Genomic DNA, 144,179 nt, shown 5'->3' with positions numbered 1-144,179 from the left:
TCATGGCTTAGACGAGTGTACTCTGCACTGGGTTGAAACCTGGCTGGATGGCTGAGCCCAGAGAGTGGTGGTGAATGGAGTCAAATCCAGTCAGCAGCTGGTCATGAGTGGTGTTCCCCAGGGCTCAGTGTTGGGGCCGGTCCTGTTCAATATCTTCATTGATGATCTGGGTGAGGGGTTTGAGTGCACCCTCAGTAAGTTTGCAGATGACACCAAGCTGGGTGGAAGTGTTGGTCTGCTGGAGGGCAGGAAGGCCCTACAGAGGGACCTGGCCAGGCTGGATCGTTGGGCTGGAGCCAACGGTATGAGATTCAACAAGGCTAAGTGCCGGGTCTTGCACTTGGGTCACAACAACCCCATGCAACGCTACAGGCTTGGGGAGGAGTGGCTGGAGAGCTGCCTGGAGGAAAAGGACCTGGGTGTGTTGGTTGGCAGCCATCTGAACATGAGCCAGCAGTGTGCTCAGGCGGCCAAGAAGGCCAATGGCATCCTGGCTTGTATCAGGAATAGCATGGCGAGCAGCACCAGGGAGGTGATAGTGCCCCTGTACTCGGCACTGGTGAGGCCACACCTCGAATACTGTGTTCAGTTTTGGGCCCCTCACTACAAGAAGGACATTGAGGTGCTGGAGCGTGTCCAAACAAGGGCAATGAAGCTGGTGAAGGGTCTAGAGAACAAGTCTTATGAGGAGCGGCTGAGGGAACTGGGGTTGTTTAGTCTGGAGAAGAGGAGGCTGAGGGGAGACTTTATCTCTCTCTCTACAACTACCTGAAAGGAGGTTGTAGCGAGGTGGGGGTTGGTCTCTTCTCCCTAGTAACAAGCGATAGGACGAGAGGAAATGGCCTCAAGCTGTGCCAGGGGAAGCTTAGGTTGGACATTAGAAAAAAATTCTTCACCGAAAGGGTTGTCAAGCATTGGAATAGGCTGCCCAGGGAAGTGGTTGAGTCTTCATCCCAGGAGGTATTCAAAGAAGGGTAGATGTGGTGCTTGAGGATATGGTTTAGTGGTGGACTGGGCAGTGATAGGTTAGCAGTTGGACTAAATGATCTTAAGGGTCTTTTTCAACCTTAACAATTCTATAATTCTATTGATTCTATACATGCCATCACTTTTGCAAGACACCTATACCTAAGTTCTCCTCTGTTAATATGAAGCATATTTATTTTCTTCTCAGGAACTGCAGTTTTACACTTGAACTTGTCTTTATGGTCAGCCACAAATACTACATGGTTATTAGAATCTTTATTTTTAATGGTAACGGCATAGCAGCTTCAAAAGCATTTTCAGAACTACAGAGTAACATTGGACTTACAGAAAAGTTCAGGCAATTTCCATAATATTTCCTCTTTTGTAGGCATACTTGAAGGGTATACAAATAGGATATAGAAGCACATAAGGTAGCCGGATACTTAATGCAGGTTGCCTTAAATCATTTTCCTGGGGATGCACATTACTTCATTAGATATCTGGGCTCAGTTTGGAGGTTTGGGGGCTGGGGTCTTGTCTTACATAATTATTGTACTGACTAATTTTGGGTTTTCTCCCACACTGGTATCTTCTGCTGTCATTTAGCATTCTAGGCTTCCTGCACAATATACAGAGAAAATTAATTGAATGTACTTGTTTTGCTAGCAGAGTTAATTTTCTTCACAGTAGCTGTATGGGGCTGTGTTTTTGATTTGTGATTAAAACAGTGCTGATAACACAGGGATGAGCTAGTTGTTGCTGATCAGTGCTTGCACAGCACCAAGGCCTTTTCTGTTTCTCACACTGCCCCACCAGCAAGTAGGCTGGGGGTGCACAAGAAGTTGGGAGGAGACACAGCTGGGACAGCTTACCCCAACTGAAAAAAGGGATAGTCTGCCCATACTATATAATGTTGTGATCAGAAATAAAATCTGGGGAAAGAAGGAGGAATGGGGGGATGTTTGTATTCCCAAGAAACTGTTACATGTGATGAACGCCTGCTTTCCTGGAAATGGCTGAACACTTGGCTGCCAATGGGAAGTAGTGAATTAATTCTTTATTTTGCTCTGTTTGTGCATTTAGCTTTTTCCTTACCTATTAATCTGTCTTTACCTCAGGCCACAAGTTTTCTCACTTCTACACTTCCAATTCTCTCCTCCATCCCACTAAGGGGAGACTGAGCAAGAATCTGTGTTGGACTTAACTGCCTACTGGCATTAACTCACGACTGTGAAACACCAAAAAGAAAAATTCATACTACACAGAAATTTGGTTGAGAAACCATCTGAGTCAGCAAATAAGAAATGCTTAAGGGAGATGACCAGACAGTCCTGCATATTCTTGGCAGATAATGTCAAAGCAAAGAGAAATATCTCAGCAGCTCTCAGAACTTCCTTGAACTTAGGGGTCTAAAACTGTTTCAACTTATTTTCAAGATACAAAACCAGAATATACAGCCATTACATGCCTAGGCTGTGGCTCTTTCAGCCAATCCTCATGAAGATACTAAACTTTTTTGTAATTAGTCATTGAAAAAAAGGTGTGGCTTTGACCTTCTGAACACCAAGTGAGTGTCTTAAAAATCTAAACTACAGAGTGAATCTACTGGTTTTACTTGTGCTCTGAACTGATTTTATGTTATTATATTCATCTTTATTTATACAGTACTGTGAGATCTAGTAAAGAGAAGTGTAAGTAGTAAGTAAGTAAGTAAGAAGCTCAGTAGTTTTTGTTCTCTTGAGTAATCGTATTTGAATGACTGTTTTTTTTTTTTTCTTCTGAGTATTCCAGATAGCTCATTGTTATGAGTTCCTTGTAGCCATTTACCTTCACAGTCTCCATTAGTTAAGCTCTGTATCTTTTCAGGGCACTTCTTAGTTACACTGTTTCAATCCTTTTCTATTATCTGCAGCTGATCTTCAATTTCTACCTCTTTCATTTTCAAATTACTATATTTATTTTATGAGTTGCATCCTTTTTAAATATGACATATGAACCTTTGGAGGCACTTGGTTAGTCTATTTCTATTAATTTTGATCACATCAAACACACACACAAGTGGGAATTGCATGTTTGTAACCATTGAACATTTTCTTCACTTAGAAACTTCAGTATACGTATAGTAACCCTTTCCTGTTTGTATTTGCCACTTGTATATTTCACCTTTAGGACTGGGAAAACCCTGTCATGTATAAAAAAGTAAAGTCAGCAATGGTGAGAGTCCTGTTTGACTACTTATACATGTCACTAAATAAAACAAAATCCATTAAGGACAGGAGAGTTTTTAAAAAGTTGGTTCAAGGAAAGCAAATGCATAAAACAAAACCAAAAGCAATTAACCACTATTTAACCTTTCTGTGGGTGATGTTTCATCCATTGTCTTGGCACTGAAAAGTCAAAAGAAAAGAAACCTAACCAGGTAGAGCTGTTTAGTATGAAATAGCTCCCCATTTCATGATATGGATCATAAAGCTACAAGAGAAGAGATAACTTAGTTTTCAAATGAGATTTTGAGATTTCAAGCTTAGGTCCTTGTTGTCGTATGAGGTCAAAAAGAGTTAGCCAGGGAAACCTACAGTTAGAACTGACAATCTTCTCTGTACAATCTTATTCTGTATTTTCAGGGGGTGATACAGAACATGGATAGATCAGGGTACAATCTATTTTGATTGACATAGTCTCTGTTAGGGCAAGTTCATATCATTTGAGAACTAGGATCATAAGATCATGAAACAATTCAGGTGGGAAGGGACATGAGGAGGTTCTTTTGTCCATACTTCTGCAGGGTCATCTATGAGGCCTGACAAGGTTGCTCAGGCCTTTCCCAGTCTGATCTTGAAAGCCTCAGAGGAAAGAAACTGTACAAACCCTCTGAGAAACTTGTTCTAATGTTGAACTGTCTTCATAGTGAAAAGCTTTTTCCTTATATCAAGTTGGAACCTCCCTTTTGCCTCTTGTCCTCCCACCATACCACTGCTGTGAAGAATCTGGCTCCATCTTCTCAATGACTTCTTCATATGCACTTGAAGGCTACTATTAGGTCTGCTTGAAGCCTTCACTTGCCTGGGCTGAACAAGCTCAGTTCCTCCAGCATCTGCTCACAGGGCAGATGTTCTATTCCTCTATCTTTGTGGCCTTACTCTCATCTCATTTAGTTTGTCTTCCTTGTAATGGGGAACAAAAACTGGATGCAGTACTCTAGATATGGTATAAGAATCACTGTGTAGAGGGAAATAATCACTTCTCCCAATCTACTTGTTATGTGCCCTTGAATACAGCCCAGGATATTGTTTACCTCATTTTCTGTCAGGGTACACTGCTGGTTCATATACAGTTTGCTGTTTACCAAGACTCCACAGATCTGCTGAAAAGCAGAGTTGTTCCCCAGCCAATGAGTTCACAGCCTGCGCTGAATTTCAGAAGTTTCCTTTTGGTCCATTTGTCACCTCCCAACCTGAGAGGAGGAGGAGAGCAACCAAGGTTCTAATGATCCCCTCGGACTAAGTTAAGGTGAAACCACACCAAACAATTAGTTAAACATTTTATTTCAATGCAGAAGTAACTTGAACTTGAAAAGTCAACTTGAACTTGAAAAATATGGAAAAGCATTGTTGGTGGAGGTTCTTATTAAGCATATTTGTAAAAGAAAAGGAAAAGAACGTAAGGGGGAGAGAGAGAGGAAAAGAGAGAGAGAGGGAAATACAGGCAGATATCGCCACCCTTGGATCCAGCACTGATGACGACAGATGTGACGATCCTCTGGTCGTGGGTGCACACCAGCCTTTTTGTTGTAGTGTCTTTCATCATCTAAGCCCTGCCTCCAGGTACGCCTCCTGTGAACTTATATGGCTCTTGTTCCAGAAGTTTTGTGATATTCTGCACAGGTGCCATTGTGAGGGGTGGTCATGAAAAGTCTTTCTGGCAGTCATAAACCCCTTCCTCAAATAAACTTTGTTTGCCCTCAGCAAGTTGCTATGTGAGGCACAGCAGAACCTGGGACGGTGCATCCTCCAAAGTACCCCTCACTCCCTGTGTCCATCAATTTCCCACCTGTGGTTCACTGCATCCCACTTTACAACAATGTTTGAGTCATTAATTCTTCCAGTCCTTTACACCATTCTTCCAGCCTGTCCAGGTCTCTTTGGATGGCAGTCCTGCTCCCACATGTATCAACCTGTGCTCTCAATTTGGCATCATCTGTAAAGTTGATGAGCAAGCACTCTGTCACCTCCTCCAGGTCATTGATAAAGATGTCGAACAAGACAGGCTGCAGTAATAACCCCTGCCATAACCCACTGGTTACTGATCTCCAGTCAGTCTACTGATCCATTAACCAGTCCCCTCTGATCCTGACTATTCAATCAGTTTTAAGTATGTGGCTGTCCACCCATCTAGACATTCCAAATACAAGAATACTGAGCAAGAAAGCATTGAGTGCTTTGCTAAATTTAGTGTAAAAAACATCTGTTGCTTTTTCCTTTATCCACAAATCAAATAATTTTGTCACAGAAAGCAATCAAATCGGTCAGGCATGATTTAACCTTGGCAAATCCATGCTGACTCTTCCACCTTCTCCTCATGTTCCCAGAGAACTTGCTCCATGATTTTGTCCAGTGACTAAAGTGTAGCTATTCAGCTTGAAGTTCCCCAGCCTGTGATGATTGACTCAAGGTTCCACCAGTAGTTCTCCTTCTCACTGAACTCTCCTGCCAAGCACAGAGGCCTAGGAGAGTTTGTTGATGAAGGCTGAGCAAAGAAGGCATTGTGTACCTCAGCCTTTTCTATGTTCACTGATTAAATTACCCACCCATTCAACATTAGGCCATAATTTTCTTTGTTCCGGTTTTTACTACCAACATAGCAATAGAAATTCCTTTTGTTGATGTTGATGGCCTTGCAAGTGTCAACTCCAGTTGAGCTTTAGCTTTCCTAACACCATTCCTACCTGTTTATGCTATATTTCTCCATTGTAACCTGATCTACCTTCCACTTCTGGTGCTGCCTTTTTGCATTGGCACTCCATCATGAAATCCCTGCTTAGCCAAACCTATCTCCTGAGACATCTATTTGTGTTCCTCAGTACTGGGATGGACTCTTCTTGCACTTGGAGGATGCCGTCCTTAAAGACCTACAGGTTTTCTGAGCTCCTTTAGAGTTCACTTTAGAGCTTCCTCCTGTGAAATCCCACCCACCAGTTTCCTGGAGAAATTGAAACCTGCTCACCTGAAATCCAGGGTCTGTACTCTGCTCCTCTCACACCCTTCAGTATCTTGAACTGTCCTGTTCAAGGATGCCACTGATTATCACATCTGCAAACAGTTCTTCCTCCTTATCAGGATCTTCTGAGAATATTTTCATTGTAGCTGCATAGTAATTCATCAAGAGTTTAACTGAAGATTCACTGATTTAGTATGACAAAACAATAGCACTTTTTTTTTTTTTCTTTTCATGAGGGCAGCCCTGGGCTTAGTCAGCCCTTCCACTTCCAAGTTTTCTGTGCTCCTAGATGTGGTTTTGCTCAGTTAGTCTGTGGGGCCAGGCTTTATGTAAATTCCCATACTGATCTATATAATAAATAGGATCTGTGTTCCTTAGGGCACATGGAGATGTTTGAAGCCTTGAAAATCCTTTCATAGGTACTTGGTACTCTCTATTTCATAACATTTCACTACAGTGGCAAAAAGAGTGAAATATTTTGTGCTGAAATCCTACAATATATGTAACACATTGGTTGCTTAGTTAGCTAAGTGATTCAGAGGTTTGATATATCAAGCAAAATTAATCAACACAAGTTGCTGACATGAGTCAAGCCATCCTGACAGTAATCTCTCTCTTCTGCCTCCAGACAGTATTCTTCTGCTCTCCCAAATCCACCCATGTCAGAGTAGAGGAATGATGTGGTAGTGTTCTCAGAAGAAATTTCTTATCCACCTATGTTCAGGCACTGTACCACAAAAATGATGAAAATGTACCAAATGTATCCATCAGATTTACTAGAGGTACCAACAGAAGCAAAGTGTCAAGAAAAATGGTGCATTTTATTGGTGCTGAGGGTTTCTTAAGTTCATTTTGATAGGTCACCTTGGCTGTGTGTGATGACCTAAAGAGGAGCTTGTCCCTTGGAAAGGCAGCTAAGCCAATGTACCTGTGCTGAAGTTCAGCATGCCCTTGCTAAGTTCAGTCTGTCCTGTTTATCTCCTAATTCGTTGTTGCATACAGCAACTAGGAGGGAGCATCCACAACAGCCATTCCCTATTTATCACCCAGTGCTGAGCAAGGACAAACTATTATGAGGTATACTTGGTGCTAGACTTCAACTAAAGAGGAATGAACGTGTCTGACCCGTCCATACTCTAAACAATTCCATGCTTGGGTCTATGTTGTCTGTCCTTATCCGCTTGCCCAAATCCTTCTTGGTGCATGGTATTTTATGCAAACAGTCTAAATGCACATGAAGAAAATCTGTGTCTGAGTACGGGTAGGCTTATGCTCTGAAGGTAGGTCAGATGCAGCTGTTACTGGTGTTTATCTGAGACACATTCTCTGGAAATGGGGATAAATAGGATGATGTTCCTCTCTTTCTTAAATCCTACATTAATCTATCCACAGAAAACACATGGCTGACTGACAAAGCAAAATCTGAAAGATGGTCCTTCAGCAACTGTAATTTCATCACACTACAAGTATGTGTAACTTTGTTCTGCTTGGTCACTAATGGATGAGTAAACATTTCATCTTCCTTCAGCGCATAAATGTGCTCTTACTTTCTGCTTATCTAATGGAAGCACACATCTTACCATGGATGATAGAAGCATAAGCAAATGAAGAAAGATGAAACTCAGTTTTTCATCAGCGTGCTATATGATCTTGAAGAGCTTGAAGTCTGCTTCAGAGTGAACTTTAGCATAGTATCACGGCAATATATTTCCATGACTGAACATCTGCTTGTAAAATCCTAGAAATAAAAACAGCTGACTGAGGATCTGTTCTGTTAAAGCTGTAGAGAGGAAAGGTGCCAAGCTGTTCATGGACAAAATGAGGTTTAGTATAGTTACTAGATGAGAGTATTGTACTTACCATTCAGACTGTGGCACAGGCAGGGCTTTGTTACAGAGTTTACAGTCATAAGACTCTAGTCACGCTTCACTAATTACAACAGCTACTTGAGTTGAAGTGATTAGCATAAAGAAGTGTGGCTAGCTGTAATGTTTTAGGTCCAGGGCTAGATTTCAAAGTTAAAAAAAAAAAATTAAGTCAGTCTATTTCAATAAATCCAGATGATTCAAAAGCCCTTATGTAGTCATAGGGAATTGCAGATCCTAAGAGGCGATACACACCATCTGCATTACAGCAGAAAGAGATTCCTTGGCCAAAAGTGGAGAAATCTCATACTAGATTGTCTGCAGGTGTAACGCTGTGCTGACCATGAATAGGCAAATTAAAGCAATGAGAACGTCATTGAAAATAAATGTTTTTTCAGATGACTTGAAAATGAGGGCGTTTCTGCATATTAATGAGTGCAGAAAACAATCACAGGCAATGCAGTGAGCGACTGTGATTTCCTGGTAATTCAATTTTACACAGTAGCTGGCATAGAGCCCATGATGTGTTCAGATATTATTAATTAGGTGGTTTTACAGGGCGGAAACACCATGTGTTGTTGTATTATAAATACGTTTTAACAATGAACAGGAAGATGTACAGGTCCTTTTACACTTGAGGCTGAGGAAGAACATGGAACTATTCTTACATAGCTCTGCTGGTGAATTTAAAAAGAAGTAGTATATGGCAGTTTATGTATGGAGCAAAGTAAACTTTGGTGACCTGCCATGTTGGGAACAGAACACTTTCGGCTTTATTCACACTGGGAAAATCTCCAAGTATAACATCAAAGTTACAGTGTAATTGCATTTAATCAACATTAATTCTTGTCAGATCAGGTCCTAAGCATCAACATAGAAAAAAAAGAAACAAAGGCATCCAAAAATTACAAGTGAAATAATATGAAGACAGTGATTTTTGCGGATCTGAAAATGGTAATAAAGAAATCACCCATTCCTCTGACAGAGTCCTTTGCACAGGTGCAGTGTAATACTGAAGACTCCTAAATACTCTTGGCCCCATGTTTCTGCCCATGAGGTACCCTCATTGCCAACATTTCTTTGACAAGACATGCATGCATCTACACAGATCCTGGCAACAGTAATTTATAAAGTATTTAAACCCTGGAGGAATTCTCAGACTCCCCTGGAAACCTCATGTGCACAGCGTGATCTTCTAGGCGCATCCTCAGACTGTGCTAATGGCAAAGTTTAGCTTGCGCCTTGGGGGGGGCGCAGTGCTACAGCTGTTACATCCCATATCCTGTTTGAATTTGAACTTATGTTTTCCAGACTGGCACAAGACTCTTTGGCAGCTCTCAATTCTTTAAAGCTTTTCAGCTTAAAAAATCCCTTTGTGGATCTCTCTAAAAACATTATGATGAAGAGCTTGTTTTGAAGGTGAGTGAGAAAGAAGGTGAATAATCCATGAATACCAGCCCCAAGTATTTCACAAGGCTGAATGAAGTTCCCACCTGTGAAAGTCTTAATATTGATGTCAGACTTTAAATATTGATGCTAACACCTACTTGTTAGGGCTTATCCAGGCTCTGTTTTCCAGCTTCTTGAATAATCACAGTGACAACTATCAGTAGCTGGGAGGAAGAGGGTGTTAACTGTGTCAGGTCAGGCTGGGTCCCAGACATCCCTGGAGATCCTCTGCAGTCAGACATCCCTGGTGGTAGGGTTGTACTGTCCCACTTTGCACTGAGGTGGATCATTTCTATGAAGTGGAGAGCATCTTCCTAATAATTTGATCTTTACTTGCTGATGAACTGCTTCAAGCTGCTGCTTTTTGACTGGTATGGAGAGTAGCCATACAAATATGCTTGTATAAGTTTTCTTTCTGTCAGTTTTGTGAGTTTTTTCCATAACATCTTTCTAATTGCTTATTTAACTAAAGTTACTTCCCTAATAGTAACATACAGAAGGATAGACTGTGGGCCTCTGACATTGCTATTCAATTTATGCCAGATCAGTAAGTCAAGACTCTTGCCTCTAGAAATTAACATATGTCAAATGTTATTTGACAAGTCTCATAATTTTATTACATTTTTACATTTCTACTGACTAACTAGAAATGTGTCTGAGAATAAAACAGAATTATGAGGAGAAAGCAGTTGAAAATAACTTTTCACAAGTAAATGAGGGAAGTTTTTTATCTTCAAAACATCATGAAGTTGTCAGAGACTTCTCCATTTGTGGATTCATTTAACTTTCGTTCATTTAGTAAAAATGTGGTTTAAAATTAGGCCCAATGCTGTAATTGCTTCATTCAGGAACTGCTATACTTGAGAACAATCTTGTTCTCTGCACATATATAAAAAACCTGGGCATTTTCAGAAGGCTTTTTGATTGTGGCACTGGACATATAATAATTTTGATTGTAAAGGAAAATTTTCTGCTAAGCTCAGACCTACTTTTGAGAAGACAAAACTGAGACAATCTTGAAATTATTTTTTAATCTAGTTCATTTCAGTGCATTTCATCAAGATTATTTTATGGAGTTAAAGTTAAACCTAAGTAAATATTTTAATCTTATCCTTTTCTAAAATCTATAATGAAACATTCACCTTGTTGAGTGTTTTTAAGACTGTATTACCATATTATCTGAGGAGCTCAGATGTTTTAGCACACTTGCCCTCTTGACTTTCTGTGAGATGAATAATGCCCATAGCCCAGGCAGATCCCCAAAGAAACCTCCCTTGAAAGTAGACTCCTGAATACCTTAAGGTAAGTCACTTTGGCTGAGAATTTTTATATCATACAGGAAGTCTGGCAATTGATCTCCAGTCCTCCAGTCTAGAAACTGGGCTTAAAATTGTAGGGTTAGGTGTAAGATAGCAGAAATGCAATTTTTAGCTGTAAGAGGACAATTGTGGATTCAGAGTACTGTCTGACTAGAACAATCAGACCTTCTCCATTCTGTCTTTCAACTTTCTTACATTACACATTTCTAATAAACATGTTTCTTCATCTGGGAGAAGATGAGGGGAAGGAAAAAGGAAAAACAATAGGACCAGAAATGAAGGAATAGAGGACAGATAGAAATAAGAGAGTGAAAAAAAGGGGAAAAGGCAAGAGTTAAGTGATTCCCAGAAAGGTTTAGATCAGATGCATGAGATTATCACAGGAGGTGAATGACCCCTCTAAAACACAGCTTGAACCCTGTTTACATACCACCTACGTGATCACAGATCTGCAAGGAGTAGTGATGAGTGTTTCCACTGAAGATTAAGGGGTGGGATTTCTACACAATGATACTGTGATCTGCAGTTACAACTTCAGAGAGAAAACAGAAAAAATAAAAATATTGCCTCAGATTTCCTTCTTTCATTGTGTAAGCTTGGGGCATAGGAATTTAGTAAAATATAACTACAACTAGTAAAACATAACAGTCTGAGACAGAAAAAAAGAAAGGCCCCCATGGCTCATGGTCCATTTTACATTACTCCTGGGACCAAGGGGAATATAGCCTTGAAGCAAGTGGAGGGTATCATGGACATAAAGTTATATTAGTCTTGGAGGACGCATGATTTTCATAGGATGTTTATGCATAAGCAAGTCAAGCTCTGCACTACATCAGTGCTTGAACTGTCATTGGAATGGTGGTAAAGGACTTCAGTTCATTCAGCCTTGAGCTGAAGATCACAAAAAGGGAAACATCATCTGTAGACATGCCAAGAGAATGAGGATGTGCTCCTGCTACAGACAGCAAAGCACTGCTAATTCCCAGCATTCATCTTTTCTCATCAAAGCAATAAGGAACATCTGAAGTATTGTCTTTATGAAAGAACAGCTTGGAGGAATCTGTTTTAGTGTCTCTTAAGCTTGTCCAGAGCTGTGTGTATGATTTATTTTTTTATTTGAGAAAATACATGAACAATTCCATCTGGAGATGTGGATTCAATTATTCCTGTTCCTCCACTGCTATGTAGTATCCTCTTTGCCAGGTCAATTTTCCTTTCCAGTAATTTGTTTCTTCTTCTGTTTGTCAAGACAATAGGCATTGTTTCACAATGTTTATTGTCTCATAGAACAATTTGGGGGAGCTTTTTTAAGACTTTCAAGCATTATCATACATACACAGTACTTAGAAAATAAAGGCACTAATTACTCTCTCAAACTACATCTCTAAAAGCATAGGTGGAAAAGAAAGGGATCAATTATTTGCTAGGACAAACATTGCCCAGATTTGCTAGGAGTGCAAATTATCTTCTTTAACAAATATTGAAATCCTGGCACAGCAGAGGTCCAGGTGAATCAGCATTAAAAGATATTCTGAAATTTCCATTCGCAGCTGAGAGTTTCCTGATCAGCAGCCTTGGCCAACCCATGGCTAAAATGAGCAATGGAAGCTGAATCTCATGAAAGTTGTTTCCCCAGCTTAGACTGACAGTGCATATGTGAAAGAGAGATATTTCCCAGGGATACGGAGCAAATGCAACAGGAGACCCTGTGATATGAGGATGGATCCAATGCAGTGCACTCACCATATTATGTCAGGTCTTCTTCTTTATGTTTTCTGCTTAAGGCATACATGGAAGACAACAGTCCTCAGTAATTGCTCTGTCAGACATAGTATGAGGTATTGTTTTGTCTTAACATTAAAAATCTTAAAGATAAAAGAAGAAGCTGGTGAAGGGTTTGGAGAACAAGTCTTATAAGGAACAGCTGAGGGAGCTGGGATTGTTCAGTCTAGAGAAGAAGAGGCTGAGGGGAGACCTTATCGCTCTCTACAATTACCTGAAAGAACATCGTAGTGAGGTGGGGGGTGGTGTCTTCTCCTAAGTCACTAGTGATAGGACGAGAGGAAATGGCCTCACGCTGCGTCAGGGGAGGTTTAGATTGGATATTAGGAAAAATTTCTTTACTGAAAGAATGGTCAGGCATTGGAACAGGCTGCCCAGAGAGATGGTGGAGTCACCATCCCTGGAGGTATTTAAAAGATGTGTAGATGTGGCACTTCAGGGCACAATTTAGGAGGCATGGTGGTGTTGGGCTGACGGTTGGACTTAGAGGTCTTTTCCAGCCTTAATGATTCTATGATTCTAAGATAACAGAGGATCAGAGGGATTAAGGCAGATAGACTATTTATGTTCTTCCCTATGAACTCTGTGACTCCAAAGAACGTAGAGGTGAAAAATCCTGTGTAGACAGAAGGAGGTAGAAGTAGAAAACAGACAGAGGAGTGGCTATGAGGACATGGAATGAAAGAGAGAAAAGCAAACCAGAAAAACTGTTGACTGTTCAGAGAGCCACTGACTCCTGGCTGCCTGGATGTTCCCACAGTGCTTACCAGGGATGGCGATTTCATTACAGAAGATTAAAACAAAAAATGTTATAATTCAGATAAACAAAGATAAGACTTTGATCTTTGGCCTCATTCATATTTGTGTACCTGTCACTTTGTGAATATTCCTGTGTGTACACTCATGTATGAATTTGCTTACAGCTTCCGGGATAATTTTTTTCTTTCAGAACCTGTGGAAGGTGGATGGCAGTCTGGCGGCAGTCTGTTAGGGATACATTTATATCTTGGTGATGCTTTCAGCTGAATGGTGTCATATCAAAAGCTCTTTCTCATAACAGCTACCTAATTCACTTAATAAACTGTTAAATTACAGTTGACAGTTTCAGTGTCTGTTCATGTTGGGTCATGTTAGTATTCAGACCTCCATGCTTCAAAGAGAAACAACAATGTATGAGTCAAACCTTTACGGAAAATATGAATGCTGCAAAATTATAATGGGTAAGTGGAACTGAAAAAAATTTAAATGCATTTGCTAAGTCCAATAAATTAGCAGTTAGAACTGCAAAGTCAACTCTGAAAATAAGTATGGGAAGAAAGAAAGAATATAATTTATGAGTGTGTGTATATGTTGGAGTCTGTTGACTGCTCTAATTAAGACAATGACAAAAATTAAAAAGTAAAAACAGATTTTCATTTTCTTAAAAGAAATGGTCACTGGAAAATAAAATCATAAATAAATGTTTAGAAAACCTGCAGCTGTTGTTTGTGTGCATGAACCTTATATACAGATTGTCTCGTCTCTTTTTTTGAAAAAAAAAAAAAAGAGCAAAACTCAGAATTCTGTTTACATGGAATTAAGCAAGTCATGCTCGGCTCCAAATATTTTGTTTCATTTTTTGACTGGACTTGAGTGTCCATGTGCCTAATAAGATAGACAGTCTTTCTTCTCACCAGCATATAACATCTCTCTCTACTTTTTTTGAACAGTATTGCCTCTGGTTTTGCTCCCCAGGAACAAGCTCTTCATACGTCCTTCTTTAAACTAATAGTATATCTTACTTTTGTCTTCTTACTTACACTGTAAAAATTTCTCAATAGACAATGCTCTCTACTAGTAAAATTCCCTCCAAGTTTACCACAGAGCATAAACATTTTTTCAGGACCTACCAGCATCATAACAGAGGAGCTTATGCAAAATTCAGTAGTCAAAATAAAGTAACCATCCAAAAAATTTATTTGTCATAGCAGCTCTGGTTTTATGTCTGTATAGTGCTTTTATCTCAGAGTCACCAACTGGTTTGAAATGGCAACACATATCAAATAAAGGGACATTGTAACACAGAATCAGTTCTGCTTACTCACTACATATTTTCCTCATTCTGAAGGGGTTTTGCTTCCTTTCCACCCATCAAAATCCTTCCATTTCCCATGTATTTTTAATTGGCTCAGCTTGCTCTCTTCATCCTCAACTCACTATGGATGTTACTTTAGCTAGGTCTCCCCATCCTTGCAAATCCTTGCAAAGATAGCTGGAATTATCAATATGGCTAGCACTTCATACCTTTTGGGAACCTGACCATATAACACTCAGTGATGTTATTGAACTGTTGAATATGGTATCTAGAGATGTTGAATTCTCTAGAGAAGAATTTGGGAACACCACACCCCTCACTCCATTGCAATGCCTGGAATACTTTTTTCAGTTGAGAAGATTTTCATATTCATAAATATCTATCAGTCCTTAAATTTGTCTGATTATTGGGATCTGAAAAGCTGCATCAAAAAGAGTTTTCTTATTTGAGGTATTTATTATTTCCATGCTTTAAAAATTTCAGTAATCCAGTCAGGGAGCAGAGCCATTACTATCTGATTTTGAAACAATCACAATTGAATGTATTTGTTTTATCTGCTACATGTAAAATCATTGTATAAATATGTGAGAGTTGTGATCCTGCACTGCTGATCTGGTACTGTTTTGATACCTAGTGTGCTTTGCAACATTTTATTTTATAAGATGACTACACCTGGGGAACAAGAAAACAAGACTGCTTGCCTCTCAGTCCCCAGGTGTCATGGTTTAGCCCCAGTCAGCAACCAAGCACCACGCAGCCACTCGCTCACTCCCCCCGGTGGGATGGGGGAGAGAATCGGAAAAGTGAGGCAACTCATGGTTTGAGATAAAGAAAGTTTAATAGGTAAAGCAAAAGCTGCGTGCGGAAGCAAAGCAAAACAAGGAATTCATTCACTACTTCCCATGGGCAGGCAGGTGTTCAGCCATCTCCAGGAAAGCAGGGCTCCATCACATGTAATGGTTACTTGGGAAGACAAATGCCATGACTCTGAACATGACCCCTTTCCTTCTTCTTCCCCCAGCTTTATATGCTGAGCATGACATTGTACGGTATGGAATATCCCTTTGATCAGCTGGGGTCAGCTGTCCCAGCTGTGTCCTCTCGCAGCTTCTTGTGCACCCCTGGCCTACTTGCTGATGTGGTGGTGTGGGAAGCAGAAAAGGCCTTGACTCTATGCAAGCACTGCTCAGCAGTAATAAAAACATCCCTGTATTATCAACACTGTTTTCAGCACAAATCCAAAACATAGCCGTATACTAGCTACTATCAAGAAAATTAACTCGATTGCAGCCGAAACCAGCACACCAATATATGCTGGGGGGCACCTACCTGGAAAGCAGCTTGGCAGAAAAGGACCTCAAGATCCTGTTGGACACCAAGTTTACCACGAGCCAGCAATGTTCCCTTGCCACAAAGAAGGCTAATGGTATTCTGGGGTGCATTAGACCAAGTATTACCACAGGGTTGACGGATGTGATCTTTCCCCTCTACTCAGCTCTGGTGAGACCACATCTGGAGTCCTGTGTCCAGTTCTGGGCTCCGCAGTATAAGAGAGTCATGGACATACTGGCGAGGATCCAGCAAAGGGCCACAAAAATTATTAAGGCACTGGAGCATATCCCCTGTGAGGAGGGGCTAACTGCTCAGCCTGGAGAAGAGAAGGCTTGTACAAATGTGCACAAATACTTGAAGGGACGAAGGAGAGAAGACAGAGACAGGCTCTTTACAGTGGTCCCCAGTAACAAGACAGAGTCAATGGGCACAAACTGAAACACAGGAGGCTCTGTCTGAGTTTCAGGAAACACTTTTTGCCATGACAGTGACCAAGCACTGGAGCCGGTTGCCCAGGGAGATTGCAGTGTCTCCATCCTTGGAGATACTCTAAAGCGATCTGGACATGGTCCTGGACAGCCTGCTCTAGGTAACCCAGGTGACCCTCCTTGAGCAGTGGGGGGGTTGGACCAAATAACCTATGGAGGCCCCTTTCTACCTCAACCATTCTTTGATTCTGATTTTTCAGTAGCACTGACTGGATTGGTACTAAAGACACACAAAAAATTTGAACCCACAAATCCAAACTCTGATATCAATCAGAAGTCTAGTTCAGTTATCTATACTTTTAAGACCCACAAGTGTAAGGGGGGACGTTTACCACACTGGGATGAGTGGCTGATACACTAGAAGGCTGTGCTGCCATCCAACAAGACCTGGAGAGCTGGGCTGAGGGGAACCTGATGAAATTCAACAAGAGCAAGTGCAAGGCCTGCACCTGGGGAGGAACAACCCCATGCACCAGTACAGGCTGGGGGCTGAACTACTGGAAAGTGGCTCTGTTGAGCAGGTCCTGGGAGTGCTGGTGGACAACAAGTTGACCATGAGCCAAGAAGGCCAATGGTATCCTGGGATGCATTAAAAGGAGTGTGGCCAGCAAATTGAAAGAGGTTATCCTTCTCTACTCTGCCCTAATGAGACCACATTTGGAGTACTGTGTCCAGTTTTGGGCCCCCCAGTTTAAGAAGGATGTGGAACTGCTCAAGCAAGTCCAGCAGAGAGCTACGAAGATGATCGGGGACTGGAGCATCTTTCCTTATGACGAAAGGCTGAGAGACTTGGGTTTGTTTGGCCTGGAGGAGACTGAGGGGGGATTTAATAAATACCTATAAATATCTAAAGGGTGGGTGTCAGGGCAATGGGACTGGGCTCTTTTCAATAGTTCCCAATGACAGGACAAAGGGCAATGGGTATAAGTTGGAACACAGGAAGCTCCACCTCAATATGGAAAAAACTGCTTTACTGTGAGGGTGACAGAGCAGTGGAACAGGCTGCCTGGGGAGGTTGTGGAGTTTCCTTCCCTGGAGACATTCAAAACCCGCCTGGATGCGTTCCTGTGCCCCTTGCTGTAGGTGTCCCTGCTCAAGCAGGGGTGTTGGACAAGATGATCTTCAGAGGTCCCTTCCAATCCCTACCATTTTGTGATTCTGTGACATATTTTAGGTGACCAGCAATAGTATTGCATAGAGATAGGGTATTTTGTTTCATGAGCATTCTGTGGCCTGATTTCATTCCTATTAGTTCTTCCCTTTCACTCCAAGCACTGAAATTCTTGATAAAAAGAATGCCTTCTTACTCAGTCAAATCAATTCATCAGGCTGCTACAAAGCTGAGTTTTCTAGGATGAGAAATGGCTGTCAGAAATACAAGTACCACACGAAACAAATAAAAACAGCGTAAAATTTGAAGGGAAAGGATCAAGTTTAAATTATAAGGACAAAAGTCCATCTGCACTCAAATAATTGAAATGTTCTTTGAAACCACTAGAAAAATGTTTTGCTATTCCAGAATATTTTCCTCACAAACTGTAGGAAAATCAGTCAATCAGACAGTCTCTTGAGCAAGAGCCTTTGTTACATAATCTTTTTATTGACAATTTTCCATTTTCCTTTGTGTGTATTGGAGTAACCTTATTTTAAACAGTAATTCTCAATTTCACTGCTATGCTTTTAATGTACTTCAGCCCCATCACTGGTCTGTAGGAATTCACCCTTGGTATATGCACCAATGTGAACGCTGTGGCATCCAAACTTGTCTGTGACCTCTTGTAGATAAGCTGTACCTTGTTTTGGTGGCTGCTGAACTGTGAGGAAAGCAAGTCCTGTCTATCTGCTGTGTCTGATTTTACTATTCTGAGTAAAGATAATGGGCCAGCTCTTTCAAAGCACCTAAATGGTTTATAGGGAGTGAGAGATTAGTATGAGAGGACAGTGCAGGCTTTTACCCCTTCTAGTTCTTTTCCTTGTCAAAAGTCAGGCCCTTGATATTTAACCACTTTTAAAGAGACTATTCTCCAGGTAAGAGAACTAGAACAAATGCTGTTTGTCTGATATTTTTGATAAGTGTTCCTGAGAACACAAGCATTACTGCTGGTCATTAAAGGAGAGGCTGGTCACAACCATCAGCAGAGCAGTTACAGTATTGTATGGAGATAGATCATTTTGTAGAGATAGGTAAAGTGAGTTTGTTCATGTGAACCCGTGTTCCTATGCAACCTGAACTGGCTTACAAAGACCTTCATGTGAGAAAGATGATAGGGAGCTATATAGACTGATTTGGATATGTACCCCCCACCCTTTTAAAGCCACATATCTGTTTGCACAAAGACAGTTCTCTCATCCTGACTGTCCCTGATGCTAGGAGGAAATAGAGGTTTATGTTCCCAGTCACTAAGGTTTTCACACTTGTCCATGCAAATTCCCCTGATCTCCCATCCCCTACCCTCTAATCCCTTTGAAAGGAAAGCAGTGTTCTTACATCCATCAGGGTGGTGAGATTCTGGTTTCACAGGGTTTATCCTCATGCAGATCAGCAGACGGACTGTACCCAGAGATTTGGCTCAAGCCAGCCTGCCAAACCTGCACCAGATTATAATCATTCCAACTCATGCATTACAGATCAAAACAAGTTTTCTTTGATTTCTGATCATAATTAGAGAATGAGGCTGCCATCCTTGGTTTATAGTGACAGGTAGATGATACTGTATCTTTGTTATGTCTGTTTAACAAGACACCTGTGACTTAACTCAGCCTCACATATCAGTTTTGGGTTGGTGTGATTTTCATGCTCATTCAGTTGTATAGAATGAGACAGAATAAATGACAGCCTGATTCCTGGGCCCACACATTTTTTTATTGCCAAACTAGCATGATGAAATTTTCATTCAGGGTTAGCAAGTACCTGCAGGGGTATTTCTGTAGGTGCAACAGAGGACTGCATTAAAGAGGACTCCTTTTCAGTCCATTTGCTGATATACTTTTGGTTAAATGACTCACACGGGGAAAAGAACATCTTAGCATATCTGAAGAGCACGGGCAGCTGTTACCCAGGGATGGGTTTTGAGCATATGCATGTGGACTTTGCTTGTGGTGGAAAGAGACACAAGAAAAAAGTTTGCCTGGAACTCAAAGCAGAAAAGCTTCAAGCAAACCTTCCCATGGTCTCCTGCACTATCATTGTTCCCTCTCTTGCAGACAGGGGCAAATTAAAAAAACAACTGAAAGAGAACGCAAGTGAAAAGGACAGGAGGCAAATGTAGCCCCTGACAACCTTTGGCACGTCTCTTGTAACTCTACTGTTTCTCTTAAAAATTTATTCTTTTAAATATGTGCTGGAAGTCCTGTGTAGAGTATAACAAGACTATTTTGGGAACACAGTAGACTTCTTACAGCTTCTGAAGAAAGCTGCCTCTCTTAAAACCAGGAAGTAGTTTGGAAGAGAGGTGCATGCTTGCTCTCTTTCATTTAGCAGCTCTCCAGCAGGCTGTCAGTCTCTGGAACTCAGCCAAGTTGCCTGCCTTAGTCAAATGTTGCAACTCTGCCACTCTTCTGCACTGACCTTTTCTGCAGAAGCACCTGTTTCCCACTTAGATACGTTACTGCAGGTGGAACAGGGGGAGAAAGTGCAATTTACAGACACATATTAAAGGGAGAATGAGATGGAGGTGGTGGTTTGAGTTCAGCTGAGGGCTCAGAGCCATGGGGATGGTCCTGTCTGAGGATAATGGGTTGCGCCTCTGGCTCTGGAGCTCTTTTTGCACCTCTTAGAGGGTGAAAGAGCTCAGACTAGCTGTCTGGATGAAATCAACCTACTGGAGCAAAAAAGGTATGTCCAAGACACGCTGTTCCTTTCTGTCTTTTGCTTCAAGTGTTTTCCTTGTCTGCTGTCCCCACCTGGTGTTTACCTGTTGTCTGCTCTAGACTTGGATGCAGAGAATAATTGCTGTCTCCAGGCAGCTTGGAAACAGTTCTTCCTTTCTATATCAGTGGGTGTTAAGAAATGGGCATTCCAAAGATGCTAAAGGACAAGCTAAAGGACATTATGACACAATGGCATAGCTGATTTGACAACTAACAATTCAGCAGCTTCAAATTCTCAGGTAAGTACAACAGAGGTCATAGGAATCTTTTCTGTCGTTAAATGTTTCTGGTCTTGAGGGAGCCATACTCTGACCTTTGGCCCAATTGCAACCAGAAATTTGATGTGTCACACCCATGTTTATTACATATCCTCTCTGCTATGTCTCTTCTCTGCTGAAATTTTTGTGAAGAGGGACAAATTTTTAGAGCATTTTTAAATTATGTGACTGTGGAGGAGAGTAAAACAGGGATTACAGGAATCTTCCATCATCCACATGCAAAGTCCTAGTGGAAGAAAGTCTTCCAATAAGAAGTTGTATAGCCTCTTCAGTAAGGCTGAATTTACATGGTTACAGTAACCTGATGTTATGTGCTTTGGCTGCTGCTGAAAGCAGAAGTCTTCTCCCTGCATCCAAAATATTCTACATCTACTCTATCACCTTCCTTGTTCAAGCACTAATGCTAATGTGGCTGTGCTGTGAGCTTGTTGCAGACTAGAAACTTGACAAAAAGGCTTGTTTTCAGCTGGAAGGCTTCTTGGTGCGTTGTGAACTGAACAAGAATTAACCCCAGCATAAGGAGGTACAGCAGAATGCATACCTGGGCCAGAGACAAGGGTGGGGTTAAGGCCCTCCCCAAAATGGTTGTGCAGCTGCAAACCAAGACATGACATACCGACTGTTGATCCACCTTGCTCTGCTGCCATGCTTTTGACATCCTCCTCTTCTGACAGTGATGTCCACTGAGACGGGGGATAGCCAAACAGTCTGAAACTAGGCTGGAAAAGGGACTACCACTTCAACACTGAAGTGTGCTTGCTGAGTGGGTAGCAAACTAGTTCCTCTAGTTTTAGCTATGTGAGAAGCATCTCATCCTTACTTGCAGGCAGCTACATATAACGATCATCATTGTTACTAACTTTCAGGATTCATGGCATAGGACCCATAACATCAGTGCTACTTAAATGATATTTAGGAGAGAGAAGGGATGATCAAGGTGAACTGCTGCTCTATAGCTGGTCAGAATACAGCAAGAGAAAAAAACTTTTGTTGGGGTAAACAATTTTCACAATGCTAACATAGCTGCTGTGGACTCTGCTCTTGCAAGGTATTTGGGGAAACTGAGTACTGCAATGTGGATGATTATTTCCTGTGGGTGGCCAAATAGGTGAATCACAGGACTGGCTCGATCAGTTATTTATTCTATTAAGTCTTAGGGTGTGCATACAGTAATTCTATTTGGCTTAATCATGATAGCTTGCACCTGAGGAATTCATGAACATGAAGGCAGTAAAATATGGCTTGAGAACTGGAAACCTTTCCTCTCAGCCCTCCTGGTCTATTACCAATGTTCATTACCACTGACTTAATGAACTGTTTAAAGAAAATAATGAAATTAATGGAATGTGCCTGAAAACAGGAAAGGGATGAGATATTAGAATATTTTCATTGTTACTGACTTCCTTTTTTTAAATTTTAGCCTATTTAAAAGTAGGAAGAGAATAACAATGAGAATACTGTAATGCTTAGGGCTAGAAGCAGCCACAAGCTGAATGAGAGAAGTGAACAGCCACAGAGCCAACATCCTTCAGAAAACTTGTTCCTGTTCCAATCTGTAAATGAATGAGACAACTTTCTGCTGGAATCATGTGTTCAGCCTTGGTTATCCTATCTCAAAAAACAAGGGGAATGGAAGAATGGGCACAAAAACTTACTTAAAGCATGAAGAGAATATGATGTGAGACAGAATAGAAATTGTTTCGTTTAGAAAGATTAGTAAGGGGGAAGGTGTGTGGTAGAGTGAATATTTCCTAAAATAATAAGTGAGAAAGAAGAAGATGATCCTATCCTTAATATAATGGAAGAAATAAGAGATGTTGCCAACTTTAAAAAAAAGTGCTTTTTACCAAAAGTGTAATTTGCTATAGTAAGATAAAAAGCATAGCACAATAAAAAAAGTGTAGAGAATCAAGAGCTGTGGGGTTTTTGTTTGTTTGTTTGTTGTTTTTTTTAAGGTAGATTACATTAATAGCATGACTAGTAGCATAAATCTACTGTACACAGAGATGCAAGGGGCTTGTTTAATGGAATTCTCAAGGAAAAGCTCTACCAGGAAAGGGACAGTTAACTGTACTGCCGATTCTTTTATCATCAATGCTGCTATGCTAGTTTATATGATACACACCATCCCCCTACCCCTCACCCCCACAATAGGCACACTTAACTGCCTTATCTACTTCATGAGTGAATCTGACCCTGATATTAGCATTTTAAAAACTTCTTGCATCTTTCTGCATCATATGTGTGAGTGGCCATGTTCTCTGACAGAACAATGAGTTAGTGAGCTGCCATTGTATCACAGTATGGCCAAGGCATGTTACCCTAATTTCACACAGTAAAAAGGGAAATCATTACAAGCATCATGTAACCCTGAATTTTAATTGTGGAGCATGGCGTTGGATAACTTCTATTACCTATCCCCATTTTCAACCTTACAATCTGCAGGGTAGAGCTTCCCTTTTGGTTCATTCATGTCTCCCAGTAGGTCAATGTTGATTAAAAATTTTTACTATATCATAAGGCGTAGTATATTGTAGTTCTTTGTTGCATTAGAAATAGGACTTAGCTGATCTTCCAAAGGTTTTATTTCTTTACATTATTATATATCTTTTGGTTATGCATTTAAAAATTATTATATATAATTAAATTATGCATATATCATTAGAAAATGCAGAACATTTTTCAACAATACATGTATTCCTGATGTAGGTATGGCCAAGTGCTATCAGTGGTGTGTTCATGTTTCATGTTACACCAGCATTGTTTATTCAGCTATCTAAAAAACACCCCACTACCTAGCAGGAACTGGAATTTCATGTAGAACTGTCTGGGACATTCTTTTAGATGATTACATAGATAACATCCTGAGGAATGCAGTGCTGCTAATAGAGTATTAGGAAAGTAGTCATTACCATAAATGACTGTATTTTTAAGAGCGACTTTTTCTAACAGGTTTATCTAAAAGTTTATTATGTAACACAACCCACAGCTGTTACATTTTTATGAGCTAAGTCCTACTCTCAGTGACACTGTCCAAACCCATTGACCTCAGTTAGCCTGTTCAAGTGGGTTCAAGAACAGATGACGTATTGACCAGTATTCACCTCCTCCTCTGTTGTCGCATGAGGCTACACAAATAGTTGAAGGTTTTTTTCATGTTTGAAATCCAGTTTAATTTTCTTTTTAAATTAAAATATAATAGAATAAGAAAGTACAGTTCTAGTTGGAAGGAACCTATAACAATAATCTTGCCCAACTGCCTGACCACTTCAGGGCGGACCAAAAGTTAAAGCATGTTATTAAGGGCATTGTCCAAATGTCTCTTAAACAGTGACAGGCATGGGACATCGACCACCCCTCTAGGAAGCCTGTTCAAATGTTTGACTACGCTCTTGGCAAAGAAATGTTTCCTAATGTCAGTTCTGAATCTCCTCTGATACAGCTTTGAACTATTCTCAGGCATCTTATCAATGGATGCCAGGGTGAAGAGATCAGCACCTCCCTCTCCACTTCCCCTCTTCAGGAAGCTGTAGAGAGCAATGAGGTCATCCCTCAGCCTCCTTTTCTCCAAACTAGACAGACCCAGGCTCCTTGGCCACTCCTCATGGGACATGCCTTCCAGCCCTTTCATCAGCATTGTTGCCCTCCTCTGGAGGCATTCCAGTACCTTAACACCCTTCTTAAATTGTGGGGCCCAGAACTGTACACAGTACTCAAGGGGAGGCCCCACCAATGCTCTATATAGTGGGATAACCACCTCTTTTGACCGGCTGGTTATGCTGTGTTTGATGCACCCCAGGATGCGGTTTGCCCTCTTGGCTGCTAGGGTACACTGCTAAGTCACATTAAGCTTACTGTCAACCAGCATCCCCAGATGCCTTTCTGCAGGGCTGCTCTCCAGCCACTCCTCTCCCAGTTTATACTTGTGTCCTGCATTCCTCTGTCCCAGATGCAGAATCCAGCATTTGCTTTTGTTAAATTTAAGTAGCTGATGATCTCCCCATGCTCCAGTCTATCTAGAGCCTTCTGGAAGGCCTCTTGTCCCTCAAGAGAGTCAATGGCACCTCCCGGTTTGGTATCAATAGCAAACTTGCTAATGGCGTATTCAACACCTTCATCTAGATCATTGATAAATGTATCAAACAGAACTGGCCCTAGAATTGAACCCTGAGGAGCACTGCTGATGATCATTTGCCAGCCAGATGTAGCCCCATTCACTACAGCCCTTTGAGCCCTGCCCTTTCTTCACCCAGCACAGCATGTACCTGCTCATCCCACAGTTAGACAACTTGTCCAGAAAGATACTGTGAGCAACAGTATTGAAAGCCTTACTAAAATCCAGAAATATTACATCTACTGCCTTCCCTTCACCCACTAGGTGGGTGACCTTATCATAGAAGGATATCAAATTACCTAGACAGAACTTTCCTTTTGTGAACCCATGTTGACTGTGCCTGATGACTGCATTGTCCTTTAAATGCCTTTCAATAGCACACCTAGTATTATTTTCCCCACAATTTTTCCAGGAACTGAGGTTACACTAACAGGTCTGTATTTTCCTGGGTCTTCCTTCCCTCATGCCCTACTTGTAAACTGGAGTAATGTTGGCTAGCTTCTAGCTTCCAGTCAGCAATGACCTCCCCAGACTCCCAAGGCCTTTGGTAGATGATTTCATCAGGTAAATGGACATGCATAATAATCAGTTCAGTGAACTGAAAGAAATGCGGGGAAAAGTCTACTTAAACACAGTTTTGTGCTCTACTCCACAAAAATGTGCTTTTGGCAGGTTTACCTTTTTTAACAAAAGCTGACGGACAGCTTTATAAGCACCATGGAGATGGCCTGCCACAGTGATGTGAGAAACTCAGGTTTTAATATTCATTATCCTTGATTCAAAGTAGGGATGAGTCTTTCCTTGCAGGAGACTGCTGACATTACTGGACTATAGGATCTGTCCAGAATTAACAGTTCTCCATCTTTTAACAATTTCCTTATAATTAGTCCAAAAAGAGAGAAACTATCTTCCACCTGGAGATACCGAGAGCAGCTTAATATAGAATACCTGTAGGAATCTGGTCAGAGCCATTTCCTGAGATTTTGATTCAAATCCTGCTCTGAATCATATGTTATATGGTTTTAAATTCAATGCTGCCACAGGGTAGGTGACTGAATTGAAAGACACAATAAGGTAGTTTTCCTCTTCTTTTAAATTTTATGTATGATACTTCTGTTTATTTGTGCCTCAATCCAAATCCCATAAATGATTCATAGTTTTTAGTAGTTAGTTAGATACTATCTCTCTTGTTACTTTGTTCCTTAGGACCTTGAAGGATGAAGTAACAGCTTGTCCATGCAGCAAATTTGGTTAAAATAGCCACTAATGGATAATCTGCTGGGCACTTATTCCTGAAATGCTCCTGGTGATTTATTGTTACTTTTTCCTACAAAACAGTGCATGCTTCCAAAGCACAACATTTATTTGTGCTGGAAAAAGATCTGTGTTGTTCTGGAATAGAGTGTTTATTTGGATTCTTGCAGAATAGCTGTTACATAAGACTTTACTAAGACAGTAATTCTAATCAAGTGCTTTGTATGGATAATTCCTAAATTACATGTAGGTATGTTTGGAGGAGCAAGACAAGGAAAGGAGCAAGAGGGGAAAGACTGTAGTTTGATTTGTTTATTTCATGCCAACAGAGTCACCATAACATATTGAGAGTAAGAAACAGAAAGACTAACAGGAAGTATTAATACATCAAGATATTATGAGTTTTGATCAGAAATGTGCTGAAATTACTTGAAAGGATTGTTAGTGTTGACATCTGGTGTAAGATATATCTTCAGCTGTCAACATATATACGTTCAAATGTTTCCTGATTAGAAACTGTATGGACTTTGCAGGACCACTTCCCAGAGAACAGCTGCTATTGCAAATAATGCCAGCATTAAAGAATCACTTCTAGTCTTTTTTTTTTGTCATGAAAATTGTGAATGTCATTGTGATTAAAAAACTATAAGCAGGTTTTTTTATTCCTCTAGACCAACAGAACAAATTTTGACGGAGATCTTAATTTTATTAAAAAGATACTTTAGATATATATTTAAACTATCTGAAATAAAATGTATTTTATCTGCATACTATTGTAGATTATATCAGGAACTTTGGGAGTTTTAAAAAATTCTGTTCTCTGAAAGGAAGCATAAATATTAAATTGCCTGTAATGCAGGCAACAGTCTTCCTATTATTATTTTTGTTTTATTTTGATGTTCAGTCAAATGGATTATCCATATGGAAGTCTGTAAATTCCAGGACAGTTGCAACTAGGGTGACATCTATGAGAAACCTATTCTCTGAATGCTTAAAAGTTTTCACAGAAATTCCATCTGAATCTCAGCTAGGATGGATCCAAGGATTCTCTGCTAAAACCCCTGATGTTCTAGAGAATCACTGTATCAAGAAGTCATGGAGTCACCAATGATCTCAGTGGAGCACAGAACATTCCCTAGCAGCAGAAATAGCTGATAATGTGGTGCTACTGGTATGTTTAAGATATCTAGTAAGTCCTCTGAGGTAAGAGTCACATGATCCTGTTAAATTGCTCTTGAACCCTATGACTGGCCTGGTGACCATGAGGAGCACAGCAGGTGTACCTGCAACACAGTAGGAATGAAACAAGCGGGCCTGCATTCCTTTCTGTGTCCAAGACCAGACACAAACTAGAAGCTGGTGCTTTTTGTTGCATCATTCTATTTGTGGGGCAACAAGATTACTGGCAGAAATACAAGCTTACTTGAAAAGACAACACATTATTTTCACACAGTTTTTCATGTCAAATTCCCAGGGTGCTTTTCAAGGGTTACCTGAGTATCTGAGACATAAAAGGAGATGTTCTGCTCAGAGATACAGATTCCTATCATTGGCTCAGGTCTTGTCCAAATCCACTGGGTTGTGGAAAGTACCAAGTCCTGTTCGAGGACCTTTCTGAGTGTAGTGTGAGAGGATGAAGGTGACTGAGAGTTGGTACATGATGTGACTCAGTCCATTCCAGGCTACCTGGTCATTTGTAGACTTCATTATCATTCACTAGTGATTGTCCTTTTAGATGGAACAACAGCAGGATTGTGCTATGTCAGAGAAGAAAGTGTAGGGCAAAAATTCTAGAAGAGCAACAAATTCTGGATTGCCATCAGCGAATCCACTGAGTTCAGACACACTCTACTATTCAGAATATCTGAACCAGATATACATCTTTGTGAAGACACAAAATGCCTTTTTTATGACCCATGTACACCCAGAGTGTTGCTGAACAGCACTGTAGCAAGAGCATGTCATAGATATAAAATATGATAGCTTCAGTTCTGTGCTGAGAGATGATCTATAGCAAGGGGCAGTGATAGGGAATGGGAACAAATTAAAACACCCATCAGTCTGCTATTTTATCATTCTAGAATTGCTGTATTCCTGGTCTGAGTCACAGATACAGAAGTGAAAGTAGAGAATTGCTCCAGAAAGAAGATCTATGCCAAGCTCCTCTTCCATCCACAGCTCCTCAAACTGTTTATCTGATTTGCTTCCTAAGAATCAAGTCTAAAAGAAAACACTCCTGAACTGATTCTGAACTAATGTCAAAAAGAATCTGTCATATTTTTATCATGCAAGTTCTGATTCTGAATGCCCTTGGGGTTGGAGAGGCATAACCTGGGCACTATTGACTGGGAGCAGCACTATGTTGACATTTAGAAATGGTGAAGTTCTAATACATGCAATGGATATGTTTATAGCTTTAGGCAAATCATATGGCTCTGTATGTATGAGCTTCCCTGTCTGAAGATATGATGGTGAGTAGAAGGGATATATATTCAACTTTGTCAGAATTATTTAACAAACATACCACCAAAGCAGTGTCTCTTCTAAGGATCAGGTTTCAAGGCTTTTTTCCTCTGGCTTTCCTCTCTGTCTTCCATACTTCTTTCTTCCTTTCTTCTTCTTAAGTTTTGCTCAGGCCCATGGAAATATTTTTCTATTGGCTAAACAAAAGGGCATCAACAAACAGAACTTCAGACCCATTGGTTGCCCTCTTTGCCTTGGGTGTAATTAAATAACTGAAATTGTTCAAGCTCAAGAAATGCCACTGTTTTTGTGTTTGTTTAAACCTTTCCAGAGTCTGTTGCAAAACCTCTATAAAGGGGTAAGAAAAAGGCTTAAAATTCATCTTAGTCTCTATAGTGACCTACCTAAAGAGAAAAGAATTAATCCTATGTATTGATACAATAACTGACCACATATGCATACAGATTACAGATTAATTAAGAGCAGGCACTAACTGCTGTTCTTCAGAATGAATGACTATTCCAGAGGGGCAAAGAACCATTTCTAGTCTGTCTTCATACAATGGGGAGTGGTGAATGGGTGATGTAGGAAAATAGAAAATTCTAGGGCAGTGCTTCCACATAACAGGAGGTAATGCAAGAAGGCAGCAGATAGGATCTGTAGATGAACCCTTTAGGACCACGGCATTGCTCCCATTATTGTTTAGTCAGTCTGTTGGGAAGATGGGCGAATGGGAAATGAGACTATATTCTTTTGCTCCAGGGTTCTCTTTCAGATCTCAGTGCAAGCCTAGTGTGTAACTGGGTGACACAGAGATTAGCAGAAAGAGACAAGAAGCATATTACTGCTGTTCAATATGTCATCAGTGATGCAATAATAATAATAAAAAAGGATTAAAATACAGCAAGTTTACAAGACACTGGGATTTTTTTGGCAACCTGGCTGCATACATAGAGATGTCAGTCTTGGGTGTTTTGTTTGTTTGTTTGTTTTTAATAATACAGCTTTACAGCTATTTTACAGCTATTAAGGAAGAAAGCTATCTATAGCAACAGACCGGGTGTGGGGGCAATCATTCCCATTGAAAACCATTTTGGGGTAGTAGAGGACAAAGAAATCAACGTGACAGTCAATGTGAAACTGTAAAAAACACTACTGCAATCTTTTCACATGCATATTGAAAGCATTATGGAGGAGAAAGAATGTAAATTGTTAATTAATATGTAAATTGTTAAAGCATCTGAAAAGTTTAAAAGGGAACCCTAAAAATGAATCAGTGATTGGAGAAACATGCCTGACACTGAGAAGCTTTAAAAGTACAGTCTGTACAAGTATATATACAAGTTCTTATTAAAAAAAAAATTAGAAGTGCCACCTTATAAAAGTACCTTCATAAGGAAAAATGCCAGGTTTGCAACAGCTCTGTAAAGTAACTGATAGTGACATGACAAGAAGTAGTGGCTGGAAGCTTAAGTCAGTGTTAATTTTAAACACAAGAACTGGTATTTTCTGTAACAGTGACATTGATGAACTAGGGAATAAATTTCCTCAGGAAACGGTAAATTTTTCATCTTCAGTAATTTCCAGAACAAACTCTATCTAGACATATTTAACCAAATCCCTGATATATGGAGAATTGTAAACATCTAAGATATATGGAGGGTCAGACTAGATGACTTTAGGGTTGCTTCTGGCCTTAAATTCTAATAATTCCCTCTATTTCAAAAAAGCAGTGAACACAAACTCAATATAGGTGAGAACAGGGGTGGAAGAGAAGGGTAGGGAGAAAAAAAGGAAGGCAGGAACACCTAAGATCACAACTTATCATATAAGAGCACCCCCTTCTGCTGAAATGGTAACAAAGAGATAAAGCCCATTTTGTCTTTTTGTCTTTATCTTTATCCTTGTCCTTGTCCTTCTACCATGGCTAAAGCCAGAGATGGAGAACAACCTTTATTCTGAGTAGGGTGTCCATGCTATGCTAGTCAGCTGGAGAGCTATTAAGTCAGTAGGAAAAATGACTGTGCCTCATTAAAAAGTTCTTCGTATGTTGCAGCTGAAACTGTTTTGGTCTTTGTGCTACCACTGCAGCATATCCTTCCTTGTTTTATAAAATGGAGATCAGTTCATTTAACTCTAAATTAGACATCTATATGTGGACAGAAGAATCATAACTTGATGTCCGTTTGCTGAAGTGACAAAGGTTAAGGATACTCTCGAAACCTAGCTTATCTACACCTGTTCTACAACTCTATAGAAGACATCAAAAATTAGTTCAGATGAAACCAAGGTTTAGTTTCTTATCTGGTATGACCATAGATTGTCAGTCATATGAGGTGTTCTGCTTATACTTTGATTCTTTGAACTACTTACATTGCACTTTGCTAGCTTGATAATCACATGTCAAGTTACCTCCTATAAGATGGCACCAAATAGTGATAATCTACATATTAAAAAGAGAAAAAATAAAGTGAAGAAATTCTTGTCTCTGTTCAGGTAGCATATTGTGCAAAAACTGGTTGCACAGTACACAAGTCGTTGAAATACATGCCATCACAGGCCTGTCATACTATTTCTGGATATTGGTTAGTGGATTATAATACCATCTTGAGTTTTAGTGGCTGGGGCTAAGACAATTAGTGTCTGCTGCCTCATAACTCTTACATGCTCCTTTACCTCACATATTAAAGGTATTTGCCTTGAAAGTTATAGAATTTAGGATTCTAGGCACAACTCTGCATATGACAGAGAGCTAATGTCCTATGTTTTCTCAGAGAGTGGATTTGCTACTGCAGGACCCACCCATTGAAATAACTGTTATTCAGGATTAAGTGGAAGCTAATTTTAGATAAGATCTGTAATTTTTGATCCATATTATTTGATGATTTTCCCTTTTCTGCTGTGACTGTGGATGGGGTTTCACACCTGCAGAGCACAAACCAAAAGAAGGCTCTGTAGTGCAAGCCCTGTGCCCTCTTTTCTGCTGGAGCCCATAGAACCATGTATTGAGCTAGTCACTAATCACTCTTTCCTGAGATCAGTTCTTTGCGCAAATATATGAATACCAGCACTGGTATAAGGGAGAAAGATGGACTCAAGACAGCCCAAATTTTGATTGGATCGTGTTGCTGTAGAATTTCTCAATCAGCTTATTCTTCTCAGTATTCCAAAATACTTCAAAACATTTTCTCATCTGTAAAGGTAAAATCCCATGTTTCCCTCCTTGTATTTTGAGGTGTAACTTAGTCAAATTGCGCTGCCTTTTGGAGTAGTTAACAGTTTCATTTTTTCTTTTAAACAAAGGACTAGATGCTGCATCAGCCTTGATGTGTAGATCAAAAACAAGGAAGACAATAGAACAAGAAATAGTGAAGAAATTCCCTGTGGGAAACATTTAATGTAGGAATGTTTGTAGTAGGTTAGTGTTTACTCAGCTTTTTGAATAGGTTTTCATACCTGTAGTGATGTCTGTGTTGCCTTGGTTGCATTTAAATCTAGCTCAGGTAAATAAGCTGAAAGACACAGCAGTGACATCAGTTTAAAATGCTCTAGTATATCTAGTAGGATAACATTTTCAGTTACTCAGAGAGAAAAACAGCTGTATTTGCTGTCAGATTAATAGTTCAGCTGTTTGGAAGTGCAGTACACATAGATGTTGAAGTCTTAGGACTATGCAGCCTGTATTCAGTTCCATGATGCATTTTGAAGATTGTTTTATGTCCTCACTGAAAGACAGAATGCAGTCAGTTTCAAGCTCCTGGCATTGATTTGAATACTTCTGTGATGCTCATGCATCAGTTCCCTTCAGCAAATGGCCAAACACATTAATTCCTCGCTTTTGGCATCTTGGACAGGTCCACACTCTCTTTCAGTAAAGGACTAGAAAAGCTGAAGTGTCTCACCTGAATCACAGCTGATTGTGAACTAACATATATTCAGCATGGATAAACAGGTAAGTAGGATTCTGACACAAATGAGTGTAACTGCACCCCAGGATCTCTGAGGAATTGGCCTAGATCAGTTTTCTTTTGGGTAGAATCAAATTTCTTAACTCTCTGCCAGAAACATGACTCTGGTGAAATAAATGTACACTCTCTCATGGGGTTCTCAGACCTCTGATTTGAACACAGGAGTTCTAATTTCAGAATTGCTGGAATTTTTCTAGTTGTTGTAAATGTGTTCAGAATAAATTGCCACACAATTTTTAAAGAAAGTGTCTAATAAATCAGCAAAGTTTTATATTCACTAACATGTAACCATCTCAGATTGAGCTAAAAAAAAACCCAAACACATTTGTGTTGTGCTGTTATTGCTTTGAAGCAGAACTCTGTTTCAAAGAACACATTGGTTCTGGAGGGCTCAATACATAATTACCTGGATATGATGTTTGTAATACTCAGGGAAGGAGTTTGTATTGTGGGGTTTAGGACCCAAAGATATGACACAGTTAAGGAAAATGTAATAAAATCAGGCAGAGAAAGAAGGATGCATTTTTTGTTCTATTACAAGAGCTCTGTTAGCTGATAAAGTAGCATCTTCAAATGAAACAAGTGAGACTCATTGTCTGAGCCAGGGTGGAGTCATGCCTAGGAATGATAACAGTTATATAGTTTTATGGACAAACTCCCTGACATTTAGAGGTAGCAGCTGCATTCCAAGGTTGTAAAACTGGCCTCATAAACCCTGTGCAAATTTTATGCTTAGGGTCTGATTTACACCCAGATGTCAATAGCTTAGCTAGAGATGATACTTTGGATGGGGTTAGGTTGATGTTTGTAGCCATTTGAACTAAAACCTAGTTCTAATGGTTTTTATTTAATTGAGGTTGCCACATATATGTCTTCTCTAAGCAGAAATACGCAGTTACACTTTAAGTGTAGTGTGCTAGCTTTATAAAGCCAGTGCAAATACATGTGGATAATACAATGTTATCCCTGCTAAAGGCAAGCTAAATTTCTAGAAACAGCATTAAGCCAAAAAGGAGTGTGTGCACAAATGTTTCAGGGTATCCAAGAAACTGTTAGCCTAAGTACCTAAATGTCACTGTAAAAATCAGTGTTGTTCTCAATGATTCGACATCACGATTTCTATTTACAAATAAAATCCAGCCTATCCTAAGTGCCATCCTGATATGCTTGGCCTGTACTCTGAGTGAACCCGAGATCCCTGCTGCTTTTTTTGTGGTTAAAAATTAGCTTTTAGATCCATTTTACAGGACAACTGTATGGAAATTAGCAGTTCTTAACAACATTATTTATAGTCATATACTGAGTAAGTCTTCCTATCTCGAGTTCAGACAGATATGAATTTCCTTGCGCCCTTCCTGTTTTCCACTCAGATCTCTGCTGCTACCTTGTGGTCATTTCGCATCACTCGTAGAATGGCTATTATATTCTCACCACAAAACTGTCCTAGGATCTTAGGGTAAAAATCAAGACTGAGAGTTTCAAGTTTAGAGAAGCATTTGAGAGGTAGTCACCTGAAGTAGGCCTTTTTGTGCTGATTCATGCTAGACATTTCTTGGCTCAGCAAAATCTTTGCAGATTTTAGTGTTAAAAAACACACTAGAATATTGTTCCTGTCTCAGACCAAATTAATTACATTTACTTTCAAAAATAATCACTCCAAAACCTAAATCTCGATCCTTTGCATGGAAACTGATATGCAGGGTTCCTTTCTGGATGGTTAGCAAATGTATGTAGATTTAGTAGTATTAGGAAAATTCTCAATCATCTTATTTTTTGCATCTGTCTTTGCATTTGTAGAAATTTGTGTAGACAGGTTTTCCATTCAGGGCAACAAACCATTGAATCTGCCCACATATGTTGCCCTGGATTTTTTTTCTGCCTATTTAGCATGGAGGCAACCTCATCCATAAAGTCTTCCCAACACAGTGGGAACAAAGAAATACGTGTTTTGTGCAAAATAAGTGTACTTCTGTGAAACACCCAAGCTAAAATTTTGTAGTTCTGAGAAGTTCACATCCGTCTGTCTATATCTGGTACTTTTTCCATCTGGCATCAGATTTGCTGTCATTTCAATTTTGTGCTTGTTTTCTCAGGGACAGTATCATTACATTTTTGGGGGAAAAAAAAGAAAGAAACAAACAGAAAACCCCAAACAAATTGAAGCACTGCAATAATAGGCTGCTCAATATAAGTATCTAGCTTCTCTTCTTCCAGAAAAATTGATTCAGGTCAGCCCTGTGTCTTGGACAAAATTGTATATTTATCTTTTGCAGGCCAGTAACCCACCTGTCAGAATTGCTCACACCTACACTATCAACAACCCAGTCCCAGGCAGATAGCCAGGTTGATATCATGAGACAGCTATAAGAGATGGGTGAATGAAGTGGCACCACTTCTGAAACCACCACTGAAGTGCTGTGTTGAATGACGTGACTTTTCTACCAAAAGGAATAGATCCTGTTTGTTCAAGTAAAAGCAAGGCCGGGCTGAGCAACTTTTGAGGCCTGAAGTTCTGCCATTGTTTAAATACTGTGACATTGTTACAGTATTTAAACAAATATACATGGAATGCTAGCCTCAAAATCTGGAAAGGCTATCTGACAATCAGCCTGAGATCTCAATTAGTGACCAACCTTCAGGCTGCAGTTATCACTGTCTATATAACTCTATCTTTGTCTTAGTATCATTTGTACCTGTGCCTAATGTGCTCTCCTTTATTCTCAGCAGCTTGTTCTAGATGCTAAAATGCCTAACATGAATTTTTAAAGCCTACCATTAAAAATTTGTAAAGATGAAGTAAATGTAACATCCCTTAATTAAAATATTAATTAAACTTCTGTAAAATATATTCTATATTATTTGGAATAATTTTTAAAGCAGGTGCTCGTCACCTCATTCGATATATACACATAAGGCTTGATAGTTATACAGGTCTGATGAACTTGTCTAACAGGACTCTGGAAGACTGCGTGTGTTGACGTACTACCTGTAAAGTGTCCAGGAATGAAGAAGTTGGAAAAGGTAAAACCACATAAGCTAGGGTTCTTCAGTGTTTCTACTCCCACAGTCATTTTAGAAGCAGCAGAAAGGCTGGTGAGAATTTTCGTCCTTTTGTGAGCGAGGAAAATGATTTGATCAATCTTTACACATGCAACTGTTCAGAAAAGTCGTTTGGCTGATGTCAGGATTTCTTGCTGCTTCCTCCTCTGAGAAATACGTATGTTATGAAAGGAAGTGGCCTGATTATTACTTACATGCTGAATAGTCCATTTTCACAGTTTTCTTTCCCTTTGCCATGGTGGTCTACCTTTTCCAGTTAGGTCAAGTAGCCTAACAGCCTTAAATGCAACTGTACTTGTTGAGGTAATTTTCAAATACAAACAAAAAGACAAGCTTGAATCAAATATTATCTTTTCTCATCTAGATAACTACGTAGAAACAATCATGTGCTCAGTGAAGTGAACAATTTTGAAGCATTTTAAGTGAGAACTCTTTCTTCCTACATATTGTTACATGTCTGAATAATGGTTTGGGAAAAAAAACAGAAGGGAAACTAAAAATCTGCCATTCAGGAATTCAAGGCTAAGTACCACATCTGGAATGGAACTAACCTATGATTAATTCAGGCCCAGGGACTGACCGACCAGGGGACAGCTCTGCAACAAGACTTGCAAGTTGAATGTGCATCAGCAGTGTAGTGTGCATTCATGACAATGCCGTTTAACTACTTGCTGTGATGTATTAGGAAAAGAATAGCCATCAGGGCAAGAGAAGTGATTATTTGCCTCAGCACATATGAGGTTGCATCTAGAAAAAAGTCCTAGGTTGAGCTCTGCAGAGATGATGATGAAATGGAGTGAGTACAGTTAACAACCACTATGATACTTAGTGTGCTGGGACACATGGTATATGAAGGAAGGCTGAGGATGGCTAATCTGTTCAGCTTCGAAAAGCCTAGGGTAGATATAATTACTATCTTCCCATACCCATGGGGAAGGGAAAAAGGAGTAAAACTCTTCTCAGAACAACACAGTGAAAGAGAGAGGCAACGGGAACCTGCTGTGTTAGGGGAAGTTCTGACAAGGCATAAGGAAAAAATTCTCCTCCTGAGGGTGGTTCGAGCTCAGCACTAGAAATGGTACCCAAAGAGCCTAGGGAATTCTTTGAGATGTTCAGATTCACCTGAATGGCCTGATCTGGCTTTGGAGTTAATCCTGCTGTAAGCAAGAGTTTGGAGTAGAAAATCCCAGAGCAGGAACCACCAGAGGTCCCTTCCCACCTAAATATTTGTATAATTGCAACTAGATTAAATTACCTCTTTTTCCCCTTTGAATCTTGTCTCTAAAACAATTATTTTTCCACTTAACAAAAGCCTGATTTTGAGAACAGTTGAAAAATTATATTTCCAGTAAAGAAACATTGAACATATTTTGATTAAAATATGCTTCATATTTCATATTCATATATGAAGTCACAGCAGTCATAAACAGTTTGGGAAAATGCAATACACTGATAGCACATTATTTAAGCAAAGCTGAGAGAGGTTATTGAGCAGTTCTTATCCAAGAAGCCTTGTGCTCTTACATCAGCTCCCTTTTCAATGAGTAAACATACAATTTCCTCACTCCCAGCAGAGGCAGCAAAACATAAAATATGTACCCCTGAAGAGCAGTTAAAAGAAATGCAGGAAATGACATGAAGTTAAACAAGACCAATGAAAAAGTCAGAAAAAAAATGTTTTTCAAAATATGTCCCCATTTACACACCACGACTTAATTTGAAATTCCCACAACAACATTCCATAATGATTTGCTGAAGATGAAAGCAGCAGAGGAACGTAGATGTTTTGCTTGAGAAAGAGAGAAAATTATTTTGACAAGAATCAAGTCATAGCAAAGAGTAAAGGCAGAGCAAATGGGAGATGTATGTTCTTTAGAGGGGAAGGTCGAGGGAGTAAGAAGACCTTTCAGACTGGGCAAGAAGAACATAAGAAACAAACAACAAGCAAATCCATAAAGAATTTTAAAAATAAGAAACTGCTTTGGACCTACAGGTTCAAAATTACTGAAAATGGAGCAAATGTGTCAACAACAGGGCTAACTAGATCCCACAGCCTCTCTGGGCAACCTGCTCCAGTGCATAGTCACCCTCACAGTAAAAAGGTGTTTTCTGGTGTTCAGCCAGAACCTCCTGTGTATTAGTTTGTGCTGATTTTTTTTTTTTTTTGTCCTGTCACGGGGCACCACTGAACAGAGCCTCACTCTGCTGTCTCTAAACCTTCCCTTCAGATTTTTGTACATGTTGAACAGTCCCAACTTTCTCAGCCTCACCTCATAGGAGAGAAGCTCCAGTCCTTTAATCATCTTAGTGGCCTTTTGTTGGACTCTGTGCAGCAGCTCCATCTCTCTTTTGTATTAAGGAGCCCAGAACTGGACACAGGAATCCAGGTGTGTCCTCACCAGAGCTGAGTAGAGGGGAAGGATCACCTACCTCCATCTGCTGGCAACAGTCCTCCTAATGCTGCCCAGGATACAATTAGCCTTCTTTGTGGCAAGGGCACATTCCTGGCTCATTCAACCTGCTATCCACCAGGAGCCCCAGGTCCTTTTCTGCAAAGCTACACAGCCAGAGGCATAATTTTTTTCATTTTTTGTTTCAGAGACAGGTTTTTTTTTCAGGCTTTCATTTTGGTGCAGGAGTGAAAGAAGCAATCCCCGCTTCACCTTATGGGATGAGGAGAAAGAACCATGCATATAATGAAATACAAGTGGAAGCATAACAAAGAAAAGATTTAATTATGTACAAACATCAGAAAGGACAAACAAGAAGGGAAAGGAATAGCTTACACTAATCTTAACTGCTGTTTGTAAACTTAGCTCCTACTTACAATTTCTATTAACAGGGTAGAACATAACCTGAGTGGATGTACCTACTCAGCATTCATGTAAGAGAAGTTCATCATGTACAGAGAAGCAGTGCAAGGCCTACATCCCACTTCAGTCTTATTATAAAGTATGAGTAGGATGTAAAGGAGTTCATCAGTCTCATAATGGCTCTATTTACAAAGATTACTTTTTTTCCTCATAAATGTAGTTCACTTAAAATGCCTTTGCTTCAATGAAATGTCACTATATTTACAGTGAAGTAAAAAAGAGTAAGATTAGACCATCATCTGTAGCAGATTTTATCTGAAAAATGTCTGTCTGAAAAGTTGCTTTTATTAAGCATGTACATGGAGAGATACGTGACCCTCTTTTGGAAGCTTTCATGCTTTCTCAATCTGATATTAGACAATAGCCCAGTAGCAGTTTTAGAGGAGAATGTTGAAAACTCAATGGGGAGGAAAGATCTGTGATGCTAATTTCAGTAGGAGTACATTTTAATGTCATCAGGAAAGAAATGGAAACAGAAGTGTAAATACACATATATACATGCATATTTAAACACAATTTTTATATATATGGACACCACAGGTGTATACATATGTAGGCAACACAGATGTCTGACTGAAAAAGAAGGGACAGTACAAAAAGTAGTAGAAATTTTCTCTCCTAAACTTACTTGCTTACACTCATAGATTGTGACACTGACAGTTACTAAATACAGTGGCCAGATTGTTGCCTAACATATATCAACTAATTATATTAATTGCACTATTCCGGCTTTTATTAAATGATAATTCAGCCCGTAATATCTTAAGGGAATGACCCAACTTTATAGAGAGAAGAAATGTGACAAGCAGGTTATGGAATTTAGAGAAATGGAAACATAAATTAAATTTGGAGATGAAAACAGTTCTGGTTTTGCATTCTTTTCCATGTGTCCTGCAGAAATTTTCTGCTCTTCAAGGGTAATTCAGATTAACAATACAATGAAAAGATGATTCTGTCCTGCAATAAGGCACTATGCTGATCTCACGTCTTCTCTACCTTGTGAAATCCTGGCAGCAAGTGTTCCAACATTTCCGAGAGAATTTTTTATGATAGAGAGATTAATGTTTTGTGTCAAGAGAGAGCCTTGCTGACTGTTAACATATAATTCTTTACTTTTTCTGCTCCAATTTTAAGTGACCAGTTCTTTGAAATATCTACTAATTGCCTAATATTTTGTATCCCAAGTTCTGTACTATCACAGATATTTCCTGATACTCAGCCTAGACTTCTGCTTATCAGATTTCAGTCCTTTGCTTTTTGTTATATTTTCTGAGACCTTTTTGAAAAATTGCTCTCCATGGCTGTTACATGCTTCTTTGAAGCATAAGATGAGGTGAGATGAGATGAGATGACATGACATGATGTGATGTGATGTGACGTGACGCGATGTGAAATGAAGGCTACAGGAGAGAACTGATGAAAAAAATGCATTCACATGAGAAAGAAATAGGAGAGACAGATGACTAAATCACAAGTCTCTGTGCACTCTGAGGCAATGATCTTTCATTTCAAAATGGTAAATAAGAAATTCTGTGACTATTTAATATATATATATACACACTTCCAGACAGCTACATTTTGAATATCATTGACACAAACCATCTGTCTTACTTTAAGGGGCAAACTGTGAAGCCATGGCTGATATAAAATATTTCCTTACAACATATGTGGACCTACAGAACAATAGTCCTGTTTGAGAAGAAAATATTATTCAACAATATGGATACATTTGCACAATGTGCCCTTTTGTTCTTCAGATCATTTTTATGCTGACTTTGCTTTGGTATTACTTTCCACACACATCAGAATTTCATATTGCACAGTTGAGGTTGCTAAATTTTTTCATAGTTGGGTATGGAAGAGCTGATGCTCTTGGACACAAAACAAAACATGATATGAAGTTTCAGATTAGTTGTATTAGTGCTGGAATGGGTGATAGTGAAGTCATTAACAGCTACTGTATGTATAATTATATTACAGAGTTAACACCCAGGATTAAAATTTGGTGCTTTTAACTGTATCTGGCTGCCTGCAGGCTCAGTCAGGCATTTCCCCATGGATAAGAGTTCCACTTTGGTACGTGGACTAAAGACTACTTCCTTTTTCTTTTTTAATGAAAACCAAACTTCTGGAGCAAAGTTCACTGACAAGATTTGCCTTCCTTGGCAATTCTGAAGTCATTCTTTATGGAAGACACATGGACATGCCACTGATGTCACTGATTGTACGAAGAGGAAGAAAAGGAGGACAGATGCAAAGACACACAGATAGCATGTCAGAAATAAAGACATCATAGCAGTTTATCCCAAAGGTAAACACCAAAGTAGATGAAATTGTAACATTGTGTCTGAAAACTTATCCTGTGGTTCAAGGATTCCTGACATGAGCTCCCTTTTCCATTATTGCCTTCACCAAACTGATAGTTTCTTTCACCACAGCAATGTGAAGAGTAGTCTCCCCTGCACCACACAATTTCCTTGTTGTCTATCACACCATATCAAACGTGCCAAAAGCACTTCAACAATAAGAAATCTAGAGCACAACCACAGATATTTTATTAATGAAAAACTGAGAGATGGTTGGGAATATACAGGATTTTCAAAGATTTCCATGGGACTGAGTAACATTCGAGAACTCAAGAAAAAAAGAACTTACCGCCTTTGGAAGAAGGGACAGGTGACTGGCATTCAAGATGTTCCGCTCCATGACCTTTCCCGGCACCTAGGTCAGGCTGACAGGCCTGTAGTTCCCCGGATCCTCCTTCCGACCCTTCTTGTAGAGGGGCATCACATTCACTGGTTTCCAGTCATCTGGGACCTCCCCGGTTGACCAGGACTGCTGATAAATGATGGAGAGTGGCTTGGCAAGCTCCTCTGCCAGCTCCCTCAGTATCCTCAGGTCGATCCCATCCACCCCCATGGACTTGTGAACATCCAGGTGAAGGAGCAGGTCAGTGACTGACACCTCTTCAACAACTGGGACTTCATTCTGCATACTATCTCCGTCTCCCAGCAGAGGGGCCCAAAAACCCCGAGGATGACCAGTCTGACTATTAAAGACTGAGGCAAAGAAAGCATTAAGTACCTCAGCCTTCTCCTCATCTTTCATGGCAAAGTTACCTTCCGCATCCAACAAAGGAGGGAGATTCTCCCTGGCCCTCTTTTTGTCACTGATGTATTTATAAAAACATTTTTTGTTATCCTTAACAGTGGCGGCCAGTTTAAGTTCCAGCTGGGCCTTTGCCTTCCTAATCTTCTCCCTGCATAACCTCACAACATCCTTGTAGACCTCCTGAGTCACCTGCCCATTCTTCCAAAGGCGATAAGCTCTCCTTATTTTCTTGAGTTCTAGCCAAGGCTCACTATTCAGCCAAGCTGGTGTTCTCCCCCACCTGCTCGACTTACGGCACATGGGGACGGCCTGCTCCTGTGCCTTTGAGACTTCCTTCATTAATAACATCCAGTCTTCCTGGACTCCATTGCCTTTCAGCACTGCCTCCCTAGGGACTCTGTTAACCAGGCTCCTTAACAATCCAAAGTCTGCCCTTCTAAAGTTCAGGGTAGTGGTTTAGCTGTCCCCCTTCCTTACTTCTCCAAGAATTGAATATTCTATCGTGTCACGGTCGCCTAGTCACCCACCAGGCCTTCTGTTTGTAAACAGCAGGTCCAAGGGGATAACCAGGGCATCAGGCTCAGCCAGCATGGGTTTTTGAAAGGGAGGTCCTGCCTCACTAACCTGGTCTCCTTCTATGATAAGGTCACCCGCTTAGTGGATGAGCGGAAGGCTGTGGACGTTGTCTACTTGGACTTTAGTAAGGCCTTTGACATTGTCTCCCACAGCATTCTCCTGGATAAGCTGGCTGCTCATGGCTTAGACGAGTGTACTCTGCACTGGGTTAAAACCTGGCTGGATGGCTGAGCCCAGAGAGTGGTGGTGAATGGAGTCAAATCCAGTCAGCAGCTGGTCATGAGTGGTGTTCCCCAGGGCTCAGTGTTGGGGCCGGTCCTGTTCAATATCTTCATTGATGATCTGGGTGAGGGGTTTGAGTGCACCCTCAGTAAGTTTGCAGATGACACCAAGCTGGGTGGAAGTGTTGGTCTGCTGGAGGGCAGGAAGGCCCTACAGAGGGACCTGGCCAGGCTGGATCATTGGGCTGGAGCCAACGGTATGAGATTCAACAAGGCTAAGTGCCGGGTCTTGCACTTGGGTCACAACAACCCCATGCAATGCTACAGGCTTGGGGAGGAGTGGCTGGAGAGCTGCCCGGAGGAAAAGGACCTGGGTGTGTTGGTTGGCAGCCATCTGAACATGAGCCAGCAGTGTGCTCAGGCAGCCAAGAAGGCCAATGGCATCCTGGCTTGTATCAGGAATAGCATGGCGAGCAGCACCAGGGAGGTGATAGTGCCCCTGTACTCGGCACTGGTGAGGCCACACCTCGAATACTGTGTTCAGTTTTGGGCCCCTCACTACAAGAAGGACATTGAGGTGCTGGAGCGTGTCCAAACAAGGGCAATGAAGCTGGTGAAGGGTCTAGAGAACAAGTCTTATGAGGAGCGGCTGAGGGAACTGGGGTTGTTTAGTCTGGAGAAGAGGAGGCTGAGGGGAGACTTTATCTCTCTCTCTACAACTACCTGAAAGGAGGTTGTAGCGAGGTGGGGGTTGGTCTCTTCTCCCTAGTAACAAGCGATAGGACGAGAGGAAATGGCCTCAAGCTGTGCCAGGGGAAGCTTAGGTTGGACATTAGAAAAAAATTCTTCACCGAAAGGGTTGTCAAGCATTGGAATAGGCTGCCCAGGGAAGTGGTTGAGTCTTCATCCCTGGAGGTATTCAAAGAAGGGTAGATGTGGTGCTTGAGGATATGGTTTAGTGGTGGACTGGGCAGTGATAGGTTAGCAGTTGGACTAAATGATCTTAAGGGTCTTTTTCAACCTTAACAATTCTATGATTCTATGATTCTATGATTCTATGATTCTATGATAGGTGTTCTCTGAATATACCTAGCAAATCAAAGCAGGCATGGAAAAAATTGATAGAATACAAAACAGCAGTCATGAACAAATATTTGGCAGGTGGTAAGGCCTACTTGTGATAAGGCCATTAACTTTTAGGTGATGGAGACAAAAAGCCTTTCCTTGTTTAGATGTTTCATCTTTGTAAATCCTTAACTGTAATGGAAAAAAATGCAGTAGCAGTATGGCCCAGGATTTGGGACTCCTTTGCACTGGCATATCAGAAAATTGTGAAGTTCAGTCCTCACTGTGTTTAAGAAGGGCGTACAATGCAGGACTAGCTCTTCTGACAAAGAGGCCCCATATAAGCAAAGGAAAACTGTGGCTATGGAAGAAGTGGCAGACACTGATATATTTTCCTCAATTCAGGTGGTTCTTGCGACTATTTGGTTTGAGATTTGGATAGCAAAGCTCTGATAAAATGGACTGTATGTGGTCCAAACTTGACCTGTGGACCATTTCATGGTCTTTTCTTGTGTAGAATAGATTGATAATACTGATGAAAGACTGCTCAGTATTGTAAAATACCAATATAAAGATCCATTTTTTGGAAACTCTCATCTAAGGCTAGTTCTTGACAGCTGGGAAAGAAAGAATGCACATTTGAGCTACACAGAATGGATTTCCTAAAAAACTTTTCTGTCAGAAGGATCTATCTGGTGTCCTAGCAGCCAAAGAACTCAGTTGTGAAAGGCTTACTGTGGTTTGTGGGTGAAAAAGCAGCGCACAGTCAGTGTGAGAGGCTGATTTTCTGTCCATGTATGGTATTAGTGAGTCTGATTTTGTCTATTCTTGATATTTTCCTCGTAAGAAGGATGCCTAAAAATGTGATGAAGGAAAGAACCATAACAATGATGTGAGGGCCAAATGGGACATGTGACAGGGAGACATTTAAGTATTTCAATTTTTTAGAGTATAAAGTGGTGAATACATGATGGTGGAAAACGAAGAAATACCTGATTACAAATACCTCTTTATCCTAATTGGGTAGTGCACAAAAAGTGCCAGGCAAACTGCAATTAAAAATTATCGTAACAGTAAGATTGAGTAGCCATGGGGAAAACCAGTCCAAGGTATCTGGTAGATTCATTATTCCTGAATTAATCAAGATTAGATGCCTTTCTAGCAAAGATTCTTCAACTAAGTTTAAGTTAAACTCAATAGTGGGTAAAGAGGTGAAATATAATGTCCTGGAAGCTAAAGGAGATCAGACTAGATGATCAGTGTTTCCTCTTCTGCCTTAATTTTCATGGCAATATGCTCATGGTTCTTTGTGAGAAGCCTTGGTCTTATTGCTAGTACTGTGCTTAACCTGCACGGTATTTGGAGATCTCACGTGCAGACTTGGGTCCATAAAGAGGGGCAAAGCATAGAAATTTGCTTTCTGAAGGGAAGACATAGCCTTTCTCACAGCCGTAAGAAAATGGACCACACCTAGGTCTGTGGTACCGAAAGCTGAACTTACAGTTCAGCTTGCTAGTTGTGCTGCATTCTGACTGCTGCTGGATAAGAGAAGTCTCATTGTTTTATGATATATATTTGTGTGAAGCTACTCAACCTAAGACCCTCAGTGTTAGCTTAATAAGTTAGCATTATTTTCTCAAGAAGTCTAAAAAGCATCCCAGATTTGAATGAAAACAGTCAAGCAGTCCTAAGAATAAACATTACCTCCTCACTAAGTTCTATGTGCATGCAGTTAAGCAGCTGTTAACATGATCCCTAAACTGACATTTAGTTTCCTAACTGATAGGTTTGATAGACTGATCTTTCAGTTTGGAACAATATTTCACCTGTCAAAAAAATACATTGCTTCTCAATACAAATTGCAGGCAACCCAGCTGTTGGACTATTGCTACTTTTACTGTAGTTCTCTTCATTGGGGAAAAACACATTTATCATGATACATGGAATGCTAGCCTCAAAATCTGGAAAGGCTATCTGACAATCAGCCTGAGATCTCAATTAGTGACCAACCTTCAGGCTGCAGTTATCACTGTCTATATAACTCTATCTTTGTCTTAGTATCATTTGTACCTGTGCCTAATGTGCTCTCCTTTATTCTCAGCAGCTTGTTCTAGATGCTAAAATGCCTAACATGAATTTTTAAAGCCTACCATTAAAAATTTGTAAAGATGAAGTAAATGTAACATCCCTTAATTAAAATATTAATTAAACTTCTGTAAAATATATTCTATATTATTTGGAATAATTTTTAAAGCAGGTGCTCGTCACCTCATTCGATATATACACATAAGGCTTGATAGTTATACAGGTCTGATGAACTTGTCTAACAGGACTCTGGAAGACTGCGTGTGTTGACGTACTACCTGTAAAGTGTCCAGGAACGAAGAAGTTACTTTCTTTTATTATGGAAACTTATTTTTAGCATGCAAAATTTTTCTCCAAGGGATTCTTCTATTCACAGGAAAAGGTAAAACCACATCAGCTAGGGTTCTTCAGTGTTTCTACTCCCACAGTCATTTTAGAAGCAGCAGAAAGGCTGGTGAGAATTTTCGTCCTTTTGTGAGCGAGGAAAATGACTTGATCAATCTTTACACATGCAACTGTTCAGAAAAGTCGTTTGGCTGATGTCAGGATTTCTTGCTGCTTCCTCCTCTGAGAAATACGTATGTTATGAAAGGAAGTGGCCTGATTATTACTTACATGCTGAATAGTCCATTTTCACAGTTTTCTTTCCCTTTGCCATGGTGGTCTACCTTTTCCAGTTAAAAAAATACTTTGCTTCTCAATACAAATTGCAGGCAACCCAGCTGTTGGACTACTGCTATTTTTACTGTAGTTCTCTTCATTGGGGAAAACCACATTTGTTTATCGTGATCATTGTTATTGTTGTTGTTTGTTCTTCTTATAAGTCTGCAGAGATGACAGGTTAACATAGCAACAGTTTTGCAACTTATAGTAGAGACATTAGAGTACCTTATAATTACTGTCCTTTTTAACAGAGTTGCTTGTAAATGATCAATCTGTTACAGCTGTCCAAATGCATGGTCAGTAGTAAGTTTGTATAAAAGTTACCAAGATGCAATGAGAGTTGCATAGATGTAACTAAAATTCTAGTTTTAGCCAGCAGTGTGTACAATTTCCAGTGCCATTGTAAACTAGAAAAAAATCCAACCTTACTTAGCATGGCCTCATTTCAAGGGAATAATTTTCAGAAGCAAACAGCACACTTGTGTTAGCTAAGCACACTTGGTCTTCTGTAAGAGACATAAATAACAGACCAAACTCTATTAACTAGTTGAGGCATAGATGCCTAGATGCCAACTCACTGTACTCATACCAGCAACCTGCTGTTACATCAGTTGACTAAAAGACAACATTACTCTCTTTGTTCAAGGAACAAAGGTCATGCCAGAAACTAGAAAGAAATCTTGATATGTCTTCATGAATGTGCATGTTTCAACTGAGACTATTTCAGGAAGACAGTTTTCTCATCACCCAGAAAAGGAAGATAAGATATATAAGCTACAAGGCTTTTTGAGGGCATTTAGACCTTCTCTTCTGTAATTCAAGTAGCAGAACACCAAGGGGAGGAATTCCTCTTTGAACAGGTCCGAGTTACAAACCAGCAAGTTCTAGAAGACACAGTTATTTTTCATTAGCTCAGTGCAGCCCTTTCAGTAACACAGAAGTGCACACAAAAAAAAGTAAATTCTGAGGGAGGCGCCATTTTTCCATTTAGGTTTGAAAAGTGAACGATTAAACTAGCTTTTTAGTAGGAGATGAGGTTTGCTCTTCCACGCTGTCTTTTAATGATACCCAGAGATACAAATGTACATGTGATCCACAATCCCTAGGATGCTTGATACTCATGAATAGTTGCTCACATGGAATACATGTGAACAGCCCACTGCATTACCCTCTCTAGCATCAGCTGGTTTCAGGGAAGAACTGGTTTTGTCCTGAACCCAAATCTACTGCTTAGCTGCACCTGTATGCATAAGAACTGTGTAGCTGACTACTGAGAAAGCGTGCCAAAGGCAGAATAGATTCAAGCTGGTTACCTTCACTTAAACTAGCTCGAAGGTAGATTTGTTGGCTGGAGTCCCTGACCAAAGAAGATCCAGTGGTAGGGACAGCTCTACCTTTGTTTATAACATGTAAGTTCCTTCGTGTTGCTCATAATTTCCCACCACACCCAAAGATTTCATACAGCTTAATAACATGTGAATTGTCTTGGACTAGGGAAGATACAGCAGCTTCCTTCTTTCTAGATAGTCCCAGGTGCTGAATATTTTTGTACTAAAGAGACAGATTCTTTAATCTCTCCTTCAGTGGCATTACGCAGCTTGTGCTCCCTCAACTAGCCCTAATATAGTGCTGTCAAAGTGTGCACTAAGATTACATCCTTGAATTTTAAAAAACCAACAAAACAAAAAAACAGGGACTGCAAGCCATATCATCTGCACATATGCTGGGGATACTTGGGTGCCAAACATAGAAATCACTGTGTAAGTCATACGGTCATTGATCCTTTCCTCAACATCATTTCAGGCACAGATGCAAAAATCTTAGCTTATGTGCTTGTCTTTGAACACTCTGGGTAGCAGGGCCTGCTTTTGATATAAACACACCATGCCTTAGTGATGCAGGGGCTACACAGACATGTGTAGCTCAGCTCCCAGCTGAGAATGCCACTTGGCTGCTGAAGCAGCATAGATGTGAACTTGCTTGCTTGATGTGCTCTTAACTGACACACCGGTGCAGACCCAATTGTCTCTCTGGGAGACTGTCCAGTAACAGACACCAAAAAGACCAGTCCAAGGAACCTCATGGGGAATAATTACAAAACAGCTTGCCTTAAGGTAAAGTTTCTTCCTGTTTCCAGATAGTGGAAAGTTGGTGTTCAAGCAGAAGAGCTATTAGTCTTTGCAATATATTATTTCCACCTGTAGGTATTTCTGAGTTTTCAAATGCCCAATGCCTTCATGAAGGTCTACACATTGATACCTGTGCATTTAATTTACTCAGTCTTCCTATGTACTGCATATTATATATATCACATGGAGTAAATGTGGGCAAAAACATAATAATCTCCTATTGCTTCTCTGGCAAAGAATATGGCTCTGTAAGTCTTTTTTGCATTGTTTCTCACTCTTCAGGAGAAGGAGAGATTATCAGGTGCCTGAGCAAGCTCCACTCCTTTCTCTCCTGATTCTCATCCCTACCTGTTGAGGGTGCTTATATACTGCAGGACATCCCAGATGACCAGTTCTATCTGTGGAAACAGAATGTAGGATTTCTGCTTTCACATAAGGCTGAGAAAAGTGAGATCAGGATATGTCTAACACTTTTGCCATGACTGCCTTTCCTCCATACTTGTAGAATTGAGGACTGACATGATGACAAATAACAAGATGCACTGTAACACAAGAGCCTTTGCATCCCAAATTATGGAAGAAGGCAAGTTCCCTGAAAATAGGGAACACCCTGGGAATAAAGAGAATGAGGAGACAGAGAAGTTACCCTTTCACACTCCATCTGTGACCCCAAGCCTGTCCCTATGTAGCCTAGCCACAGCCAGGATATCTTGACACTTGACCCCTTGCAGCCAACATAGGGACATTTCAGCCTTACCTTAGAACAGGAGGAAGAAGAGATCTATGATGTCCAATCACTACTTGCCTGCCTTGGTATTGTAAATCCCTTTACTCTGACTGTGAAAACAACTTTGCCATAGACTTCATTTGCAAAAGTAAATGTGCTACTGCCTGAGCTGCCACCAAGCAGTTCATTTCACTGCAGCTCTATTAAACCTCACTGTCATCAGTATGAGATTCAGACAAGGTTCCCATTTTGTCTCCCACTGCATGGAGGGAATGCATTTTCTGCATATAAGTTTCGACTAGGCTGAAAAGAGGCCATAGGATTTGAACTAGATCACTAATTTCTTCACTGATCTTGACCACCCAAGGCATGGAAAACATAGCCTGCTGTGTTTTCCCCAAATCACCCGCAGAACTTCTAGAATACACTCATATATGGATATGCATACCTGCATTGTTGTCCTCTGGTGGCTGTATGTGGAATGTGCTAGACACCAGAGATTCCCCTCAACATCTTGTGCTCAATATGCTTTCTGAAGAGGACAGCACTTGTTCAGTCTCAGATGCTGTAGGTGGAACTGACAGTTGTCAGCATACATGTAGCTGAATTTGTGAATATTACAATTTTGTAGAAACCCCTTAAAAAGCAACAGACTCAAATTTTCGAGGGTAGGACTCACTGTAGTCTGATGTGTTTTTTGTGTTCTTTTTTTTTAATTTTGACACTTTGTACAGCTGTGAATGTTTTATTCTTGTTTCCTTGTATTGTTTTTGTATTGACTTTTTTATATCTTGAAAATTCCACTGCTATTCTCCCTCTTCAACTGAAAAAATTTAACAGCAATGTTGCTCTAATGGTGTAATAAAGAGTTTGAACTGTGTTGGCTATTCTAGTGCAACTATTCTGGAGCATCTCCTACCATACTATGGGACTCTTCAGTAACTATTAAATGTGGATTCTAGGTCTTCAGTTGCTGGTTTGACTGGGGGAATCCTTAAATCTGTACAGCAGTAGTATCTGCAGAAGTCATGCTATTCTAACCTTGACAGCTGGAGAAATACAGTAAGTTCATGAACCATGACACTAGTTCAGTTAGCCAACAGATGGGCACAGATCAAAACAGCTAGGGTTATTTTCTCTCTAGACAAAGAGAACAGATCTTTTTATGGAATGTCTTCACTGGGGTCTTGCTTAACAAGGCTATTTCCATTTCTCTTCCAATGTGTTGGTGAGGTGGACAAGTGTATAGTTAATGAGTTTTCCTCTCAAGCTCAGCTTCATGTTTTCATACTCCTGCACAGGGGTAGCTACAAAGATACAGTCCTGAAGCTCTGCTCCTCCTCAAAGCAGATCTTTCCTCAAGCAGGTACTAGTCTGTTTGAAGGGAGATATAAGCTCTGTCATTCTGGTCACTCTCATGCACTCTCATGCACCTCTAACCGTTGATCCCAAGGACATTGTTATTTCTTTTTTAAGGATTGAAGTCACCTGTGGGACTGGTAACCGTCCTTGATCACTCTTGACAAGAACTTGTGAAAGATTTTCCCCTCCCTTGTTCCAATTGTTTATTTGGAATTTGGCTACTGCACGTCTGCTTTTTCTTTAGAAACAGTATTCAACCAGCTGTGCCCACCGATGTAGCTGGTTAGGGTGAGAAAAAAAAACACAAATATTTTTCAAAAGCAAAGGACTTCAGATTTTTTCTGTCATGCTCTTCAATATCTGTAGTGGGGTTGTAGGGGAATAGACAGGGATCGGCGACCGGAAGATTACGGGATGTGACGGAAAGATAGACTCCTCCCCATAGGAGTGGCAGGAACAGGAACCGCAAGAGCTATATAAGCGTGTGACGCAGCCAAATAGACGGACATTTTGTATCCATCATATTGGTGTCTGTGCATCACTGTCCCCAGGGTGGGTAGAGCCCTGTGTCCCGGAGGTATGCGGCCCAAGATAAGTTCTCCCGTAGAAGCGTACAGCTACATGGGGTCAGAAGAGAACAAACCCCAAATTCTGGGTGCTCAGGATTTTAGAATATCAGAATATTATGCCTTTCCTCTCAAGAAGGGACTTTGAGGACCAGAGCTATTTGTTTCCCTCTCCACTTGCAGATCCAGCAGGATGGATTCTAGGAAACCTTGTTGTTCTGTTCTGTTGCAGTCCCATAAATAGAGTTGTGTAGCACCAAGGACTTGGTGTTCCTTGTGTCAGCACAAGGATTAGTAAGTTTCCCTCCTGGATCATGGAACAGACCCAAAAACTACATATGAAATAGAATAGAATTTTGAGCCCTTTACTCTCAACTTCTTTACCAGGAGACATGTTTTATTGCTTGAGTTCTGGAACAGCCTGGCATACTACCAGGATGCTCATCTCCATCTAAAAAATAATCTCTCACACCATGATGGCATTCTTTGGGGAAAAAAAGGTAATTTTTTGTTGCCTTTATGATGTCTTTGTAGCTTTGCTGGGCTCCCAGCCACCAATAAAGCCTGCTGATGGCTTTGTAAAGTTGTCTGATACCTTTTGTTGGCAGAGAAGCAAAAGGTGCTTGTGATCTGTCCAAGCTATTATTCTATTTCCTCCCCATGTTATAACTTCTCCCTCCCCCAACCCAATCCTAGTGTATGATGTCAGCCGCATTTAAATGCCACCAGTTATTTAGCTGTGCTTCCAAATCACGGCAAAGCTTTGTTTTTGTTCATGGAACAGGACATGTAGTGTGCACTCTCTGGGTGTATTAAGTCTTCAGCATACTGACATCTCTTTTTCTTACAGTGGAAATCCCTCTGAATTCTCCCAGAACCTTTCCAGAGTTTGAGACTAGTGGAATAAGGATGGTGCAAACATCACACTTCAACTGGTTCAAGCTGATTCAAATGGACTCGCATGAGCTGGATGCTGTTTAGAATCTTTTTCTGGTGACCAACAGGGGTGACGCCAATACGCTGGATATCTCTGCAAGAGAATAGAGGATGTGGAAGGTATCAAAATGTGATTCTTGTTCTGAACGGTCCCAGTCCATTTCCCTGTAGATCCAAATTAATGTGTATGGATATACATGTATGTGTATCTGTCTGAGAAACAGTTGACGAGGCTTCTGCTTTTGCTTGGCAAATGTTGGTGGGTGGAGGGGGTGTCGGCAGAACTTGATACAAAAAGAAGCAGTGGAAGGGGGCCATGTAAACGATCAGAGGGCTGAAACACCTCTCCTATGAAGAAAGGCTGAGAGTTCAGCCTGGAAAAGAGAAGGCTTCAGGAAGATGTTATTGCAGCCTTTCAATATATAAAGGGGGCTTACAAGAAAGATGGATAAGTACTTTTTACCAGGGCCTGTAGTGAAAGGACAAGGGACAATAGTTTTAAACTGAAACAGAATAGGTTTAGATTTGATATAAGGAAGTATGGTGAGACACTGGAGCGGGCTGCCCAGAGAACTTGTGGATGCCCCATCTCTGGAAGTGTTCAAGGTCAGATTGGACAGGGCTTTGAGTAACCTGAGCTTCTGAAAGATGTCCTTGCTCATGTCCCTTCCAAGCCAAACCATTCTATGATTCTAAGAATGTTCCTTTTTGGATTCTGTGTTCTACATAACACTTCAACTAAGTATATGGAATGGCTGGTTCTGCAGATCTCCTTAAAAATGGTTATTACCTGTGGTAGCTGTCATCAACATTTTGATGTAACAGTCTCTGCAACGCTGACAGTATGTTTGGTAGTGTACATGGGATCAGTATTAGTGCTTACAGAAACAGGTTACAAATGTACAGTGGCAATGAGGGTGTCCAGAGGCCCTAATAAGATGTAAGAAACAGTAGCTACTTTGCTCTAGCTTCCCTCTCCTTTTTCATGAGTACATATTCTCCATATAGCCCTTACTAAATATTTCTGAGATGGCGTTCACTTTCTCTGCTCTCTGCCCCTCTACTTACTCCAGAGTCATGCGTGATATGACATCAAATGTAATCAGACCAGCCTGGTCAAAATTCTCCTTGTAATGGCCCATCTTGATTGCATCCAACCACTCATGGGCATTGTTGAGAGACGGGAAATCCGGAGGACAGTTGCTCAGTAGGGGCTGAGTTGGTCTGCAAAAGAGGCAGGCTCTAAAAACCCAAGTTATCAACATCAGCTGACCGCATTAATAAGGTTGAAGTTATGAGAGGGAGAGAATGCAACCTCTGAAGAGAACAGAATGGAGCAGAACAGTGATATTTGTTCTTCACAACCTGATTCCTAAAGTCCTACCTTGATGCCCTGTTTCTAGACTACCTGTGTTCCCTTTTCTGCCTGACAACAATCAACCCATGACACAAAATTGATCCTTCCTTCCAATTTTATACTCTCTCACGCACATTCTCTTCTTGTTACCCCAGATCTTTCCACACTTTCTGGTTCTAGCCCTATTAGCTGGGCAAAGAGTTGCAGTGACAAGGTTTCTGAGGCACAGAGATGAGACCTTATAACTTTTTACCTTTATGACTAGCTCTCCCTCTCCTAGATGCACTCCTTGGATCAGAAAGTAACCTATGAGAAAATGAGTGTGTTGTTTCAGTTCCGACACTCATCAGATAAAAGCATAGCAGTAAAAGGCCAGAGAAATGACTGTATATACATGGCATTTCCTCTTTTCCCTGTCACCTGATTTGGTCCCAAAGCTATAACTGTCTTTATGTGCTGTTCTTCAGTAATCTGGGCATGACTAGGTACTTTTCCTCTTCCCTAGCTGTGGAGTACCTTGCAATGAGACAAGGTTTATAACCACAGGGAAAAACCCTCCAGGTCAGCAGGATGCAATTCCATCATCAGCCCAACAGCCATCTAATCTTGGCACCATTTACACCCCACCACCCCCCAAGACTTCTCTTTTCCTGACCTCCCGCCTCTGGTTCCATCAGGCTGCAAAATGCAGTTGGGAAAATATGGGTTGCAAGCTGCAGTTCTCTATTTTAGCTACAGATTTCCTTCCCTCCATAAGCTAAGCTCTTTTCTTCACCACCTCTTGTGTAACAATACTGCATGATCAGAGAGTATCTTGTGTAGCTGCACCCAAATGTGATCCCCCCTTCACTCCCTAAGATCCCTAACTCATGTTCATCCTTAGTGCTCCTCACCACATGATTTATGTTTCCTCACATTTAGCGCTCAGAACTCCTCATCACCCATTAAGTGAATCAGAATATACAGTTCTTCTAACCCTCTCCCCCATGTTTTTTTCCCCTTCCTATTTGGTCCCAGTCTTAGATGAGAGGGTTGGAAAAGAATACTGTATAGCCTGATTTACTGCTTTCTTTTCCTCATGATGCCTACCCAGAGACAAGCCCTATTATTTTGCACTAAATCCTCATCTCACCTGCTACTTCCAGTGCCAGTAGCTTTGAGGGCAGATGGCTTGCGGATCATTTTATCTAGGGCACTGACTATTTGCTCAAATTTGGGTCTCTGGACCCGCTCCTTCTGCCAGCAGTCAAGCATCAGCAGGTGCAAAACAGTTGGGCAGTCTGGTGGTGGTGGTAAGCGATAGTCCTGGTCAATGGCGTTAATTACCTGCAGGAAAAGAAGAACAAAGCTTTATCACAGCTGGGAAAATAAAAGACAACCAAGCTTCAGTCACTTGGTAGTGTATGACTTTCTTCTACTTGACTGATATAGGACAGAGAGGCAGATATAAATTTTCATGACTTCTAAAACTTACATCCTGATTGGACATGTCCCAGTAAGGCCTCTCACCATAGGACATCACCTCCCACATGACAATGCCATAGCTCCAGACATCACTGGAGGAGGTGAACTTGCGATACTGGACAGCTTCAGGGGCAGTCCAACGGATTGGGATTTTGCAGCCCTAGAAAGCAGTCAGAGAGCAACCAGAATGTTAGTGAGATAGGGACTACTTGTGAAAATTATGTCACTGAACTGATCAAATGCTGGCAGCACACAACACAACTATGAATATGGAGTGCCAGCCCAGTTGATACTGTCTTGTAGACATTGTTGGTTTAAATTCAAACTATGCTGAAGGTTTTCACCTTGTTCTGCTAACAAATATAGACGAAAAAACAGAATCATGCACCCTTGCCCCTACAAATCCCATGATGATTTTAACTTTTAAAGCTCTTCTTTGCAGCATTTGAGAGGTGACAGATACTCAAATCCCCCTGAAAGTTACAACCATTTGGAAATCTGAAGCCATTTAAACAATCCCAACCTGCAACACCAAGGACAGGTACACTGAGTGGCTAGCATTAACTCCTCCTTCTTTCTATCTTGACCTGCCAGATGAAATATCATTCAGGTACTGGTTCTTCAAAACACATACATCTAAAAATTGTTTCAGTTTTCAGTGACTGAATTCTTCTTTATCCCCTGCATACCAAATGCAAATTTTAACCTGCCTATTATACTCGCACTCCTTTTGTGGTATATATAACAGGTGTCAGAGCTTCGTAGGCAATAAGTTCATTTGATGGTTGGTTGTAAGCCCATATACTTATGACAGTTATCTTTTTTTGCAGGAAAAAACCAACTTTTTCTTCAAAGGGTGGTAGTACAGGACTTCAATCTCTCCTTCAGTCCTTTATACTCCCTGTAAGAAGCTAATGAAAGGAGAAATATACCACCTACATCAGGTTATGATGTTTGTCCTATTCACCATCATTCCACAAAGAACAGCACTGAGACTCCATTTCTCAAGGCAGAGTGGATCAGGTATTCAGCTACTTTTGTCTTTTTGCTGGCTTGGAACAGATAGCCCACAAGATAGAAGGCTCTACCCCACTGGTCTCAGGATGGACTAAAAAGGGTACATCAAATCAAGGAGGATCATAGAAAAAAATTATAGATGGCAGCACTACAGTAACTCACTCCATAGTGGTAACTCACCAGAGCTCCAGTATAGGTGGGATTTGAAGCATCATCCTCCAGAAAACGGGATAAACCAAAGTCTGACACCTTGCACACAAGGTTACTGTTGACTAAGATGTTACGTGCTGCCAGGTCACGATGCACATAGTTCATGTCTGAAAGGTAGCGCATGCCAGCTGCTATCCCCCGTAGCATCCCCACCAGCTGTAACATACTGAACTGTCCCTCCTTCTGCTGCAAGTGAGGAGTCAAACATAGACTTTTGTGGCCACAGAGCATAAAGCCAACAGGGAAGACTAACAAAGAGCAAAGGTAACAAGGTTGATTTATGAAGTTAGAGAATATATATCATAAATTCAGGAAAATCTGAAGGTTCAGGGATAGCAAATAAAAAAGGAGGGTGGGCTTAAGGCAATGAATCTCAAATGAAGTCAGACACTGGTAATCTTTTTTTGAAGACAAATCTCATCTTGTGGCCTTTAGCATCCTAAGCCTAGCGTCATTACGTACTAAGATGGCTAAATGAATGGGAGTAGACAAACCTGCTCTTACTGTTTTAAGATATTTACAATGGGTTCTATGCAGTTCTACACAATGGGTTCATGTGCTTTTCAAAAATATACCTGCAAAAGTATTTGTGGTTGAATTAGCATCTGAATCAGTAAATAAAGAAGTGAAGCATCTATACTACAAAAATGCCTGTATTTATGTTTCATTACTAGAAAAAACACTGGGAAACCTGAGTCCAAAAATGACTACAAGTTTCATTACTTCATTACAATGTTGAAGCTTGAAAATATTCAGTGGAATAAAGTCCAAAAAACATTATTAGAAAGGCAAACTTTGGAGCATGCACATAAGGAACTAGAAGGCTGTGTATAAAGATAAACAATTTAGTATTGTTTACCATTAATTATTTGAGCTAGAGATGTCTAAAATAATGAAGAAATTTTATACGATGGGTAAGTTTTTGGAATATTTTCACTATGTTGGCCCAAAACCACTTACTCTGGTAATTTGCTATTATTTCTATTGCCCCTGAAGAGGGCAACTGAGGACTTATAGAGACAGGGGGGAAGAGGAAGGACTGGCAAAATTATCAGATCTGAGAGTGGCACAGAGCAAGATGAAAAGGTAACGGTTGTGGGAAACTGTGGTTGTGGTACCCTGAGGAAGGAATCCAGTGATCCATTCTCCATGAACTCTGTGACAATCATGACTGGTCGGCTCTTGGTCACCACACCCTCCAGATGGATGACATTGGGATGCTCAAATTGCCCCATGATGCTGGCCTCGCTCAGGAACTCCCGCCGCTGCTCATCTGTGTAACCTGACTTCAGGGTCTTAATAGCTACTGTGTACTCACGCTTCCCTGGGTGTTTCAGACGCCCAAAGCACACCTCTCCAAACTCTCCTGTCAGGGAGGGAAGAAACACACCTCAAGTAAGGACACACAGCAAATAATTTTATTCAACATTCTACATTCTACAACATTCTACTATGGAAGACTCCAGGTGCTGCTTGGAAGTAGGGCTACTAGGACTGTTTGGATTAAGGTAAAGTTCTTGATGAAGGTTCTGTATTCAGTCATGTTGGAGGCTACATCTCCAGGGTTCAAATGAGGAGCTCTGAGTCTTCAAAGGGTGTTTTAAACTTGTTTGGCGCCAGCATCTAAGGATAAGTAGGTTAAGATAAATTTTGGTAAAAATGAAGGTTAGCTATCCTGAGACACTTGAGGTACAATGGTTGGGTCCATTTCAGGCCAGTAGTGTGTCAGGTGTCAAGGTGATCAAGAAGGCACTTTAAAATCTGCAGGTTCTCAAACTACCTGATCCAATGACCTCCTCAATCTTGATGAAGGACACATCAATCTCCTTGGCAAATTCTCGAATAGCTTCATTGGGATCTTCATAGGTCGATGGATCAATGTAATACTTCACTCCAAGTCCTGCAGTGGAAGAGACAGCCCAAAACATCACCAGAATCAAATCCTGATAGAAATGGGTGTTAATGAGTCCTGAAAAGAGACAGGCCTTTGCCATCCATTGCTCAAGAATACTTACCTCGTGCACTGATATATTGCTGCAGGCGGTCTGTGTATGGAGTCTCTCGCCTTTTACTGCAGGACATAAAGGAAAGGAAAGTCAAAACACACACAAGAGTCTCTCATAGGATGTTGGTGTAGATCAATGCCAGACTCAGAGAATCCTTGAATTTAGAGATAGAAGATGGGTGTTAAGATCCTGCCCATCTCTTGGTAACCAGTGCATGCTTGTTTTCTGTGTGGTAGTTTTTACACCAGTGTTTGAATTCCCACTTTAGATATGACAAAAATAAGGCCTCTAGCACTATCCTGAAAAAAAAATTACAGTTTAACATTACTGTCTTTGAAGTTTTCTTGCTCTTCAGGCTAAATTTGCATTTTAATTTCATTTAATTACTACAAATTATTCTTTTCAATGCTAATCTAAGCCATCTCCTGTGATGCCTTTAAAGTTCTTCAAAATCATTCTAAGAGCCATTTACTCTAATGCTTAATTTGTATAAATTTCCCCCAAAGATTAATTTTTCTTTATTATTCCTCCTGGTCTCTTAAAAGCATTTACTTCAACTATTCTTTTCGTAAGTATGTCACCCAGAAAAACCCACACAGAACCAGATGGACAGAAATCTGTTCCATGGTGTGATTTTTGCATGTGCAGATCAAAACAAGTATTGTTCTTTATTACTGTAATATTAATTGCATATATGCATCTAATTTCCAGTAAGCTTAGGTCCTTCTGAGCATAGGTGTTTCTCAGATTTCATTCTCCCCTTAAATATGTGTGATTCAAGCAATTTTTTTTCCCACATGATCTAGTTGTTATTCTTGTTTTGCTCTATATTCCATTTTCAAGCCACTTCCTTTGCTCCCAACAGTGTTGACATTTTTTTTCCAAAAACGTACAATTCATGATAGTTTACAATCTTTTCTAAATCATATTAATTAGACCAGATTGTAAATCAAACCCTATGGTATCCTGTAGTATTCCTGCTCTATGCATGGATTAGTGTCAACTCATATGCTTTGCTATTTCATCACAAGACCTTCTAGCTGCTGATTCAATTAGCATCTGAAGACAGAGTATCATGGAACATTATATTAATTTTGTTTACTAACAGAACTAATTCTGTCACTCTAACGGGAAACTTTGTGTATTACTCTTACCTGTCACGCTTATCTCTTTAAATTCTGCTAAGATTGCAAAATCACAGATATTTCTACCTTCAAAATCTGTTCTTTCTGCTGTGGAAAGAAATTGGCTTTACTGGGGATCTGTACCTAAGAGCTCTAACTCTGCTACTGCATCTGAAAGTCAGGTCTACATTCATGTTTTTTTATAGGTTATCTGACATACTAACTGTTTTCCATAATTAAAAAAACCAACTAGCTAAAATAGGTAAGTGTTTCACATTGTATACTGCCTGGACAATGTGTACCAAAAATGTACAAAAACAAGTCAAAATTATAGCATTTGACTCAACATATATTCAACCCTTTAAAGAACTCCTCATTTCATGTAGTGTTTCTCATTTCCTACATCTTCAAACTTATTTTTCTTACCAAGGACAAATTTAAAACACAAATTTTGTACCTCCACTTTTTCTGAACCACTCTCTATTAATTGCACATGAGCCTTCAAGCATAAATTAATCTATTTCCTATGACATTTCCTTTTACGTAGATACATTTACAGAAACCTATTAATGTCTTTCCCCAACACAGTTTTGGTAATATTAATTTATTCTGGGTTTGGTTTATTTTTTTAGAAAAATATATGCTTTATTCAGTTGTGCATATCATATCACATTTCCAGCTGTAACAAGAAATTCTATTTTTAACAGTTCAAAGCTACAAAAGGAAGGAACAATGCAAAGGTAACAATGTTTGATAATTCTTTTCTTTCCAGAAAGAAAAATATTAAAAGAGAATATACACAGAAGGAAAACACAAATGTAGAAAAGAGAAGAGAACAAAAAAGAAATAACTAAAACTAGATGTCACTTTTTCAAGTTAAGTAGTTTATACATTTTTTTAGATCTGCAGAAAAAGCTAAAAAGTCCCTTTTGTGCAGAGGCAGAATAGAGCAAAGATACAGAAAACCATTACTGACAATCTAAGGGATTAATTTCAGACCCCAGTAAATTCAAGGAGTGGGTAATGACTGTGTCTTTTCCTCAGATAACAAACCCCCATTGTTTACTTTTGTACCTCTACACAGCTCTGCTAGCAAACCTTACTTCTCTCTTCTTCTTTTTAAAATTTCTGTCCTTCTTTTTTGCCATAACAGATTATCTCTATATTGACTTATCTGCCCTTTTTTCTTCCCAAAATGGGAAGTGGTATTTGCCTTCTTTAACCTATATTTTATGAATCAATGTTCCATGGAACCATTGGGGTTGTACAGCTTTTATTCTTCAGCAAATGAGCTATTGTATTTTGGTTTTTGATTAAAGGGTATTTAGCACCTTCTAAATCAGTGGATCTAAACATTTATTCCACCAGTCCTTCTTCACCTCATTGTTTAATACTCCACTTGCTTGCCTAAAATGCAAATTACAGTCCCTTCTTTACAGTGATGCATTTAAATACCTTTTGTGCACCAGCTTTAAAATGCTTCTCTTGTGTTCTTCTTGCCAACTAGCCAAATATCAGCTAAGTATTTGAGCAGTTTACCAAAGGAGAGGCTTCTTAGGTAGGAGCACTGAGGCAAGATCTTTCCTTAATTAGAAAATGGCATCTCAAGGACATGTGGATACATGTAGATTGGGCTGTTTCCCTTGGGATGGGGTTATGTAGCAGGGGTAAGAAAGTTCCACTGTCTGCAGTGCAGGCACTGGCACATGAGCAGGTCAAAGAATTCACCTCTTGAAGATGATGGCAAGGATGGCAATGGCAGCAATTACCAAGAAGGCTAGACCACCAAGCGCTGAGCCCACGATAAGCGGCAGTCGGTCCTGCACCATCTCCGAGCGCTCCCCTAGCAAGGAAGACACATGCATACACACACACAAATGCAGAGGACAGGAACTGTTAAGGGTTTCCTTTCTACTCAACTAGGTGTCACCCATAATTCCATTCCTACCAGCCCTTTGCTTCCCAGGCTAGTCCTGACAGTTCAACAAATGCTTGACTTGGTTACCCCTTTACCCCTTCAGTCACTGTGCTCCTCCAGTGCCTGCCTTCCTACTTTTGAAAAGCCAGTGCTCCCTCTGAATCCACTTTTCCTTCCCCTGGTCCACTGACACCTGACTAGCCACTTGAGTATAGGCTAGCTCTACATCTGGGCTTTGATCCCATTGTCCCTATTAATTTAGACTGTAGATGACATATACTCTTTGATCCAGACCAAAGCGTATCACATGATAATATGTTACTCTGCATGAATGGATGGTGATACTGCTGGAAGGCAAGCTTCTGTGTATATGCCCTTGTCCCACCTGTCTTTAAAACTTTCATAGAGTATTCAACTGTAAGATATCCTGTGACAGCTGGAGACCAAACTACAGCAGCGTATAGTGTTATGTATTTTAAGAGCTGGTTATGTTATCCTGCTGGCCAGAGGCAACAAGGAGTGGGACTGGGGAATATGGCAGTAGCAAAGGCTAAGGGAGTATAAACAATACACTCTGACAGCATGAAGCATCTTTGAGTGAACAAATCTGCATATGCAAATTATGATATACAGAAATACAAGTTGTGTAGGAGTGTTGGATAGCGTCCTCAGAGGATAAGCTAATACACTCAGGGATACACACAGGTGAAAGATGGTCATGTGCGGATCTGAGTACAAAATGGTAGCACTTACCTTCCATTAAAGCCTGGAAATACATCTTTCCACTGTATGGGCCATAGCCCACTGCTGTTCTAGCTCGTACTTGGAAGGCATAGATCTTGCCTGGGCTCAGATTTGATACGGTGGCCATGTTGGTTTCACTAGTTAAGGTAAATGAATTATCCTCATCTTCTGCCTGTGAATGTCAGTGACCAAAAAGGAATGTGAGACTTCTGCCCACACCACTGGCTCTCCTCAAGGAATGCTAGTTCCATGTCAGCCCAATATTCTTTGACTCTGTTACAGAGCCTCCCAAACATGGCTGATAGTCCAGATCTGACTTCCTTGCACACTACTTGTTGCTGCTCATTGCTGCTTTTCATTCCCTTATAACTGGGTTTCTCACAAAGCTCTGCCAAAGACCCTCAGTCCTGACCTAAACAGAACTGAGAGACAAAACTACTTTGCCCTGTGGTTTCTTGCTAAGCACATCCATAAAAAAAGCCCTAACCTGTCCTGAAATTTTGCTTTCTACAAGGTCCAAACTCATGTATTCTCCTAGGAGAATTAGAGCAAGAACACCTGAAATGCTTTATTCAGGGAGCTGCTAGACACGTTATTACAAACAGCAGGCCCCTTTACTGCTAGAAAAACAGTAGCCCTGCATGATCCTGGAAAAGTATTTATGTGAAAGCTCAAGAATATGGAATGGGAGCTTGTCTGAACAGCCCTGTGTACCTCTTCCCTTCAAATCAGTTTGATTAGGAGTCATGAAGGATGTGAATGGACAACAACTTTATATTTGCCACCCTATAATTCCAGCACATAAATAGTAACTGATATCTGCCACTTAGTGAATGAAAGAGTGCATTCCTCCTCCCAAAATTTCTTAGAGATGTCCATCCAGGCATAAATAGGGACACAGGACTTCCCTCCACAAACACATGACAGAATGTTGCAGTGAGCCCGATTCCCATATACACATTTGAAAACTTTAGCTCCTTCCACTGTTACCTGTGTCAGCTGGTGCTAAACTTATTAGGTTGTTAGCCATAACTTTTTACCTTAGCTGCAAGTGTCTTCTCTTTTTTTGCCTGCATCATCCCTAGATGGTTCCAAGTTGGGAAATGCAGTTGAACTCATGTTAGATGAAGTGTATATTATGAACCTCTGGTTTTGCTACAGTTTGTTCTTCCCTCATAATTGAATCATTTTCTCCACCTTATATATCCTGACCCAGTGGTGCATCTCTCAGGCAGATCTCCCTGTTCTCTTTTGCGTAACAGCTATACAACAATCACCACTGTATCACTTTCTGCTCACCTTGTCAAAGTAGCGTAACTGATAATCCATTATGATCCCATTGGGCTGATCTGGCTGAGGCCATGATAGTGTGATGCTACTGGTAGTACGACTCACCTGATGCATCATTGGGACAGCAGAGGGGACTGGAATAAAAGAGAAGAAGGAGAGATTGCAAAGAGATAAGCTTAACAATTAACTAGAATTGAATATTCATTATGATGAATTAATAAGTTAGGACAACTCTTCCTTTAATTTGCATTATGAAATACTGTATAAAATAACCAGAATAAATCCAGGCACAATTCTACTATACTAGGAGATACAGTCACTGATGACTTGGACAGAAAGAAAATTTAAAAAGTCACATCCAACTGATCATGCACAGGAATTATGAAATGATACACATTGTAGCTGGAACATTATTCTGATCTTCAAATTTGCAATTTTCACATGCAAGATAACAAGGTTTTCAGTGCCACTGCCTTGTTCAAGGATCACAGTTGGACAAAATATGTGATAGTGGTCAGAGCAAAAACAGCGCACACTACCTCTCTTCTGCTTCTCCCACAGATTATAATTATTTGCCTGGCAAAAAAAATCAAGCATGGGCTATCAGTGTAATGGAGGCCTTTCACTACCAGATCACTGTTGCAAACCAGAAGATGGAGGCAGATGAGAACACTGATGCATTAAGGAACAGACTTTGAAGCATTCCTCAGTTCAGTGGTCCCAGTACAGTTGCAGATCATAGAAAGTATCTCATTTTCATAGCCTGATATAGAATCATAGAATCGTTTGAGTTGGAAAAGACCTTTAAGATCATCAAGTCCAACCATTAACATAGCACTGCCAAAACCACCACTAAACCACGTCCCTAAGTACCACATCTAAATGTCTTCTAAATACCTCCAGGGATGGTGACTCAACCACTTTCCTGGGCATCCTGTTCCAATGCTTGACAATCCTTTTGGTGAAGAAATTTTTCCTAATATCCAACCTAAATCTCCCCTGGTGCAACTTGAGGCCATTTCCTCTTGTCCTATTACTTGCTACTTGAGACCAACACCCACTTCGCTACAACCTCCTTTCAGGTAGTTGTAGGGAGCAATAAGGTCTCCCCTGAGCCTTCTCTTCTCCAGGCTAAATAACTCCAGTTCCCTCAGCTACTCCGAAGACTTGTGCTCTAGACACTTCTCCAGCTTTGTTACCCTTCTTTGGACACACTTCAGCACTTCAATGTCTTTCATGTAGTTGATATCCCAAAGAAAATAGAATTTTCTTGTAAGTAATAACAATGAACCATGTGACCCTTGCAAAACAGAATTTGGCGGCCAAAGAGGAGAACTGAGAGATAGGGAAGTATTTGTTTTCCAACTATAAACTTGAAGAGAGCTGAGAGACTGATAGAAGGGAACATCCCACCTCAGAAGACACTGAGAACAGGGTGATAAAGTATATAGTCAAAGAGAACAACTAATCGGGATGTTGATAAGAACTTAAAATAAGTGTTTTTTAACTTACCTATCCTCATTGTAATACTGCAAATCATGCCCATAGGCCACGAACATATCCCTCCTGCCCCCAAATAAGGCCCTTACTCTGTGAGCATGTGTGGTATATTTAAAGAGAGCTGTACCTTTAAGTTGAAATGAGAAAGAAATTATCCAATTATTAGATGGAAGTCATGAACATTAGCTGTGACTGACACATTTAACTGTATAAGTGCCGTGTAGTTTCTTGGTGCAGTGTGCTAAATTTGTGGAGTTACCACCTAGCACCTGTCTTTGCGCAAAAATGAAATTAATAAAATAACTCTGCTCTGTGCGTAGTTTGGCATTTTGCACACCAGGCAAATGAACCTGCTTTTTGGGAAAACATAGTGAGGGGCCCAAAACTGAACATAGCACTAGAGGTGTGGCCTCACACCAGTGCTGAGTACAAAGGGACAATCACTTCCCTAGTTGTGTTGGCCTCACTATTTCTGATACAAGCCAGGATGCTGTTGGCCTTTTGGCCACCTGGGCACACTGCTGGCTCATATTCAGCTGTCTGTCAACCAGGACACCCAGGTCCTTTCCTGACAGGCAGCTTTCCAGCCACTCTTCCCCAGGCCTTTAGCATTGCATGGGGTTGTTGTGACCTGTCACTTAGCCTTGTTGAACCCCATGCAGCTGGGCTCAGCCCATCAATCCAGCCTCCAGCCTGTCCAGATCCCTCTGTAAAGCAGGCTGGTGTTCAGACTAGCTCCTGGATCTCAGGCCAATTCCTATCAGGACTGTTGCCTAGATGTCAAATCTACCACTGTATTTGAGACTCTCAGGCCCTCTGTGGGCCACTGAACCATAGAAGAGCAGTCTGAATGGGCTTCTAACCAGTACTACTGCCTGGAACAACCACCTCAAGGTCACTATTAAGTGTGTATGTCTGGAAGCTTCACATGCAGTTTTTCTGTTTGTTCTTACATGGCTTGCTAAATTTCTGTCTTTTGGTGAACAGGCCAGCCTGGCAGAGCTGTTAGCTCTCTTGATTCCATTATGGTATTAAGTACTTATAGTCTGTGTCAGATATTAATTACTGTGAGAAAATGTCAACTTCCCTTTATGTACAAAGCAAGGATTGGGACATCAAACATAAAGGAGGGCTTTGGGTGCATGAATCTCAACCAGAAATCAAGCAAGAACTTGTGTCTACCAATTTTAGAAATCTTTTCTTGGGCTATTCTAAAACTCTGAAGTTCAGTTCAAGACTTTGAGACTTGTGTAACTGCCATTGCTTTGCACTAACCTGCAACTCATTAAATCAGTAGCAAGGAAACAAAATATTATCTTGAAGATAATATGATGAATGACTTCAAACACTTCACTGAACTAAAATTAGATTGCAATGAGAAATGATCCAAGCTATGATTTGGGGTAGTTTTGCTTTTCATTTTTTGTTCTCCTAGAGACACCATTCACATGTTCTGCAGACAACAGAAGTAGAGAACTTCTTTAACAGCAGACCCTTTCCTGAACTAGTTTGTTCCTAAAAATGTTCCCAGAGAATGAAGGGAGATGAATGGTTGCTAAAGCCACTTGCACATGAAACTTTCTTGAGAATGAAAATCCACTTCTACAAACAAAATCCATGAATTTACAAACATGTACACGAACACACGCACACACTCCAAGTTCAGGCAAAAGCTCAAAGAATATGCATTTCTTCTTAGGAAGAGACTCCAGGCAAAAATTTCAGGATAGTTTTCCTTTCCTTCAATAGGAGGATGATCTTTCAGCCAGCCTGCCAGCTGTCTATCCACAAAGCTCTTCTCAAGTTTTGCTTTCTCTCTTCAAGCAGAATGCCAAGAAACCTCAAGGTAGGCAGCTAAAGAACCCTCATTTACCCAATGAAAGCAACATTTTCAGCACATTTAAATTTTCCAGAAAAAGTACATCAACGAAAATTTGCCACCTAACTCCACTGGTTTTACACAATAGATATAAATTTCCTTGATGTGAGGAATGAAGCAGAGACATCAGGCAAATGATCAAAAACTGCAGAATACCATCTTCTTCCTTCATAATTGTGAAAAAGATAAAAAGATTGTTTTTAAGAACAAGTTACAATTATTCTGAAAGACACAATTCAAATGGGCCCCGAACAGCTCAGGCCAGAGGGAACTACTTAAAAATGTAAACAATAACATTTTTTCTCTCATCCTTATTAATTTCTTACGATTGTCGTTCAAACAAGACTGCACAACTAATTCACCTGCTAATGACTATATTGCGACAAGGATGGAAGACAGCAGCAATGAAGAAAGGCCATATTTAGCATTCCAGACACAAATGAAGAACACTATTCAAATGATAACGTGAGGACTATGGGGTAACTGGTCAGTTAACATTTGATCAAGACAGATTCCACTATATTTTGATGTTGTGAAAGGTTAACTTCCTTCTGATGGCACATAAAGCACAAACAGGGAGAGGCACAGACCTAAATGCAAAGCTACACTGCCAGGAAGAGTCCACTTCCTTTTAGTTTGGAAGATTTTTCAGAGTGATCAGAGTTAAATCGGCCCTCCATTCCCCACCTCTTTTCATTCCTCTCCTTTCCACCCCCAATAGTTATTCTTCCCACATTTTTCCTTTCTTTCCAATTCACAATTTTTCCCCTAACTGGAAGGAATACTAAAAGTCAAATAGCAACATTTGATGTGTATTTTAGTTAAAACTTATCTATTCTAATGTTAATATATACTATCAATTTTCGGCTACCCATTAACAGGTTACCTTTTGCCAACAGTACAAAGACCTCAGCTCACGCTGTGCATAGTGCATTTAGGCACAGCAAAATCTGCATGAGAACAATGATGATAAATGGTACTCTACTCAGATGGGCAGTTTGCAGAAGCAAGTTACAAGTGGAATTAGAAATACTGGGAAAGATAAGAAAAAAAATCACTAGAGTGGCTTTACCCAGAGTTACACTGTGGGTATCTCTTGACCATGCACTACAGCATTCTAGAAAGTCCCTATTATCCAGATATGTCTATCACTCAGGGTAACCAGGTGGTGGCGGCGGGGGGGTGTGCGCAGGATAATGCAGTCTGCTGTATTAAAAATAGTCATTTCAGTGATATGTACCTAATAAGCAGATACTACTTAATGCACCTAATAAGCAGATACTACTTAATGCAAAAACCTAAACCAGTAAAAATGCTCAGTAATAAAAAAGCTATGAATCAAGAAAAGACAGGTTGTCTTTAATCTACCTCTCTGAGACAGAGTTCAGATTCTGATACATGTGTTTGCCTCTCTTTTAAGGACAAATCTTAGGAAACACTGGCCAGGGAGCTTTCCAGCTATTTCAAGTAAAAGAGATATCTAGATTTCTCCTTTGAAAATTTTCATACTAAGGCGATATGAAATGTGAACGTGTTTGTGGGTGGAATAAGTACATATTTCCTGTCAGAAGCGTATGACAAAGTCACTCTCCCAGTGTTAATAAATTGGGAAATATAAAGTTCAAGGTTTTATGTCTTGAGACTACACCCAAACTACCCTACCTCTGTTGCCACAGAAGTGCTAGATGAGTATTTTCCTTTGTATGCATGCTGACTATTAAAAATGTTTATAACAGAACATTGCTTTCAAAGATTTTATGTATACAGGTGTCCAGTTCTATGTTGTTTTGTCATTTTTATTCATTTTGCTCTTTTCACATGGAGTTTATAAATGGAGACATGCTAGGTCTATGTCTAATGACAGCTGAAATCATATGGCCTGGTTCAATTCAATGTGGGCAGCTGGACTGGGTGATAGTTGTAGGTCCCTTCCAACTGAACTCTTCTCTTCTCTTCTCTTCTCTTCTCTTCTCTTCTCTTCTCTTCTCTTCTCTTCTCTTCTCTTCTCTTCTCTTCTCTTCTCTTCTCTTCTCTTCTCTTCTCTTCTCTTTTCTCTTCTCTTCTCTTCTCTTCTCCTATTCCTATTCCTATTCCTATTCTAATTATTCACTGCGTGCAAACAACGTGTTGTGAGATCAGATCTCTAAGAAAGACTGAAAAAGGACTGCTTTTAGTATTTTTAGAATACTATTTATAAAATAGTAAATGTATGGAAAATTCTTGCACATATAAAACCTAATTAAAACTGTAAAGCAGTCCAAGTACCAGTTCAAATAAGCTCCTGGATTCTAGTTTTTGTGGGCTGTCAGTTGCAACTCTTCTACATGGTGGGAAAATTTTTTTTCTGGTAGCACATGGGTGGATTTAAGATATTTTGAGTACCTTGAAAATGCTACATTCTCTGAGTTACTAGTGTTTGGTAGGTTTCTGCTGTTTTGTAATAAAGCTGATGTCCTTGACTGTAGTATCTGCTTAGACCAAGATGTATCATTTTTACAAGATGATTCAAGTACAAAAAAAAAAAAAGCCACCGACTGTGATGGCTAATTGGTATTCTATGCAAAAAAACAACCCTAAAATGTTAAGTTACCACATCACAGACAGAAAGGAGCTAAGAAGACTCCCTGTAAATAAAAAATATCAAGAGAGACTAGTTTAACAGACAGTGAGCCCTACTTGTGCAAAGCACAGGCAAGTGCCATTCTCACATGAACACCTCCGGCATGTGACATTAAGCCCATATTCGGTGCAGATACCAATGATAGGCAGCTGAAACCCATCCCCAGTCAATACAATCAGTGGAACCTAATGAGCAATTTGGCTCACTCTAAAGCATAGACCCAAGAAAAAATTCAGTTGCCCATATGTTTGAGCAGCCCGTGGTATCTGTTCTCTCCAGATGGCATTCCAGTAGGTGCTAGGTCTTCTACTGTTCCTATGTCATATCAGTTAGCCCTGAGTAGACATCTTGGCTACACCAGGCTGTCTCAGATGGCCTTAGATGCTTATATGTGAAAAACTGAATGGAGCTGAGAGCTGACAGATCTAAGTAGCCTCATGTTTGGAGGCACTGATCCTCAAGGGGGACTTCAACCACCCTAGTATTTGCTGAGGAGCAACACAGCAGGGCATAAGCAATCCAGGAAGTTCCTGGAAAGCATCAGTGACTACTTCCTGACCCAAGCAATGAATAAGGCAATGAGGGGAGGTGCCCTGCTGGACCTCATGCTCACAAACAAGGAAGGGTTCACTGGTGATGTGAAGGCTGAAGGCAGTCTTGGCTGCAGTGACCAGCAAATGGTGGAGTTTAAGATCCTGAGAGGAGTGAGCAGGGCAAAAATCAAGCTCACAACACTGGACTTCAGGAGAGCAGATGTGAATCCCTTTTGGGGATCTGCTTGGAGAAGCCCCATGGGATAAGGCCCTGGAGGGAAGAGTGGCCCCCCAAAAACTAGTTAATGAGCAAAGATTACCTCATCCAGATGCAAAAGTGGTCCATACCAAGAAGCAGGAATTCAGGCAAATAATGCCAAGAGCAGCGGTGAAGGATGTGGGGGTGCTGGCTGAGACAGCTGAACATGAGCTGGCAGTGTGCCCAGATGACCAAGAAGGCCAACAGCATCCTGGCTTGTATCAGGAACAGTGTGGCCAGCAGGAGTAGGGAAGTGATTGTGTGCCCACACTCAGCACTGGTGAGGCCACACTTTGAATACCATGTTCAGTTTTGGACCCCTCAGTACAAGAAGGACATTGAGGTGCTGGAGAGAAGGGCAACAAAGCTGGTGAAGGGTCTGGAGAACAAGTCTTATGAGGAGTGGCTGAGGGAGCTGGGGTTGTTCAGTCTGGAGAAGAGGAGGCTGAGGGGAGACCTTATCCCTCTCTACAACTACCTGAAAGGAGGTTGTAGTGTGGTGGGTGTTGGTCTCTTCCCCCAAGTTACTAGTGATAGGAGGAGAGGAAATGGCCTCAAGTTGCGTCAGGGGAGGTTCAGGCTGGGTATTAGGAAAAATTTCTTTACTGAAAGAGTGGTCAAGCATTGGAAAAGGTCTGCTGAAAGGTGGTGGAGTCACCATCCTGGAGGCGTTCAAAAAACATGTAGACGTGGCATGTCAGGGCACGGTGTATGTTGGGTTGACGGCTGGACTTGATCCTGGCAGTCCTTTCCAACCTTCATGATTCTATGATTCTATAAAAAGGAAGTATACAGAAGGTGGAAAGAGGGACAGGTAACGTGGGAGGAACATAGAGGCACTGTCCAATCATGCAGAGACATGGTTAGGAAAGCCAAAGTCTACCTAGAATCACATCTGGCAAGGGATGTCAAAAGCAAGAAGGGCTTCTCTAAATACATAAGTGGCTAATGAAAGACTAGAGGAAATGTGGGCCCACTGCTGGGTGGCACAGGGGACCTGGTGACACAGGACATGGAAAAGGCTGAGGTACTGAATATTTTCTTCACATCAGTCTTTACTACCAGGACTGACCTTTAGGTACTCCAGGTCCCAGAGACTGGGGGAAATTCTGGAGTAAGGAAGATCTTCCTGGTAGAAGATCAGGTGAGAGAATATTTAAGCAAACTGGACCTACATAATTCCATGGGCCCTGATGGGATGCACCCATGAGGGAGCTGACTGATGTCATTTTGATGCCACTCTTGATAATCTTTGAATGATTGTGGTGACTGAGAGAAGTGCCTCAGGACTACAGGAAACCAAATGTCACTCATCTTCATGAAGGGCAAGAAAAAGGACCCAGGGAAATGCAGGCAGCTCAGCCTCACCTTGATCCCTGGGAGATGGCGTAACAACTAATCTTGGAAACCTTTTCAATGCACATGGAAGACAAGAAGGTAATTGTGAGTAGCCAGCATGGATTCTCAAAGGGGAACTCAGGCTTGACCAACCTTCTATGATGAAATTACTGGCTTGGTGGATGAGGGGAGAGCAGTGGATATTGAACACCTTGACTTCAGTAAGGCTTTCAACACCATCTCCCATAATATCCTCATGGAGGACAGCTGTCTCCCATAATATCTGCATAGACAACCTGATGAAGTATAGGCCAGATGAGCAGACAGTGAGATTAATTGAAAACTGCCTGAACAACTGAGCCCAGAGGGTGGTGACTGGTTGAATGAAGCCTAGACGGAGGCCAGCACCTAGTGATGTACCCCAGGGGTCAATACTGGGTCCAATACTGTTCAACATCTTCACTAGTGACATAGATGATGGGTCACAGTGTACCCTCAGCAAGTTTGCTGATGATAGAAAATTGGGAGGAGACACTAATACACCGGTGGGTTTTGCTGCCATCCAGAGGTGCCTCAACAGGCTAGAGAAACAGGCAGACAGGAGCCTCATGAAGTTCAGCAAGGGGAAGTGCAGAGTCCTGCACCTGGGGAGGAATAATCCCATGAAACAGTATATGCTGGGAGCTGACCACCTGGAAAGGAACATTGCAGGAAGTGTCTTTGGGGTCCTGATGGATGCAAGTTGAACAGGAGCCCGCAATGTGCCCTTGGTGCAAAGACCAATGGTATGCTTGGCTGCATTAGGAGGAAATTATGCCGGCAGGTCGAGGGAGGTGATCTTTCCCCATTACTCAGCTCTTGTGAGGCCACACTTGGAGTCCTGTGTTCAGTTCTGGGCTCCCCAGTACAAGAGAGTCATACCCTCATAGGAGGGGTACCTGAGATAGCTAGGACTGTTCAGCCTGGAGAAGAGAAGGCTTGCAGGGATCTTCTCAATGTGCACAAATACTTGAAGGGGGGATGCAGAGAGGACAGAGACAGGCGTTTTTCAGTGGTGCCTAGTGACAGGCCCAGAAGCTATGGGCACAAATTGAAACACAGGAGATTCCCTCTGAACACGAGGAAACAACACTTTTTACTATGAGGGCGAGCAAGCACTGGAGCAGCTTACCCAGAGGGCTTGTTGAGTCTCCCCTTTGGAGATATTCAAAAGTGGTCTAGACATGGTAGTAGGCAACTTGCTCAAGGTGACCCTGCTCGAGCAGCGGGGTTTGAGAAGATGTCCACCAGAGGTCTCTTCTAAGGTTAGCCATTTTCTGATTCTGACCAGACAGTTGAATCACTCAGCAGTACTGACTAGACATCTGTGGACTACAACTGGTGTTCAGACAACTTGCTCATAGGTCATCACTTAACTGGGATTCAAATTAAACCCTGCCAGGGCCTGTGTGTTCTTTCTAGTTATTTCTGGGTTTTCTTCCACTTCTGTCTCACCCCAAAAGTTTCTGAAAGCATCTCGTGTCTCTCATTATATTTCACATGGTCTGATCAACCTCAGCTATGCCTCTAACATTCACTAATATGCTTCTATATTCTCTAATGCTAGCCGCAAATCTACCACTCTCACATTCTTGTTTCTCCTTTGTTACCTCTTCAGGTATCCTATTATCCTCAAACTCTAAGCAAATGTCATGAAGACCCTAGAATTTTCCACATATCTTCTCACATATCACCTTCATGGAAGATCAATCTGCATACAGTGTAGAATTTCCCTTCTTACTGTGTTTAATACCTTTATCTTGAAAATGTCCTATGTCTTTTTCATAGACTTCAATTTTGTTCTGACCCTTTCTCTAAATACCTGAAAATCCTTTAAAAGTATCTTGGGTTGTCTTCTGTCATAACCTTGTACTTTACTTCCTGTGATGAAGAATGCTTTAGAAAGGCAAATTAGTTGTTATTTTCACTTCCCTTCCTCTATTATTACTACTTTTTGTGTATGGGTTCCAGTCATGTGTAATAAACAGAAAAAAATCCTTTATGCCGCAAGGTGCCATGTTTTACTATGCACCTCCTATTTCTACTTGCTCAAAAAGTTGCTGTCTTCATTTAAACAGTTGCTGAAACCTGAAATGTGAAAACAAGCACATTTATTCTCAGCTCATGCTGCAGAGATAGGGCACTGTAAAGAGAGAAACTGAAATAGTTTCTTTTTATGGAGTAGCCATAGAAATTTTTATTAAGTCCTAGTCATAACTGGGCCAATCTGCTGAAGAGAGCAAGTTCACAAATGTCACTAAGGGCAAAATTAAACCTTAAGAGTATTTTAATTGGTCTTATGTAAGAAGAAAACAATACATTTAAATTCTTAGGGACCTTTGGTGAGTGCTCAGGGTTGGCAATTATATCATAAATAAACAAACAAATGGCTTGTTACTTTGAAAATGAATGTAGTCCATTCAGAGGACAATGAACACAGAGCTCACACTCCACTTGCTTTACCTGCTGGTTTTAGGCTGGATAAACACAGTAGTATGTAGCTTTTGACAGCTCTCTTTTTATTCCTTTGCTGTTTTGATCAAGAAAATGCCTTGCCTGTATCCCTGCTCTTGACAACTAACTCTACTGGACTCCTTTGTCTCTCTTTGGAAAAGCAAACAACTCCAAGCAACTCATCCATTTCCCTTCATAATCTCATAATCATACTTGGCATTTAATTCTTTTCCTCTTCTCACATCATTTCACCTGAAAATCTTCTGTCAGGTCCTCTTAAGTTTCCTGGCACTACCCATAACTGTCCTTGTCCCCACTCAGCCTCTTACACAAACCTTCAGACTGTCTAGCTTTCATTTCTGCAGTTCTACAGAGTTTTGGTATTGCCAGGTCCCACTGCTCCAAATTCAACTGATGTAGAAGGTTGCTACAAATATTTTCACAGGTACAAGTCAACCTGGTCACATAACCTTTACCGTCACATATCTCCATTAGCTCTCATAATGTCTGGATTCAGTTAAAAAAAATCTAATTGCTTTGAAAAGTCTGCATAGATTTGCTCCAACATTTGAGGCTCTGCTCTCTTTATCCCTTCCTCTTCTTTCCAGGAATGTAACAACTGCCTGAATAAATAAGTTCAGTAGCGTGTCTCTGGCAACAGACATTACTACATGCTTCAATGGAAGGTACAGGGGGGAAAAAAGGACAGGTAGTTACAGATGTGCACAGAGAAAGTTTTTTTTACAATCCTTTAAATGAAAACCTGACTTCTGTCCTGAGACATGAGAAGAGATATTTGTTTACCCTGATAAGTACATCTGAAGGTGTTAAAATAATAATTAAAACTTTAGTCAGATTAAATTTTTTTAATAATATAGCTGGAATTTAAGTTCTTTGCTTTCTTTGTGTCAGATTCTGTAAAGAAGCATAACTCTGCTACAATTACATAACAGCCTTTCCTCATGCAGTTAATGCTATCTGGAAGAGCCTCCCAACACCTTTCTATATATCTTGACACTAGGTATTTAGGCACCCTCAGTGCTTCAAACCTGAGCTGAAAGCAACTCCCTTCTCTCCTGTCTCATCTCTGAATAGTTCTTCCTTCTGGTAATTTCCATATCATATTTGCATGTCACACTATTACTATCCAAAAAGGTTTCAGATGCTTTTTGCTATAGAAGTCTTAGTATATTAAAGTAAGTTTTTCAGTGTCGGCTCTTCTTATTCTGTCTTCAAACACATAATCAATGAAGAGTAGGATCATAATCAGGCTACCACAGAAAAATGTGACTGTGTAACCAAAGGATCCTATCATACTTTGAAGCAGGGCTAGCAGACTGTTAGGGATAAGCAAACTCTTAGATGAACAGTGTTCTGGAGGCAAAGGTGAAGAGCAAATAGGCAGCAGGGGAAAAAGAAAAAGAAAAGTAGAGCTGTACTAGCACAGAATATTGCCTAAATACATCTGACAAAGGAGTAGAGGGTGGGGAAGAGGATTTTTCTGGATCAGCAACTGGAAGAAGCGAGGGACCTCTGACTGATGTATGACTAAGCAGAATATTCAGAAACTGCCAGGGCTGGAGTCTTTCTTTGTTCACCTTTAATTCAATGGAGAGAAAATTTTTGCTATGGCCATTTATTCTGAAAGCTGATCATTCTCAACTTTGCTTTCTTAATACCCTTCATGCCTTCCTGTCCCTTCCTTGTCTCTATCAGAAGATAAGATCCTGAACTGTCCATCTCTGCTTGTATAATAATAGTAATAGTAATAATATAATCATTACAATAACACAACAACAATAAGCCACGCTAAAGTGAAAAGCTGCTGAAGGGATCAAAGGGAGGGGGTATGGATGAGGCAGGTCACGTGGTGGAGGAAGCAGGGCCTCGTTAGTATGAGCTGTCACTATGAATCGAGGGCAGCTCATCTCAAGCTCACTCCTAATGATCTTGAAGAAGAGCAAGGGAAAAAAAACCAAACACAAAAAGAAGCCATTCAGTATGCACTGCTGTTTAAGAAAGTTGGCCTCCCCTGAAACTGCTTCAGTGCACAAGAGGCACAGATAGAGACATACGAGATAGCCAACACACTCAGAGACATCAAGGCACCTAGAGGAATAGGAATGGTCAGAAAAGTCAAACAGAAGCAAAAGAAGAGGATAGATTTGGTGATTCCAGGCAGGAGAAGGAAGAAGCTACTCAAATTACCTCAGATATAGATGAAGGCTAGGATGAGAAGCATAAAGAAAGAGAACTCTTCAGGTTGTCAGTAGAACAGCCACCTGTCTCCAGCAGAAGCCAAAGGAGCTGCCTGGAATTACCACACAAATTACCCAGCACTATCTTTTACTGTAAATAAAAACTGATCACCCACTTGGAGCCAGCCTTTTAAGGGGACCAGGTATTCTATACACGTTCTGCTACTCAGTGCCTGTCAGAAAATGTTTCAAAGGGAAGAAACAGACGTTGTCAAATCCCTGGCGTCTGCTAACAGCAGAAAATTGCTTGGGGTGCATATATATTGCCTTTCTTTCCACATAATAGAAGCAGAAATTATGTGATTGAACCAAGATCATGATGCCACATCTGGTTTTGCAGCATTTGTCTTGAGCTTTACCAAAGTCTGTTTTTGCAGGGATTGCCACAACTACACTGTGGAATCTCATTAGGGATTTCTTAGAGTCTGCCATTTACACATCTCTGAATGTTTACAGACATTTTCTGTCACTCAGTTCAAATTGTTCCCCCTCTTTCTCCTCTTCATCACATTACTCCTCACTTTATCCTCTTAAACAAGCCATGTACAATTCCTCTCCATACCAGCTTATACATGCTTGTAAAGAACAACATATGCCTAGTCTCTTATTGTTGACATTTAGCAGAACTGTATGCCTGTACGCATGTGGCTCTCTCCAGCTCCAGTTCTTGTGTATGATATTTTAGAGTCGTCTGGACAGGGTGCTGGGCCATCTTGTCTGGACTGTGCTCTTCCTAGAAAGGTTGGACTAGATGACCCCTGAGGTCCCTTCTAACCTGTGATTCTGTGAGTCTGTGATTTACAGAAAATCAAAATTTGCTTGGTGCTGCTCTCTATTTTCCTCCATGTATATATGCCTTCCATATGCTATCGATCAGTCTGACCACTCTTCAACACTTTAATCTCTTCTTTCCTTTGACTGCCCACACAAGCCATTAGTACTTTTGTTAGTCATCCCTGCGGTTTAGTTCTTAGTTACAAGGACCACAACACCTTTGATACATCTGTACAACACATTTTAATATTTCCACCATGTAAAAGGCAAAAATAAATAATCTTTGCTTGCCATTGACAGGAGAATAATATTCCAAGCCCACTTTTCAGAACAGCAAGGTTGAAAAGGCAAGAACAAGACAGAAGAAAATACATGGCATGTGAAAGAACCCACAGTAATTTCAGTAAAATAGGAATGGTGATTCTGCTTCTGGATCCTTTGTCAAAATTCCGTTTTATACCTGTCCCGGAATTGTAAAAAACTGTAGTTTTCATATACTTTCATGGCACACAGGACTGCACAGGATTAACACATGCCATCCCAGGGTCATGTATAATTAGGTGAGGAGTAAATATCATTGTATACATTCTTTCTTGTCGTACAGCGCCTATCTGTATCTTTAATCGTATCTTCATCTTTAGACAGTGCGTATCTGTCTCTCTATTTTCCACTTCCTTAGTTTGCTATGCAGCAAGGCAAACGTGGACAGATTTGATGAAACACTCAATACCACTTGTTAAAGTGCACTGCAGTATGAACTGAAATGAGGTGGTATATAGGAACAAGAAAGGATGGAAAAACAGAGTATCTCAAAACACAGAAAGACAAAAAAGAAAAGTGAACAGGTGAAAAATGCTAGAAAGTGATTGAAGTATAAGAAGATGAACAGAAGAGTAGGAGATAAGTTGAAGAGGAAATGAAGAAATGTTCTCTAAGAGCTGCTGTGGCAAGCTGATGCTCACAAAATCCCTATCAAACCCTGTGTCCCCTGTCTTGCTCAATGAACCAACATGCTTTGTCTGACCCACAGAACTGTATCTCCCATTGCCATCTCCAGGGCACCTTCTGCCCCAGCAACACTTCTCCATACAGAACCACATCAGCTGCTAAACTCAGTTTTTCTTCAAAGAGGGAATGAAGGAAAGCATATTCAGACAAAGCAGGAATGAGAAGGGCAGAAGTGAAATCATGGAACTAGCAGGGCAAGACAAAAAAAGGCACAACACACAAGTAAGAAGAGGAAGCTCCAGGATTCAAAAGATGAAAGCAAATCAAATGAGAGACAGAAATGTAAATTTTCAGACTCAGATGCAGGGGTCTCCTCACCTGACTGGCTGGTGCTAACATTGATGGTGGCATAGTGGGGTGTTTCTGAACTCAATTCAGTCACCAAGTTGACAGCCTGGATCTCAAAGGTGTACTGCACACGAGTCAAGAGGTTGGAGACTTGCACGCGGCTTTCTGTCAGGCCTACTTGGCGTGGTTCAAATTGTACGCTGTCCCCACAGCGCACACATGGCCCTGAGGACCCTGATGGGCATACTTTGCAGATGACGTTGAAGAAAACATCCTTGCGGCCACCCAGGTCCTTGGGGAGGCGCCAGGTCAGGAGCACATTGGAGCCAACAATTTCATAGCTAAGGTCACGGGGAGCAGAGGGGATGCCTAGAAGACAGAATGAGAGATCAAAATCTCATGAAAGAATGGGAGAGAGGTGGCAGAGGAGAGAAGACAAAGCAGGGGGAAAAGAACAGAAGAACAAGTTGCCTTTTCTTCTCACTCTTCCCTGGTTCTTTGTCTGAAAAAGGCTAGAGAAAAACATATTCTTTGCCACATCAAACATAGATTTATATACACAAAGAAGCAACTGTACTACCACATTCTAGAGAAAGAAAATTAACAAGAATTAACAAGAAGGATCTTTGTTTCAAGGGTGTGACTTTTACTTTTCCATAAAAAGCAGCCAGTGTTTAGGGAAAATCCAAGCCTTTGAAATTTAAATTTTGCACCAGCTTAGATATTTTTTAAAGTTTTTTTAGATTTAACTTTTTTAACTTTTAAAAATTATATATTTTAATATATTTCCTACAAATACTATTTACTATATTAACTGTATATTTATATTTGCATATAATTATACAAAATCTTTACTTATATATATTTTATAATTGAAATATTGTTGTATTTTTAAAAATTAACTAAATTAAATTTTAACTTTTTAGATTAAGATTTGTCTCTACCGAGACCTCTAATTCCCTCCTTTGGCACCTCATATCTCTGAACTGTCTTCAGTTAACCTGTTCCATCTATTGCAGGAACTGAACACCACTTTCCCTATGATTATTCCTGCTGCCAGCCAGATTCCTGAATGGCATCGGGAGTAAACTCTGACAGCTGAAAAAATTGCTCATTCTATGCATCCAACACTTTCCCTGCTGGAACAGAGACAGTGAAGAAAAGGAGGAAAATGCAGAGGGTGAGAAGATGGCATGGGAATGAGAATGGGACAAGACACTGGAGCTCAGTGAAAAGCTCAGGCAAGTAAAAATAAGTAGCAGTGTTACACTGCTAAACCTAGGCATAGCCACAAAGCAAGGCTGGAAGGGCAGGGACAGAGAGGCTAAGCTTAGTAACAGGAAGGGGCAAGGGAAACATGACTTACAGAACATTTCCCTCTGAAGACACTAATGAAATCCAGGAATCCTCATTCTCATGATTACTGTATAGTCAACAAATATTGATGAAAACTATGGGCAAGCCTTAGCCTCTGTCTAATGCTGCTTAATATAAAGGATGACACCCTCTATTAGTACAGGTGGATGAGGTTTTTGTGGGAGATCTCTCCGTCTGCAGTCTCGTTCATTGCTGGACCATCTCAGTATTTCCAATAGCTCTATTTCCTTGGGGACTCACATTTCCAGTGTTGTTAAAAAAAATAAATTATGCTGAAAAATTACACACAGAAGACTGTTCGAAAATGTATTACTGACAAGATGAAGCATTTGTACATCAGGAAACGTCAGAATTTAATTTTCTTTTGTGATCTTAACTGGGCCACTCAGCATTTGCATTGTAGTATAGTATTTAACTGCATGACCACATACTAGTTTCCCCTAAGGACTGTTATCACAGTCAATGCAAAGGATAGGCAACTGCTCAGGAAAAATAATCCCTGTGAAGTAAAGATTGCTTGATGCTGCTGAAGATGGGCTCTGTGCAGTATAGGAAGCAAGGGATTACAGAAAAAAACCACAATCACATTTCCTAATTTCTGAGTGTTTAACTTCAGAGCCATAAAGTGTTTCCAAGATACTTTAGGAAGTTAATTTTTTTCCCTGTCGCTTCCACAAAATTCAAGGGTGATGTTTCATATATTATTTAAACTAGATTTTTGAATGCTAATCACTAACCCTACTTAATTTTCTGCCTCTAATGATTTTTTCTTGACCTATTAATGTTCATAATCAATCACTCTAAGAAGTCATAACTGATGAGAACAACAGATAAGCCAATGAAAAAATTAATTCTTTTCCCATAAATAAAATCTGCAGAATTTTAATTCTGTGCAATGAATATGGTCTTCATACTTCCAGTAATAAAGGGAAGAAAATATTGGTTAACTCCTTCAATGAACAATGTTTACCTGTGTATGAAATGACTTTAGCATTTCACAGGAAATTAGTATATTATTCTCTCATTAAAAACTGCACCTTATGCATACATGCAATGGACTTATTTAAGGCTCCATGAGTCATCTAAAATTTTACAATTTCATTTCTGAGCATCTAGTATTGCAACACTCCAGTATTCTCAAAACTCAGTTTCACCAATGTATCAACATTGTAAAAAGCATGTGGGAACACTTCTGCCTTCTCATCTACATTCAGTGAGGGAATATATCCTGTAGCCAACTGGAGGAGCAAAGGGAAGTGTTGAGTAATTTCAGAAGGCATGAGAAGAGGTGAACTGCAACTCCCCTGAATCATTCAGACTCATTAACTGCACTTTTTGCTTTCAAACACTCCATCCGAATACTTACCAGTGCAGGGAGCATCAGAACTGTCCAAAGCAGATCGATAGTAGTGGTTCTGACACGCACATTCACTGGAACCTGGCAGTGGAGCGTGGCTGTGGGCAGGGCATAGATGGCAGGGGTCATCTCCCACAGATACTTTAAAGAAACCAAGGGGACAGGCTAAGAGGAGGAAAATGAGAGAGGCAAAAGCAGAAAACTCATTAATTCAGATTTCAGAAACAATGCAATGCTATTTACATTAGCTCATGCTGCTGCTGTAGGGAGAAGTTATTACATAGAGTAACTACCACTGGTTTTGTTGCTTTATGGAGCATGCATTGTTAAAGTTAAAATTTCAAAACAGTTTATTATATACAATAGGTTTTTAAACTGATTCACTGGCAAATGAAAGAAAACCCGTCCAGAGACAGCTTTGGCCATCTGAAATAATTGTCTTCTCATTTCTCACTCAAAGAGCTTTAGCATTAGAAAAGCCAAAAAGCATTGTCATGTGATCTGACTGGGAATAGCCATAACAGTTACAGGTATTATCCACACCTCCTTCTCCCCACTCAACACAGCCACAAAAATGGATTTTTTTCTGTTGCTTTCAACAGTTTCATTGCTTAAAGTAATATAAGCTACCATGGCTGATTTTGCATCAAAATTAGAAGGCGGCACTCAGATTGGCAGCCCTATTGTTTTCCTGTAGGTCTGGAAACTTCTCAATAATGGATAAAAGCCTCTTAATTTAGTAAAATTTAATCTGCAAATGCATAGGAACATGCCTAGGCAGAAAACTGAAACAAGGATGGAAATCCACCCTAAAGGGAAAGAAAATAAAAAGATAATAACTTAACAATATGGGTGTATAGGTTTGGCAAAGATGCTATGCTGAATTACCTAACAGAAGGTGCTTGGATCTTACATTGAAGTGCTAGAATAAAGCTTTTACAATCTTTAGGTAAGCTTTATGTAAGTTTTCTAAAGCTAATTTTCTACATAAATAGATACAGCTCTTTTAGATTTTATGGACTAACAAGCTCAGATGAAAGTTCATTTGTGGACTGACATTTAGTTAGTTAACTTCACAATAAAGAACATTTACAGGGAATGGGAAACTATCAGATAGACCCCAGATGAATGTCAAAAGACACAAGGGACACACTCAAGAGAAGAACTGTCCTAGTGATTACCATAAGCAGAACAATCCAAAGGATTGTGGATAGCAAGAAGTTATATAAAAAAAGAAAAATGTTTATGAGCATATTGTATACAGTTGTTAATTAGGGTATCTAATGAATGTTCCAAAATGGAACACCACACCAGAAGCTGCAGAATTAGCCCATCTCGTTATTACTTACTGCACTTACAGGTTTCCACCTCCAATAACAATTACTTGGAAACGTTTTTAACCCAAATGCGTGCTGAGTAGCCACTGATGCATCAAATGATGCAACAAATAACTTCAGAAGAACAGAGTAGCTTGCTTATCTACTTCTCATGTGTGTTCAATTTGCTTTGCTTTGGGTTTTCAGAACCCAGTTTGTAGAATTTTTGATGTATACTGTGGGACTGCAGGTATGCACATCTTAACAAAGCTGAAAAGGTTATAGCTGCAGTCCAGACATAACAGCCAATAACATCTGTGGAATCCCATCAGCTTTCAACTTGTTACATTACTTCATCTACTCTGTCCTGGACAAAAAAGTAGGTAAGATTTTGTCCATTTTATGAATTATATCCCTTTCATTCAGTTTAAGGCTCTGCTAAGAGCCACAGATGCAGAATATAATTTTCACATTTCTTTGCAAATGCACCTATACTGAAACTATAAGTATTATGAATTGGAAGTTCTAATCCAACTCACTGCATAGTCATTCAACCAAAATTTACCACTTTCAGGGATCTTCCTTTATTTGTTTCAAATTTGAGAATGTTGGACTAAATGTGAACATCTTTGTTTTCTTACAAGTTATTTTATCTCAACCACTTTTTCTTGCATCAAACCCCTTCTCAAGCTTTTGTCAAGGCTTAGAACTAATGGACATTCATTCCACTTGTTAAAGTAGACACTGGAGAATGGTTCTTTTTCTTCATTTAGTACTAGGGCCTGAAATCAAGTGGGACATTGACCTTGCTGCTAGTCACAATAGTGAAAATGAACAGATAATGATAATGCCTGCAGTCAATGTGATGCTAAAGGAAATCTGTAGAGGATACAGACTTTGCCCATGCAGTGCAAGAACATATTTACCCTACAAGGGTAGTGTTATTAGAATTCAGGTAGATTAATCTCTAGCCCAATTGCAAATCATATGGAAAGCTAGACAAAGCTGTGAAGGAAGAAGAATTTGCCTGCTATTTAGTAAATAGAATTTATTTTAAAATAAACATGGTCGTGTTAAAAATAAACATTTATTTTTAACATGGTGCTTTGAGGTCTACTGGCAGCTTGCTGTTGAGCCTGGAGATGCAGGGATGAGAACTGCAGGGATGGCACACTGTTGATGAGTTAGACAAAGGTATTAAGCAAAAGTGCAGTGTTGTAGGTTTTATGTAATGGAATGAAGATGCGAGTAGCACTGCCACCTCAGTAAAGAATGCCAGTTTCTATAAGGCAAAGCAAGTCTATTGCTTAAAAGGCCATGCAAGGTTTCATTAATGCTGTGGACAGTCACTCCAAGTGACCAGAATCATTCAAGAGCTGCTTACAAAAACCAGCCAACCAATCAACACAGCAAGAATACAAATCATTGTATAGAGACATGGTGTCTGCTAATGGTTAACAATGTTATCTACTCATACCACAGATATAGTACAGTACTACAGAAACAACACTTTGGAAAAGGTACTCATAACAAATACTAGAGATCAAATACTTACAGCTGTTCTTTCGTATTTGCCTCACAAAATCTAATTTCTTCATCCATGCACTGTGCCTGCCATAACAGCCTGCACCATATGCAAAGGCAGGTTACTGCTGTCTCACCTAGCACTGCCCAGTTTGCTACACTTTTTGTGCCGTCACATTTAGGTGCTTTCTTGCTATCTATTCTCTCTCTCACTCATTGAGGCAGCATCTATTCTTGAATGTCATCCCAGAACTGTAAAAGTCAGTGAATGAAGAATTGTTTATTTATGCTGAAGAGCAATGTCAGCATGAAAACAAGTGACTTCATGCTAAATTACAGGATTAAATAAGAATGCTTCCACCAACTAAAGCAGTAGGCTTCTGAGAAAAACTTCCAATACAAGCAGCAGACAAAAAAAAAGCCTACCACAATTAAGAAGGAACCTGGCCTGCTTCTGAAGTGATTTTGTGATACAGTTGCCGTTGAGAGGGAAGTAACAGACTTAATGTAAACATATCTCCCCCTCCAAATGTCTCCAGGTCCAATACTCCCTTGTCCTGTATTTAACATAAGCAGAGCGTGAAGCAGCCACATAGGCTCATTTATAAGCACTCCACTAAAGCTGAGTGATCTGGCAAATAAAATTCCACTGCAGCTGTTCCACCAACAAAACAAATTTCAGTCCTCACATGTTCATTCCCTTCTGGCAGAAGAGGTGGAATTTCTTTCATTTTGGCTATCAATGTTCCTCCTCAGTGACCAAAAGAAACAGATGAAAGAGCGGTACAAACAGCAAGTTAAAATCTCCATTGAGATATATCATTTCGCCATTACTCAGCTCTGTGAGGTCACACCTGGAGTCCTGTGTCCAGTTCTGGGCTACCCAGTATAAAAGAGTCATGGACATACTGGAGAGAATCCAGCAAAGGGCCACAAAAATGATGAAGGTACTGGAGCATATCTCGTAGGAGGAGAGGCTGAAAGAGCTAGGACTGTTCAGCCTGGAGAAGAGAAGGCTTGCAGGGATCTCCTCAGTGTGCACAAATACTTGAAGGGGAGATGCAGAGAGGACAGAGACAGGCTCTTTTCAGTGGTGCCCAGTGACAGGCCCAGAGACTACGGGCACAAATTGAAACACAGGAGATTCCCTCTGAACACAAGGAAACAACACTTTTTACCATGGGGGCGAGCAAGCACTGGAGCAGCTTACCCAGCGGGCTTATGGAGTCTCCCTCCTTGAAGAAATTAAAAAGTGGTCAGGATGTAGTCCTGCTGGAGGTGACCCTGCTTAAGCAGGGAGGGTTTGAGAAGATGTCCTCCAGAGATCTCTTCCAAGTTCAGCCATTCTGTGATTTCCCTTAAACATATGCAAATTAAAATATCTGTATCGATCCCTGTGTTTTTGGCTGCCCCACTGCCAGATCTTTCGCCACATACAGGATTGTGGGTATACAGAGAAGAATGAATGGAAAGTTCTTGACACTAGACTATGTCTTGTTTGAGATGTTCAGAAGTGAAATGAGAATAGGCAGGTTTCCTCTGAGTAAGAAACCTGAGAAAAGAGTTTAAAGGAGACAGAGAAAAGTGTAATGAGAACCAATAAGGAAGAGACTCACCTGCCCAGTTCAACTCACATGACAGAAAAGGCAGCCGAAGAACTATGGAGTGGAATCCATAGTAACTTAGGAGGAAAGATCTCTCTGCAGTGATTATTTTTGTATTGTTTAATGAAAAAAACTAAAAACTACACAAACCTATAATCTCATGCTGTTACTTCCAGGAGGGACAGCAGATACAGAGAAAGGATCATGCTTTGAAACTCTCGTTCTGCTCCATGCTACTTCTACTTCCAGAAGAAAAAGAGCAAAATGAACTCATACAGCATACTGCAAGCAAAGATGATCTGCAGTGATTAAACATGATTCACATCTTCCCCGCCTTGCTAATGAAAAGATAATTGGAAAAAAATACTATAACCTAAAATTTGTAGTTACTCATATTTTACATTTGCAATTTTGGCCAATACGGCTGGACTGACTACAGTAGATACTAACTTGCCTCCATGTAGCTAAAGAATGGCCTCCACAGGCAGTGACTGCAGCTATCACACACCTTCTGCTTCCACCTAAACCTTGATCCCTACCTCTGCATCCAGTCAGAGAGCTGTCTTCATTCACCAGCACCTTTATCCCTTTCCAAAATTGCCTAAGATATGCTAGCTCACTGCACTCAGGACTTTGGCCCACAGACGGCAAAAATAATTTTTCCCATGACATGGAGCTTTTCCTGGCATTGCCTCAGTCCAGTCACTCTATAAATAGTATATCAAAGGTCAAGCTGGGAGGAAAGAGAAGAAAAATCGCCAGGCAATCTAAATAGGGAAAAGCCACTTCCTTTTATTCCAACAGTTACACTGAGCCTAGGACTGTCTTTCCACACACAGACAGAATCCACCTCTCATTTGTTTTTGAAGGATTCCTTTTTTCACACCATGAGATTTTTCAGTTTTCATGTATGTTACACTTCTTAATGCAGATCATGGCATCATGTCCACTTGCTGTGGTCGTACAATCTCTGCAGATGACTACTGTGCTCACTGGAGACAGTCATAACAAATGCCCAAGCAGAAGCATGCCCACCATCACCAGGACAAACATGTTTTGCTTTAGTGAACATTACCATTTCAGGGCCATCACAGAGAAAGCCTGAACAACAGCAGCTTCTCCTGAAACACCTCCACTGTGTGCCTGGAGAACAACTTCACACAAAACACCAACAGCAGTTAAGCCACAGGCCTTGTCACTGGAGATAGTATGACTTGATCATCCCCCAGGCACCAGTACTTTCCAAGAAAACACAGATTTAGCTGTCATTTCTTCACAATATCCAATGCAAGGACAGAGAGTTGCAGAGCTAGCATCTCAGGGGGCAGAGCAATCTGCCACTTCCCATCAAGTTGAGGAGATGGCAGAGTTCAGAGTGCACAAGCACTTTTCTCTCAGCTTGTCTCAGTCATTTTTCATATCTTGGCACAGTGTCAGAATGCCATAATAGGTCAGCTGGGCACAGCTCATCTCAGAGACATTGACCGAATTTTCCTCAGCTCTATCCTACAATACTCACCCCTGTGTTCCCTGTATTTGCCTGACTCCTCGCTGGAAACAAGTACCACCTGGAAGGTCAGAGAAGCAGCTTCTGACAGACTTCTAAGAACAAGTAGTATCAAAACCAGCAAAGTGCAGGAATCATGCAGTGTGTGGGGGAGGGGAATGAAGAAAATTAAAATGGTGAGGGGACAGACCAAGAACCAAAGAGGTTAAGGAAGAGGCACTGAAAAGCTCACTTAGACAATAAGGGCAGAGAGAAAATACTCCAAGAGCAAAATGAAATACAGCAAGGAGAGAAAGACCAAGAAGGGCAGTCAGAAACTTCAGCAGAACTTTTTGTACCTCCAGCAGTGTTTTTAGGGAATGTGATACAGGTGACACTGTCTTTTTGTACCTAGATAAGACTTGGAACTGAGCTGGGACACAGGAAGACATTTAGAAGGGCACAGAATTGCTCTCTTCTTGATTGAGACAAGTGATCTGTTTCTTATATGGGAGTTCTGCTCCAAGGTGTACTGTGAGGCAGCAAGAATGAATACTAGATGTGAAAGTATTGAAAATGAACAGTGTCAAAGCTGGCACTGGAGTTGAACTGGGAGGGATGAATGGACATAGCTGAATTTCAGGCCTAAGGAAAACTGGATGTGCAGAGCTACAGAGGGCCTCAAATGAGAATGACTCTGAGCAAAGCAGAATCAGCATGGAGTTTAAAAAAGATAACTGGTATGGGCCATGCCACTTGCTTTAACTAGATAATGGGAGGCACTGTTAGAATAAGCCCTCAACTGAATCAGTTGGAAAGAGGGAAGGAGTCTGGCAGTTACAGAAGGCTGTAACTGATGGAAATTATTTAATAATTGATAAAATTGTAGAAATACAATTTAGATATTACTTTCTTATAATGCAAGAAAGATGGCATAATTAGCATGCAGAAGACACACTAGAAATGAAAAATCTAAGCAACTTTTAGATAAACCACCCTTTTTTTTCCCTAGAAATAAGCCTATGACTAGCTTATGGTGACAGGAAGTGATTTCCCACTGGGGCAGGCTATTCTACAGTGACTGTTACTGTGTATCTTGTATTTTGTTCTGTACAGGGTGCAATCAGCCAGAGTTAGAAGCAAGGCATGCTGAACCAATAGAGCCCTAAATTGATCTAGAGTTTCAGAGTTGCTACAACTGTTTAGGTGGGGAAGAGATAGTGGAAAATGAAAGAAGCATAAGGAGAGAAGAGTGTGGCTTTGGGTTTTTTTTAAACAGAAAAGGAGAGTACCAAATCAGCTGAGATAAATTAAGTGACTAAGAACTGTTTCCCGCTGAACTGTTAAGAGGATATCAGATGAGTAAGTGATTTTTAGGTAAAAAGAGGTGGAGCTGAAGCAATTATTAGCTACTTATATTTTGGGAGGACTGCCAGAGAATGGGCTGGGTGAAGAAAAAAAGGCAAAACAAGAGAAGAAAGATTTGGGGAGCGGAAGAATGGAATATAAGTAGAGAGCAACAGTTGTATATAGGAAAAGTAGCAAACTACTGGAAAAGCACCAAAATGCATGTGCATTTAGCAGAATAAGGCTGGAGAAGCTAATGAAAGGAACAATACACAAGCAGAAAAAAAACCATAAACAGGTAATTAGCACAAGGCACTAAACATTATTATCACCTGTGAGTTTACCTTGAAGCTAAAGCTCTTACTCAGGAGAGGCGAAGACACTGGGTTTGTTCATTTTAAAGAAGAGAAGGCTGGGGTAGAGAGGAACCTAATGGATGGCATCAGCCACCTAAGGGGAGGATATAAAGGAGGTGTAGGCACAAGGTGGTAGAACAGGAGACAAAAGGCACAAGTCATAATAATCTCTTATTACATCTTATTACAATCTCCTTTTATGTAGGAAAAAAAAATTCACCATGGGTGTCATCAAACATTGAAACAGTTGCCCAAGGACACTGTGGAATCTTCACCTTTAGGAATAATGAAAACCAGACTAGAATTGGCCTCAAGTGACCTAACCCAATTTGGTCCTACTTTGAGCATGGGATTGGAGCAGATGAGTTCCACAGGTCTCTGCAATGTAAATTGTTCTACGGTTTTAAATCATCTTTTAAGTGATTAAAATTTAAGAAGAGCTTATTGTGGGTTTGGGGTTTTTTGTGAATAGGGTACGCATATTTTTAGCAGACTACTGAAGCTTATGTGTTAACATTTCCCTAGCCTCACACACTGAAAAAAGTTTATCCAGGCTGGTGAGGAAAGGCATCATTTAGTAACACAAAAATAATGCAATTATTCTTCCCAGGTGAGCCCTCAAACAGCTGTATGCACAGTTACTAGCTCCTGCTGTTATCAGTAGTACAGATGTGATTCCTTCTGCAAAAGGAACTACATATGGTCACAGGACATGGGAAATATTATGGAATCCTCTTCTCCGTCTGACTTCATCATCATACATCTTGCATCCTACAGAGAGTCAATTACAATTACTACAGAAGACAGGCAGACCTTTTGCTTCCTCAATACTCTCAGAAACATCCCAGGAGAGGAGAAAGTGATGGATTAACCTTGGCAAACAGCCAAATACCCACCCAGACACTCTCTCACTCCCCTTCCTCAGCAAGACATAGGGAGAAAATACAATGAGAATGCTTGTGGGTATAAAGACAGGGAGATGATTTACCAATTACTATCACAGGCAAAACAGGCTTGGCTTGGGGAAAATTAATTTATTTACTGCTGAGTAAAATAGATATCGCTAATGAGAAAACAAAACCCAAACATTAAAACACCTGTCCTCCTACCTCTCCCGAGCTCAACTTAACTCTATTTTCACTCCAAACTCTTCTATTCCACCCAAGCATCACAGGGTAGGAGGATATGGGGTGTGCAGTTTCTCTCTGTCACTCCTTCGCATTCACACTTTTCCTCTGCCCCAGTGTGGGCTCTCCATGAGCCACAGTTCCTTCAAGAAATATCCACCTGCTCCAGTGTGGGATCCTCCACAAGCTGCAGAGAATATCTGCTCCAGTGCCTGGAGTACATCCCCTCCTCCTTCTCTGTACTTGGTGTTCCCTCTGCTGTTTCTCACTCTTTTTGTTCCCTCCTCCTCTCTCTGGTTGGTGTTTTCTGCCCCTTCTTAAATATGTCTGTACAGAGGTGCCACACATGTGGCTAATGGTCTGTCTTGAGGTGGGTCCATTGCAGAGCTGTCTGGAAACAGCTATATCTGGCACAGGACAGCCCCTGCCCTCTCTCCACAGAGGCCACCCTGTCAGCACCCACCACTACCAGAACCTTGCCACCTAAATTCAATACACTACGATACCCAACAAGGGGATCAGCAGTCCACGTCTAACAAGGGGACTTCAACAAGGATGTGAAGACCTGTCCCCAGTCTCATGACTGAAATAGATCCCCCCACTCTATCGCTTTCTAAATATGGTTCTATCTATGTTTTTCTCCTGTAGTCCCATGATCTTTTCTCCCTCAGACATCCAAGCTGGATAAAGGGAGAAAAGTCAGTGTTCTGAGCTACAGAAATAGCAGGTGGGTAGCTGGAGGGTAACTGCAGATGTAGGGGTATAATGATACACTAATGGTACATTTTCAGTGACGTAGGACGAACAGCATATTGGATACTGCTACAGGACTGAGTAGAAAAATAGACATGGAGCTTGACTGGCAGAATTGATCTGTAATTAATTTGTATTTGGACTTGAAAGAAAAAATATAAACTCCTTATTAAATTAATCGTTCTATTTGAGTGATTTTTCAAGCTAAGAGCTCATCTTACTTCTTCATTTGGAAGTCAGCTTAGCACTTTATCAAGTAGTCATTTCTCTTTTTTCTCCACATTGCCATTTTTGAAATATTTTTTTAAAATATCTCAGTCATGAATTCTAAGTATTCTTTTCAAAAGCATCTGGCAACTTAAATCCTATGGGACTTTTAGCTAAAAGGTGATGATAAGGAGTGGGCAGTGAATCCCATGAAACAAATTATATTTTAAAATGGTTTGTGGGGATAGAATCCGGGAACAACTGTTTTCAGTAACGAATCTGTTGATCTGAGGGAAGACATGGGACAACAGGCAGTCAGTCCAGAATTTTGGGAACCAGTAGCCTAGGATGGCCTAATCACCCAGAATTTTCCATTGCTGGGCTTCTATGTGGCAAAACACTTAGAGTTGCAGGAAGTCTTGCAAGGCAAGACACCCTGTGTGTGTACATCTACAGAAAGAAAAGCAGCTAAGGTCACAACTTTCCTTTTTCCTCTGTAAACTGCCATTCTCCTTTCTGAGTGTTCAGCATGAGAAGAAGTCTACTTGGATGAAGTCAAAAGGGCTTACTAAAGGATTGTTCCACTCTTATTTAGCTGGAGGAATTGGCCATATAGTAAGAAAAAGCAGGCAGTCTTATGAAACTAATGGAAGAAAGTATCTTAACTTATGGTAGAGGGCAGGGGAAAAAAAATGGACATTCTATCTGCTCAGAATGGTTCTTGTCAGATTCTTTATTCTAAATAAAGAGGTAACAGCTGGCCCAGGAAGGACTCCACAGGCTTCCATATGGTGAGAGGGAAGGTAATACCCACACACTCTTCTACTAACATAAGAAGGAAACTTACTTCTCCTTCCTATCCCTGGTTCATTCTTCAGTCATATTAAGAAGAGCTCTCTGCAGGATTAGCAGTAGAAATCTGCCTTTGGGCTATGCTTTTGTTCTGTATTTCACACAGAACACTGTAGCAACTCTGTATCACAGTGTACTTCTCTTCTTAGGAAGAAGGGAGAACACAGAGAAGTCCTGGAAAGCACTCCACACAAGGAAACACCAAGCAAGGGGACAAACTATGCTAACTGAACGTGGCTCCATTCAGACAGGACAGCAACATATTATTAGCAGAAGAGATCAGGAATGGAGATCAAGCCAGAGGAGTTTACGAGAAACACGAGGAGAAAAAATACCTTCTAACATTAAGGTTCATTATTTGGTTGTCTCTGGCTTTTCTAAGCTGCTTACGGAATCTCAGGAAGTAAATGATGGGAACAGTATTTTGTAGTTGGATAGACTGCAATTATTTCAGTTATTCCTTAAAATTTTTACCATTTTCATCTATCTATCTCCAGCTTCTGTGGTAATGGGGATGCAAGGGAGTATCAGCTTTCATTGAGCACTACAAAACAGGGAAGATAGATTTTTAAAAGATCCTTATTTCTATTTGCCAAGTCTAATTTCCATATTTTCTGAGCACTTAAGACTACTACCTGATACTAAACTATTGGCTGGCACTTTACCTGGATTGTGAACTAGTCATGCTACTGATGCAGACAAAAAAGCTAGTGCGATATAGAGCTGCTCTATGTCTGTCTGAGGTTTCCTTCTCACTATATGAATGTAGTTACATTTCTTTCAGGATGTGCAGGATAAAAAGGTGTGTACATTTTAATCACTCTCGAAGCTTAAACAAATAAAAAGCACTTAACAATATCAATTGCTTTATAAGTCCCCGGCACAATGAACTGTGTTTTAATAAAGTTATTTTACATGATCCCAATCAATTCATGAAACAGGAATCTAAGGCAGCATACTGACAACCATTGTATTTGCACTTGGTGTGAACCAGAATATTTGTGCTCTCAATGTCCCAGTCGAACTCTTATTTGAGTAAATTACAATCCAACTTTAAAATTATGTGTGCAACCAAAACTGGGTTCCACATTACATTTAATTTTTTTAGAGTACTAAGTGTGGTGCAGCAACATTTTACATCACTGAGAGACCTTGAGTACATGCATATTAAGACCAAGGCAGCACCAGAAGAACATTATACACAAAATTATATAACCAACACAAGCAGTTTGGTCTAATGGCCTGTCTTAAGCTTGAGATAGGAAGTCAGTCATGACATTAGACTGGGTGTTCAGGTTTGGCCAGATTTTGGCCCAATACCATTACTGGGTGATGCATAATTTATTCTACTTCCTTCTACAAGCATTTCACAGAAAATACCATGGGCCCCAGGGCGGAGAGCACATTAGAGGTAACTATAATACCATTAAGCCTGTTTTTTGTATACAAAAATTTGTATACAAATTTTTCTTACCAAGCCAGGTTCATAGATCCCTGCTGCATGTTCCCTGTCCCATGACCAAGCTGCGGCCATTTCCCCTTTCTTTTTTTTATCACTAGTTCCAACAGCAATAGCAAAAGGGCCCAAACTAGTTAGGATGGTAGAGTGTATTAGTTCTGGGATCAGCTTTGCTCCATGTGTGTCTCTCTTCTAACACTGTTGGCTGTTGGTAAAGAAGTGGAACTGTGTTAGAGCTGGCCAGTTACAACTCCTGCTAATTTTGTATACATAGCCTAACAGGCTGTCTCTGGTGGCAGCTCAAACTAAGGCCTGAGTGGAGTTTCCAACCATGTTCTTAGCACCAAGAAGGGGTCACTCCAACCTCAGTCTGAGGTGCTAGAAGTGTAAGCATTCTCTGTGAGAAATTATTTAATCACCTAGCTCTGTGAACTTTTGGCAAATGCCAAATACTACTAATGCAGAGATCCAACAAAGAAGTGGCTACCTAAGGGGTGGGGAAAAAGCATCTCTCACCTTGGCAGGCTCGTTCACCATCAACAGACTGGTAGCCAGCCTTGCAGGTGCATCGTCCAATGGCCACCATCCACTCCCCTTCTCCATTGCAGTGCAACCGAACACCTGAAGACCCAGTCATGCTTATCTCTTCAGCATTTGGTACACATATCCCTGGTGACTCCACCAGTGAGGTCCTCTCCCCTCCAGCAAAAGTTTCAGGGAAGGAGGCAAATCCTTTCACCACAGCTGGGCACTTGTAGAAAAAGACTTGGACTGCCACCAGGGACATGCAGGCTCCTGAGTCCTGGAAGGCCAGGTAGAAGCCAGTCTTGGTGAGTGGCCCAAAGCTACGTACTTTAACATTCATCTTTACCACCTTCCCAGTGCTGTCCACCTGGGAAAAGCTCTCATCAGCTGCAATAGTATCCACTTTGGTCCAGGGGCCCTCACGCCACTCTGGCAGTTCCTGAGACGCTATGTCAGCCTCCGACTGGTGGTAGTAGAGTGTGAAAGTCTCCTTGCAAGAAGAAGCCACAGTGCGCATGCTGGCACAGTCTCTCACTGAGAAACGGAGGCGGACATGGACTCGGTGGGCTCCACGTCGCTCTATGAAGTGAGTACGCAACCAGTTATTCTGACCTGGTTCAGCCACATTACAGACTTCAAAGGTCCGGATCAGGCGTTTCTTGTCATCCAGGACACTTACCTCATCCCACTATAATGGATATATGGGAAAGAAAAAGAAGAAGAAATAGTAAAAAATTATTGATTCAGTGTTCAACTGCACCAAAAATAGACAACAAGCCTTCTTCTTCCTCTCCCCTTCTCCTTGCCGTGTCTATTACGAGAGAAAGTATGACACTGTAAAGAGAGCTGTTAAAGCCTGCAAGTCAGAACTGTTGTGACAGAAAACAAAATTCATGCAGACCTGTCACATGGCATTGAGAGTCACACTTTCTTCTCGCCTATTTCCCCATCTCTCACCTCCAGAGACAAGACTCACAATACAAACAAATGAGACAGAGAAACAAGACAGTGTTCTTTGGAGAAAACATTAAAGCAGAAGTCCCTTCTGCCTTATCACGGCTGGAGCTGTGCTCTGCCACCCCCAGTGCACACAAACCAACTCAGCATGGCCACTACGGGGGCAGGTCCAGGATCTGTTTTGTGCCAGGAAAACGACACAAGGGAGGCATGGGGGAAGGAGTGTGTGTGTAAGCAGGTTACTGCACGGAGATGTAAGAGAAACCCCTCCTTACCCTCTCAACTAGCTTTACTGATTACGTACGAGGCCCTGGGTATAACAGACAAAGTGCATAATGAGAGAGAAGGAACATGTGCAAGCACTCTTGCCAAGGTCAGATCGACCAACTCCTCACAAGAAGACCTGTGTTAAGACCAGTGCCAAGAAGAAAAAACAGCAAGTTATGGTCATTGGTGACTCCCTCCAGTGTGAAATGAAAGCACCCATGTGCAGGCTGCACCCTCTTTTCAGGGAGGTTTGCTGCCTCCCTGGGGCCCAGTTTAGGGATGTCACCAGAAGATGGAAGAGCTTAGTACAGCCTTCAGACTATTATCCACTCCTGCTCTTTCATGTGGGTACTAATGATGTTGCAACAAAAACTCTAAGGTCAATGAAGAGAGATTTCAGGACCCTGGGAAGAATATTAAAAAATTCAGGAGCACAGGTAGCGTTTTCCTCAATCCCCCACTAATGTGTAGAGACTTTGGAAGAAACAGGCAATCCCAGGGTAACAACACCTGGCTTCAGGACTGATGTCTCTGCCAAAACATTTGGGTTTATATCCATGGGAGTTTTTGAGGCACAATATATGCTAGGGCCTGATGGGATCTACCTGTCTGAATGGGGGAAATGCATCTTTGCTCATAAGCTGGTGGGACTGATTGAGACGGCTTTAATCTAAAAACAGTGGGGGAAGGGGATACCAACAGGAGAGCTGAAGGTAAGCCAAGGGTTGACATTGCATTAGCTGAGGGTGGCAATCCTAGTGGGAGCATTTATGCTGCTCATAGGAGCGTGCAGGGCTCAAGAGCACATCTGAAATGCTTGTACAACAATGCACACATTATGAGAAACAAACAGGATGAACTAGAAGTGTTGGTCAGTTCCCAGAGCTATGATATTATTGATATTAGTGAGACTTGGTAGAATGAGACCCACAATTGGAGTGCCAGGAAGGAGGGCTACAGGCTGTTCAGGAGGGACAGGCAGGGCAGGGGAGGTAGAGACGTTGCATTGTATGTAAGGGAGAGGTTTGATTGTACAGCCCTTACAGTTAGTGATGATGTGGCTGAGATCCTCTGTGTGAGGATTAGGGAGATAAAAAACAAAGATGTTTTAGTAGGTGTCTACTACCGATCACTCAGCCAGGATGTTAGCACTGATGAGTTACAGGCAGTTAGGAGAAATCTCTGGACTGATAACCCTTGTCCTTATGGGAGAGTTGAACTTCCCAGACATCAGCTGGGAATACCATACCGCTGTGATGAGCAAGTCTGGGAAATTCCTGAAGTCCGGGGAAGAAACATTCTTGTCACAAGTACTCAGTAAGCCAACTAGGAAAAATGCCCTCCTAGACTTGCTATTTATAAATAGAGAAAGACTTGTGGAAGATGTAATGGTAGGTGGCTGTCTTGGCCACAGTGATCACAAAATGGTTGAATTTAAAGTTTTTGGTGTAATGAGAAAAAAGGACAGCAGAGTTTCTACCCTGGACTTCAAAAGTGTATTAAGCTATTCAGGGAGCTACTGAGAAGTGTCCCCTGGGAATATGCTTTTAAGGGCTTAGAAGTCCATGAGTGCTGGTCAGTTTTTAAGAACTACCTTTTAGAAGCACAGGAGCAGGCAATTCCTGCATGTTAGAAGTCAATGAAGTGGGGCAGAAGACCATCTTTGCGGAACAGGGAACTCCTCGGGGAGCTCAAAAGGAAAAAAGAAATTGTATGATCTCTGGAAGCAAGGTCAGGCTTTGCAGGAAGAGTACAGGGCTGTGGTTCGTATATGCAGGGAAAAGACATGAAAGGCCAAAGCTCACTTAGAGTTGAAACTGGCCAGTGTTGTGTCAGATAAGAAAGGCTTTTTAAAGTATGTTAACAGCACGAAGAGCTCTAAAGAAAACACTGGCAGATACTTGTTTAAGATGGCCATCTGACTAATAAGGATGAAGAAAAAGTGGAGGCATTCAATATTTTTTTTTTGCCTCAGTCTTTAATGATACTGATAGACCTTGGGCTGCCCAATCTCCTGAGCTGGAGGACCAGAAATGCAGGAACAGTGACTTTCCATCTGTGGACACTGAAATTGTAAGTGACCATTTGTTCTTCGTGTTCTAAAGACCATGGGGTCTGATGAGATTCATCCCAGAGTACTGAAGGAGCTAGTGGATGTTATGGCAGCATCCATCTTGATCATGTACCAAAGGTCTTCGGAGTCTGGGGAGGTCCCTACTCACTGGAAGCTAGCCAATGTTATTCCCATTTACAAGAAGGGCATGAGGGAAGGAAGACCCAGGAAAATACAGACCTGTTAGTGTAACCTCAGTTCCTGGAAAAATTGTGGGGAAAATAATACTAGGTGTGCTATTGAAAGGCATTTAAAGGACAATGCAATCATCAGGCACAGTCAACATGGGTTCACAAAAGGAAAGTTCTGTCTAGGTAATTTGATATCCTTCTATGATAAGGTCACCCACCTAGTGGGTGAAGGGAAGGCAGTAGATGTAATATTTCTGGATTTTAGTAAGGCTTTCAATACTGTTGCTCACAGTATCTTTCTGGACAAGTTGTCTAACTGTGGGATGAGCAGGTACATGCTGTGCTGGGTGAAGAAAGGGCAGGGCTCAAAGGGCTGTAGTGAATGGGGCTACATCTGGCTGGCAAATGATCATCAGCAGTGCTCCTCAGGGTTCAATTCTAGGGCCAGTTCTGTTTGATACATTTATCAATGATCTAGATGAAGGTGTTGAATACGCCATTAGCAAGTTTGCTATTGATACCAAACCGGGAGGTGCCATTGACTCTCTTGAGGGACAAGAGGCCTTCCAGAAGGCTCTAGATAGACTGGAGCATGGGGAGATCATCAGCTACTTAAATTTAACAAAAGCAAATGCTGGATTCTGCATCTGGGACAGAGGAATGCAGGACACAAGTATAAACTGGGAGAGGAGTGGCTGGAGAGCAGCCCTGCAGAAAGGCATCTGGGGATGCTGGTTGACAGTAAGCTTAATGTGACTTAGCAGTGTACCCTAGCAGCCAAGAGGGCAAACCGCATCCTGGGGTGCATCAAACACAGCATAACCAGCCGGTCAAAAGAGGTGATTATCCCACTATATAGAGCATTGGTGGGGCCTCCCCTTGAGTACTGTGTACAGTTCTGGGCCCCACAATTTAAGAAGGGTGTTAAGGTACTGGAATGCCTCCAGAGGAGGGCAACAATGCTGATGAAAGGGCTGGAAGGCATGTCCCATGAGGAGTGGCCAAGGAGCCTGGGTCTGTCTAGTTTGGAGAAAAGGAGGCTGAGGGATGACCTCATTGCTCTCTACAGCTTCCTGAAGAGGGGAAGTGGAGAGGAAGGTGCTGATCTCTTCTCCCCAGTATCCTGTGACAGGTTCAAATTATTCATATGTACAAATTCATAAAACAAATCTCATTGGTTCCAGTTTCCCCTTTTTCATCAGCTGCATGCATACCTTCCCAGCAGAGGTGCAGTCAAGAAGAGGACAAGGGAAATTCTTACCCCATCAGAAGGGTGGGTGATCCAGCCAATCTCTGAGGTCTCTCCAGTTGTATCCAGAAGTATTTCTGTTTTATTTTAAAAGATTAAATTAAAAAAAAAAATGGCATTTTGTGCTTTTCCAAGTCAGGCTAAATCTTATCTCTCCCTTACAAGTTTGTCTCTGGGAAAAAAAAAAACCAAAACCATGTCTTGTAGAGGGCTTCCACACACCCAGAATATACATTCATGTTTTGAGATTAAATATGACAGGCTATGTACGTACTAATAAATTAAGCAGGGCCAAGACAGGGGCAGAGGAACTGGGCACATAATCATGCTAACTCATGGTTAGCAGGTTGCTTGGCAATATTCTGGTCAGACAAAAAATTTGCCAGGCAAATTATAAGCACAATGACAGCATGGAGCAGAGTGACAATAATGAGCGGTACAGATGAAGCCACCCTCTTTTTCGAAAGGAAAGGGAAGGACAGAGAGATGAGTTATATGAATGTATGCCAGTCTCCTCAGGACCACAGTTGCCCATTTTATTTGCAGGTGTAAATGTGGACACAAGGCCAAGACATTTTTGTTTCCAGCTCTGGAACCAAATTTCTGAGGGAGTTTAGGATGATGACCCAGTTGATCCTGTAATGGATTCACTTTGTTCTGGAGGTGGGCATTAGGCTGCAAGCCTGTGTATGACTCCCAGTTTTATCAGAAAATCAGTATTAAATAGTCTTTTGCATTATACTGCTCAGGAGTAGGGTACATGCAGAACTTCACAGGCCTAGCGTATGCCCACAACTAGCCTGCATTTCCATTGTTGCTGAATATATGACTGGAGACGGGTAGAAGACTTGACTGCTCTTGGAGATGTTATTCTCTGCTCAGGTACAAAGAAATACAGAAGAGATCGTGATGGTGCAAGCCATACACATAGTATTCTCCAGGAGTCAATGTCAAGGTCTGAGACCCCCCTGGAAGTTACCACTATGCAAGCATGTGTGCTCTTCTGTGTGCATTTACACTGAGGACATAGGGGAAGAAAAAGACTCTGTCAAATAGGTATTTACATCTGTAAACATACATACTGTACAAACTAATTGCTTTTTCTTAAGTTCTGGAAAGTCAATCTCTTCTGTTTGCTTAAAATAAGCAAATTTTCATTTTTCTATCTTGTTGCTTTGTTTAAAAAAAAACAAAACAAAACAAACAAAAAACCAAACCCAACAGCAACATCCAGCTTGTTTACAAACAGGATTTATTATTCCCCTTGCAAAGGTTTAATGATAAGGTTGTACCATATTTTACACAGGAGAGATCCTCAATAGTTTCTATGTCCAAATTATGGATTGCTGATTTCACTATCCCTATCAGTGCTCCCAGGGATTCACTCCACATTAATCAGCAGAAAGGAAAGACTAGGCATCCTAAAGCAGACATGACCAAGTGAGCAAGATCATCCAGACCTCAGGCTTCACTGATGTCCCCAAACTGATGTTCCCAATATTCCTAAAGGAGATCATATATTTCTCAGGTCTTCCTGAGGAGCCAATGCAGTTCCTTGTTTCAAAAGCAGTGCAAAACTACCTGGGCTGGCTTGCCAGAACTGGCAAGAGCTACTGGTTACAGCTAAAGCACAACCCCACTAAAATTACCTAAAAGACCTCAGGAAATGCTGAGCAGCTCGGTACTCAAGGATAACACAGCTCAGATGGCTCCTGTGAGCAGCAAAACACCTGTGAAAGGCCAAAGCCTCCTTGAGGAATAGTCTTCCCCTAGGCTGTCCTGGCAGCAGAGGGACTTGGCATTCCCCTGTGCACTTTACTGTCTGAATTGCACAGTCTGGCACAGGGGCTGCACTCTGTTGTGTCAGTACTTTGCCATTGGGTTCCCAAACATGGCTTTGACATGCTGGAATAATATACAAGATCATTTTTCAAAAACAGAAAGAACTTTTTCTATTCTGGTCTGAGTCTTCCATTTACCGAAGTATAATGCAACTACCCCGTGGAAACTCTAGGAGAAAATAAAATAGAGAAAAGTTAATGGCATGGAAAGCCAGATAAAAATGATTATCAGGAAATACATTCTCCAGTTTCTCACCAGTGAGCAAGGTAGTCTTTACCAAGCACATCGATATTTCACAGGTAGACAGATACAGGCAGACTGATGCAGACAGAACTGTCCCTCTCACAAGTAGCATTAGAAAAATATGAAAAGCACATGAAAATGTTGTGTACACAAATCTCATTTGGTGACCTATGGTCAGAGGTCCCTCACTGTTTTTCTTCTTTTTCTCCCTCACCTACTGGCTGTACGCCTTGAATCAGATCCCCAGTCACACTAGCTGCATGTGTGTCAAAATCAAGGGTCTTGCAACATCAGATCAGACCCAGGCCCCAATGGTCCATGATGCTGCTAGAGACAACACTTATTGAGGTGACCCCAGAGTATCAACAGAACAATATTCCACTCTGGATTAAAAATGAGGAATAATCAAGGTATCTGAACAATCTGGAGGCTTTTAAACACATGAAATTATGACAATACCTCCCTCTTTGACTCCTGCTTTAATCTTACATTTTTGAAGAACAAGATTCCAATTTCTTAAGACTGTCATTTTAGTTCAAAGAAGAGAAAAATAGTTGATGAAACATTATCCTGTATTTTTCTTCCCTAAACTAAAAAAACCCATCATCTTTCATAGCAGAGTCAAATGGATTCTTTACGGTCTTTGTAAAACAAAATTCAGAATTAACTACACTCTCATTTCAGGGTCCTCTGTTCTTACAGGCCAGAAATGGTAAAAAAACAATCCAGAGACTTATTCTAGTACCAGTCTATACTCACACCACAAACCAATCTCTTGGGCTGCACTATATTACGTCAACATCAGGATCAGTTGGGCAGAGGTTGGAAGTTGCTATTACAGAGGAGGCTGTTCGGAATAGGCATGCTAATAATTTTCAGATTTTGGTTAGCCTACACTTTGAAGCAAAACACTTTAGAGCTTGTGTTACAGGCAAAACATTCCCCTTATGCAAGAAGATGACAATTCACCCAAGGATGTTTGACCCTTAGACAACCTTCATGAAGGCAGAGATGGCCTAACAGCTTTCTGGATCAAAGAACACTTGTCCTTGGTGTCTTAACAGTGGAGTGGTGCAAGAGGGAGTTACACAACGCAAGTCTAGGCAAACTATAGCCACTGAGAAGAAAGTTGATCCTGAGAAGACAGCAAAAGAATCCCTTTACCTGTGGGATTAGAAGCTGGTGCTAAGAATGACCATATCGTAGAATCACAGAATGAAACAAGCTGGAAGGGAAGTATAGAGGTCTTCTTGATAAACATCCCTCTCAAGGCCAGGCTAAATTACAGTAGGTTGCTCAAGGCCTTATCCAGTTGAATTCGGAATATATCCAAATGTACCTGTACATTGGTAGATAAGGCAAAGGGCACTAGGGTAAAAGGTAACATTCAGAAAATTTGCTTTGCTATGTAGCTGAACACCCCAAGCAGCAAAGCCCTCTGGCTTAACAGACTTCTTGAAAAGAACTGAAATGTTACCGGGCTTATTCTGTCTTGTATTATCATGCCTTGAACATGAACAAGTAGGAAGACTGCGAATGCTCTCTAAGAGAGTGGAAAAAGAAAGCATTCTCTGGGCTTGCGCAAAAATACTGTTAGGGGTTGTCAAATCCAGTAACCTCATATAAGCAAGGCTGCTGCAGCTCCATGTCCCCCACATCCAACCAATAGCCAGGTTGAGCAGGTATTCCCAATAGGCACACACACAAACACATGTAGGCACTGCACATACACACGGCCAGCCACGAAGATCAACGCAGACAGAAACACTCACCAGTCATGCAAACAGAAACAGCACCACCAACGGGCCTCATCCCGTTCCCCTTTCTGGCTGGTCAGGATGAACATCTGTTAGTGGGAAATATATATGCATTTATATACAATATGGATCCCTGCAATAACTGCCCTTAAACATTCAGTCTCCAGTAGGTGACCTCTGGATCTGTGGTCTCCCTATTTACTGGCACCTGCACACATAAGTACCTGAAGCTTGCAGCCCCACCCCTGTTCCTAGTATTTAGACACCCTCACCCACTGATACATCCCTTCACACATACACAGAGGCACATTGTGGATCCTCTACTAACTGGCCTTAGAAATGCAGTCTACCCAGTAGCTGGCCCTGGATTGTTGTTCTCCTAGGTTGTTGGCAGCCAGATATGTGAGCCCCCAAGGCCCACAGCCCATTGCTGTAGTGCTGCACCACTCCACAGAACCTCACTTACACCTATAAACACATGCGCAGGCATGCACACTGTGGATTCCTCTAGTAACTGTCCTTAGACGCTCATCCTACCCAGGAGCTGGCCACTGGATTATCTTGTCTCCAGTTGCACAGCAATACACAGTATGCAGACAGGACTCAAAAAAACCCCAGAACTTATGACCTCCCCAATAGCTGGCCTGGACCTCCTGATCCCCTCAACAGATAGCTCCCCCAGCTGGCTCACTTACAGAGACACATACATATGAACAGGTGTCTTCTCCGTCCCGCAGGCTCTCTGGTCTCTCCATGGCTTCTCAACCCACTTACTATACTAGCCAGCCAGTCTGCCTTGGTATTTACTAAAGATCACAGACTCACTCATATAAGCTTGCTCACTCCATCTGGCATCACAGATCCACAGATCGTACGACCTGTAGTCCAGCTTGAGTTCCTGGCACTTAATTTTCAACCACTCCAGACGCTCCAGTTGCTGGCAGCACTGACAGATGGGCCCCTATGATCTGTGGTCCAACTCCAGTTACTGGCATTTAAACATCCATATACATGCAAAATAAAGCACCCTCACTCAGCTAACTAATGAAAAATTGAATTGAATAAGAAGCTAGGATAGACTGTGGTGATGAGGTCAAGGCCTGACAGGTGTTATCACCAGCAGCCTGTTTACTGTCCCCTTATCTCTCTATTTTCTCACACTTGATCCTCCCCAAAACAACCTTGATCTCTCCCATTCTGCACCTAAACAACCCAAAGTAAGTTTTGCAGAAGCCCCACATGATCTTCCCTACATACCATAATAAGTCCCAATCCCCTGTTGGCAGTAACCCCCATCAATCTGCAAGGCATTCCAGAGATCACTTCCACTATCTTAATATGTTCCATTCTTGCTCAATGGGCTGATCACACTCCTGTGATAGCCCTGGGAGAAGCTGGGTCCAGGGTTGCCCTGCCTTCCATTGTTCCTCTGTGCTCATCTAAGTGTGGGGAGACGAGCTTTTGATCATCCAACTGAACAAATACATTTATATAAAGTGGGCTATCACTTGGAGACAGAATACAGTGAAACCTTTGGGAAGCCTTAAATATACTAGACCTTCTTCCAAAACTAAACAGCTATTGTGGTGAAGTAAATAATGTATCTATGACTAGTGACATATGCAACTGTAACAAGTATTTTCTTTTTCAAGAATGAGTTGATGAAACATGTAAAGAAACAAACAAAAAACAGCCCAAAAATCCCAATTATTCCTGACTACTCAATACAAAGATTGCTGTTATTTTTTTAACAATGTCTTTTTTATGTTCAGCTAAGACAAAACAAGCTATAGAGTTATGAAATATGCCACATTATGTAAGAGAATATATACAAAATCAATCTATATGAGACAAATTAATTACACTTTTTCTTGGATAAATCTGTAATGTGAAATCATTCCTGCAATGAATGTTCATGTATTACTTCTGTATTCATACGCAATTAATAAGAAAAGCTGTTTGGAGCTAATGGGATATGTATTTAATGAGTTCCATGAAGTATATTTTTTAACTACTTGCTATGTCAGAGAAGATGCTGGCACCATCAGAACATCAAAGTTGTCATCCACATGGAAAAATTATCACACCCCAGTCAGGAGTTATGTACCATCTGGTACAGCCAAATGGTCTAGGATATGGAAATACACAGCTATTTGCAAGGTAGCACAACTTTTATGCTTTATGAATGACTGTGTATTTTTCTCTTTACTTCCCCTATTCTTTTGTTAAAGCTCTAGGGAAACTGCCAGGATTAGCATGTTGCACTAATTCCTCTGCTGATGTCAGGAAATGCAGACATCAGGAAATAAAATTTTTAAATTACATTAAATTCCTTGTTTCAAGTTTGCAAATGCAATCAAAATAAATTATCTACAACTTTCCTAGTAATACAACATAATAAGTATTCTTCCACAGCTTAAGAGATTCATTCTGCAAACACCCGCTATTGAGTCTAGAATTTATCCATCTGCCTCTGCCATCAAACTGGCTACTTTTGACGTCAGTGCAGTGTGATTTTTAAAATTTACCTATGTTTTCCTGCTTATTTTTTGTTTCATAACCATTAAAAAGTCAGCTTGAGTCTTCCACAGTTTCACTGAAGCATATACTGAAAGTCCTAGATACCACATAATACAAGACTGCTGTCACTTTTCTTTGAAGCTTTAACTAGCTTTGAATATGGACAGTATTAACTGCAGCATGAATAGCCTATACTGTCCTACTGGCCTCCAAACAGCAAGAGATAGCCTGCTCCTTGTGAACAGTTTCAACACAGGGCTATGGTACATACCTGGGAATGGGGATGTCCTAGCACAAGGACTACAGAGTAATCTACTATGGGAGAAAACAAATCAAGTGGAGCTGCTGAGAGTGACCAATGGGGTAACCCAAACAGCCCTCCCCTTACAAACAAGCTGCACATCGCCCAGTCCCATTAACCTTCTGAATGTCTACAAGAGGAGATTCGTCTGCCTTGGGCTTTCTAAGCATGCGGCAAAGATTTTGGCATACAGGGAAATGTCAGTAAAGATCTGGGAAGAACATAGTAGAAAATCTTTGCTAGGATTTTAATAATTCATGTGAATCACAAGCAACTGAAGTAAAAAGTTAAATTTACTTTTTTTTTTGTCCTGAAGTCAAATAACATCATTTAAACCTTTCTTTGTATATAATAAAACAAAAGGCAATGGTATTTTTACTCTGAAGATTACCTTTGAGGAAAGTATAGTTTTCCTCCACTTCAAAGTCAAGCCAATTTGAGCAATCAATACATTATTTTCAATAACCCAAGATGACAACCAGTTAATAAAAAAGATAGGGGGAAAAATGCAATAATTATGCCTGACCTCATAACCTTTTTCTTGCATATTCCCTTTTGTCTAGACAACACTTTTAATGCAGATAGTTCCTACCAAAGAAGAAGAATTATCTTGAACTTCTGGAAGATATTTAGAAAGGCTGTCCAGTGATTCTGCAGGCTGGAGAATTTATTGTCAAATAAATGCAGTCACTCACATGCAGAACACATTTGGAACATATTTAATGAGTTCTGCAAAATAAACTCTGCTTGTGTTTACGGCTGTAAACATTTATAACTCAGTCAAACCAAACCCAAAATTCTACAGAAAATTCAACTCTGTGCCCTAGTAAGAGCTGTTTCATTAGCAAGTTATCACTTGCTCTCAGCTATTTTGACTGTAGCCCGTCAGACATTCTTAAATTATACGCTTCACTAACTTTTACAATCAGAAGGATTAACCTATAAAAATGTTAAATGATAAATTGTAGGCAGTAATTACATACATAGATACTCATAGAATAAAATTTCTGTGTATTTCTTATGTATTACTGAGAAAAAGGAAAAAAAATATATTATTTTCACTCAGTATGAAGCTCAAAAATAATGTTCCTCAAACTAAAACCTCAAAAACACTTGCAGAGCCATAAACATTGGGAAATCCAATCTTGATGAAAATTTTTGTGCAATCTTGTTTCTTATTATAAAGCTGAAATAATAAGTTTACAAATGTCTTCTGTTTCCAAAGGAGTTTTCCCGCATGCTTCCCATAAAGGTTTTTTTCCTGTCTAAAAATCATGTCTGGAACATTTTGGACAGACATGCTCATTCCTAGTGAAACCAGTGCGTCCAAAAACTAGATCTGTATGTATGTAGCTAATGATTCCTTTTTATGCATTAAAAACAATAATAACCACAAAAACACTTTTAGTTGTTTACAAGAACTTATTTACTTCTGAATCATGAAGGGGTTTAAAGGCCCATTAGGTCCTGTAAAAAGATACTGCCTTCCTTATATCTGAAAAGCATTCTGCATGAAAAGTGTTTCCTCTCTTCATAATGCATAGAAAGATGGTTTGAATACTTTGACGACTTTTCTTGCCCTCTCTACAGCTTCTCCTTCTTTTCTTAACCATTTACATTAAGGTTTTATCAATATTGGTTTTCCCCCGTTAGAAAATTTCAAACAAAGCTTAGTTTGAGACAAAAATTTATTTACTTTCAGACTGTTTAAATCTAACTCAAATGCCTGGGAAATACTTCGAAGAAAAACTATCTTGATTGATTTTCCCACTCAGTCAATCCTCTTCGGTTAGAGGTAAGACAGATTTTAGACACCATCTAAAACTTCTAAGAAACATAACAAAAACTAAAGACCAAACTAGATACTCCCTGTATTTTTCAACTTAAATCTGAAACCTGACATTCAAGTTTCTACTATATATAATAATGAGTCAACAAAATGGCCATGGGCCTTTTTTCTTCCTTATGGATAACTGTAGTAAAGCAAATCTTTCTACATAGTTACCATCTGACCTTCCTTCCCCTAATGCATAATTCTTTGCCTTTTGACCACAACAAAAAATACTTACCTATGAGATGCAAATTAGCTTTGGAGTGCAATCCTAGTGTAGTATAGTCACAATGCAAGGTGCTGACCCCCCCGACTCTGAATTGAGAGTTGAAATTGAGCTCAAGGGCACCTTTACTACTTCACCTCCACTGGCAGAATTTTACTGTTCTGTTTTAATCCAGGCAATTCAACCACATGATCTGTGAACCCATATCTTGCAGTGTTTTGCAAATTCTTTTATCTCTACAAACTTACAGGAGTGATCACTGAATTCCAAAAACATCAGCTCCTACAGGCATCACTGCATTACTTCCTATTTGCAGAGGATGGACATTTTCTCTCCCTTTTCTGTCTCAGTTCCTCTACCAGTTACACTAAGGAATAATATAATTTTTAAATCAGCAATTAACAGAGTTGCAGAGATTTAAGAATTTGTATTATAACCTTAAATTAATTATTTCCCCTCTGAATGCCCTCCCAATCCATTCCCCTCCTATTAAGAGAAGGGATGCTTTAACAAGCTTTCCTCTTCATTATTAATAAGAAAAAAACCAATATTTTTTTCTTCCAAATCTGCACCCTCTTTTTCTTACATCTTGCACTATTCTCCTTTCCTTCACTCTAGGTCTTTCCTTCCTTATCTCCCTTTGATTCCCCCTCTCCCTCCTCTTCTTTATCAGAGGCTTTCACATATGCAAGAGGTGAACATTCAGCATAAAGCAGTACAGTTCATTGACCAAATGTAGCTACAAAGATATTTCTTGGAACAAACAAGATTATTGTTTACAATACCTCTGCCCTTCTCTAACTCGTTCCCATAGCTCTCATCTCCTGCTCTCATCACTCTTCCTCCTATTAGCTGTTCTTTCTTCCACTTTCTTGACCTCTTTTCCTCTTCCCACCTTTCCTCTATCTGTCTTCACTGCTCTCTCCCTCCTCTACTCTGCTAGCTCAACAGACACTGCCTCTTCTTGTTAATTTTCTCCATGTTTATTATATGAGGCAAGCTGTTCAGATGGCAGAGACTAAAATTCCTGATTTCAGCTCACTGGATGCTGCCTTGTAGAACAGCATAAACATGAGAGAGTGTTTCACAAAACAAACACAGTGCAAGAACAGAAACACAAGAATCAAATACCTGCAAAGCATAAACAAGGAGCTTATTCCCAGGGCAAAAAAAAAAAATATTCTTTGAGACTGTCACTTCTGAGATAGCTAGTAGAAATATTCATTAATGGTCCTTCATAAGAGGGTTTGCCTGTCCCATTAGAAACAATACTATATAATTTTACAACTCATGAGATAGTGATCAACCATCAAACAGAAAGATGTGCTCAGTGCTCATCCAGACTAGGATAAGCATACTGGAGAGCACACTTTTCTTTTTCTCTAGAGAAAACTTTGTTAAGTTGTTGCATTATATAAAATCTGTTCTTACCTTCTAGCGAGGTGACTAGATGAAAGGACCAGACCATCCAGAGCCAACCCATTCCCACCACTCTTGCACTGATGCCAGCATTAGAATCCATTAAGACTCTCTGTAGATACCACCATCTTCAAAAAACACACACCACTCCCTTGAACTAGTCAGGGATTTCTTGGAGTGTTTTAATATCTTCCCAAATCAAAGCACAGAGGGCTTCACACAGAAATACTGGTTAAGAAAAAAACAGAAGGTGAAAACAGAAATCAGGTCACAATAATACAGAATTGGCAGTTTTTATACACCCACTGCATCATTTACTGCTTCTGAGATACAGGTGAAAAAGAGTAGAAGACTCAGTATTTACCATATATTCATACCTCCCACTCCTCAAGACTTCAGTCCCGGTTGTTTTGTGCACTGACAGTACACATAGATTTTGAGAAATCCATGGCATCAGTGAGAGTGGGATTCCCAGGTCAATGCTAATCTGTCCCACAATATAGGCTGTATACTGCTTACTTAAGTCCCAACCCTCTGCATCTTTGACAATGTCCCTGGGAAGGTCTCCATCCCATTTCTGCTGTGTGCTTTCCAAATTGTGTCTCTTATAATTACACTTCGACTTTTTAGGACTTTGCAGGGCAGTAGCCATGACAGGACAGTTTTTGCCATTTATGACAATACAAATCTACACTGCTGACACACTTTTAACTGCATTTCAGATGCAGGCATTTTTCCCTTTAAGCCTATGACTGTATAACACTACTGAAGCTGGACAGTATTTTTCCCATTAATATGTCATAGGCGAGGACGCAAACGTTGTGATATTTAAGTTCAAATAGGGACCCTTTGTTACAGCCAAGAAAAGCACACAAGTCCAAATTTATTTTAAGTGGGAAAAAATCCAAACAAACCCAAACAGAACTTCACCACCACCATTAAGAATCTGACATAAAGGCTTATCTCACAGTCACAGAGCAGCATGTAGCCTAATCCAGCACTACATTAAGTTAATCCGGCACAATAATTTTGCGAAAAAAGGTATTTCTGGCTCCACCTGCCCAATTCTCAGCCCACCAGAGAAATGTCATGGTAATATGTAGGTTACATGAAAAAGCCAGTATGTTTTGTTTCTTTAAGTGCTCTTTGCACAGAACATTGAAAACACTTCAATGTCTTCAGTGAGAGTGAAGCGTAGCTAAGAAGAGAGAAAAGATGTCTCAGGCAATATAGAGAAATGGCTCAATAACTTGGCTGAAATAGGGAAGAGAAAAGTTGTAATTAAAAGGGGCAGCCTCACTGCAATTATCTGAAACCTAGCAATGGGAGATTTGAGCAAGTTCAGCATAGAACAAAAAAAAAAGCAGCCTGGGGAGTATGAGAAAAGGCAATGTAGTACAATCTGATTTGCTTTACTAAAGAGGGGAGGAAATTACTAGATAGGATGGAATAGTTCTCTCTCACACTGCCTCTGATAAGAAGCAAATACAGGTTTGGTTCTGTGTATTAATATATATAATTATATATACATAATAAATATCTATTTATACAACATAGAATATATAAATTAATATATTATTGTTATATTTATTATATTTTTATGAAAATAATAAACTTAAATTTTATTTATAAAATACAATATATACATATATTTTGCATGCTAAAAATAATTTGTATGTATTTAATATAGTCTTTTATATAAATTAATTTTTATTTTAAAATGTAAAGAATATAAATATAAATATTGTTTTAAATTAAATGTATATTAAATTAAGTTAATTTAAATTAAATTTTATTTTAAATAAATAGCATTTTATTAATAATGTATAGATATATAATACAATACAATATTATATAATGTTTATCTATATTTATATATTTAAAAATTAATAAACTATATTGTTATAGATATAAATATATTATATATGTTATAAGTGTAGTAATATGTTCATGTATAAGATATTATACATAATAAATAAAGAAAATACTATTATATTATATATAATACATTATGTATTATAAAAATACATGAAGTACCAAACACAGATGAACCAAAGGCACTCAGGGCATCACTAAAACATAAGGAAACTAAAGGGACCTCAAGAAGAAGCAAAAACTTTGGTTCATTATTTATGAGGAAAGAGAAAAATAAATCACTTAAGTATAACTGAAGAAAATGAAGATGAATTGGGAAGATGGATGTAACACAAATACTGCATATTAGTTTATGAAGCATGTATACACCACAGAAGAAAAACATCACTGGATGAAACTAAAAAGGAGACAATTCCAGGCTGAATGATCAGAAAACCCTTCTTTACAGAAAGAACTATCCAAGCACATATCCATGTTTGCCAGGAACAGAGTTGAAGACTACAGCCTGAGCCACCAAAAACAAGACTGGGTACACCAGAACCAAGCCTGCATGACTGCGCTACATGGAGACATAAATACTAAGCATTTGCACTGCCAGTCAATCTATAACATTATAACATCTAAAAGCCATTTTTTTAGGCCAGCCAACTCCTGAGAGATGGGGACTTTTAAACATTCATTTTGAAGGCAAATAAATGCAGAAACAGACATCAAATAAACTGAAGAAAACTTTCATTTCAGTCAATGGGACTGCATTCATTTACAGAATGTTTGAAAACAGCCCACAATTCAGACTTTCTCAATGTCACATAACTTACAAGTGGCAGAGAAGGAAAGAGAGCCCAAATATGCCCTGGCATCTCATGCTGCTGGATCCCAGGCCAAAGCCTTGCAATTACTAGGTAATATGTAAGAAGGAAATCAGTTTGCTGCCTACAAAAGTTATACCTAAAAAACCCTCTGCTACCAAGAAGCAGACACAAAATAATTTCTGGCTCGAAGGAAACCAGTTGCTCTCCTTCCCTAGGGAGGACAACCAACCCTACCTGCACATCTCTCTTACAACATTTGTTCAGCTTACCCTGGTAGACCCTGTATCCCAGCAATGTTGCACTGCTCTTCATGAGGCATCATACAGCCTTTGTCTGGGTTAGACTGGAAAATTATTTTTCCCTGAAATAAACTGTGGCTAAACCAAAAAGCTGGTTTTGATTTAGCTGTTAAAAAAAGGTCAGTCTGATTTTGTTTTTTTAATTTTATTCTGCCTCTTCCACACCTCAATGAAAATTGCCTACTCCACAATGAAGGGTAGAGGGCATTATGGAAGCATTTGAGGGACAGTAGGAGGGAAGTACTAGCCTCTCTGAATTAAAGAGTACCAAGCCCCTAAATTGCCAACCACTGCCCTGCCCTTTCCCCTAGCACTTGATGCGCACAGAATTTGACTATACCCAAAGGCACTCATCTTTCATTCTTCAGTTCTCCTATTTCTTCCCTACACCAAACTACTTAAACAGCAACCTCAAACCATCCCAACTTTTAAACCATCCTTTTCTCTTGTCCACACAAGCACTTTTCCATGGCCTTCTCAGTTTGTTACTTCTTCCAAAACCACTTTCAGACAGATTACCTCTCCTTGCTACAGAATGCACTATCCTCCATTCTCCTCCAAATCCAACTGCAAAGTAATACAACTTCCCTGCACAGGATCCTTCAACAAACCTCCTTAAATACTCCTTCCCATCCTCTCTCTCTTCCAGCTACATAGAACTTGCCACGCAAGTACCAGCTGTCAATCCTCCTTATGCTAACCCTTCCATAAAGGATTATAAACCATTTTGGGGCATATGTTTTCTTGGCTAGTGGAATGATCTCCAACTCCTTAGAAGTCCTAAAGATCATAAAGCATCTGAAAAGCGTGACAATTCCTGAGGATCCAAATGTCTTTAAATGATTCAAACACTACAGAACAGTGAAGAACCCCAGCAGCCAGAAAAGACCAGTTGTATATTGCCTTCGCTTTAGTACCAAGCTCCAAAAGACAGGAGATGCAAGTCTCCAGGTTATCTACTTAGATTATTCACCAATGCTATCATAATTTTTTACTTTGCCACCATCACTGTGGTATCTGGATTACTAAAAATTAACTATGTTTAAGATCCCAGTAAGAGAGGTTAACACAATCATCACCCGTATTTTCAAGAATCCTGGTTTTTTAGCTGAACAATGAACAACAAGCAAGGGAGAACAGTTCTTCAGGAAGCTTGCCAAGGTGAGTTTTGAACATCTCCAAGGATGGAGATTCCTCAGATGCTTTGGGCATCTGTTCCAGTGCTGAATCACTACTGGGATTTTTTTTTCTTCCTTATATATATCCAGAATCTCCCATGCTCTCTTGTTGTATATCTCAACAGGAGAGAGTCAGTTCTTGCCCAGCATCTCAAAACTTCTTCTACAGAAGACTGCAAACACAAGCTATTTCAGCTGGAAAGCCTTGAGTGTGAAAAAAAGCATGCCTGGCTTAGCTGGCACAATTTAAGCCTGTTTCTTCTTACCAGACAGAAACAGTGCTGTAATTTCTCACTTTTTCTGAATTCAGTCTTGAAGTGGGAACACTTTAGTACAATCTGCAGGCAAATGATGCTCAGTGCTACAGGATAGTGATAGTGCTCCCATACGTGCTAGGACAATTGACACTTATACAGGCCTGTGCTTTTGAAATTTCTGTCACAACGGGGACTGCTGTGTGCCCATCCTGTACCTAAACTGTGCCAAACATGAAATAATAAATGCAGCCAGTGTCTCTGCATCAGTTTCCTTATGCAAATAAAGGATTCCCTCAAAGTTCAAGCATTGTCAATGACAAAACCTGAAGAGCCACAGGGCACTAATGTTACTAAACAAGCCAGCATTGATTCAAAATTCTCTTCTATCAGTGCATGTGTTTTTATCAGAAGGCAAGCAGATTTGCTCCTAGGTTTGTGTAGTCACTTATTTTAGAGTACTCCAATGGTATATATCTTGAGTCTTGATGGAGGTGGTCACACACATGACAAACCTAAGAGGTATCTCCTTAGAATGGACTGCTTTTTTTCTTCTGGCACTCAGAGACTGATCAAGAACAATGACAGCTAGATAAACTGTATTAACTCTCCACTGGCCACAGGTTCTGCTGGACCTAAGTTTTAAAGAAAATCCCTTGCTTTCTAAACCTTTTGATTAGACCCATAAATCTTTAGACAGACCTTTGCTCAAGCATGTTCTAGCTTAGTATGCAGACAATATGTAGCCACAGATCAGAAAGTAATGCACATTGACCCTGTTCCCCTCTGACAAATATCAATTGCAGAACCTGGTATCAAATAGCAGTTAAGCATTCATCTCAACCATGCGTCTGTCTGAGTTCTGCAGGAGTAATTTAGGCATGCCTTTAGAATTAAGAAAAAAACTAGGATTGTTCAGGCACTGCACAAGCCTCCTGGAGAAATGAGGGCCTGACAGGTTCTTCCTCTCCATGAATGGAATATAGATGCTTCTTTGAGTCCTGTGAAATTAGAGCAAACCAGAGGCAGCAGGAAGAACTGCTAGTCCCATAGCCCCCAATTCCTACATGAGATCTAACATCAGTTGCCATATTCTATTCCCTAAAAGCTGACAGAAGCTTGATCCACTGCAGAGAGGATGCTCCATACTGCACTACTCTAATATTGGTCCAAGTATCTCATTCCCAGGATGCATAGAGGCAAATGGAAACAATGGGGCTTCAACCCAATATAAAAGCTGTCAGTTCTTAATCAAGAGTTCTTGACAGCCTTCCTTATTGGAAGAACACCTGAGTTTTTGAATGTGCGGTCAAGAGAATAACAATTCTTCATGCTTTAGTGCAAGCTACATTTCAAAACACAATAAAGAACACTGAAGCAGACCAATGTCCATCTAATCCAAGTTTTCTCTGTGTCTCTAGTGCCAGGAAGAGGTGCTATTTGGAGACAGCATCCACAAATACAAGACTTGGGATGCTAAAGAGCGTACCCCCATCCATTCTCTTTAGTATCTCTTTATGAATTTTTCTAATCCCTGTTTTGAACTTGCAACAGATTTGAAAAGATATCTATCCCTGTGCAGCAAAGTACTTTCATGTATTTTAAATTGTTCTAGTAATAGAAGCTGAAATTGTAACAATGCCAGATTTTTACTCTTTCTATTCTTCTAAACTGTCTCAAGAACTTTTCTAAATCATCTTGTTTCCTCCCACTGGAGAAACATTTCTTCCTTCTTCATTGTTAACTGACTCCTCTAAGCCTATTTCACAGTAGAAATCATTATAATGGTATAGCTTCCCTCTGCTACACTTGATTCAACAGATTTCCCTCATATTCATCATACTTCTTCCTCACACAAAGCATGTAGATGCAAAATAAATGCGCCTCAAAATTCTTCAGGGCAGAGAAAATGCTGTACCTTTGCAGGCAGTCTTCCCTCTTGCACGTTTTGCACTATGACTTATAACAGCTTAATATTTTCTCTCAGTGAGACGTGTTAAGGAGATAAATGAGCACAACATCTGGGAGAGCCAATAAACTACTGTTCCAATTAATTTGTGCTGCACACTGATCCATCAAATTTAGGCAGGGTACAAAAAGTGGAATTAATACTTCTTCTTATTCATGATAAATAGGGAGCCATGATAGTGTTATAAATCGAGCAAGAGGCCTTCCCCCCCTCTCTCCCACCATTTCTCTCCTACGATAATTGCTCTTTTGCCACTGACATGCCCTTTCAGCTATGGTCACGCATCTCACTGCAATAAATCTCACAATGCTGTCACAAAAAGCTGTCGCTTGTGCAACACTGAGTATGACATAATACTGCCTACCTTCTTTCTAGACAATAATTACAATAACTGCTATTCACAGAAATCTTTCAGGAAGTGAATGGGGGAGAGCAACATATAATTTATGGCTCAAGTTTTTAATATTGTGAAATTAATACGTTTTTCTTCAAAAAAATTAACACTGGGGCACATATAGCAGCATAGAGACATGTTTAGTTAAATATATACATCATTTCAATAGTTACTGTACATACTTTTATCCTCTGTTACTATCTGAGATTATTTTGAATTACTCCAAAATACTTTAAATAAATCTGAGAGGAGAGTGGAATTTGTAACAAAGCCCTGTGGATTTTCTGTAGTCTGTTCAGTTTATTAATTTAATTTTCAGAGAAAGGGTCTAGGTGCTAATGCAAAACTAAGCTTAAAGAAATTCTTCCTCAACAACATACTTCATGAAAGATTTCCTCTAGCTGGCTTTGTCATTTGCTTCTTACAGATGATCTAAATGGGGTTGTGGCCATGTCTTCTGGAATTCTTTAAGTTTACAATGACAATCCAAAGGATGATTTTGAATGCTATCCAAACAAAGGGATTTATTTCCTTGTTTACCATGGAAACACCAGGAGTCCTGAAGCTGATCTTCCACGCTCTATTCATACGCTTCCTAATGGGATCCAAGTTAAGAACTTCCATAGCCCTTAAAGGGAAGAGATGCTTATTTTCATGAATTTTTATTAAGCCCTTGAGGCTTGAATAGAGTGCCCAAATTAAAAGCATAATCACCCAAATAACCTCTACAGTCAGTAGATTGAGCTCAGTTATCTTCATTAGGTACCTAACATCTTCACTGATTAAAAAGGGAGCTATGGACAGCTAAACAGCCCCCTCCAGATGACTCTTTAGGTGCAACCTAAAGGTATCTGGGGAGATTCTGAGCCTCTGCCCTGTCTTCCAACCCATACAGGTGGCCATGTTAGCATTTCTTTAGATAACCGCAGTGCTTTCCTTTAAACCTCTGTTCTCTGCCATGACACATATACTTGGCTTTGCTTGTGACCCTAGTTTATCTTCCTAGCCAAAATTCAGTCATTGCTGCCCTGTGTTTCCACAGACTCTCTCAATGCTTCCTCATTATGTTTCTGCTATGCCTAAGAAGATGGACACTGATGTCTTGAAATTAATGCAATTAAATTTTTCTTTAAATTAGAGAGACAGATTCTTTCTTCCACTTGCTTATTAGGTACTTGAATTACATGCATATTAAGTACAACAAAGCTCCTGAATAAAATCTCTCTCCACCTCTCAATATTTGACTTAGTTGACAATTTTTATAGTGATTTGTGTACTTTTCAAAGAAACATTGGTAATTATACTCAGGTTTCTAACACTAACACCCGGAAGCAAAAACTCAGCTCTAAAATATTAGTAACCTTATAGAAAGAAAAAATGTTAAGAAATGTATTGTTCTATACGTTATCCATCACTTGCCTGATAGAAACTCTCCTAAAAAATAATAGGAATTGGAGTGATATATAAATTACTCCCTTTGAATTTTCATACAGTAAATAAAAGAGACTGCAGAAGAAAGAGGAAGAAAAAGAATCAGCAGCTGTCTATAATATTTATCTCCTTTTATGGAAAGAGAACACAACAGCTGTACCTATTGGGTATGGTTTCACTGTGCTCTTATCAATTTTACTCTAATTTCTCAGGAAACTTCTCTCACTACAACTGTGCACAGATCCTTGCAATGCACTTTTATCTATGTGGAAATATACATTACGTTTTCAACTTCAGGTGTGATCTACCTTTAAAAAGTATACTTTTATCTGTACAAAAGGAGGACATAAGGCTTCAGAGAGGAAAAAAAATAGGTACTTTACAAGCTCTAGGGCACAGCAGCAAACCTTTCTCGAGCACTGTGTAAAAGGCTGTATTTCTAAAATACTAAGTACAGAATTTTATGTTTAGGAGATTCCACTTAAGTATCCCTAAATTGGCCACTTTCTTAACTTTCAGGTGAAAAAATTCTGTGGTAGTAAAAGTCGTTTGAAAACTGATGTTTCCTCCTCCAGTACAACTGGCTATAGCTAAGTTTAAGTAAACACTTCAAACTTCACAGTAATTTTATGATAGAATAAGTTTGAAAACAACGAGGAAAAAGATGCATACTATTTTGGCATTAAAAAAGGGAAAAGAAATAAAACTTTTTCACAAACAGTATTTAAACAAAGGACGTGGGACACAAAGAGTATCTCCCTCAAATCACGTTCTTGTCTACTCAGCAATGCTGATCTTGCTTCTTTTTCATCTGAAATAAAAGTTTTATTATATATCAAGTTCTTATTGCTGATAGATGGGAAATGATAAAGAGGCCAAGCACAGTGTTAGCAACAGCTGGACTAGCAATGCCATTAATCAGACAAATAACCTTGACATTTGCTGACCAAGTCTGTGAGAGCATCTGCAAACCTGCACGGACAAACCAATCACAGAACTGCAAAAGGGCCTTTAAGGCACTCTTAAGACACTATAAAAGAAATCAAGGGCCTGAAGGGTTGGGGGGGGTGGAAGTGAGTGTGTCTCATAGAAGTAAGATATGGATAAGCCTAAGAAAATGGATATTTTATACTAAAGCTGTTTCCCATTTCAAATGAAGAATGTAGCCTTACATGGCATGTCTAGAAATACATGTATGGATATCTATGCACAAACACTCAAAAGATATAGTGGAGGGCAAACCCCAAACTTTTCTTAAAATGTTCTTTGTGGACAAAAGTTTGCAAAGCCCTTTAGTAAAGATCAAGATTTTCTTCAGCTGCAGTGAAGAATGCTAATTTTTTTGTAAAAATATACTTACTGTCTTCATCTCTGATTTTGCTTTTGCTTTATGAGGGTTTTACAGTAAGGAATATTTAGCATAAGCAGAAAATGCATGCTATTCATATTCACAGCACCCAAACCTATGCTGTCCATTAGGAGACAGTGGCAGCACTGACAGTTAAAAGATAATGCTCCTCTTCTATGGGAATTCCCTGCATTTCGAAATTGCCTTTCATTCCATGAGAAAAACTAACATCTCGGAACAGACTACAGACAGAACTAATAATATTAAAACATCTTCATTTAAGTGCTCCTTTTTTTATTAACCTCCTTTCTGGCTTCAAGAAGGCAACTTGGGTTTTCAGAGAATGCGCTTCATTATTTAAGCTTTAATTATAACTACTTTTTTCCATTTTAATCAGTTTCACAGCCTTGGGCTGTCATAGAGTTTCGTTCTCAAATTGCTGGCTGCATGCATTTGCAGATAGAGGCTACTTTTATTTTTAAAATTAATTATTAGCATTATTTATAATATCTGGTTTTATTCCTGTTAAGAGAAGCAAGGAAATAAAGCTTCTTTGTAAAACAAGGCAGAAAAGCACTGAAGCATAATCACATTACTGACTTGTTAATTGCCTTGATCTTGCTGCCCAAGCCTCCTTCCCCAGCCCCACTCCATGCAGCTGATTACCAACTAGCTTCCATCCAATTATACCCACCACATCTACTGCAAATATCAGATTTTGGAATCATAATGTTGCCCTAACAGAGTCCTGTAACATAACATATTCCCTGAATGGAAGTGGGAATAAGAAGTTATCTTCAGTCAAGTTGATTCCCTTAAATTTTGCTGACTGCACCAACAGGCTATACAATACACAAGCTTTAGATCCAGCATGTAAATTAGTGTGTTTGATGTGGAAATACATGCACAAAACTAGGAAGCTATGAGGGAGAGAGAAAATGGCTCAGAGAAGAGTTCTACCACACAGTTTTCATCCTTACATGACCACTATTTGCCTAGATGGGAATTCTGTCTGTTCCACCATTAGTTTGAACATCACATTCTCATTGGGCACTAAAACACTACAAAATAATCCTGCACTGCACTGATCATACTCCACAGAACTGCACACCAACACTAACTACAGTCTGTCTATAACCATTTTTGCAGGAGGTGTTACTGCACTTGGTAGCAATCTCTCACAGCACAGTAAGAACACAGAGACAGGAACTATGAGACCTATAATTTATTCTGGGAAAACTTTAAGAAAATAGATGATATCTCCAGTTTTGCCTCTTAAGTTCCAGTCTCCAAATCCATAATCTTCATTCAGAATCAGCCTCCTTCCTTCACAGTACCTTGGTCTCATTGTCAAAATGACAGGACAGAGCAACAAGAACAGAGAATATAAGGGTCCTATTCAACTTCAGAAACAGCTGACATGGTCTTTAATGCTAATTGTCTTTTACCTTTTGTCAGTGATATATAAATATTTATTTAGGACAACATTAATAATTCATGCTGGTTCAAGGTTTAGACCAGGTTCTCACTTGGATTTTGGGAATCAGGCTGCCCAAAATTGGCTCGTCTAGGAGACATTTGAGGGAGCAATGAGGCAGAAATGGCAACTTGAAGAAGAGATGTGAGATCAAGGCTGCAAAGAAGAGAGATTACCTGAAAGGGAATGACTGGGTGGGACAATTAGCTGAGTTCAGTGCAGCATCATAGAGAGCTATGTGTAGTGAAAGCCAGTTAGAGCCCCACCAAAAATTTGAATTTGCCACTGGCAGAGCCTGCAGAGCAGCCAATTCCATTCTGAGGTCCTTCCCTCCTCCTCCTCCATCCTGCATTTCCAGTTTGCTATTTCCACCCTCAGGAAGTAGGAACATTATGTGCCACTAATACTTCGGCAGTAGAGAAGTCTTAAGATGAAAAAGGAAGGCCAAGCAGGTTACAGGAGAAAGATATTTCAGGCTCACAGCATCTCTTTCTAATGCATGTTTGCATTATTTTTTGTGGCAGAGATTAATGCAATAACATATATATCTCAGAGCTCACCCCGCCTCCTCTGTGTCTCAAAGGCTTATTTACATTTATTTCAGCGTAGATCCTGGGGCACATTGCTCTTGTTACTGCTACGTCCAACTTCAAAACCAAAGGATTACACGTAAAATGGAGCAAGTACAACACACCCTTTCCTTGGATACCAACCTGTCTTCGTTCTAACACAGCAGATCCAAGGTGCATTTTCTGTCAGGAAGGCAGTCGCTCCCCCAGCTGCAGATGAGACTGTAATAATAGAAATGAAAAGAGGGGGATGGGCATCTTTATTTAGACAACATCTGGCCTACAGTTCCCAGTCAACTGCAGAAGTTTTGTCTATATATTCCTTTAAGCTTTCCTAGTTATGTTATTACATTACATAAGCAATGGGGCTTCTATGACTTCCTACAAACTACTTAGACCCTTGCTGGTAAAAAACATGCCTTAATACTGAACCTGAAATCATCTACTTTCAGCAGTCTGAGCCAGCCCTTTTACCTTAGCCACACTGTCTAGGATCCTGTCAACAGTCTTCCTGGTACTATATACACTCCAGAGCAATGCTTTTTCAGTCATCATTAAGCTAGTTCTTTTTAATAGCATGTAAAAAATTCTGTAAAGTCTCCTAATCAATTCTGTTGCTCTTCACCAAGCTCCCAGACCACCAGTGCCATGGCAGAGAAGTTCACACAGTCATATACAAATGGCCCATGTGCATTTGCATTAGAGCCATGAAGTCAGGGGCTGTCCAATTTCAACACCACAGGTTCAAGAGGCACAAGAGAAAATACAGTAGAAAACACTGGGCTGATCTGCTATGATCTGGGGGAAAAGAAAGCAGAGCCTTTTTGAAAAGAATAATCTAAAAATAATTTTCAAAGACTTTTCTGAGGTTTTAAGGCAAGTTCTCCCTTCCCACTCTGACTTCTATCCACACAACTTTTTGTAACACAGACACAGTAGACTGGTACAGACTATCAGTCAAGAGAAGCAAGACAGGCACAACGATTTAATGAACCTATTCTGATCCTTTCAATTAAAGAGTTGTCCAGTAGGTGTTATTTACCACAGAGAGTAAAACTTGCTTTAGCTTAATTCTTTTAAAGTACTGAACATTTTTACTTTTACTCTGTTTCCAAAGACTGATTTTTTTTCTTTACACCTTGTCAACATACACACTCTTTTGGAGCAATTCATTAGACAGAATCAAAATAATCTATTTAGGAAACAACTTTTAAAGCCATTCTATTAGTGATCTGGTCACTAATTTGATTTCCTTAGCTGCAGGAACATGCAGCTCTGAGACCATCCAGAGCCACTTCTAATTCAAGACAGGTAAAATTATCCATGAGAAACATGCAATTCTTCCAGTCAGTGTTGGGAGGGCTTTGACTGAAACAAGGAGCACAAGTCATGCATCATTTGCATTACATTACTTCACAAAATGTCCTTCTGGTGCTTAGCCTGGAGCCCTGAGCAAAAAGGTGCTACAGTGAGCCTCTATCTTCCTTCTAGATTTTAACATTTATACTCAGATCAGTGCAATCTGTTCTCAAATCATGTTGTCTTGCACCTTTACCGATTTCTACCATGCTTAGATACTGGAGAAGGCCACTGAGATAATACTCTGCACTAATAATTAAATGAACTTTCCTCAACAGAACTATTCCATTCCTGATACCATATGATGGCAGTGATAACTGCTGATTTGGTGTCCCCTTTATGAACAACACACACATCAAATGGGATTAGCAAACTCACTGAAAAGTGAAAATGCCAGTACATATTTGCATTCCTATTGCTGTTGGCACCAGCTCAAAGCCTGCTGACTTTAGCAAGGGAAGGAACCATCAGGGAGACAACTGCAGGCAAGCATCCCAGTCCAGCTGTGCTTCCAGCAGCTTCTTCCTGGCTCAAAATGAATGTGAATGAAACTTACTACTTAGAAATTCAAACGGTTTATAAACAATCCAATTTGAATTTCCAAATCGAAATTATTCAAAACCTGCCTAGAAATCTCTGCAACAATATCCCTCTTGTGACATCCCACCCTCTTCTTAAAGAACAGTTAGGAAGATAAGAGATTTCTGCTGAGGAACCCTGCTCCAATTTGTACACATCCTCAGGATCTGAAAGAACCTGTGGTAAGCCTGATGTTAAAGGCCTCCACACAGGCATCTGTATCCTACACACTGCCTCTGAAGTGGTCAGCTCTGCCAAATAGATTCGTATCATGTGAGTGTTTTACAGTAAGTGGGAGAGAGATTAGGTCATTTAGGGAGCTTTGAAAGCTTTACAGTAACTTAGAGGAACATCAGTATGCTAAAACAGAAATAAGTTACAAGGAGTCAGTAGTCCTCAGTCTCTAGCTTCTAGGTTTTAATTACATGATTTAGACACATCGGATATTTTCCAGACATGGCACAGAGGAAAAAAAAAACACTTGGAAACTGCAGAATCAGCATAAGAATCGTTTACTTGGCAAGCTTGGGAAGAAAAAAAAAAAAACAACAAACCTGTCTGAAAATGAAGTCATGTATGTTTCAATATGCAGGTCTGGGCTGGTAAGAATTTCCATCCTAAGGTGAGCCAAGACCTTAAGGATCCAGCCTTTATTTGTAAGGCTGTAGTTTGCAGGCTGGATAGGCTTTGTTCTCATAGTGTACAGCACCTTCTCTACTCCCAGGATAGCACATTTTTTCTCCTCTTTAACGGTTGTTGTGTGCATGTATGCATGCATATGGGCGGGTGTGTGTGTATGTAAAACATTTGAACAAAAATTTCATTGACAAGCAAGCCCTGAGTAGCAGAATACACAGGGGCCTCTGAAGGCATGGAAACTTGAAACTAGTGACTAGAAGAGCTTGACTTCCAAAGTTGCTGCTTTTCTCAGAAGTAGTCTCAAGAATGATCTTTAAGTAGCACTTCAGCAACACGAGCATCAGCCTGCTCCACGGCAACATTTAAGAGACAACATAGCGCCTTCCGTATACAGCATTGTTCCAGTACCTCCATAAAGTACGCACTTTTAAATTTTTTTTTAAACACCACATATATTAATAGCACACTTGAAATACTACTCCTGGTGGGAGAGGAATATTTCTTGAAAGTACAACACATGCTTCTGAGTAGAAAATATTAGTGTAGCTCTTCTCTTTTTTACATTTAAAACTCCTTGTATAAATCAAACGCAAGAGTGACAACACAAAATGGCATTTTCTTACTGAGCAGATTTGCTGCTCACACGTCAGAGTAATGTGATTGACATGAGTAATTAAGGAGTTTTTATCCTTTTTGGGGTCTGTTTACATAGCACAGTTGGCACCACTTGAGACAGAGAGCTAGCTTGCTGCTGTACAACATCCCAAAAATTTACAAAATCCACATAAATTATACTTGTGAACACCCCCTGAAGTCTATGACACTGCATGGTTGCCAAAGAGAGCAAATATAGAGAGAAGAGGGATGTCCAGCCCAAGACTTAACAGGTAGAAGCTAAATTATATGGTTGCAAAGAGTTGGAAAACTGATGGATTTGTGGAGTCAGTAGCTGGAAGAAGTATGTTGAATGTATTTCTGTAAGATGATATAAAACTTCCTAACAAAATACAAATTTTTTTGTTTTTTTAAACAGTAAAATATAATAGTGATATAATATTAAAAGAGGTTTAAGAAAAAATATGAGAAAATAATGACAAAATTATAGGAGGCTCATCAGTTTCCTCCTAAAGCTTTAATCAACTTTTCTCTTCACAGAAATCAGTCTTTTACCTTTTTTGAAAAAAATCATTATATGTTTATGTCCAAGAACAGCTGATCTGGAATATTCTTAACAAAGACTTTTTCACAACAGTGCTCTTTTTGGGTGACACTGCCATCCTGTTTTGGTGGCTAAACCACTTCATAAAGATCTAGCTTGACTATACATACGAGTTTCTACTTCTTCCATCTTCTACTGTTAGCGTGTGCAGTAAACACACAATATGGCCACAGAAATGAGAAATAAACCCTGTAACCTTAAATATGCTCTAAAAGTACTTAGATGCACTCACCTGTAGGGACTTTAGTAGAACCTTCTGCACAGGTGCTGCTGAGGGATAATATGGATAACGAGGAAAAGCAGGTTTTAGGGGGAACAGACCTATAGAGGGAAGCATTCCTGAAGAGGAAAAGCATGCATAAATCTCATAACAGTACAGGTATCCAAGGAAAAAGAATTGACCACAAAGCAACTCTATCTGAATGGAGGCACAAAAGTAAGGGGTGAGAAACTATACTGATCTCTTACATGATTCTCTGCATATAGCACATGCAGTATCAAAGGGGAGAAGGAGAAGCCATCTGTACCTGGTCACAAAAAAGAATGTACACAGTGAATTTGTATAGGAATAAAGAAGACAATTCTCATGGATCGAGGCATCAGCTCTCTTGTCAGACATCTGCTGACAGCCTATGGGAGCATGCTGGAGAATAAGCAGCTGTCTCCTTGGAGCCACCAGCTGCCTTTCCCCCAAAAATCATTTACACCATGTCATTGGTCGGCCTGCAAGTCAAATACAGACGGTGAAGACAGTAGCAGCCTTGGGCAAAAGAAAAGAAGAGATATCTCTCCCCCAACCCCCTCCAAAATCAGTTTCTATAAAACCCTAGCTGTTCTTGCCACAAATAAATAGCTTGGAAGAGAGGAGAACTTCAGAACAAAGCAAGAAACACCTTTCTGCAGGGTTTCAGTGATTAGAAAGGATACAGTCCTGCTTCACACAAGCTCCAATGCCCCAAAGTAATGGTATTGCCAAGTACCAAAACACATGGTCATACAAACAATTCCATGCACCTCAGTGTAAGTGCAATAAAGTCCGATAGGAGAGAACTCAAAAGACAAGAAAAAACATTCAGTGACTACAGGGGCACACATACATTTCAAGGAATTAAAAATTGCATGTGCCATTTGGCTAAGAGGACATACATGCAAAAGGCAGTAAAGGAACATAGATGTACATAGAAGCACATAGATGGGATAACATCAAAGAAAAAGGACGATTAGATTGTGGATTATCTCTTCCTTTCCTGCTCCCAAAGGAATCTCAGCATTGGAATTATTTCAAACTGGGAATGAAGAAAGACCCAAAAATAGTCACTAAATCTTGTATTAGTGGCTCGGGTCAGGTAGATCAGCTGTGACTAAACAAGAGGTGCACCCACATCCAGTTTCCATGTTTCTGATTAGAACCTACATAATAAAGAAGGTGGCAGCCTCCCTTGCTCATCCCAGATGAAGCTGCAGATCTATCTCTGTAACAGGTGTGTCTGGTAGCAGCTACTCTTCCCACTGTCTTCACTTTGTTGTTTCCATTTGCCCTCTCTCCTTCTTCATCAATCTGCACCACTTTATATCACTGCTAATGAAGGATGTCCCCTGGAAGATTTGCTTTCCCATCTTTACTCTTATATCTAGAACTTGTGGGGGAGGCAGGTGATATTCACTCTTCTCCTGAACCAAATTAATGTGGTAATAGCAAGAGAAACTTCAGAGTAAGTGAAATCATCTCAGTGGATCCATGAAAGGCAAATTTAAAATTACACATCACAACAGTCCCTCCCACAATCACGTATTTATTTAGCATGAGTAGTAGTAACTTGCATCATCTCCTTGAAAAATAGGTTAACATGGCTCTTCTCTGCCACAAGCACTCATACAGCCATGTGTCCCCCCACAAGAGCATTAAACAACGCTACCCACAGAGAAGGCCACAAAGTCTTCTTTGTATCCTTCCTCGAGGCTCAGGGACCTATACGAGCATATATTTACCCCGGCCTTCCTGCTTCAGAGACTTCCAAAAGCAGCATCTAACTACGGCTTCAATGAGCTAGAGAAAGAAAAACAACACGCATAGGAGCAGGCCAAACACACCATGCATGTTTGGAAGATATCTAGTTTTGATAGTAATTTCTGCGAGCAAAGAAACCATGACCCGATTTCATACAGCTTTTCTCTCCATGCGGCATCTGACAGGAGATGGGCGCTTAGGGGAGGGTCTTTCTGGGCACTCGGAGTCCCAGTAACAGCCTTTAAACAGCAGACAGCAGGAAAGGAGAAAAACCCCACAACCTCAGGAGTTTTAATGCCTTTCAGAAGTAGTACTCGTGTGTTCTGTGTCTCCCCGTCTCACACCCTCACCCCCCATTCCCCCTCCCCCCGCTCCGGATGGCAGAGACCCGAGGATAGCCTCAACCATGGCTCTCTTCCTCAGATCTCTTCGGCCAGGCTCACAATGCCCTTACCCGCCGGCCCCCGCTCGCCCGCCACAATACCTTTTTTAGGACTCCAGCAACAGCCCCTTCACTTCCCAGCATTACTCAAGCAGCTTTTCGCAGGAGCTCTTCCCGCTAGAGCCGTGCCGACCTGCTTCCCGGCACCAGAAAAGTTGGACAAAGACCATTTTCACGCTCTAAGTTACACCATCTCGATGGGCTGGCGCCGGGTCCCTTTCGCTCTCTGTGCCCACTGCCGCTTTGTCCCCCAGACCTGGGAACAGCCTTGGGCCGTCGATCGATCTCTTCAAGAAGTCGGATGCTTGGAAGCAGTCTCGATCCCTGCGCTCTTTCTCCAGGCCCTTCTCTGCGAACGTTTCCTCTCCTCTCCCCGCCCACGGTTCCTCTCCTACAGGAGTCTCTCTTCTACCCGCTTCCTAGGATGTGCCTTGTCCCTTTCTCTGGGCTCTTCTCTTTCGCCCGCTCTCTCCCTCCTCCCTCCTCTCCTTGCTCTGCCCCTCCTCCTCTCTCTAGCCCTCCCCCTCCCCCCCGACCTGATTTCCTTTACAGAGGGCTCAGCCTAGCGGAGCAAAACGCGACGGCAAATGGGAATGGGGGCGCTGCGAGATCCCACACTCTGAGGCGGCGGCAGCCACTCCTGTCACTTCCGTGGTGGTCACCATCCTCCCTCGCCTCCATCCACCCCCCCCCGCGCCGGCTCCCTTGGCCCCCGCCGCCGCGGACACGGACAGCTGTACCGGCTGCCGCAGCCGAGGGGCGGCGGGGCAGGCATGGTGCGGGGCGCGGAGCCACCTCCTCCCTCTCATAGCTGCTCCACTGGGCGGGCTACTGGGAGGCACCGGCTTCCGTCCTCGACTCAGGTCTTTGGTGTTCAGGCTCTCTCCCACTTCCCCTACCCAGCGTGTTCCAGAAGGGGATTTTCCGAGTGTATCTTCCCTCGCCACAGCATCAGAGCTGCGGGCCTGGCCTGTGTCTTTTCCGCCACTCTGTCTCGCTGCAGCCAGGCTTTCTGTGGGGATGCCCTAGTGTGACTGCAGCTGTGTGTGCCCCATGCCAGAAGGTACAGTGTGGCAGTACAGGAGTAACAGTACTCCCATAGTCAGTCTCTCTTGACGTTGCTGAAATCCATGCTGCTGTATGGCATCTGCTGTTGTTCTGTGGCAACCTAGCTTAAACTTAGCATGTATGTGCTTACTTGCACTCCGCTCCCAAATGCTCAAGATCGAATGTCACAGAGGCTGGGTGCTCCCTTGATTCTAGGTACTAAAAAAGCTCACCTCAACCGGCAATGGTGTGGATGAATCAGCCGGGGTTCCTCAGTTCTCCCAAAGGAGAACCTCAGCTTCCAATGTAGAAACAAAGGATTGGAAACATCTTCCTGGGTTGCTCCTGTCTCTTGCTAGTGCAAGAACAAAAGGCTACCTACTCAATCTGCAGACATCACTGGGCTAAATGTAGAGAAATGCTGGAGGATGAAACATGCTGCATAACCCTCTGATTGTACCTACCGTTCAGTGAGTTACACAGTCAAGTGGCTGAAAATGAGGGTGCTGTGAGCTATGGTGCAAGCAGAGTGTGCCCTTTAGGACTGAACAGAAATTCAAGGGCTTACAATTCACAAATACTTCTGTGATAACACAGAGCAGAATTCTGGGCTTCTGCTGCCAAACTTCCTTTGGTTTGAAGTATGAGCTTCACATTACATACAATATAAAGTGACTGTGATTCCTTTCAATGTAAACCACTGGTATGCATACCGGTGGTTTACACTGAAAGCACAAATGCACATTAGACACCTCACTGCATGATAAAATGTATAAACTTCTGCTTAAAAGAAGTAGTACCAGCAGATAGTGCCATATCTCAGAGTTCAAAAAGCTAGGGCTAGTTTCCACACAGCACAGCCTTTTCTAGCAGTTCTGTATATATGCAGAAAAACACAAATACCTGCATCTTCCCAGACAACATAGTTTCTTTCTTAATCTTCTCTGTGGGGGTTTCTAGACAGCAATTACAACAGACGTCTTTCCTTCCAACTCCCTCCTGCCCTTCCCCCCCCACTCCCCACCCCCCTCCCGCCAGCCTGATTCCAAAAGAAGTTGACTTTAGGAGAAACTGCAAGTACGCAGGTCCTCTTCAAATCTGGTCCTTACTCAGTTCGGTGGTAAATTTTTGTACATATGTTTTCCTTTCTTCATCGTTTTAGTACTATGAGGAGCATCTGCCCCTTAGAAAGGAGCAGTGGGACTGTACCATTGCACCGGGTTTGGGAAAGAGGTTAACTAGCTGCTTTGTTCAATAGCTGCAGAAACACTTCCTCCCTTTTATAGTAATGGAATATTCCCCCCAAAACCTCTTCCCCCTCCTCCTTGTGGAATGAAAGCCAAGCATGAGCGAGCTGCTTCTCTGAATTGGACATGCAACATCCAAACCCTGTTTATAGTCTCCCTTGGTGGAAGGCAAGGCAACAGTCAATTCTTTACTAGGGATTTATTTTAAGACAATGCTTAAATGTTATTTCTTCAATGCTGCAGCACTTTGCAATGCATGCATTTATGTCTTCAAAAACTTTTCCAGGTTCTGAAACCTGCCTTTACTAGGCAGATTATCACATCATACTAGAAAAACTCACCTCTCTCAAAATGTAAAGAATCAAAGCCCAGACATGACAGAAACAGAGAAACAAAAGCTCTCCATCCCTAACTACCATGAATGGATCAGATTCTCAGGTCAATATTAAATGTGACAAAGCCAGCATCCCTTATGCAACAGTGTGGCTGCATGATATAGATCAGTGATCTTCAAAGTAGGGTGTATGCACTCCAAGGGGTGTGCAAGATGACCCATTGGGGTGCAGGAAGAAAATATTATAACTTCAGTAGTATATTTATATAATTTATTAAAAAGTAAATATACATATATTCAGGGTATATGCTAAAATTTTTTACTGATAGGGGTGCATGATCAAAAAAGTTTGGAGACCACTGAAATACAGTCATGTGCTCCAACTTACATAGACATTCATTTTGTAGACGCAGAATTCCACATAATAGTGAGTTGCAAATATCCAGACATACAAACAAATCCCATAATATTTAAAGCTAAAGAAGAAGGTGCAGACAATGTTCAGAATAGCAAAGTGTAAATCTTTTCATAAATAATTGCCTCACTGTGCGAAACATGTTAGGTCTTGAAGAAAAAAAAGAGTTGGAATGTGCAGGGCAGACCACACAAACCAAAGAGAAGAAAACCACCCATGAGAGAATAGCTGAGGAGAATAAAAAGGAGGGATGAGGCTAAGGCAAGGGGAATAGTTTCAAAGGAAAAGAGACAAAAAGAAGGGTGAGAGTGAGTGAGGTGGGAGACAGAGGTAGAGAAAGTGAGGTGAGAGACAGAGGTAGAGAAAGCAAGATACACACAGAGCAACTATAAAGGACAGAAAAGGAAAGAAAGGGAAGCGAAGAAGAAAAGGAGGAGCTGGGAATAGTAAATGGAATGGCAGGCAGAGGAAAGAGTAAGAAGGGTGCTATTTATACATGAGAGAACATGTTTGACAAGCAGTTTTGAAGCAGAACTATTTTCAGTGAATAAAATCTTCAAGGGCAGATTTATCTTTTCAAAGTCTAAAATAGCACTTTTTCCTTCCCAGATTTCTGAAAAATAATCATACAAATCAATGAACTAAAACCTTATAATAACCTTCTAGATACCATATAGTATGGCCTTGTTTTGTTTGTTGATGTGTTTAGTGAAGTACAAAGGTATTTTCTCCCTAAGAAAGCCCAGCATAGAAAGAGGAGAAGCTTACAGAAGATTACTAAGAGTTAACTGAAGAGAATTTAGGGAAGCTCAGAAGTGCAAAAGGACTGAGGGGCAGCCCAAGATGGAGTGTGAAATACCAGACCCTGCAGCTTCATAGTCTCTACACTGGCTCTTGGCAGCCATTAGTATAGAGTCATGCATTTTTTAATTATTTTTTAATCTTTATTACAAATAATGAGATTTTTCTACAAGCAAGGAGGCTTCTTAGAGGTGTCAGTTGTCCCTTGAAATAAGCAGTGTGTTTCTGCTTACAGAGCAGACTTCTCTGCTATGTTCCTTTTCTGCCATCACTCACTTCTGCTTAGAGCTTTGTTTCCTGAGCTTTAATGGAAATAAATCTAAACCAGAGAGGAGAAAACCCCCATCTACATTAGATGGATATGCACCCACCTGTATTTCTAATTACTATTATTGTTAAGTATGTGTATCAGTTGTTATGAAAATTCCCTTCCTTATCAGTCTTTATATTATGACACTGTATTAACTTTAATATATATATTAGTTCACATTATACACTGTATTGTCATGAGATCGTGAAATTTTACTGGAAACATTAGTATTGTTCCTGCTCAAGTAAAAGAAACTGAAGGACAGCCCAGTCCTGGAAATAAAGACTTTGCTTCTTGAGAGCTTAGAGCTGTCCATGAAGCATAAAGGATACACCTGGACAACCAAGATAAATCCAGCATCCTAACCCATGTCTTTGAAACTCTCCCAGCATCACCTGGTATCATAGATAAGTAACTAGAGCAAGACTGATTCCAGGGATGTCTGGATCAATAGACAAGCAGCAAGAATGCTGCAAAAAATATAGTTGCTTTGCAGAGATTTACTATGATTAGTCAAATCGTATAGTACCTGAAGGTTTGAAGGGTATAAGAACTGTGTGTAAAACCACATTCGGGTTGCCCCAATTTGGCTGTGACACCTCATGCACATGAATAAATATTTACCCTTGTAATTCTATACTTTGCATCCTAACTTCTCTGCTCAGTTGGCATGGGCCAGTGGCAAATTTTCATGACAGCCTCAAAGGTGAAGAAACAGCTAGGCTGGTGCCAGTTCACCGGAGCTACAATCTAAATCTCTGTTTGTCTATCCATTTGCTAGCAGTCTACCTGTGTAATCAAGCATTTTGACACACTCATCACACAGACTGAGTTCTGGTGTTCATAATGTTAACACCCAGAAGGAAAACCAGCCATTTGTGCTGTCGATCAGGATTTGGCAAATATTTGAAAGGAGAAGTGCTGTCTGGGTATTTGACTGGTTTTACAATAAGCCTAGTTCCATGCTAGGACTGGGCACTTTGGGTATATTTAGTCAATTCTGCTTAGACCTGTAGTCCAGCTGGGTTATGCTCAATACTGGCTGCTAGCTTTTTACCTGAATGCCCAGAACTAGTAAATTAATTTGAAGCTTACTGGATCATGAGACACTGTAGGGTTTCTGAAGTTCCAAAGATGGAAAATAAAATTCATGAGCCCCACAGACATGGCGTAGGAAGAGAAGTGTGCAGCCATAAGTGAGAGAGATGTATATTTATCTTGTGCATGTTGTTACTAAAGTCCTATGAACTCCCTAGAAAGTATGAATGTCATGAGATTTCTAACTTCTGCTGGATTTGTGAACAACAGGAACTGCAAACTCTTGTTGGAACAAGATAGGAAAAGTGCTACTGTACTTTTTTCTCTATTGTCTGTTTGACTTGGAAGGAAGAGGGCCTCCAATAAACTGCAATTATCCCAGTGTTTTGTTGCTTCAATAAGAGTGTGTGGAAGTATTCCATGCTTAGACCAGATCTGTGCTATATTCAGGTGACGTGCTCATCTGAAGAATGACTCCAGAAGGCTGCATAAGTTTTCAAAAAGCTTTATTTTCTGTTGCATGCTTATGCTCAAGCGGAGCAAAAAGGCCAACAGTTATGTATATGGGAGCAGAAATTACATTTCCTGAGTGCCCTGGGTTTTAAGCAAAATTACCCTGCTAAAAAGATCCCAACACCTACAACTTGTCCAGTAGAAAGCCCAGCAGAAAAATAAGGACAGTAAGACTCGAGTTGAAAGGCAGAGCTGTGAAGGTTAAATACCCTCAAGAAGCTGAAAGGGAATAGAGCTGAGATTCCGTAGAAGAATGTAGGGTACCAAAAGACTGTTTCTCTTTGGCTCCCAAACTGGGCAGCTTGCGCCACCCTATGTCAAAGTAAAGTATCTCTGAGCTCGAGGTTATAGAAATGACTGAAGTTTCAGTTAAGCTGAAAAACGAGTAGAAAAGGAAACCTACAAATTTAGTTTGAATTAGAATAAAATTGCTTATTTTCTTTCTGAGAGAAGAAGAACGTGGGAAATGTTAAAACAATTTTTTTTAGTGTGCAACACTCCACTTAATTATTTCATGTGCTCTTCAGAGAAGGAAATGAATGGCTAGATACATAAAGCTGGTAGCAGAAGAAGTGTTTCATGAACAGAACAGGTCTATAGCCTGGTAGTTCCTGGGTCCCAGTCTATAGCCTGGGTGCCAGTTTCTTCCCCAGGGAATGCTTAATTACTTGTAAGACATCTCAACAGGAAACATTATTTCTCCCTTCAATCATTCCATCTCCCATGCACAGACTGGCATGCTGAGGAACCTGGTGGTAACAATATATTTGTAATAGAAAACAGTTCAAAATCACTGTAGTGCAAAATAGGAACTGTTTCTAAGGCTGTGGTGCCACAAACGTTTGAACCCCACAGGAATACAAACCTCTACCAAGAGCGATAACTTTACTCTCTTTTTTTTCTCTGCCCGGAGCTTTATGTCCTCATCACCTTTCCTGTAGTGGCAACAAAGATTTGTGCAGTGACCTGGATCAAGGAACTGATCGGGCTGAAAACTAATTCAGCAAAAATTATATGTAAAATTTTGGAGTACATGTAAGAGACTTTATGGACTTTATGGAGCTGTATAAAAGCTACAGCTGGAAGACGGATGGGAAGGGAGAGGATGTGCAGGCCGGGGAGGGACAGGAAAGACTTCCCCTTTTAGCAGCAACCCAACTGATGTATATTAAAAGTGGACATGTGCCATTCCCCAGAGTATGAGGCCTTTAACAATGAGTATCCCATAGTAGGGATGGGTTTTTGCTACTCTTGCTCTTGCAGTCTGTGACTGAAGCTGTTCTCTCACCAAGCATAAAGGTGGAAAAAGAAAGAAAATCCTTCAGAAACTATGCAGGAAACTAAAGCTAAACTTGAAAATGCCTCCAGAAATTGTTGAAATGCAGTTGTTCAGTAAATCTGCTAGACACCGGGGGTGTGGGGTGGGAAATCACCCAGATTTAACCACAGCGTAACACAAAAATCATATAACTCCTATGTATTAGATAGCACTCCTGTGGAAGGTGCGTAAGCACCTTGAAGGTAACAGTAGCAATGAACAACAGCTTCTGTTTGTCATGTTGGGGGATGATCTATTGTAATCATCTCAGCTCTTTAGCTTATCTTCCTGGGTGTTTATTAGAATCATAGAATCATAGAATGTCTCAAGTTGGAAGGAACCGTAAGTGTCACTGAGTCCAACTCTGTGCTCCTTGCGGGACCACCTGAAACTAAACCATATGACTAAGAGTGTTGCCCAGATGCTCCTTGAATGCTGACAGGCTTGGTGCCGTGACCACTTCCCTGGGGAGCCTGTTCCAGTGAATGACCACCCTCTCAGTGAAGAACCTTTTCCAAATGTCCAATCTGAATGTCCGCTGATGCAGCTTCATTCCATTTCCTCATGTCCTATTGCTGGTCACCAGAGAGAGATCAGCACTTCCCCCTCCACTGCCCTCCTTAAGGAAGTTATAAACTTCAATGAGGTCACCCCTCAGCCTTCTCTTCTCTAAGCTGAACAAACCAAGTGACCTCTTGTTCTCAAGACCTTTCACCACCTTAGTTGCCATTCTCTGGACACACTCTTAAGATTTTGATGTTATATAAAGGCACCCAAAACAGCACACAGTACTCGAGGTGGGGCCACACCAGTGCAGTGTAGACTGGGACAATCACCTCCCTCAACTGGCTAGGTGTGCTGTGCTTGAGGTACCCCAGGACAAAGTTGTGCCTTTTGCCTGCCAGGGCACACTGTTGACTCATAATCAACTTTCCATCAGCCCAAACCCACAGATCTCTTTCTGCAGGGATGTCCTCCAGCCTCTCGTCCCCCAGTTTGTATGTTTTAGAGTCCAGGCTGTGAACAGAGAGGATAAGATCTATGAAAAAGATAGGAAAAAGAACTTGGAGAAGGGAGTGTACTTTTGAACTGGATCTCAAGAGAATAGAGAGGTGTTTGAGTAATAAAATTTTATTTGAGCTGAAACCTGCCTACAGGTTCAGAGGCTGAAGATAACATGTGGATGGTCTAGCGTTTCTCTACTTCTTTCAAGAGAGCACGGAATTTTAGTTCGCTGTGGATGTAAAATCACATAAAGCATGTGATTTAGGAGTGCCTCTTTCAAAAAAACACATGCTGGGGCCAGAGGACACCACTTGACATTTCTGTAATTGAACAGTACCACCCAGCAGACAGAAGTGGTATTGTTAACTAACAGAACAGGATGCTGCTTAACATCCAAGCATCCCAAAGCACAAAACATGCCGGTATGGGAGTCAGCCACCACTGACCCCCAGCTGATACTTCACATGAATACCATTTACTAGAAGACTAGGTATAAAAGCATTGTGTATAAAAATTTTAGAAGGTCTAGGAGAAAAAAAAGCTTGGAAAGTACTGACCCTCTTTCATTAAGGGTACTTAGTAGCACTGCACAGTTCAGAGTAGGTTTATTTGCTTCAACCAACTGAACTCAGTAAAGAAAGGATTTTGAAACTACCTTTCATGTCACTAGCATTACAGGGATAGCCATGAATTCTAAGCGACTGTGATTAGTCATTAACTACTACCCTGCTGGTCTTCTCTGTGCTACAGAATGTATCTTGAAGCAATGGTGCGCTCTGTTTAAAGTCAGCATTATCCTGGTGATGCAGTGTGATGCTGCACTGTGAAAAATTAAGCTAGTTTTCAAAAAAGTCTTTTTTGTCTATGAGTCTATGATTTCCTCTGTGATGCTTGTTGAAGCTGTACTCTTTTCACCAAGACAGTCAGGGTCCTGAGTGTACCAGTAAGCCTTAATTTCCCTGAACACCCTCACCTGCACACTCCAACAACACAGTCCCTGTCCATTGCCCCAAGGAGCTTTAAAGCTCAAATTTGAGCTCAAACCTAGGCACATATTCTCTGTCTAAGCTATTTTGTAGGTAGTGCCTAGTCTTTACCTCTGTTGTTTCTGGCTTGTTGATTTGGTTCATGGATGGAATATGGACTTGACTTGTCACTCTATTTACCTGATGATCAGTTGATGGAACCTCTCATTTTCACCAACCCTGCTTGGGTACTGTGGGACTGTGGCCTCATTAGTGAGGATTCTGCCTGTCTTGTGGACTAACTTTGCTTTTCATGTGGGAAGAAATGGCCTTCCTCCCTTGCTCTTATTTCTCCCTGAAAAACTCAACATTAATGTCCTTATCACTAGGTTTCTAAAGTTGTTGTCATATTTTTTCTTAAAGCTAATATTTGTGGTAAATTCTGGCACAATAACTACATTTTTGTCTGTAAGTGCAATTCCTTTCCTAGGACAGCTCTGTGGGTTTTACACACTGGAAAATTGTGGCTGCAACTGGTCAAATAATAATCTCGGAACATTAAAACACAACAGCCAGTTTTTCTTTAGTGAATGAAGTTGCTGTAAAGAAATGTCATCCTGATTAATTTCATCTGGACTATCTAAGGTGAGTTTAGACTAAGTCAGGGTGGTCTTGCATAAATGCCACCAGAGCAACAACCCCCAACCTTTTAGAAGACTTTTATTGATTAATATATAGTTTGTTTTGATCAGCCGGTCAGAACCATAGAAAAGAATAATCTCAAAGCTCATTTTGAGAATTCGACTTCAGGTGAAAACAAATGTAACAACATGATACTATAAGTTTTTTGCCTTTTGTGCTAACTAACTGGTGTACAAATGCATACAGGAAGATGTGGAGAACCCTAGACTAAGCACTTTAAAAAACAAGGGATATAGGACTAGAAATCTATTAAAAGTTACGTGCCTCTGCCACATGATAGACAGATCCTTCAGCTAGTAACATTGTCTTTTTGCAGATAATAAAAAAGCCGAAACGGGCAGCAGAGGGCAGCAGGGATTCCACATCCAGAGCCAGTAGTTAGTTAGGAGAGGCACCTTCAAAAAAAAAAAATAAAAATGACGTGTGCAAAAGGCAGGCGATGCTGAATTCCGAAGCAAAACCAGGGTGAAATGCGGCTCAGTCTAGGCATTAATGAGTGAGGCATTTTTATTCGAGTGAGTAGTAGTGCACAGGTCTGTATCGGCAACATTGGAGTCTCCTTGCAGTGACAGTGTTCATTCAGTTACTAGGGAGGCAGTGCAAGTTGCTTGCCTGGGAGGTAACTTTTTGTTGTGTTGCTGAGTGAGATGCACTACTGCTCTGCAGATTCTGCTTTGCATTTGTTGTTAGAAAAAGTGCTAGTGATATTTCATGGAACGTATTTACAAATTGATTGTTCTCATTTCAACAGTCTCCTGCTAGCTCATCTAAAGGCTTTCTCTCCTACTTAGTGACCACTGGATTGGTGCAAAAAGGCTTTTGGGAGCATTTTAAAGGCAGAGTGTCATTCAGGAAAGGCCAGCTCAAGGTCTTTGCCAATCACATGAGGCTACGTTACTTTGCCAAAATACAGACATTGATTGGAACCCCTCTCAGATCCCATTAGCATTACTAAGACAATAATTCAGTCCTTGTACAGAGAAGAGCAGGGAGATGTCATCCTAGAAATACAGTAGATTTTATGGGAAATGTCATTGAGCTACTTCTGCAAGGTATAGACCTTGCATGCCTCTAAGGACCGTACATAGTTGGATCTCACCTGCATCTGTTCATTAGGTTCCAACGTGCCAGGCAGAGAGAACAACTGGCATGGCTGTAATCTGGCTTTTAATGCAGTCTTCAACTTTCATTTAATTTACTTCTGAAAATGCCATCGATCTATTAATAAAAATACTATGTTTAAGCTTCTATTTACACCTCAGCAAAGCAAAGAAAGAAACTCTAATGCTGCTGATACAGAATCATGCACTGCAGCTCACTTCCTGCATAAAAGGAGTAACAGTTTTCACAAGGTATAATTAAGTGAACAATAAACAGCTGTAGAAAAGGAAGCAAAAATGGTGAACTTGTTCCTGTACTTCTCAGCAAGATTGGACAGGGCACTCAAATATATATGTGTGTGTCTATATATGTATATGACTTGTTCATGCAAAATACACGGTACAGCTGTTGCATCCTTAGAGTCGATTTTGTGGCTGCTTGGAGAGAAGGACATAGCAGACACTTGTCTGTGCACAAAATGCAGATGAGGGAAAGGATACATCTCCTACAGTAGCTAATGTAGCCTGCTTGCAGTGAGGTGCTTTCTGGTTTCACAATCAACAACATGAACATGGATGTGGTTGAAAGATTTCTGTCTGCAACTGCAACAGTTTGCATCCTTGACTGAGTATTCTCTGGCTCAGACGAAAAACTACCTTCAACTGCAACTTCAGATAAATACAAGACTGTTCTTGAGACAAATGTGAAAGTTTAGAAACCTTGTGGTGAGGTCAAGGACCAAGCTGACATGGCACCTTTGATCTATTTAACTATGTAGTGGAACAGCTTAGCAGTGGTCTTGAGTATCTAAACAGGAGTTCCAGAACAAGATAAATCCTCTTTAAGGAACAGTCCGAGGCCTCTGTAGGCAGGCAGTAAGCTGGGTTCTGGGCTAGGGAGTGTTGTTGGTTTTCAGACCTCACTCAATGGTAAGCAGAACAGGTGTTTGTTGTGCTCATGGCTAGCTATGAAGCTTTTGTGATAATAATGGAATGCTCAGAGACAATTTTAATGGTCTTTCTGCAAGAATGGCACATGAATTCATTAAACATACCATGATGGAGGGAAAAATGCTATCTTGTTGGGGAGTTTTCAAGCTCAGGAGCAAAAGAGAAAGGTGAGAATTCCAAAACCATTTTCCACAACCAATGCAAACTAACGGATTAATATATGGTCCCTAGCCTGATAGGCTAATAGGCAGTCACTCTGTGCAATCTGCCTTGATAGGAACTCTGTGTTGCAGGCAGCCCTGGCCTCCTTGTCTTTGCTGTGGTCCATTCTACCTCAGACATATTGTGTCTGCATTACCATGTTACCTGGTGGTGGGCTCTGAGCCAGATGACTGCTCATCAGCACACTTTGGGATGCTATGCTGTGTGAACCCTTACCAGGAGTGCTTGGGAGAAACTTCATCATGGTCTGGCCTTTGCATCATTGTCTAGTGTTCTCCTACAGCTATTCTGGATGATCATGCACACAGTTATGAGCAGAGAGTCAGCCTGATGGACCAGCAGTCTTCCCTTTCTTGTTGGATGGTGCTCCAGGCAATCCAAACTTGCACAGGAAACCAGAGGCTGGGACTAAGTGTGGTGGTTCTCAGCAATACTCTACATGTCTATGGTTTGTGTTGGAGTTCAGAGAGTCTGGTAACAACTGAAATCATTGTTCCTTATGCTCAGCATGTTCTAAGTCTGAGAACATGGTCTTTGCAGATCCTGCCTGGACCATCTCCAAAGCTAGCTCCTCCAAAGTCCAGCCTTCCTTGCAGTCCAGTTAGGCTGCAAACCAGAATCCTGGGAAGAACTTGCTGGCCTGGTCACCAGTGACAGGCCTATCAGTCCAGAGAAGTGTTTGAGCATGCTTGGCTGTTTCCGCTATAGGCCAAGCTTGCCCTGCATTGCTTCCCTCCAGGCCAGTTCCTTGTATACCTTAGCAGACAGCCCTTGAGAGAGGAGCTGGCAGGCTGGAAAGACTGTGATCTTTGGTGGGGTTTGTGAAAGGCAAGGCACTAACTACAATATGACTTGCTTAGAAGAATGAACACTACCTGGTACTATGAGCTTTTACTTCAGTGTTGACATGACCTGAAGAACCAACCCAAGCCAGCTCCTACCAGCTAAGAACATGCCATACCAACAATAAAATAGTAGATTTGACTAAGAAACCAGGCATATAACCATGGCCAGAACAGAAACTGACCAGAATCCAGTGTAAAACCACTCTATCTGCACAGGAACATTGGTTTAGAACAATGAAGATTAACACACACCACTGACCATATGTCTACACCACCTGCATTAGACAAGCACATATAGATCCTGCATGGGACAAGCACATACTGATTAGGCAAGCAATAGTAACCGATTTGCCTGCCCCTTAACATGAGCAATTTGATTGTTCTAAACAACTGCATTGTAAGATATATAAACCCTGCTTTCCTGACTATCAAAAGTCCTTTACGCAGGCACCAGACAGCTAATATGAGAGAATAAATTCCCTTGGTAATTCTATTCTATATTAAGTGTCCTTGCTCCCTGCTCTTCTGGTGAAGAACTGACTTCTCCAGGTTCTTGGTTATCAGGTTATTTTTTTATATTTTTCATCTGGAGCAGAGTACAGTGGCTTCTCTTAAGGAGTCTGACCTTAGGAAGGCTAAAGAGGCTAGGAAGGGAGGCTTCTCTTGACATTTTTGTCCCCTCTGGAGCCTTTTCTTTGAGACCCTGGCAGCCTAGGTTTTATTCCCATTGGGTGTTCAGTTTCAGATTATTCCCAGGTGGGCTAAGATTATTCCCTGCCGGCTTGTGTGGTTTCTGGATCACTACAGGGCATTGAGGCTCTGGGAGCACTGATATCTGTGTCCTAGCTATGAAGGTTCTTTGACAGTGGCCTGTATAAGGAAAGTAAAGCTATTTTGTCCACAGTAAAGTGGGTTTGCTTTTTTCCCATAAATAAATGAGTCTTATGTCTTGCCTTCTACCTCAGTGTCCTAGGGACAGGCCTCAATCCCAAATTAACTTTCTTTTGCTTTCTACAAATCCATTTCTTCTCTCGCCCTCACCTTTATCCTAGAAGGCAGCCTGTGTCGATCTGCTGACCTTACAGTGATATTAAGTCTATGATAGTCTAATATTCTATTTACTGACTTTCTGTTATTCCCTTGATCTGAAAGTGCCTTTTAGTGAGCAGTGAACTGCTGAAATTCCAAATTTTCCTGGGCTTTGAGTTACTGCCTGAGCAAGACCACCAAATCAATAATTGTTTTGAGCAAATCCTTTCAGAGGAGAGGTAGTTGCCTTATGCAAAGAGGTTCATGGCTGACTATTAAAGAAGCTACAACTCCACCTAGTCAGTTCAGGGTATCAGCATCCTATACTCTGCCATTATCAGATCTTTTTCAAATACAAATTCTATGACAACACAAGTCTGTAACAGCTGGCTTACAGACAAGAGTATGTAACTTCTCATGTAAAATGTCCTTGATACCTATGACTGGAAGCTGGCAAATGTGTCACTAATTTTTAAATAAATTGGAGAAATCTAGGAAAAAAAGGTCATGTTTTCTACATTTCATCATGGCTTTTTTTCCTGACAGGATGATAGTTAGGGGATTCAAACAAGTTTACTTTTTTCACAAAAAGCAATATTTTTGCTGAACATTTTTTATTGTAGGTGTAATACTGTCTTTTATTTCTTTAAAAACATATTTGTATTTACTGAAGCAATTCTCAGCATGTTTTGTTATTGTAAATATTAACCTAGCTAATAATATTTTTTCCACATTTTGCAATTTCAGAATAACACAAATCCCAAAATAGCTGTCTAAAAGGATAATCATGTCATTTGTGGGGAATGGTGAAGTTATGGGATATGGCTGTAAATGTGTTCGTATGTCTCCTACGTACATAGGGCATACAATATCTGAATATGCTGGTCCAGCTTTGTATAATAGCCTGTTAGGATGTAGCAATGCTCCATGGTCTGGTCTCACAGATAGTAGTACTGCATTTTTTTAAAAAAATTGCCTTATACGCCCTCAGATGTAGCTTTCATATGTTCCTGGATACCAAACTCCTGAAGCCCATGTCACAGATAATCATTCCCACCAAGAAGAAAGTAAGCCTATCACAGCAGTGAGCTGATGATTGCCTGGGTCATATTACGCTCAAAGCCTCAGCAGGACATTTTGATACCTTTATTTTTACAACTTCATCAGGATCCTTCTGACTCAATACACCCTCATGGATCTTATATTTCTTTTTCTGTGACATCAGTATATTTGTCTCCATTTGATATCCCCTTTCTAGATCTCCACTCCAGGTGAGGTCAAGAAGAGACAATAAACTCGGTGTCATAGCTTCTGAGTGGATTCACAGAAGGTAGATTCACAAAGGGATATAAATGCTTAATTGATTTTTCAAGTACCCAAGGCAAATTTGAGCAATCATTAAGATGCTTAGAACTTTGTGCTTTCACATTATTACTGGTAAGATGATCCTGACAAATATGTTTCTGCTAATATCCATGTTCAGAATAGTCTAAACCTTAAGAATGATAAGCAGCTTGGTGCCTAAAGTCTTGACTAGATTTGTTCTGTAGGTGTTTACCAGTCAAATTCCTCAGGTGTGCATAGGAAGTCCAACCTCCCAATAAACTCACTGCCAGGATTAGGTGGTGAAGTCTCTCCCTCCAACTTCCCACACTTAGAAGTCCTAGAAGTAAAATACTCAGCTGAAAATTAGCAGACTAGATTTTATCCCTCTACTTGCTTGCTTTGGCCTTGACTTAACCACTTGTGTATAAAAGGATGTTGTGGCTCAGATTTTCTTTCCTCTTGAAATTATTTTGCTTTGTGTTAAATATTTATTGGTCAGACAGAATCTGTCCCATGTGAAAGGTCTAGGCTATAAATTTGTATTTTTTTATACAGCCGAAGAACATTAATCACTTTGAGATACCTTACGACACAGTACAATAGAGAGTTGGTTTGCCTAGATTCAGACACTGGCTTGAAACAATGACAACAAGGGATTTGAATCTAGATATTGCCCTTGAATGTTTTACCTATTATATTGCTGTTGACCACTCCTCTGTCCCCATCCCATGTAAACACAGAGGAAAACTCTGTGTTCTGTGTGAAAGCAGGTTTCTCTTTCCACCCCATTTACCTGGACCTTAGGACAACTTTTACAGCATATCTATGTCACTAGTTAGGTACCTTGTCAGCTACTTCACACATTAGTTCCTTCCCTCACCTGCATTTTGTTGGCTTTCTGAAATCCCATTCTTAATATCAGCTCTGAGATCTTTCTCCTAAACACGAAGAATTTTTGTATTTCTGAGTCAACACTTCCAATTCAGTTTTCCACAGTCACCAGTTTAATGACTGACATACATATCTCTGGTGCATTAGTTCCAGTCCCCTTTCCATACAGTTCTGCCAATGCAAAAATAGACAGCTGTGGGAAATACAGCCCCTAAGGATCACTGTAAACACTGATTGATTCCCCCAGATGGTACCCTTTCACTTAAATAAGAAAGAATAGTTTCAGTAGCACAAATTAGGTTGTTTGATTTTGACGTTGGTCTCTGGGGCCTCATTTCAAAGCTATAAATGGCAAATATGACTGCTGTGATGGTTCCCACTGTGCATCCAAAATACCATGGTAGGACAGTGACCAGTCTTCTTAACACAGGTTAAAAGGCTGTGTCAGAGACAGTGATATCACTCTGAATCCTGGAAGCTGGGTTTATAATTAGTACAGGTGCTACTAGGACAACTAAGGGAAAAATAAGTGGTTAGACGTTTGCTTCAGGAACAACCCATTTCCTTCACTTTTGGTGTGTGCTAAGGCTACAACAGGGTCCCATATAAAGCTTTTCCCAAAACAAGATCATGAATGCTGGCTCTGACAGGTGAAGAAAGAAAAATAATTAAGGTCTGAGCATATGTATTATATTTGCATTTTTTCCAGAAAGAAAAATTCCAGCAGTCACAGATACAAACCCACCCCACTTTGCTTGGTTACACTAAACATTTTCTGTTGTAGTCTGGAAACAAAATATCAAGAGGTAAAAGAAAAGATACAAGGGTAAATAAAAAGACAATTGTCATATATGTCAGTATCATGTCTGATAAAATCTGAAAAACTTCCACCTGAATCATTTTGAAACTTTCTGTGTATTTTCAACAGGTACACTCAAAAAAAGTGTTTGCTTGAAATTTCTTGCAGGAAAGAGCTTCGTTTTCAACATAGATTTAGCTGTAACAGAGATCTCTGCTATTGATTTAAGAGGAACACGTGAAACAGACTTATATAAGTCCCTATAAGAGCATGTTAACTGACTACTGAGGCAGAAATGAGGACGTGAACTGCTTGGTGTGTGGCCATGTACTTCTTTGGAGCAAGTAAGGCATCAGCAGAGGCATGATACCTGCTCTGTTCTGGGACAATGTAGCTTACTTGTTTTACTGTGTTTTTGTTTTGTTTGTCTTATAGGAGCTAAAATAATCCAAATCTCAAGTCTTGTACTGAAAGAAGATAAGAAAGCTTCTCTGACATGCAGTCAAAATTATAATCAAACTCTATCTTCTGGTATCTGCAGCAGCCAGGGAAGGGGCTGCAATTGCTTTATTATTCCTTTGGTGAAAATCAGGACCAAGTGGGTGACATTTGCAGTCGATACAAAGCTAAACAGTTAAAGCTGGAAGATTTCTATTTGGATATTTTATCTGTGAAGATGAATGATTCATCTGTCTATTTCTCTGCCAGCAGTTTGGACAAAACACTTCAAAGTCACTTGCTTTCTTTACATAAATTTCTCTCCAGCACCTTCCCTCAGAAGGGAGCCACTCTCAGCACAGGAAAAGGGTATGTAGGCCTATTGACAAACCAGATGTTGCTGAGGAGTTGGAAAAAGAGAGACAGAAGAGGTCTTTGAAGTGTAAGTTAATTGCTGAACTCCTCTTTCCTGATCAACTATTTATTTTCTATCTCATCAGAACAATCAGTAAAGATTGTTAATCAAATGCAGACATAAAATAAAGGAAATGGAAACTGCAGTCCACACAGCCACAAGTTACTGTCCCCTAAGCCATTTTCTTACCTGACACAGAACAGTTATTTGAAATATACGTATGTTTAAGTTTGAAATACTTTAGAGATAGTGAACTGTATGTGTACTCTCATTCCTCTCTGAATATTATCAAGCAGTGAAAACCCCAGTGCTTTTCACTGTGCTTGGGAAGGTTACCCTGTAGGGGAATAGACAGGGATCGGCAACCGGAAGATTACGGGATGTGACGGAAAGATAGACTCCTCCCCATAGGAGTGGCAGGAACAGGAATCGCAAGAGCTATATAAGCGTGTGACGCAGCTAAATAAACGGACATTTTGTATCCATCATATTGATGTCTGTGCATCACTGTCCCCAGGGTGGGTAGAGCCCTGTGTCCCGGAGGTATGCGGCCCAAGATAAGTTCTCCCGTAGAAGC

The 144,179-nt window shown here is 40.6% G+C and overlaps 1 protein-coding gene across 7 annotated transcripts; it reads right to left on the bottom strand.

The window, feature by feature from the left end:
• Positions 1-51,228: 51,228 nt before the first annotated feature.
• LOC104051584 (ephrin type-B receptor 5) lies at positions 51,229-126,663 on the bottom strand. Of its 7 annotated transcripts, XM_064463698.1 has the most exons (19): positions 125,934-126,372; positions 119,790-119,867; positions 108,052-108,267; positions 101,758-101,831; positions 97,913-97,977; positions 93,175-93,871; positions 80,637-80,792; positions 77,924-78,262; positions 62,953-63,077; positions 61,663-61,825; positions 60,720-60,834; positions 57,877-57,932; positions 57,642-57,761; positions 56,980-57,227; positions 55,832-56,047; positions 54,645-54,794; positions 54,303-54,496; positions 52,882-53,037; positions 51,229-51,907 (listed from the first exon to the last, which is right to left on the bottom strand). In XM_064463698.1, exons 4-19 carry the CDS (start codon positions 101,795-101,797, stop codon positions 51,799-51,801), a joined length of 2,949 nt encoding a protein of 982 aa, XP_064319768.1. In that variant the 5' UTR covers positions 101,798-101,831; positions 108,052-108,267; positions 119,790-119,867; positions 125,934-126,372; the 3' UTR covers positions 51,229-51,798. The 7 variants fall into 7 exon arrangements, with proteins under 7 accessions (XP_064319768.1, XP_064319742.1, XP_064319734.1 ...); XM_064463672.1 differs by lacking the exons at positions 101,758-101,831; positions 125,934-126,372 and adding an exon at positions 126,428-126,663; XM_064463664.1 differs by lacking the exon at positions 101,758-101,831.
• Between the last annotated feature and the right edge of the window lie 17,516 nt (positions 126,664-144,179).

This window comes from Phalacrocorax carbo, chromosome 1 (genome assembly GCF_963921805.1).
Source record: "Phalacrocorax carbo chromosome 1, bPhaCar2.1, whole genome shotgun sequence".
Lineage (NCBI taxonomy): Eukaryota > Metazoa > Chordata > Aves > Suliformes > Phalacrocoracidae > Phalacrocorax > Phalacrocorax carbo.
Note: the sequence above shows the minus strand (reverse complement) of the source record. Positions and strands in the feature narration are given on the sequence as shown.

Excerpts from the sequence above, each read along its gene's own strand:
- LOC104051584 (XM_064463672.1), bottom strand. The coding sequence starts at position 108,142 with ATGGATTCTAATGCTGGCATCAGTGCAAGAGTGGTGGGAATGGGTTGG. Across the intron at positions 63,078-77,923 it reads TGTTAGCACCAGCCAGTCAG|TCCCCTCTGCTGTCCCAATG; the intron begins GTGAGGAGACCC and ends CTTTTATTCCAG. Across the intron at positions 57,762-57,876 it reads GCAATATATCAGTGCACGAG|GACTTGGAGTGAAGTATTAC; the intron begins GTAAGTATTCTT and ends CTTCCACTGCAG.